Source organism: Pan paniscus, chromosome 20 (assembly GCF_029289425.2).
Source record: "Pan paniscus chromosome 20, NHGRI_mPanPan1-v2.0_pri, whole genome shotgun sequence".
Classification (NCBI taxonomy): Eukaryota; Metazoa; Chordata; class Mammalia; order Primates; family Hominidae; genus Pan; species Pan paniscus.
Window position 1 is genome coordinate 37,815,550 of NC_073269.2, and position 144,179 is coordinate 37,959,728.

Below are 144,179 nucleotides of genomic sequence, written 5' to 3' on the forward strand. Positions count from 1 at the left end.
CCATATACTACTACACTAGGCTTCAGAGGAGCTTGCAACCGAGAACTGCCAACAAGTACACACACACAAACCTGCATGCACAAAAGGGAAGCCAAGGCACTGGGCATGAGGAAAGCCAACAAAGACCATGTGGGAAATTCCAACCCTGCTGCACAACCCAGGCCCAGAACAATGGTCTGTTTGTTAAGCACAGTGGCAGCAAAGCCCAGTCATGCCAACCCTTGTCTTACAACCAGGGTCCTGAAGGGTAGTCTGATCTGTCCTCAGTGGCAACAGCAAAGCTCCAGGATAGCCTAGACTCTACTCCATAACCAGACTTCAGTGGACAGGCCAATCTGCAATCAGCAGCCAACAGCAGCAGCAGCGAAGCCCCATGTCTCCCTGGTCTCCAACCAGGAGCATGAGGAGACTCAGGCCCAGCATCTCCTGCCTTTCCTCCCCAGAAGGTCACCCAGTGACAGCAGCCATCCCAGAGAAGCAAGCATCTTATTTTTTCTACATTTGACACCATCAGAAATTGCTCAGGAGCCCCAGCAGCACCTGAAGCATGAAACAGACTAGAACAGCATCACAGGGCTCAAAAATCTAAACTGTCACTGGAACTAAAGTTCACAAAAGTGGGCCAGAAATTGCACACTAAACCCAAACAGAGTGACTGCCCACTGAAATAGAAGATTGAAATAGGATTATTAGTGCTCTGCCATAATAATCAAAATATACAAGATACAATCTAATTCACTCCTCATACCAAGAACCAGAAAAATCATAATTAGAAAGAAATAAGGCAATCAACTAACACCCATACCAAGTTGCATCTGATGCTGAATTTATCTGACAAAGGGTTTAGAACAACCATGGTAAAAATGCTTCAACAAGCAATTACAAATTCATATGAAACAAATGAAAAAGTGGAAAAAAATACAAGTTGTAAAAGCCACCAAATTGAAATTATATAACCGAGAAAAAAAATCCCAAATAAAAAATCCATTGGTAAGTTCAGTAGTAAACTGGAGATGACAGAGGACAGAAGCAATGAACATAAAGACAGATCAATAGAAGTTACTCATTCAGAACAACAGAGGGACAAATTTAACAGAGCCTCAGGGATCTGTGGGAAAATAACCAAAGGTCTAACCTTTATATTATCAGAATCCCAGAAGGAAAAGAGACAGTGGACTGAAAAAGTATTTGAAAGAAATAATAGTTAAAAACTTCCAAAATTTGGTAAAAATAAATAAATAAATAAATAAATAAATAAATAAATAAACCTGCAGATTTTTGAAGCTGGGCAAGTTCCAGATATAAACCTGAAGAAATCCACTCCAAGACACATCACAACACTGAAAACTAAACACAACAAAAATAACATTAAAGAGAGAAATAATGTATTACCAAAGGAAAAAAACACCAATTTAAATGACAATGGATTTTTTTTTATCTGAAGCTATGGAGGCCAGAAGAAAGTAGCACAATATTTTTCAAGTTTTGGGGAAAAAAAAAGAAGAAGAAGAAAAGAACTGTCAACCTTAAATCCTATATCCAGCAAAACTGCCCTTCAGGAATAACGAAAAAATAATGACTTTTTCAGACAAATAAAAACTAAGATAATTTGGAGCACACCTACCCTTTGAGAAGGGGTAAGGAAAGCTGTCCAAACAAAAAGAAAAGAACAACAGAAAAAGAATATAATATTTGAAGAAGAAACAATGGAATGGGCAAAAACAGAAGTCAACATAATAAGACCATCCTTCAACTCATGAGTTTCTTTGTGGTTAAAGCAACAGCTACAACACCATCTAAGGTGGTGATAAAGGTATATAAAACAAATACTTTAAAACAATTATATTTTAAAAGTGGAGAGGATAAGGGTGCCTAAATAGAAGTAAGGTCTATATACACTTCACTTTAGGTGCTAAAACTTAAATATCTTACCATTATGTCTATGGTAAGATTTACAGTAACCACTAAGAAAACTGTACAAGGTGACATATTCAAAAATATTAGAAATAAATCAAAATGGGACTGTGAAAATTTTGAATTAATCCACAGAAAGGGAAGAAAAATAAAAACAGAACAAAAAAATACCACAGGAACAAATAGAAAACAACTAATAAAAAAGCAAACCTAAATCTTAACATGTCAATAATTACTTTATGTGTACATGGTCCAAACACAGCTAAAAGATAGTGATTTAGCAGAGTAAACAAAAAATATGACCCAATACATGCTGTCTACAAGAAACTCACTTTAAATGTTACAACTAGGTAGATTGAGTGTAAAAGAATGGAAGGAAAAAAATATGCATATATCTTGGAATAAATAATCAAAAAATCACAAGAGTAGGTATTCAGATGAAGGGACTTTGAAGCGAGTGTGTGTGTGTGTGTGTGTGTGTGTGTATGACAAAAAGAAACATGATGTAATGAATCTGCAAGAAGATATAACATTCTTAATTGTGTATGCACCACATAACAGAACATCAAAATACATGAAGCAAAAACTGATAGACTTGAAATGAGAAATAGAAAAATCCACAATTATAGTTAGAATTTCAACATCCCACTATTGGCAACTGATAGAAATACTAGATAGAAAATGAGGCAGGATATAAAAGAACTGAACACCATCAACCAACAGAATCTATTTGACATTTATAAAACATTCCCCCATCCAGCAGCAGCAGCAGAATACATGTTCTTTTCAAGCATCCTTGAAAAATTTACCAAGGTAGACTATATCTTGAGTCATGAAACAAACCTCAGCAAATTTAAAAGAATTTTAAATTTTAAATCCTTTTAAATCATACAGACTATTTTTTTACCATGATGGAATCAAACTAGAAATTATAAGAGAAAGGCAACAGGAAAACCTCCAATAATTGGAAATTAAACAACGCATTTCTAAATAATCCATGGCTCAAGAGGAAGTCTTATTAAAAATACATAACACAGGCCAGGCATGGTGGCTCACACCTGTAATCCCAGCGCTTTCGGAAGCCGAGGTGGGCAAATCACTTGAGCCCAGGAGTTCGAGACCAGCCTGGCCAACATGGTGAAACCCTGTCTCTACTAAAAATATAAAAATTAGTCGGGCATGGTGGTGTACACCTGTGCACCTGTAATCCTAGCTACTTGGGAGGCTGAAGCATGAGAATCATTTGAACCCAGGAGGCAAAGGATGCAATGAGCTGAGATCTTTCCACTGCTCTCCAACCTGAGTGACACAGGGAGACCCCGTCTCAGAAAAAAAAAAAAGTAGAACAAAATTAAAATAAAAACAAACCATATCAAATTTATGAGATCAAGCTAAAGTAATAGTAAGAGTAATATTTGTATTAGTAAATATAGTTGACCCCTGAACAATATGAGGGTTAGGGGTACTGGACCCCAACCCATGCCATGTAGTAAAAAAAGTGTGTATAATTTTTGACTCCCAAAAAAATAACTACTAACAGCCTGTTATTGACCAGAAGCCTTACCAATAATATAAACAGTTGATACACACACTTTATATGTTATATATATTATATAATGTATTCTTACAAGAAAGTATGCTAGAGAAAAGAAAACACTATCAAGAAAATCATAAAGAAGAGAAAATATATTTACTATTTGTTAAGAGGAAGTGGATCATTGTAAAGGTCTTCATCCTCATCATCTTCCCATTGGGTAAACTGAAAAGAAGGAGGGAAAGGAGGCATTGGTCTTGCTGTCTCAGGGGTGGCACAGGCAAAAGAGGTGGAGGAGGTGGAAAGGGAGCAAGAGAGGCAGACCACACTGAGTATAATTTTATGGAAATAGATCATCATTTCTGTCTGACTTCTTTGCTTCTTCATTTCTCTAAAAATGTTTCTATATGGTATGAATTCTTCTTCTACCATTTGCTTTCATTTCATTGCCCCTGTCACAAAAGAGTCCATGTTGTTAAAGAAGTCAACAGCAGTCGTAAATAATTGGAATCCTTTCACCGGACTGCCTAATGTCAACCTGTTTTCTGGCACTGCTTCTTCTATATCTTCCTCATAATCTGGCACTGGTTTGGAAACACCTACTGCAAGCCTTCTTCTGTTAACTCCTTTGATGTGGCATCTATTAGTTCTTGAATTTCTCCAAGATCTGTATCTTGAAACCCTTCATGCTTCCCCCACCATTTTGGCCATATCCACAGTCTCTTTCAAGATGTCCTTGATTGGCTCTGTCACATATCTGGTGAAGTCATGCATAACATCTGGACACAGTTTTCTCCAGTAGAAATGTATTGCTTTGGGCTGGATGGTTTTCATGGCTTTCTATAACAACGATGGTATCTTCATGGAATGGTATAATCTTTCCAGACTTTCATGATGTTCTCTCTATCAACGTTCCTCTCTTCCATAGTATGACAATCCTTTCTACAGAGTGTCATGTTTAATGAGCTTTAAAGGTCCTTATGTCCCCCTGATCTAGAGGCTGAAGTAGAGACATTGTGTTTGGGAGCAAGTAGGATGCCTTCAGTGTTGAACTCATTGGGGTTCTGGGTGGCTAGGGGCATGGTCCAATTTCAAAATAATTTTAAAAGACAGTTCCTAACTGCCAAGGTACTTCCTGACTTTAGAGACAATGCATCTTTGGAACTAACCCCCTCCACTGCCTCCCCCCGAAAAAAAGAGTTCTCATTGTCCAGGCCGTCTTGTTACAGGACAACCAAAAGACTGGTAGCTGGTGTTTACCCTTTCCTTTCAAGGCTCAGGGGTTAGTAGCTTTATAGATAAGAGCAGTCCTGATCATAAATCCAGTGCATTTTCATAAAACAGTAAAGTTAGCCTGTCCCTTCCTGCCTTAAATCCTGGTGCTGGGGCTGGCTTCTCTTCCTTATGAATAGATGCTTTTTAAGGCTTTTTTAAAAATCAGAATAAGGAGCTTTTGTCTGCGTTAAAAACCTGTTCAGGCAGATATCCTTTCTTCTCAATGATTTTGTTAATAGTTCCTGGAAACTCATCTGCTGCCTCTTGGTCAGCAGAAGGTGCTTCTCCTGTTATCTTTATATTTTTTAAGCTAAATCTCTTTCTAAAATTATAACATCATCCTTTGCTGGCAATAAATTCTCCAGCTTTAGATTATTCGCATTCCTTTTGCTTTAAGTTGTCACATAATGATTTCCCATTTTCTCGAATCATGTTAGAGTCTATAGGTATGCCTTTCTTATAGCAATCCTGCACCCACATAAAAGCTGCATTTTCAATACAATAATAAAAAGCATTTCACAAAAAGTTACCAGGTTTTTGTGCCTACTGGTATAGCTGAAAAGACAGCTTCACAAGTTTCCTTTTCTTTTTTTGCTATGGTCCTTTGCCTGGAATCATTTGTCTTGAAATGGCAGATGACTGAGCACACTGGCACATGCCTGAAGTCCCAGACACTTGGGAGGCTGCGGCAGGAGGACTGCTTGAGCCCAAGAGCTCAAGTCCAGCCTGGGCAACAAAGCAAGATCCCATTTCTTAAAAAAAAAAAGAAAGAAAGAAAAAAAGGAAGGAAGGAAGAAAATGGCGGGCAACAGCAGCTTTAGACCTCAATCTATGGCACCTATCAAGCAATTAAACTTTTTCTTGTAATGTCGTGACTTTTTTCTACTTCTTGGGAGCACTTCCAGCATCACTAGTGGCACTTAGAATGGGCCCCAGAGTGTTATTCAAGGTTTAAGGTATTGCACTAAACACTATGGGAAATAGATGAGAACCACAAGAAATCACTTTTTACTGAGACACAAACTGCTCATGGGGAGATGATTAACCTCTCACAGCACTATAAATAGATACCCTTAACACTAGCTCACCACAATAGCAACAAGAGGAGGCTGCTAAATTATTACAATAGTCTAACACACGCTACAATTACATTTTATGCAGGTATAATTTAATATTGCATCCTTACATTTGTTTACATTTCTCTCAACTATGAACGGTGTCTGTGTTTACGTATGTAAGTTCTGATAAATTTTAACTTTTTCTAACAGATGTGTGTATATTTTATGGTAGTAAGTGATAAAGTAGACTAGTATTTACATATATTTTATGCATGCATAATATACTGAACTTTAAAAAAATGATATTTCTAGCTCATACAGTTTGTGAATTTTTTCAAATTGTTGCAAATTCCCAAAAAATTTTCCAGTATACTTATTGAAAAAAAAAACCACATATAAATCACAGTTCAAAACCATTGTTCAAGGGTAAACTGTGCTTACATTAGAAAAGAGAAAAGCTTTCCAATCAATAATCTAAATTCTTACTTTGTGAAACTAGTAGAAGAACAAGATAAACCTAAGGCAAGCATACAAAAGGAAACAATCAAATGAAAAGCAGAAATCAATGAAAGGAAAATAAGAAAATAAAGGAAATAATTAGAACGAATAGCTGGTTATTTTTTAAAAAATTAATAAATTGATAAATGTCTAGGCAAGCTAACCAAGAAAAAAAAAGAGATGACACAAATTACCAACATCAGAAATGAAATAAGACTCATCACTACTGTTCCTACAAAGATTAAAAGAATAATTTAAAAATTCTGTGAACTATTCTATACTCATAAATTTTTTAACTTAGATGAGATGGATTGATTCTTGAAAGACACAAATTACTAAAACTTACACAAGAAGAAACAAATAATCTAAGTAGGCCTACATTTATTAAAAAATTGAATTAATCATTAACAAACTTCCAAAAAAAAGAAAGCATCAGGCCTGGATGGATTCACTGAAAAATTCTACCAAATATTTATGGTAAAGACTATGCCAGTTCTCTACAATCTCTTCCAGAAAATAGAAGCAAGATGCTTAGTAACAGGCCAGCATAACCTTTGACAAAATCCAACACATAATCACAAGAAAACTCTCAGCTAGCTGGGAACTGCCTTAATATGAGAGAGAACATCTACCAAAAATAAATAGCACCATACATAACAGGGAAAAAACAGACATTTTCCCTATAAAGTTGTCAACAAAGCAAAGATATCCTGTCTTGCCACTCTTATTCAGCAGCATACTTGAAGTCTTATCCAGTGCAATAAGAAAAGAAACAGAAACAAACTTTATAAGACTGGAAAGGAACAAGTAAAATTGTCTTTGTTCAAAGATGACATTATTATCAATGTAAAACATCCCAAAGAATTGATCAAAAACTAAAACAAAACAAAGCAAAACAAATCTCCTGGATTTAATAAGTGAGTATAAAAGGTTACAGGATACAAGATTAATATACAAAAGTCAATTGCTTTCCTATATACCACAATGAACAATTGAAATGTGAAATTCAAAAATACTATCAGTCAGGTATGGCAGCTTAAGCCTGTAATCCCATCACTTTGGGAGGCCAAGGCAAAAGAATTGCTGGAGTCCAGGAATCCAAGATCAGCCTAGGAAACATAGTGAATACACCATCTTTACAAAAAATAAAAATAGGCATAGTGTCACATGCTAGCAGTCTCAGTTGCCCAGGAGGCTGAGGTGGGGGAATCACTTGAGCCCGGGAGGTAAAGGCTACAGTGACCCATGATTGCATCACTGTACTCCAGTCTGGGGAACAGAGTGAGACTCTGTCTCAAATAAATAAATAAATAAATAAATACGGTTTATAATGGCACCCAAACAATGAAATACTTAGGAATGAAATTAATAAGATACGTATAGTATCTGTGCAGAAAACAATAAAACTGTGATTTTAAAAAATCAAAGATCTAAATAAATGGAAGGATATTCCATGTTCATGGACTGGAAGACTCAATATTGTTAAAATGTCAGTTCTTCCCAACTTGATCTATAGATTCAATGCAATCCCAATCAAAATTGCAGGAAGCTGTTTCATAGATAGTCACAAACTGATTCTAAAGTTCATGTGGAAAGGCAAAATACATACAATGGCTCATGCAATACTGAATAAAAACAAAGTTGGAAGACTCACACAACCAAATTTTAATACTTATTATAAAGGTATGGAAATCAAGACAGTATGGTATTAATGAAAAAGCAGACACATAGATCAAGTGTAATAGACTAAAAAGCCCAGAAATAGAGCCACACAAATATAGTCAACAGATCTTTGGCAAAAGAGCAAAAGCAATTCAAGGGAAAAGAAGTATTTTCAACAAATGGTTCTGAATCAATTGGATGTGCATATTTAAAAAGAATATAAACACATACCTTACACTTTTCATCAAAATTAATTCAAACTTGATCATAAACCTAAATGCAAAATATAAAAGTATAATAAACATCCAGAAGAAAACATGAGAAAAAATCTAAGTGACTTTGGGTTTGGCAATGAGTGTTTAGATACACCAAAAGTATAATCCAAACTTAATGTTATATAAAAATTAATAAGTTAAATTTTATTAAAACAAAAATTTATAAGATACATATAGTTTCTGTGTATAGTCTGGGATAAAATATTTGCAAAACACATCGAATGACTTTGGGTTTGGCAATGGGAGTTGACAAATGTATTTCCTATTTTCTCAACTATAGGAAAATAACTCAACTTTTTTTAAAACTAGTTTAAAAATACAAGGAGAAGATCTGAACAAAAAACTCACAAAAGAAGAAATACAGATAGCAAATAGGTAAATGAGAAGGTACAAAACATAATTTATCATTGAGGAATTGTAAATTAAAACAATAATAAGATATCACTATGTATCTATTAGAATGACTAAAATCTAAAAGCGTGATAACATCAAATACTGATGAAGATACAGAGCAACAGAAACTCTCATTCATTGCAACAGGGAATGCAAAATGGGACAGCCATTTGAGAAGACAGCTTGGCCATTTCTTACAAAGCAAAACATAACCTTAACCATACAAACCAGCAATTGCACTCCTATGTATCTACCCAACTGACTGGAAAATGTATCTATGCAAAAAACTGCATGTGAATGTTTATAATAGCTTTACTCATAATTACCAAAAACTGGGAAGCAACTAAGATAGTCTTCAATATGTAAATGGATAAACAGATTGTGGTGCATTCATACAATGGAATATCAATATAAGTAATGCTTACATAAGTAAGTATATGGGAATAAGAGACAAATCTGTAAGAAGAATTCCAAATAATGTACGTAGATACCCTGCCCTCAAAGACAGGGAGAGCACAATTCCTCATTCCTTAGAGATGGATTGTGCTTAGTGACTTCTTTCCAGCAAAGTATACTATGATAAAATGGTGGTGGGTCAGGAGAATCAATAACTTTATAGTGGGGAAACCTGACACCCAACTTCAACAACGTTATGAAAGTCAGCATCAATAGCAATAGAACATGTTGATAGTATGTACTGTTGACATGATGTGATGAAAATGGCCCTCTACCTCTGTGGTCTTCTTCCCCAAAACCCATTTTAATTGTGATAAAAGCTACCCAGGCAAATCATGATAAAAACACAGAACAATTTCCAATAGAGGAGCATTTGACAAAATTCTTGACAAGGACTTCTGCAAGCTGTCAAGGTCATCAAAACAAGAAAAGCCTGAGAAACTTTTATATCCAAAGAAATCCTAAGGAGACAGGATGACTACATGTAACATGGTATTTTGGATGAAACAGAAGAAATTTTATAAAACCTAAGAATATATGAATATAGCATGGGCTTTAATTAATAATACTGTATCAATATTCATTTACTAATTATAACAAATGTACCATACTAATGCAAGATGTTAATGACAGAGGAAACTGGGTATTAGGTATGTGGAAACTGTCTGTAGTATCTTCTCAATTTTTCTCTAAATCCAAATTTGTTGTAAAAAATAGATTTCTTTTTAAAAAATAATAGTCATTTCACATTACTCCACTATGTCCAACTCTCCAGCAGCTTTCCTTTGGATTTAGAATCAAATTCCAACTAGCTTGCAGCCCTTATCTGAGTGCCTTTGTGAAGCCTTGTTTACTACTTTTCAGTCAAACTGGTGTTCTTTCTGTTCTACCAACACTCCACTCTCATTAGCCTTTCAGGGACTTTGCGTACCCACATTTCCCCATATCTCCTTGTTTCTTTTGTCCACTATTATAATCCTCAGATTTCAAATAGTACCTGAAACATAGTACATGACAACTGGTTGGATGGATTGATGAGGAGATGGATTCATGAACATGACTGTTCCAATAACAAACCAATGATAATTGAGTCTTATGACCTTGAAGAAGCTTATCTCACTGCAATTGTCTACTGATACATTTTGAAGACTCACAAAATACTCAACTGAATCGAAATATTCGTATAATTTTAAAAAATTGTTTTAGAAGCAAAAATGTCCACATGCCCTACAAATGCTACTAACCTGTGTGTACATCCCTCTTATCCTTAGACCTTATACTACCTTCCAGTGACTTCTTAAGTTAATGGTCTAATCACTTCAAACTGACACTGAACAATTAAGGTAAACTTACATTAACTGAATGATGTCCACTGGACCTCAATAGAATTTCCAATGTCATTTTAGACACTTTTCAGACAATGTCACTTGGAATTAAAAGGAAGAAGTTTTACAACTATGTAGAAAATAAAATTTATAATGATCCACAGGGTATAGCTTGATCTCTAGCAGCTTGCAGTCAGGAACAGAGACATGGACAAGAATGAACATCCAGATAATTGAACAAAATCCAAACCACTTCACAGATAACAGTCAAGGTTAAACATGTCTTATGTATACAAGCCAACATAAGACCCAGTATTTACTACCTGCAGTAATTTAACACTTTTTAAAATTTCATAATCTCTCTTGCAGCAAATATCAATTTTCTTTTTCTTTTTTTTTTTTTTTTTATTTTGAGACAGGGTCTTGCTCTGTTTCTCAGGCTGGAGCACAGTGGCACATCTCTGCTCACTGTAAACTTCACCTCCTGGTTTCAAGTGACTCTCCTGCCTCAGCCTCCCAACTAGCTGGGAATACAGGCGCCTGCCATCAATCCAGCTAATTTTTGTATTTTTAATAGAGACAGGGTTTTGCCGTCCTGGCCAGGTTGGTCTTGAACTCCTGACCTCAAGTGATCTGCCCGCCTCGGCCTCCTAAAGTGCAAACATCAATTTTCAAAATTATCTTCCAAAGTGCCTTGGGGTTTTGTGTTATAGCTTACATAAAGGTGGATCTGAGGAACATAAGTAAGCAAGTCAACTTAATTGGATTTTAGGAGGTCTCAACCACTGGGTTTTGGAGGTCTAACCAGCAAGAAAGATTTTATTTTGAATAATTACAGGAGAGATAATTTTCTGTACAAAGAAAAAGGTATGGAAAAAATAACGAAAATGGGAACCACTGTTACTCTGCCCACATTAAATGAAAACTCAGTTGGTTTCTTGACATACAAGCAAGGAAACTCTAAAGAAAACTTTGCACATTAGCAGGATAGTCTAGATTCTTGAAGGCTTAACTTCTTTGCACTTCAAACCCCAGTCTTGCATGCCAAACATTTGATATTACATCAACATCACCTTGAAAGAATTCTAACTCTGGAGACAATCAGTTAATAAAAAAACACACAGGTGCATTTTTTTTTCTTTTTTTTTTAGACGGAGTCTTGCTCTGTCACCCAGGCTGGAGTGCAGTGGCATGATCTCAGCTCATTGCAAGCTCCACCTCTTGGGTTCATGCCATTCTCCTGCCTCAGCCTCCCAAGTAGCTGGGACTACAGGTGCCTGCCACCACACCCGGCTAATTTTTCCTTTTTTTTTTTTTTTTTTTTTATATATTTTTAGTAGAGACAGGGTTTCACCGTGTTAGCCAGGATGGTCTCAATCTCCTGACCTTGTGAACAGCCCACCTCGGCCTCCCAAAGTGCTAGGATTACAGGCCTGAGCCACCGTGCCCAGCCAGGGGAATATTTTTTATGTATAATTATTTTACATGCTGATCTCAGGACCTTGATTGTCTCTTCTACATGGGAACTACCATGGATATTTAATTTTTTGGTATAAAGGAATACAGGAATATACATTCTTCTCAAGCTCATATGGAACATTCACCAAAATAGACTACATTCTTGGCCATAAAATACACCTGAACAAATCTAAAAGGATAAAAATAATATATTGTCTGCTCTGAGATCACAATGGAATTAATCTAGAAATTAATTACAGACAGATAGCTGGAAAATCCCAAGATATTTGGAGATTAAAGGACACACTTCTAAATAACACATTGGCCAAAAAAGAAATCTCAAGAAAAATTTAAAATATTTTGAATTAACTAAATAAAATAATGAACTAAATAAAAGTAAAACCACTACGTATTGAAATATGTGGAATGTGGAAAAAGTGGTGCTTAGAGGGAAATTTATAGCATTGCATGAATATATTTTAAAAAAAGAAGAAAGATCTAAAATTAATTATCTAGGTTTCCACCATAGGAAACAAGAAAAAAAAGAGAGAAAATTAAATTCAAGGTAAGCAGAAGAAAATAAATAATTTTTAAAAAACAGAAAGCAAGGAAATTGATAAAAGGAAATAGAAAAAATTAATAAAACAAAAAGGTGGTTCTTTTAAAAAAAATCAATAAAATCAATAGACTGCCATTCAGTGTAACTATGAAAAAAAGATAGAAAAAACAAATTATGAGCATCAGAAATGAAAGAGGAGACATCACTACAGATCCAATGGACATCAAAATGACAATCAAGGAATGGTATGAACAATTTTATACCCATAAATTTGATAACCTAGATTAAGTGGACCAAGTCCTTGACAGACACAGTTTGCTGTGTCTGTCACGCAAACTCACATGAAAGGTAGGGAATCTGAATAGGCCTATGCCTATTGCCAAAATTGAATCAATAAATAACTTTGCAAAGCAGAAAGCATTTGGTCTACTGGTAAATTCTACCAAATACTTAAGGAAGTAATTACACGGATTTATTTTATTTTTTTACAATCTCTTTCAGAAGACACTGACAGAGGGAATACAGAAGGTCTCTGACTTATGTAGTTTTACTTAAGATTTGTTGACTTTATGATGGGTTTATCAGGGCATTAAATTCATTTTTGACATACCGTGGGTATCAGAACATAACCCCATTGTACATCAAAGAGCATCTGTACCTCTTAACTCATTCTATGAGGCCAACATTGTTCTAATACAAAAACCTCAGAGACATTACAAGAAAACTGCAAACCAATACCTCTCATGAGCATAGATGTAAAACTCCTCAACAAAATACTAGCAAATTGAATTTAACAATACGTAAAAAGAATTTTACACCATGACCAGGTGGAATGTATCCCAATTATATGAAGCTTGTTCAATATTTGAGAATCAATTAATGTAATCCAGCTTATCAATAAGCTAAAAGAATGAAAATATTGCATAATTATATCAATAGATACAGAAAAGGCATTTGAAAAAATCCAATACCCATTCATGATAAAAAGCACTCAACAAACTAGGATAGAGGGGAACTTCCTCAATATGATAAAGCATATTTACAAAACACTTACAGCTAATATTATAGTTAATGGGAGAAAAAGCCTGCTTAGTAAAATGAGAAATATGGCAAGGATGTCCTCTGTTACCACTGCCTTTCAAGGTGGTGGTAGTGGAAACGCTAACTAATGCAATAAGAAAATAAAATTTCTAAAACGATATGCAGATTGGGAAGAAATGAAACTCTGTTTACAAGTGGTGATTGTCTGGGTATAAAGTCCAAAATAACTGACAAAAAAATAAGTAATTTTAGCAAAGTTGCAAGATACAATATTGACATACAAAAGTCAATCACTTTTCTACATACCAGCGATGAACAAGTGGAATTGAAATTAAAAACATAATGCCTTTTACATTATCACCCACTAGATGAAACACTCAGGTATAAATGTAACAAAATACATAAGAAATATGTATAAGGAAAACCAAAAAACTCTGTTGGAAAAGTCAAAGAATAATTAAATAGAGATATTTCATGTTTATGGATAGGAAGACTCAATATTGTCAAGATGTCAGTTCTCAACTTGACCCATGGATTTAATGCAATCCCATCAAAATCCCAGCAAATTATTTTGCAGATATCAATAAATAATTCTGAGGTATATGAGCTGAGCGTGGTGGCAAATACCTGTAGTCCCAGCTACTCTGGAGGCTGAAGTGAAAGTATTGCTTAAGCCCAGGAATTCAACTCCAGCCTGGGCAGCATAGTGAGACCTCATCTTTAAAAAAATAAAATAAAATAATAAAGTTTATACGGAGAGGTCAAAGACCCAAAATAATCAGCACAGTATGAAGAACAAAGTTGGAAGGCCAACTCTAACCAACTTCAAGTTTTACTGCAAAACCACGGTAAACAAGATAATGTGGCATTGGTGAAAGAACAGACAAATAGCTCATTAGAACAAAATAGAAAGCCTGGAAATAGGCCCACATAAGTATAGGCAGCAGATTTTTAGCAAAGGAAAAAAGGCAATAAAATGGAACAAAGATAATATTTTGAACAAATGGTGCTGAAACAACTGGACATCCACATGCAAACCAAAAAAAAAAAAAAAAGAGTCTAGACACAGACCTTACACCCTTCAAAACAATTAACTCAAAGTACATCACAGCCCCAAATGTAAAATACAAAACTATGAAACTCCTAGAAAACAGTATAAGAGAAAATCTAGCTAATCTAGGGTTTAGCAATGACTTTATAGACCAAACACCAAAGACACAATCCATGGAATAATGAAGCAATAAGCTGAACTTCATTAAAATTAAAAATTTTAGCCCTATGAAATATGCTGTCAAGAAAGTAAAAAGAGAAGCCACAGACTGGGAGAAATATTTGCAAAAGACACATCTGATAAAGAACTATTATTCAAAATATGCAAAGAACTCTTAAAACTCAATAATAAGAAAATGGCTCATTTAATAAATTGTGCCAAAGACCTTAACAGACACCTCAACAAAGAAGATATGCAGATGGAAAATAAGCATATGAAAAGGTGCTCCATGACATATGACATAAGGTAAATGCAAATTAGTACAGCTGTGATATACACTACACACCTGTTAGAATGGCCAAAATCCAGAACACTGAAACATTAAATATAAGGATGTGGAGCTAAAGGAACTCATTCATTGCAGGTAGGAATACAAAATGGTACAATCACTTTGGAAGGTAATTTGGTGGTTTCTTACAACACTAAACACACTCCTGCCATACTATCCAGCAATCATACTCCTTGATATTTACCCAAAGGAGCTGAAAACAGATACACAGTAAAATTTGCACACAGATATGTATATCAACTTTATTCATTCAAATGTGCCAAAACTTAGAAAAAAATCAAGATGTTCTTCAACAGATGAATGGAAAAATAAACTGTGGTACATTTAGACAATGAAATATTATTTAGTGCTGAAAATCAATGAGCTATCAAGTCATAAAATGAGCTATCAAACCATAAAAAGACAGAGAGGAGTCTTAAATGCATATTACTAAATGAGAAAAGCCAATGTGAAAAGGCCTCATACTGTATGATTCCAACTATATGACATTTTGGAAAAGGCAAAAGAAGGTAGACAGTGAAAAGATTAGTGGCTACCAAGGGTTAGTGGGAAGGCATGAACAGACTGAGTGCAGAAGATTTTTAGGATATGAAGCTGCTCTGTACAATACCATAATGATAAAGACGTATCATCATAACCAGTCTGAATCTGTATAATGTACAACAAGAGTGAGCCCTAATGTAAACTATGAACTTTGGGTGATAAGTATGTGTAAATGTAGGTTCATCAGTTATAAGAAAAATGCCACCTTGGCAGGGGATGTTAACAATGGGGGAGGCTGTGCACATGTGGGGACCGGGGTGTATGGGAAATCTCTGTGTTTGCTGCTCCATTTTGCTGTGAACCTGAAACTGCTCTAAAAATAAATAAAAATAAAATGAGATTAGATAGAAATAGATATAGATAAATAATTACAGACAGTTACAGACACAGATAGATGCAAGTACAGATAGATACAGATACTGGTATAGATAAAGATACAGATAAAAATACAGATACAGATAGATGATACAGATACAGATACAGATAGATACAGATACAAGTATAGATACAGATATAGATCCAGATACAAGTATAGATACAGATAGAGATAGATGATACAGATACAGATAGCTACAGATACAGATTGATGATACAGATACAGATACAAATACAGATAGATACAGATACAGATATAGATAGATACAAATATAGATACAGATACTGATAGATACAGGTAGATACAGATACGGATATACAGACAGATACAGATATAGATACAGATACAGATAGATACAGATACAGATATAAGTACAGATACAGATACAGATGTAGATACAGATAGATACAGTTACAGATATAGATGCAGATACAGATAATGCAAAGTGAGTTTAGAACCAATGTCTGCACCATAAGCATATTATTATGTGACTGTGTCCACATTAAAGGAAAAGTGTGCCCTACAGAAAACTTATTGATGCCAATGTGGCTATGATGAGTTATCAACAAATAGAATCTATGCTGAATTATCATATTTTACCCTCAGAGGCCAGTGACCAGTGCCAAGTTAACCTGTTAAATCCCAAAGTAGAATTACGTGACCAGGTGGAAAATTCCAATTGAACATCTGTGTTACAGAAAGAATGGGGCCTTCCACAGCCTGGCTGAAGATGCAGAATAATACTTGTTAGTAGTCATATCTCAAAATGAGAAAAGTGGCTATTCCCTTTGGATGGAGCTGTGAATCCTGAACTTTTCTTCATCAGCAACTTCTTAAACATCTTTTTCAGTGAATCTCCTGCTTTGGAATACTGCATCTATGACACAAAGCAAAGTAACAAATAATTCATTTTCTCACTTTTTTTTCCTTTTATGGGTACGTAATATTTTACATATTTATGGGGTAAGTGTTTGTTACACATGTATAATGTGTGATGATCAGGTCAGGGTATTTGGGGTATCCATGGTAAGTACTCAAGTACTTATCATGTCTATTGTTGATATCATTTTAAGTTCACTCTTATAGTAACTTTGAAATATACAAACTACTGTTGCTAAGTATAATCACCCTGGTCTGCTATCAAACATTAGAACTTATTTATTTCATCTGACTATATATTTGTACCCAAACTCTCCTCATTCCCTCACTCCCACTCACTCACCTCCTCTTCCCAGTCTCTGGTAGCTGTAAGTCTATTTTCTATGTCCATGAGAACATTTTTGACTCCCACATATGAGTGAGAATATGCAGTATTTGTCTTTCTGTGCCTGGTTTATTTCACTTAACATAATGGCCTCCTCCAGTTCCACCCATGTTGCTGCAAATAACATAATTTCATTTTTTATGGCCGAATAGTACTCCATTGTGTGTACCTACCACATCCTCTTTATTCATTCATCTGCTGTGGACCCTTATGTTGATTCCATATCTTGGCTATTGTGAATAGTGCTGCAATAAACACGCAAGAGCAGGTCTCACTTTGATATACAGATTTATTTTCCTTTGGATAAATCCCCAGTGGTCGATTGCTGGATCTTATGGTAGTTCTATTTTTAGTTTTTTGAGAAATCTCCATACTATTTTCCATAGTAGTTGTACTAATTTACATTTCCACCAACAGTGTATGACTTCCCTTTTCTCCACTTCCTTGCTAGCATCTATTACTTTTTGTCTTTTTAGTAATAGCCATCCTGACTGGCATAAGATGCTATATCACTGTGGTTTTAATTTGCCTTTCCCTGAATGATTAGTAGTAATATCGAGCATTTTTTCATAGACCTGTTGGCCATTCATACATCTTCTCTTGAGACATGTTTGTTCCCTTCTTTTGTCCATTTTTAATGGGATTATTTGTCTTTTCACTATGGTGTTGCTTAGTTCCTTGTATATTCTGGGTATTAGTCCCCTGGAGGATGTGTAGTTTGCAAACATTTTCTCACATTCAAGAGGTTGTTTCTTCACTTTTTTGATTGTTTCTTCTGCTGTGAAGCTTTTTAGTTTTATATAGTCCTATATGTCTACTTGTTTTAACTCTTCTTTAATCTAAGACATGTGGTTGTCAATCAGAGCTGCAGATTATCCTAAAGTGACCACCACTAGCTGAGTTGATAGACTTCAGAACAAAAACTAGGCCCTTGATGGCCTCTTCAGCCTTCAGATACCTCTTAAGAAAATTCGTTGTTCTCCTTTAAAGATTTTGAAGTACTGAAAATAGTTGGAGGCCAGGCATGGTGGCTCACGACTATAATCTCAAAACTTTGGGAGGCCGAGGCAGGCGAATCTCCTGAGGTCAGGAGTTCAAGACCAGCCTGGCCGATATGGTGAAACCCTGTCTCCACTAAAAGTACAAAAATTAGCCAGGCATGCTGGTGGACATCTGTAGTCCCAGCTACTTGGGAGGCTGAGGCAGGAGGATCACTTGAACCTGGGAGGCAGAGGTTGCAGTGAGCCAAGATCACACCACTGCACTCCAGCCTGGGGGATAGGGCAAGACTCCATCTCCCCCCAAAAAAAAAGTTGGAAAAATTCCCATCCGTATTTTTAAAGTTCTGTATGAGTTTGAAGATGTCCAGGTTAAGAAATATTGAAATACTTGAGTCAAGAAAGTAGAAAGAGAACCTGTTCTTTCAGAAGGATTCAGATGTTCCAAGGAAAATTGATGCATAGTGACACAGTCTGTCCAAGATATGGGTTGACTGTTTACCTGGAATCTGGGATATAATACTGTACAGTTATTAGTTAACCAAAAAAAGGCATTTATGGTTGTTAGCAGCAAAGAAATATATGATGTTGTCTCCAAATGTTACTAAAGTATCATTCAATCCCAGAAGAAAATGGAACAATGTTTATAAAATTCTGAAAGAAAAAGTAAAACAAAAAATTGCCTTTTAGCCCATCACAAACAGGTTGTTTTATTAAGAACAGATTAGTATAATTCAGCAAGGTTGGCTAAGGGTTTTAGGACATAATAACAATGTATTGTGTGCTTAGAAACCACTAAGAGATATTTTAATTGTTCTTACAACAAAAAAATGATAAATATGTGGGCAATGCATATGTTAATTAATTTGATTTAGACATTTAATAATTAATACATGTTTCAAAACATTATGTTGTACACATTAAATACATGCAATTTTGTCAATTAAAAATAAATAAGTGAGTTTTAGGACGTAGTCTGGTTACAATAATGGAAGACAGTCATAGCTGCTAAAATAGCAGCTCATCTTTCCTGTAGTTTTTGATTGCCTAATATTCAATCTCAAGTACATGGTAAACATGGATCCTTCCTATGGAGATGAATGGAATTTTTTATTTTAGTGAACTTTCCTTACATAAGTTTACCTCCTAAGAGTTTACAACATGATATCCAATCCATTGTTTCAACTGATGAGGAATTATAGTCCAAAGTGTACTATGGAGTTCTGAGATTTTGACTTACATGGAGTAGCTTATAGAGCATCCAGTCTCCCACTGAACTAGAAAATCTAGATAAAATACACAAAGGGATGTCTTCTAGAAGAATCAGAACATTACCAAAGCAATCAGGATTAAGAGGCGATGACCCCAGAAGGGAGGGAAGGGATGTGAAAGTTAGCCCAAGATTACATCTACTAATTATCCCCTTGGAGGATTTACCAATCCTCCTTGGCTGCAAAGAGCAAGAGGCCTGAGATGGCATATTTAATTTTTCCTTAATTTCACAGGGCTAAGAACATAAAGATTGGAATTCAGGACTGTCACTCTAGCTAAACATAAACAGCCAAGTTTCCAGAGAGTAGGAGTCACAGACATACATCTGGCACTCTGCACCTGTTTTCTCCTTGAGACATTTACTGATTCCAAAGCTTTGTGGGGCTAGAGTCCCTGAAGCCAAGCAAAGAGAGGAAGAAAAGCTGAAGGGAGGTTTTGGCTATCTTACCATGCTAGGAATACAAAAATTTAAGTTCAGTGCTCACCAATGAAGCAATACACTGGTAAATATTCAGGCTTTCAGCTGAGATGCCTGAAGGACAAACCAGAGATAGAATCAGCCTTACAAACAGTGAAACCCAGACAGGAGTCAGCTCAGTTCTGGATTGAATCAAATTGGTATGTTTATACTCTCACCGTCATGTAGAAGAAGATAATCACTGAAAGCTTCTACAATTTTTCAGAGAGTATGTCTGGTATAAAATTTAAAAATTATCAAGCACAGAAGGAAACAAAACCAAGGGGGGGTGGATAGAAATCATACAAATAGGAACATCTTCATAGATTTAAGGTTATCAGACATTGACTAAAATAACTATGGTTAGCATGTTCAGGAAAATAGGCAAGATGAAGTTCTCCCAAGAATACTTTTTAAGAATAAAATGTAATTCTAGATCTGAAAAATTTTAATGGCTGAAATTGTATACTCAATAGAAGTGTTTAGTAGCAAATTAAACACAGCTTTAAAAAATAAATAAATTGGAAATTAAAATAGGAGCCAATTCACTTAAAATATAACAGAGAGGAAAATATATGAAAAATACAGAAGAAAATGTAAGGGGAACATGTGGTACAGTAAAAATGTTTAATATACTACTGATTAAAGATAATGAAGAGAGGAAAGAGGGAAAGGGGCATGAGCAATATTTGAAGAGATAATGGCCAGTAATAATTCAAGAAAAGGATTTGCCAACACAACATCATAAATGGGAAAAAGATTTCCAACTGAAAATCAAGAAACTCTGCAAATGTTAGGCAAATAAATATGAAGAAACTACAACTCAGAATATGAGCGCCTAACTGCTACAACAAAGAGAAAAGTCCCTTAAAAACATCCAGAAAAGAAAAGAAGTATTACCTTAAAAGTAGCAACGGATGGACTGACGGCTGACTTCTGCAAAGAAATGATGGAAGCCAGGAAAAAATAGAAAGCTATGAACAACAATCGAGTCAAAGAAGACATTAAAACATAAATTTTAAAATATCTTGAGACAAACAAAAATGGAAACACAACATACCAAAACTTATGAGATGTAGCAAAAGCAGCTCTAAAAAGAAAGTTTATAGCAAGAAATGCCTATAACAAAAAGAAGACTGAATATAAATAACTTAATATTACACCTCAAGGAACTGGAAGAAAAAGAAGCTCAGAGGAAGGAAATACTAAAGATCAGAGCAAAAATAAATAAGAGAGAGTATTCAAAAATAATTCAAAAGATCAACAGAACTGAGTTGTTCTTTTTTGAAAAAAAAACTGATAAACCTTCAGCTAGACTAAGGGAAAAACAAGGACTCAAAGTCAGAACTGAAAGAGGAGACATTAAAACCAATACCACAGAGATACAAAGAATTATAAGATTACTATGGACAATTGTACATCAACAAATGAGATAATCTAGAATCGAGAAAATTCTTAGAAACATGCAATCTACCAAGACTAAATCATTAAGAAACAGAAAATCTGAACAGACCAATGAGTAAGGAAATTGAAACAGTAATAAAAAGTCTCCCAACAAAGAAAATCCCAGGACCAGATAGATTCACTGCTGAATTCTACAAAACATTTAAAGAACAACTAATACCAAACTCTACCACAAAATTAAGGAGGAAGTACTTCCAAATTCATTTTAAAAGTCCAGCACTGCCCTAATACCAAAGCCAGGCAAGGACACTACAAGAAAACAAAATTGTAGGCCAATATCCCTGATGACCATAGATGCAAAAATCTTCCAGAAAATATTAGCAACCTGAATTCAACAGTGCATTAGAAGGATTATTCACCATGATTAAGTGGGATTTATTCCTGGGATACAAAGATGGTTCAACATACGCAAATCAATGAATGTGAAATAGCCCATTAACAGAATAAAGGACAAAATCTATGTGATTATTTCAATAGATGCAGATAACTCATTTGGCAAAATTCAACATCATTTTATGGTAAAAATTCTCAACAAATTAGTTATAGAAGGAATGAACCTCAACACACAAAAAAAGGCCACATGTCATAAGCTCACAGTTCACACAATACTCAGTGGTAAAATTTGAAAGCTTTGTCTCTAAGATCAAGAATAAAACAAAGATGCCCATTCTCAGCACTCCTAACTGACATAGTACTAGAAATCCTAGCCAGAGCAACAGGCAAATAAAAGACATCCAAATCAGAAAGGAAAAAGTGAAATTGTCTCTGTTTGCAGATGGTGTAATTTTATGTACAGAAAATGCTAAACGTGTGAAAAAATTGTTAAAACTAATAAATACAGTAAAGTTGTAGAACACAAGATCAGCATATAAAACTCCATAATATTTCTTTATAATAACAACAAACCTATTAAAAAATTCAAAACAATCCTGTTTACATTAGCCACAAAAAATTTAATAGCTTGTGAATAAATTAACCTAAGGAGGTGAAAGATCTGTATGATGAAAACTACAAAACATTGATAAAATACATTGAAGAAAACACAAATAAATGGAAAGATATCCTGTGTTCATAAACTGGAAGAAGGAATATTATTGAAATGTGCATAACACCCAAAGCAACCTACAGATTCAATGCAATCTCTGTCAAAACTCCAATGACATTTTTTACAGAAGTAGAAAGAAATCCTAAGATGTGAACGGAACCACAAAGTACCCCAAATACCCAAAGCAATCTTGGGCGAAAAAACAAAGCTGGAAGCAACATGCTAAATGATTTTAAAATAGGATACAAAGCTATAGCAATCAAAACATCATGGTACTGGCATTAAAATAGGCACATAAACCAATGGAACAGAAATGAGAGGCCAAGAATAAATTCACATATTTATAGATTTGGTCAACAAATATTTATTTATAAATAATTGAATAAATATAAATGTTTATATTGGTCAATTGATTTTTGACAAAGGTGCCAAGAACACACAATGGGGAAAGGACAAACACTTCAATAAATGGTGTTGGAACAAATTGCATATCCACAGGCACAAGGATGAAATTTGACTCCGATCTTGAAAACAGCTTTGCAAAGATTATGACAGTGACAGAAGTCTAGCAAGGCTGACTCTGTCTTGCTTCTAACAAATGATCCAGCAACCCCACTACTTGGTATAGATCCAAGGTAAGTGAAATCAGTACGTTGAAGAGATATCTGCACTCCCATGCCCATTGTGTTCATTGCAGCATTATCCACAATCACTAAGATATGGAATCAACAGAAGCATCTATCAACAGAGGAATGGATAAAGAAAATGTGGGATATATACACAATGGAATAGCATTCAGGCTGAAGAAGAAAATCCTGCCATCTGTGACAACTTGGATGAACCTGGAGGACACTATGTTAAGTGAAATAAGCCAGGCACAGAAAGACAAATATAGTATGATGTCACTTCTACATAGAATCTAAACAAGTTGAATTCATAGAAGCAGAAGGTAGAATAGTGGTTGCCAAGGCATGAGTGAGAAAGAAAGACAGGTTGGGAGATAATCAAAGTATACAGAATTTCAGTTAGACAGGAATTATTTCATGATATCTATTGTGTAACACAATAACTATAGTAAATAACAATGTATTATATACTTGAAAGTTGCTAAGAGATTAGATTTTAAGTGTTCTCACCACAAAAAAGCATGTGAAATAATGCATATGTTATTTAGCAAAATGTAGCAATTTCACAATGTATACATATTTCAAAACATAAATGTACACCATAAATATATACAATTTTGTCAAGTAAAAATTGAAAAATTCTAGAATGAATAATAAGAAAAATTTACACTTTGATTTTGAATTACAACAAAAAACTAGTAAGTAAAAAAGAAGATAGAAAGTTAAATATAAATGTCAGAAAGAATTATCAAACTAGACTTTATAACCACTGAAAATAACTTTTAAGAGATTGGGCCACTGCACAAAGCAGGACTCTGTCAAAAAAAAAAAAAAAGAGTGGAAAGTAGGTTCCACTTGTGATAAAGATGGAGTAACAGAAACTGAATTTACCTTCTGGTCTTAAAAATTAAAAACAAAACAAAACCCAAAATTTGTATCAAGCAAGGTATTTTAGACACTGGACAACAGGCAGCTCAGGACAATGATTCCCAAGTGGATACAAACAAATGAGGTGACCCCTACAGTAGCTTAAGACAAAGATTGTCAGAGTGAATTTAAAAATATAAGCCAATACTTATCTACACTCTATCTCAAAGAACCAAACTTTATATAAATGATAGCCAAGGAAAATTATAAAATATTTTGAACTGAATGAAAATGAAAATCTTTTGAACTAAATAGACAATATATTAAGATGTATGGGATACCACTAAAGCAGGTATTAAAGGAAAATTTGTAGCATTACATTCTAGCACAAGAAAGAAGAAATGTCTGAAATTAATAACCTAAGCTTACACTCTAAAAAGCTTTGAAAGCTTTGTCTCTAAGATCAAGCTTCCACTCTAAAAAGTTTTGAAAACTTTGTCTCTAAGATCAAGCTTCCACTCTAAAAGATTTTGAAAACTTTGTCTCTAAGATCAAGCTTCCACTCTAAGCTTAGGTTATTAATTTGAGGTTACTTCCTGGAGAGTTTCCAGGTCATACTGCAAGAAAGGGAAATCCAAAGAGAGCTCAGTGAGCTCCCTGAGTTAAGGAGACAAAATTTTCAAGTTAAAAAAAGAGGCCAGAATCCACAGGGCAGGATACAGAATAAAAGATTTCTGCACAAAGAGAGTTCTGGAGATCTGGAGAGAGTTCTCCTCAATTCTTCATCTCAGCACTGATCAGCATATTTGTGTGAGGAAAATGCACAAAGCCACGGAAAAACCAGAAAGGATCACGTTTTAAAATAATAAAGATCACATATAGCTAGAAATAATTCACCTTCACAGCAGCCAAAGTGGAGAAGCTTCAAAACACACAGGGCTTTGGGTGGAGCACTCAGAAGGTATTGCCTCGGTATTGGAGCTATAGGAGCCCTAGACTAAAGGCTGCTCCTGCCCAGTCTAACAAAGGTTAAAAGTAAGGATATGAAAACAGTGATTATTAGTATGTTGCATCTTTCAAGAAGACAAAACAATGCATGAGTATGTTAAGAAGAGACATGGAAGATATTTTTTTAGACTGAAGTAGAAAAATAAGTACACTATCCAAAACAAAACACAGAAAAATAAAAAGACTGAAAAAACTTACATTGCAATGTGGAAAAATCTAAGTGGACTAATACTGGGGGCCCAGAAAGAATAAGGGCAGAAAAATATTTGAAGACATAGTGGCTGAAACTTTTCCAAATTTCATGAAAATTGTGAACCTGTAGATTAAATGAATTCAACAAAACCCAAGCACAATAGGTATGAGGAGCACTATAACAAGATCTAATATAATCAAGTTGCTTAAACCAGTGATAAAGAGATAATCTTAAAATCAGCCAGACAGCAAAAAATACATTATATACAGAGAAATAAATAGAATGATAGCAGTTATGCTCAAAAAGCATGCAAAAATAAAATACAGAATATAACCATTAAATATATATGTCAGAAAACAGTACATCTTTAAAGCACTGAAAGAGAAAGTCTAACCTACAGTTTTATACCCAGTAAAGCTCTTTTGGATAAATAAAGGTGAAATAAAGGTCCTTCAGACAAAGACAAGCTGAAAGAATTTATCATCAGAAGACTAGTATCATAAGAAATGTTAAAGAGAAAATCCTTCAGGAAAAAAAAAACTGATACCAAATAGAAATCAGAATCTACACAAAGGAATTAAGATGGGAAGAGTATGTATGAGGGTGAAAATTAAAAACTTTTCAAAAGTTTTGCAAATCTTTTTTAGAAGATAATCGATTGTTTAAAACAAAATAATAACAATGTATAATGGAGTTTATAACATAAGCAAAATGTTATCAGAGTAAAATATATTATGACAATAGCAAAGAGACTTGGAAAGGAAGAAACAGAAGTGATTGTGTAAGGTTCCTTGCCATAAGAAAAGTGTTATAATATCATGTAAGGCAGAGCATGATAAGTTACAGATATAGTCTGTAAACCCTAAAGCAGCCACAAAAATAGCACAACAAAGTGTTATAGCTAATAAGTTAACAAAGGAGATGAAATTGAATCATGAAATTTTCAATTACTACAAATAAAGAAAAAGAGGAGAATGGGAAGAGAACAAAGAAACTAATAGAAAATAATTATCAAGATGGTAAATTTACACATGACTGTATTAATAATCACATTACTCATAAATGGCCTAAACACTCCGATTAGAAGGCAGAGATTGTCAGAATAGATGAAAAATATAAAAAATACACATCTACACTCTATCTCAAAGAATCATACTTCATGTAAGAAACAAATGGGTTAAAAGTTAAATGATGGTCAAGGGAAGTTATAAAATATTTTGAATTGAATAAAAATGAAAATCTTTTGAACTGAATTAACAATATTTTAAAATGTGTGGGATACCACTAAAGCAAGTATTAGAGGAAAATATATAACATTAAATGCTAATATAGAAAATAAGAAATGTCTGAAATTAGTAATCTAAGCTTTCAATCTAAGAAATTAGAAAACAAAACAAAACAAAAACAAATTAAACCAAAGGCAAAGAGAAGAAAATAAATAATAAGTGCAGAAATAAATGGAATTAAAAACAGAAAAATAATCCAGAAAAAATTAACAGAGCCAAACTGGTTTTTTGAAGATATCAATAAAGCCAATAAACCTCTAGCCAGATGTACTAAGGATAAAAGAGGGAGAAAGAGAGAAAGAGAAAGAGAATCTCCTGTATCCAGACTAAGAAGGAACATCACTACAGACCCTGCAGACATAATAATAATAATAACAATAAAGATTAGCCTGTGAGTAACCTGTGTCTGAATCCACAAGGAGCTAGTCAATAGTTTAGATTCCTGGGGCCCATCCCAATCATAATGAATAAAAATTTCAGGGCTAATCAGAAGAAAGGAACATAATAATAATGATAATAATAATAGGGTTTGACATTTTTGCAAACACTCCAGATGACTGATGCAAAGTTGAGCTCAAGGTGCACTGCCTTAGACTAAATAGGGTCAGCTAGTCTCCAAGATTCATGACTAGGAAAATTAAAAAATAGGTCATGCTCTACTGACTTCCCTGTGAAGTCTAGATCTGCACTGTCTAGAAACAACCTGTCAGATAAAGGGAGGGAAAGCTGATGTGACCAACAATGACATACCCATGAATTTAAGATTCTCTCCATTTTCTCTTTACAAGTTATGCATGTTGAAAGTGAAGCTCAAATAGGTGGCACCATCCCATGCACATATTCCAAGAAGCAAAAGACTAAAATTGTCTGCCACAATAAAATAGAATACCACAATGATACATTTTGGTATCTGTCCACAAAACCTTCTTCAGGTTCTGCCTGATTACTAGATTTCTAACTGTAACATAAACCCCTTTTCCTGGAAAACAATTGAAAGCAAGGAAGTTAAAACAATATTATGTGGGACAAAATATAAGTCTGCTTGACATCTTTTAAGTAAATCACATACATAAGTATTTGACTCTCATTAGTGACAAGTGATTCTTAAAACTTAGAAAGATGCTTTAGCTAATCACGATACCCTCACTGCAAGCTCACAGCAGCCAAAGATTGGCCTATCTGCTCTGCAGAGAAGGATATTCTCTGGTCACAGCCCACTCCTCAAACCCCAGGGGCTCCCAGTGGCCCAGGCCGACCAGCATACTGGCATGATACAGCCTATTACATACCGTTTAAATAAAGATTTGCAAGGAAAATGAATTCATGGCAACATTCATTATTGATCATTCTCAAAACTCTCTGGAGAATTCCCCCAGAGGGCTTAGGGAAGAAATTAAACATTGTTTTCCTGAATTGTTTCCTGCTGTCTTCCCACTTCACTGGTTTTGCTCCCGTAATTGTGTGTGATCCCATAGCCAGAAATTTTAATATGCCTGAATTATTTCATACAACTTCTGGATCACATGTCAATAATTTGGGTGTGAATAACTATAATAATAATGATGTTAATAATAATCACCATGATGAGAAAAGATCCTTAGAGTTCCCTGTTTACTGTTATCTCTTAACTCTTTAATTACGTTTTGTCTGACCTAAATCTACTGCATCAAAATCTGCAAGTAATAAATTCCAAGTTATTTCTAGTCTCACCTGCCCACCCTTGACCACTGTCTCTTTCCTGGAGCTCATTCCCCCTTTCTTCCCCCTACTATTGGTCTCTTATGGTTTTCCTTCTATTTCTCTGACCTTCTAGATCCTCGTCACCATTTTTATGAGTTCAGAAATTTGGACTTTTTTTTTTTTTTTTGAGACAGAGTCTTGCTCTGTTGCCCAGGCTGCAGTGCAGTGGCACAATCTTGGCTCACTGCAACCTCCACCTCTTGGGTTCAAGCGATGCTCCTGCCTCGGCCTCCCTAGTAGCTGGGATTACAGGCATGCACCACCACCCCAACTAATTTTTGTATTTTTAGTAAAGACAGGGTTTCACCATGTTGGCCAGGGTAGCCTTGAACTCATGACTTCAAGTGATGTGCCCACCTCGGCCTCCCAAAGTGCTGGAATTACAGGCATGAGCCACCATGCCCAGCCCATTTCTCAGAATTCTAATCAGTGTTTTCTCATGTCATTTCAAACACTCTCCTTAGCCTCTCACCTCCTTGCCTAGCTTCAAACATCATCAGTCTACATATCCAGAATTCACATCTTTGATGCAAGACTCCAGGTGTCATGCCTCCACAGCTCAGTTAACCATCTGATGTCACCTCCCACTACTGTCTCATGTGCCCTATGCTCCCAAACCAACTCCTCTGCTCACGGCTCAGCCAGCTTTCCCAGTGCCTTTTTATACCCACAGCTTTGACTTCCTGGTCCTTCTTCCTAAAACGCTTTGAAAAATCACATCCAGCAGTATATCAAAAACAGCAAATTATCCATTATGAAGTTTGTTTAATTCAGGGAAAGTAAGAGTGGTTCAACATTAGCAAATATAATTTTAGTATAATTTAAGATATCAAATATGACAAAGGAACCAATATATCTATTGTTGAGGAAAAAAAATTTGAAAACATTCAATCGTCATTCCTGATTTTAAATGTATAGAATACTGAATATAAAATGCTAACTTCCTTACATGATTTAAAGAAAAAAACCTGTCTCGAACCAATCTTCATTCATTATACCCAGGAATAAAACATTTGCAACATCCCTTCAAAGGAAAAATCTTTATAAGAACATTCATTATCACCACCACTATTTAATATTTCTCTGAAAGTTCTATCTAAAGCAGTGAGACAATAAAATTATGTACAAAATATAAAAGTAGGAAAGAAAAAACAGGGGTTGATATTTATATATTTTATGATTATTTCCCTTAAAAAATTATCTGAAAATCTAGTAGAGCTAATAATAGAATTTAATAAGGTGTCCAAATAATAAATATTAACAATGAATCACTTTCATGAATAAAATAATGATCAGTTAGAAAATATAACCAACAACCTATCAGAATGACCAGGATCAGTTGGGGTAAAAAGAAAATTCCAGACAGAAATACTCTATCTATCTATCTATCTATCTATCTATCTATCTATCTATCTATCATCTATGTTACCTATGTCTGAATCCATCCACCCATCCATCTGTCTGTCTATCTGTCTACCTATATACACACAGCTAACCCTTGAAAAATGCAGTGGTTAGGGAGAACCCTAACCACTCAATCAAAATCCACTTTTAACTTTCAACTCCCCCAAAACTTACTTAACTCCTAATACCCTCATTAATCTATCTATCCATCCATCCATCCATCCATCTATCCATCTATATCTATATATCTATATCCATATCTGTATCTATGTGTATAGATAGATATACACACACATATAGCTGACCCTGGAACAGTGCAGGAGTCAGGGGACCAACCCCTCACACAGTTGAAAATCCACATTTAACTTTCGCCTCCCTGAAAACTTAACTACTGATAGCCTGTTAACCCAAAGCCTTACCAATAACATAAACAGTCATTATTTTAACACACTGTCTAGTATCTACATATATTTTACCCATTCATGACCTGCCTAACTTTTTCTTGTTTTTTTCAATATTTCTAGACTACATGGCTCACCTGTGGGTTTCTTTTTCAAACTGTTGCAAATCTCCCCTAAATTTTTCATTAATTATTGAAAAAAGAATCCATATATAAACGCATCCATGAAGTTCAAACCCATGTTGTTCGGGGGTCAATTGCATGTGTGTGTGTATGTATATACATATATCCATCACATATACTCAGATATAAAGATATTCATGCCAAGATTATTTCTCTATATATTCATCTGAATCATGACTATAAAATTTTTTTGAAAATACGATAAATAGTAAAGGATTTTCACAAAAGTTCTTCCAATAAGTTGGTTTGTTCTGATGAGAATAAAATAACAGCTTTATGTTGGATGACAAGTTTAAGGCCAATGAATTATGCACTTTAGAAGGGTGAATTTATGATACGTTAATTATATATCAATAAAAAATTTTAAAAGTAAAAAACCACATGTACTACCTCTAAAGAGGGGACTGCTTATTCTCACATGGCATTCTGCTTACCCATGCATAGGGCAGCACAGACATAGACACATACAGCTCTACGTATGTGAACCAACTCAACACAGCTTCCCAACTTGGTACTGGTAATAATGAGATCTTCACCTTCCACGCAATTCCCCATGGTACCTGGTAGAATTCCACTTTATACCTTTATATAAGAATCTCACTTTATAACTCATCCTTCAACATCTTACATGGCCACACGCCATGCTCATTCGTGTGTGAAAGTGCACGTAGTACTATGATTTTTTGTACCCCATAGTGCCTTCTTTATGCCTCTCCGATTCTATTTTGAGGAAACAGAAGCTCTGAGAAGGCAAGGGGCTTGCCCAAGTTCACAAGAATAGCAACTTCCAGACCTGGGACTTAAGCCTAGGTCTCTAGATTGCATGCCACGGTTGACGCAGCCCTACGGCCCCGGGCATGCGCTTCTCTTCTTCCTACATGAAAGCCCTCCTTACAAGCCTTCCTTGTACCCTATGGCTCCAGGATCTGGCCCCTTCACCTCCCCAGAGTCAGAGTTACCACGGTGCAGAGGCGCACCAGTGGGCCTCCGGCAATGCTGCTCCCGCTTCCCACCTTCCAGTGGCACTCACCAGAGACACCCAGTGTTAAGAATTAACTGGGGAATGGCCCTGCCCCTGCTCAGGCCAGCTAAACAGAAACATTTAGAGCAGCAAAAAGGGCGCTTTCGCTCTGAAGACCCCGCAGGCCCTTCCAACGAGGCCAGTTTGGGAAGGAGTGCATCCCCTTAGTGGACCTTCACAGCCACACTCTCGACATTGGCTCCAGAGAATCCATGACGGGGAAAACTCATGAAAGCCTGGACAACAGACAGAGAAATCTAGCCACGTGATTCTGAACACGAATTCAATTTCCAAAGATTATTTCTAGGGGGCGTAAGAACCTGAGGCGCACCCCGATGAGGCCAGTAGTGAGTGATGTCAGACTTCCGAAAGTTCTGTGTAAAGCAATGAGACAATAAAAGTAAGCACAAAATATAAATTTAAGAGAGAAGAAAAAAGTGTTCATTATGTACGTATTTTATGATTGTCTTCCTAAAAAAATTATCTGAACATCAATTAGGGCTAATTATAGAATTTAATGAGGTGACCATATAATAAACATTAAAAATTAATCACTTTTGTGAAGTAAAGCAATGACCAGTTAGAAAATATAACCAACAACATAGGACGATCAGAAGGAGTTAGGGTAAAAAGAAAATTCCAAACACAAACACACTTACTATCTATCTATCCATCTGTCCATCTGTCCATCCATCCATCCATCCCTCCATCCGATTATCTGTCTGTCCATCCATCCATCCATCCCTCCATCTGATTATCTGTCTGTCCATCCATCCATACATACATCTATCTATCTATCTATCTGCCCATCCATCCATCCATCATCCATCCATCCATCTATCCATCTATCTAACCATCCATCCATCTATCTATCTATCTATCTATCCACCCATCCATCTGTCCATCTATCTATTCATCTATCTATCTATCTATCTATCTATCTATCTATTTATCTATATCTATCTATGCATTCATCCATCTGTTCATTCATCCATCCATCCATCCATCCATCCATCCATCCGTCTATCTATCTGTCTACCTATATACACACAGCTAAACCTTGAAAAATGGAGTGGTCAGGGAGGACCCCCCTCACTCAGTCAAAAATCCCCACTTTTAACTTTCGACTCCCCAAAAACTTACTTAACTCCTAATACCATCATTAACAAATAAAAGCAAGCAAATTTGAATAAGGTAACGTTTGGGGGCATATCTAACTAGCAAAGATGTCAACAGCACCCAGGATTGATCAGAGCACAAGAAATGAACACTCTGAAGGGAAATAAAAGTCCAGGCAAACTTTCTGCAGTGGTCCCATTGTTGCTCTCCCAGGAATGCGTCCTTAGGAATGGTCACATGTGTGCAGAACTGAATTTCCAAGTCCGTCTAGTGTTGCAGTATTTACAGTTGCAAAAAGCCACAAACAATCTAGGTACCTAACAGAAGGGGTTAAGGCGACTAAACTAGTCGGTGGATTAATAGAAAAAAATACTGTATAACCATTTTTCTTAATGTGGACCTGTGTTCATGGACTCAGAAAAATATCCGTAATATAAAGTTAAGGGAGAGAAGAAGGCTGTAAACAGCACATGCGTGAGCCCTTTTTGTTTTAATTAAAAATTACATATATAACATATATGCATATATTATATTATATATATTTATGTATTTGTTCTTCTTGGAAACAAAGATGTCAATGAATGAATACCAAATTACTAACAATGGTTATCTTTGAATTTATTTTCTTTTCTCTTATTCATTCTTTCTCTCTCTAGATTTTTCTTTTATTTTTTGAGTGTCTGTGTTTCCTTTCTATGATTATTTTTATATTTATAAAAATATGTAAATATTTTTACATATATGTATATCAGATGAGCTTTCCAGAACCTTCTGCCACTCTCAGGAAAGAGCACGCTGACCAACAGCGGGCGCAGGTGGAAAGTGAAGGCTCAGAGCATTGCTCTGAGACTTGTCCTGGGAGGCTCCTGGTCTCCTCTCCAGCTTCCTGCTCACAGAGAGGCGAGGCTGGCTCAGGCCCCGACGGTGACGCTGACGACGGCGACAGGGAGGTGTGCGAAGCCGGGCGCGAGCTGTGCCAGCTCTCGCTAATCCTCTGCAGTATGGTTCGCTGCTAATTTGTCATGGCACATATTTGCCTTATGTCTAATTAGCATCAAATTGCAAACTGCTATTTGCTAACAATTTGTTGCATCAATCTGCTTGAAAATCTATAGTTTAGAATTGGATTGCAACTTATCCTGTCTATCAAAATTCTAGTTCACACATACACAAAATAACTTCCCCTTCCCGCCAAAAACGTCGCAATGTTTGCAGTGGCACAAAAGGAGAACGATGTGTTTTTTTTTCCCCAAAAGAAAGAAGAATAACTATGGGGTGTCTCATTTTGAATGTCCTGGCTTTGGTTTCCCATGGCCTGGGAAAAGAGCTGGAATAGTGCTCACACTCAAAAAGGGTGCTCCAGGCCTTTCTCAGGGACTTTCCAGGAAAGTCAAGACATAAAAAAGGCCCAGAAGCCCAGTCTTCTCAAGTCCCAGACATAGAACTCCCAGGCAAAATTGTGCAAAGAACAAGCCCATACCTGCTGAGGGACACAACCTCACCCCAGGGTTTTGCCTGCATTTGCTCACATAATGCTAGCAACCTCCTAAGGAAGTAGGGGTTAACATTTTTCTTATTTACAAATTACAAAACTCAAGTTGAGAGGCTAAATCACTCAAGGTCACATGTGTGGCAAGTGGCAGCACAATAATTGAAGCCCAACCGTGATGTTTCATTGCTAAGGTGACCCTCTAAATATCAAAAAATAGGCAGTAGGAATAACAATGATATAAAAATTATAAAATGAGATATAAATAAAAATAATAGAAAATGAATGAAATAAAAAGGAAATAACAATTAATCATTGCATTTCACTTGATAGTTTGGCCTTATGGAGACATCATCTAGTTGGATGTTGAAGATTTTGGTTTGACAACATGCCCTGTGGACAGATGGAAGACTCCGGGCCTCACATGCCCATAGCCTTCTCGTGGTGTCAAAAGCTACCTCCTGTGGTCCATCTAGAAGGAAGAACTGAGATAAACTCCCTCGCAGAGGGACGATGCCTATGGGTTCCAAGGAGAGTCAAAAGGTGACATTGGGTTGAGACATCCCTTCTTTCCTGTTTCTTGGGCAAGGAGAGACATGTTTCCAACAGATGGAAGTTGGAGCTCTATTGCAGAGCACAGGCACAGAAGTCGTTACATTCTTAGCCCAGTAGCTAGTTGACTAAAGATGTGCCATCCGTTAAAACCCATTGACCTCACAAGTGGTGACCAAGGGGCAAGAGGCTTTCATGGTGTCCACTCCAGTTCTCCTTGGCACCCCCAAAGAACGACTTTGCTTTGAAAAACAATTCACAAAATCATTGTTATTATTATTATAAATATTCAAAACCTAGCTGAACACAGTGGCTCATGCCTGTAATTCCAGCACTTTGGGAGGCCCAGGTAGGCAGATCACTTGAGGTCAGGAGTTCAAGACCAGCCCAGCCAACATGGTGAAACCCCATCTCTACCAAAAATACAAAAATAAAATAAAATTAGCCAGGCATGGTGGCACAAGCCTATAATCCCACATACTTGGGTGGCTGAAGCAGGAGAATTGCTTGAACCTGAGAGGTGGAGGTTGCAGTGAGCCAAGATTGCACCACCTGCACTCCAGTCTGGGTGACAAAGTGAGATTCCGTCTCAAAAAAAAAAAAGAAAGAAATCAAAACGTCTCCTTTTCTAGCTTTTCCTAATAATCCTTTGGGCTGGAAATAAAAGATCATCTAAGAGCATCTTCAAAAAAGACCTAGAGAAATCACAAGGAAAATTTAAAAAGCAGTTATCTTCCCCACACCCACGAACATGGTCAGTGGCCATGAGTTTGATATGCAGGACTGATATTCCTGCGAAAGATGTTTGTGGAGTACCTGCCGGCTGTCACAACCTGTGTTAGGTGCTGAGGACATGGAAAGGAGTAGGGTGAACCAAGCCATCACAGAACACAGGATGCAGAGGCATGAGGAAACTCAAGGCCCTAAGACGAGTTCCTGATAAGGACAAAGTCTAGTGAATGCACATCAGTCTAGAGACAGACAAACAGAGAAGGCTTCCTAGAGGAAAAGATGCCTGAGCTGAAACACAAGGACAGGTGCATGGGATGAAAGGATCCTTCCAGGCTAAGTGATGCACATGTGCATGCCATTCCCAAGGAACTGAAGCATCTGTGAGTTGCAGAGGCCACCCCCTGGATGAGCAGTGTCAAGGTTGAGACCAGGGTCCCCAGACTGTCTTCTGCCAGTTGAGGAATCCCTTCCAAAGAGCAGGGTCTTAGGATGCCTGTAAAAGACATCCTTTCTCATCTCCCTTGAGGGTAAATCAATCTCTCTGTTGAGCTCACTAGAGGAGTCAAGCAAAAGGAAGGAAGATTCTAAGCCAACTCAGCAAGACACAGGAAGCAGGTTAAGAAGCTTTCTTCACATGTGTTCTTGGAATGACTCTTTCACATAATAAGATGTTCAGTGAGGGTTTGCCCCATGCCAGATTCAAATAGAAATGATGCTACCAGCCTCTGTCCAGATGCACGTTTCTCTTTATTTTGAATGGAAGGAGGCCAGACACTGCATAGATCTGTAACCAGCAAGGAAGCAAACCAGAAGGTGCCCAGGAAAAACAAATAATCCCCAAACAGTTGCCTCCAGAAGGAAGAAGTTCATGCTAAAGAACTGTGCTTGGGGCTTGTGTGTTCAAGGCCAGTCAGTGGGGCAGATAAACCTTCAGCCTCCCCCCACCACACATAGACATACAAGCTCAGGAACTAGGACAGGCAGGGAACTTGGGGTTTTGAGGCAGCCAGAGAGGATGATCAGAAGAGCTGTCCAGAGGCTAGACACAGTCGTCTCCCCAAGACAACAGGGTCACCCTTGCTCAGAGCGTGCTGTGTAAAATCCATACCATAAGACTTCCCTTGCCAGCACAGCAGAGTGACAGCACCAGCCAGCAAGCCCAAGACATGGCCACACTGACCTGGCATCCTAGAACACAAAGCCAGTATGTCCTTTAATCAAAGTCTGAGTAATCTCTTTGGATTCAGTTTAAGTTAGCCTGTTCTCTCACTACTATAAAGGAATACCTGAGACTGGGTCATTTGTAAAGAAAAGAGGTTTAATTGGCTCATGGTTCCAGAGGCTGTACAGGAAGCATGGTGCCAGCATCAGCTTAGCTTCTGGAGAGGCCTCAGAAACCTTACAGTCATGGTGGAAGGCAAAGGGGGAGCCAACAGTTCATGTGGCCAAAGCAGGAGGAAGAGAGAGAGGAGGCAGGTGCTACACACTTTTATTTTTTTCCAAGACGGAGTCTTGCTCTGTTGCCCAGGATGGAGTACAGTGGCACTATCTCGGCTCACTGCAACCTCCGCCTCCTGATTTCAAGCAATTCTCCTGCCTAAGCCTCCCAAGCACCTAGTATTACAGGCATGCACCAGCAGGCCCAGCTAATTTTTGTATTTTTAGTAGAGATAGCGTTTCACCATGTTGGCCAGGCCGGTCTCAAACTCCTGACCTTGTGATCCACCTGCCTTGGCCTCCCAAAGTGCTGGGATTACACTTCTAAACAACCACATCTTGTCATGAGAGCAGCATTAGGAGATGGTGTTAAACCATTAGAAACCACCCCCATGATCCAATCACCCCCCCACCTGGTGCCACCTCCAACACTGGGGATAGTGACTGAACATGATATTTGGGTGGGGACACAAAGCCAAATCATATCAGGCATCCAAAAACAGCACTCCTTAGAAGCCAGAGGTACTCCAGCCTGGGCAACAGGGTGAGACCCCATCTCTACAAAAAACTAAAATGAATTAGCCAGGTGTCATGGTGTGCACCTGTAGTTCCAGCTACTTGGGAGGCTGAGGTGGGAGGATCCCTTGAGCCCAAGAGTTGGAGGCTGCAGTGAGCTGTGATCATGCCTCTGCTCTCCATCCTAGGCAACAGACTGAGATCCTGTCTCTAAAAGAAGAAGAAGAAAGCCAGAGATACAAGCCTTTCAATGACCCATTAGCCCACCTGTAGGATCCGCTATATGCCTCCAGATCCCAGCAGAGGACTGAGAGGTGGATAATCTCCCAGTATTTGTGTGTGCCACTTTTGTGTGAGCAAAGACCCAAGGTTGCAACAACAGCAGGTGTGTACACAAAAAAGGACCAGGTCCATACTGGTGCATACTCTCCTTATGGCATTAAAAAGAGACATGCTGAATCCTGGACAGAAAGGAAGAGGCCCCCCAGAACTGCCTCCAGTAGGGCCAGCCTGTGTCGGGGGCCAGCCCAGCATCTCTGCGTCCCATGGCATGCCCCACAGGGGGACCACCTTTGTGCCTCCCTGTTGCCAGTAAAGCACACTGATCTTTAACCTTTTCAGCAACTGCAAGACATCTCTGGGACCTCCACACAGCTCCTGTCAAAATGTCGGGCTGCTAACTATAAACTTTATTTTGATGTCTTGCTTTTCGGGAATAATTACTTTGTACCTAAAATGTTAGCCTATTTACTGCTTGTGCAAAAAGATGACAATAAAATCAATGTTGCACAATTCCCCAAAGTGCATCAAAGTCTTTTGCAATGTTAATGGACTGGCGGGTCTGAGAGGTGTGAGCTCATGTTGGCCTGCTTGGGCCCCCAGCTCTAGCAGGAGAACAGCTCTCTCCTCATCAACCTGCAAGCCCTTGTCTGCCAAATGTATTCATTCTAGAGAGTTGGCTCAGTCCCTGGGGTGAGAGAATGGGTGAAATGGGGGAGGGGTGACGAGAGCAGATTGGCAAGTACATGAAGTCACAAACTGTGTGAGCTGAAAGACGCTTGCAGGGACTGACATATCCAATTCCACCTACCAGAGGCAGGGAAGCAGTTTCAGAGAGCAGGAATGGATCCCCTAGGGCCCCACAGCAGATAAATTGTGATGCCAGAATAACAGTCTATATCTTCATTTTTATTAGTATTTTTTTAGATGGAGTCTCACTCTGTTGCCCAGGCTAGAGTGCAGTGGCCTGATCTCAGCTCACTCCAACCTCCACCTCCCAGATTCAAGTGATTCTCCTGCCTCAGCCTCCCAAAGTGCTGGGATTATAGGCATGAGCCACTGCGCCTGGCCAGAATCCATATCTTCTAATTCCTGGTCTAAAATTATATCATCCACTCTGCTCTTTGGGGGATTGAATGATTTTTCCTCCCTCTGGCATTCCCTCCTAGAACATAGACCAAGTGATGTCTTCAGGCAGGAGGGCAGCTAAACAGTGTCTACTGGTCATGTAGCTAATACAGGCACCATGTCCTAAGAAGTTTGGAGAAGGCATCATAAAAAAAAAATTCAGTTCCATGAAGTCATAGTGTATGCCGGTAAATTAAAGGTTCTGAGAAGTCTTACAATTTGCAGCGTGTTTCATTTTGTTTACCCAGCATTTCTAAAGTGTCTTCAAATAAGTTATTTTGGTGGGGAGAGGTGCGTAATATCAGTTGGAGAATTTAATGTGGCAAAGGCAGCCTTAAATATATTCACCAGCATCACACTGGTTTTTTTGATGGCCGTGGAGAGGCAAGCCCTACAGGAACAGGTATGGGAAAGTCTCCGTGTAACATAGCCAGGTGAGGACAAGAAACAAAAAGAGGATTGGTGAAAACAGACTCCACTATGCCATCATCTACAGCCCAGGGCAGCCAGATGTGTCTTCTTGTCTTGGGCCATTTTGCGTTGCTATAAAGAAATACCTGAGGGTGGGTAATACATAAAGAAAACGGGCTTATTTGGCTCACAATTCTGCAGGCTGTACAAGCATGGCACCAGCATCTGCTCAGCTTCTGGCGAGGAATCTTCCAATCACGGTGGAAAGAAGGCAGAGGGGGAGAGGTGTGTCACACGGTGACAAAGAAAGCAAGAGAGCCAGACTCTTTTAAACAACTAGCTCGTGTGTGAACTAACGGAACAAGAACTCACTCATTACCATGGAAAGGGCACCAAGTCATTCATGAGGAATCCACCCCCCATGACTAAAACACCTCCCACCAGGCTCCACCTCCAACATTGGAGGTCACATTTCAACATGAGATTCCAAGGAGACAAACAACCAGACTTTACCACTTCTTCTCCTGGCATGTGTTGGGGGCATGGGTGGGCTGGATAGAAGCCAAGTACAGGAACACAGAGGTTGGAAATTTGCAAAAAAAATAGCAGTAGCAGAGCACCACCCCCCACCCCTGCCCCCAGTCTGTCCAGTCTAAGATCACATTTGACTGAACAAGGTATCGGGGAAGGGAACAGTGGAAGGCAGAAGATGGGCCCAAAAGTCATTTGGGAGGGAGCAGTGCAGTGGGGCTCCACCCAGGCAGAGCTGATCCTCAGGCAGCTCTGGGTATCTTTGTGAAGACGCAGAGGCCCAAGGCCCAAGACGCAGAGGCCCAAGGCCCAAGACGCAGAGGCCCTGGTGTGACTGCAGTGGTCACTGGGGCTACATCTATTGGGCCTTCTGCAGCAGGCCCTGTGCAAACGGAATGTGCTCTCTCTGGGGACTGACTTCATGCAATGAGGCCGATCCCTTGAGAAAATGGACAAACCCTGTGTTGGGCAGAAGTGGCATGCCTTTGGCTTGGTTTTCATCTTCCATTGCAGCCTTTTGTGGCCGCATCAAGAGAACAAGCTGGCGAAACACCCTCTTTACTGGCCATTTTCCTTTAACCACATCCCTGGACATTTTTACCCTAGAAGTCCGCCCACCTCTTTGCTGCTGGCTCACCTTGGTTTGGGGATTTTCTTGCAGCCTTTCCCATAAGCTCAGCGGGCCACTCTCTGCAGAAATGTAACTCTGCATCTAAGACGTAACTGTTAAACCCTACCTTTTGGTTTCTGTCCCCAAAACCAATGTATTTTAATGCAGATGCCCTGCAGCTCAAGGGTTTTTAACAATTTTTGGAGGGAAAAATGTCACACAGCTTTTGAAAATCTGCCATGAGACCTACTCCCTGAATTCTCCATTCGTTTACTCAGAAAAACTCAATTGGATCAGGGAGGCATGATTCCCCATTAGAGGAATCATTTTTTCTTTCCTCTGGTGGGTGAGATTTGTTTAGGTGTTCACTGATCCCTCACTTGATTAATCACCCCAGCTGCCTTCTCCTTGCTCACCAGGTGGGGCGGTGAAACACCAGAGTGGCATGAGGGTCCTGTAGTCCTGTTGCCATGTGGGGACCCACTGCATCTCTGGGACAAAATGCCACCATTTTTCATTTGAATTTCTTCAAAGCTCCCAGGTATGAGCCAATTCCAGCTACTTATTGTAGACTTATCTGTGAATATACTTCACCCCCATTTCCTGCAATCTACATGCTCAGCCGCACTTGAACAAATCCCTCCAGTCTGCCTTCCTGAAACAGGATTGGATGAGGGAGGCTCTGGGAAAAAGCAAAGAGAGAGACCACAAAAACCAACAGGAAGAAGAGGTGGAAGAATCAAGGAAGGTGGTGAGAGTTTAATCCAAGATGGTAGAAATGGGAGATGAGACGGAGAAGTAGAAGAGAGAAGGAAAAGGCATAGTCAGAGAGAGAGAGAAGTTTTCCTGTTCCTGCTCCTACAGCAGGTCCCGGACCCAGGCATCCATCACCAGGCACATGATGGAGGAACTCTGTCCCCTTACCTATGACCAGTGGCGATGTTTTTTCAGTGATTCCGCAAGAGTCAAAAATCCAACAAAGCGCATCGCCAGCGCTGTAAAGGGAGCATGCTGCCGGTGTCTGTGACCACTGTATGCAAAGCTTGGCATTAGTCACAGCCGGGCCGGCTGTGACAGGCCTGAAGTGAGGGAGATTAATGCGAGGCTGGGGCACTTTATTATTGTCATTCTGTTCTTTCAGACTCTGCCTCTGACTTTCAATTTTGCTCCAGAATTAATTGTCTGCTCCCTGCAGTATGACTGATGGAGAAGGATATGCGGAGCCCAGGCACCTGGCTCTGGCCTTGACAGTCTCAGGCCCGGTGTGGGATGGATTGTGTGCGGTCAGGGCGGGGGACAGACGGGCATCCCTCAAAGAAATCGGCCCAGGCCACAACTGACTTCAATCAGATGTGACCGGAGATTATCCTTTGCCAAGAATCATTTTGGCTTGTAGGGTTCCCAGCAACCTGCCCATTCCCTGTCATGGACCCTCCCTGGAACCCAGAGCTCAGTCTGTTGGTGGAGCCATTCCTAGTCTTTCAGGTTTCTGATTCGCTTCCTTTTTTTCTGGTTCTGGGCGATAAATTAGCAGTGCAGTCTCCTAGGTCTCAGCCCTCCCAGATGTAAGCATTTTTGTGAGCATGTCAAGCACAGAATCTCTGACAATGGGAAACGCAGTGGGATTCCAAAACGCTGGTGCCATTTTCCAGTTGGCGTAGAATACCCACCTCCCTCTTCCTCATTACTCACCCTTGCCCCATCTTCCTTCATTTCAAAAAAAAAAAAATCAAATCATATATTTAAACAGAAAAGTCTTCCTTAATAGCAAATCCTGAAGGAAGCCTCCAACAAAATAGCAATGTTCTCTCCGCTTTAGGAGTTTGGCACACAAGAAATGGTTGTTGACTGAATAAATGAATGTGTGAAGGCATGCAAGAATATTTTCATGGATAAATGAATAAGTGGCGTTCCTAAAAAGAATGAAACATAGAAAGGCATATCTTCCTTTTACAAATAAATAAAAATCCTTTCCAGTCATTTTTAAGCCAAATTCAGATGCTAACCATTTTTCTAAACTTTGGTCAGCCTCATTCCCCATTGCAGATATGTTCATGAAAACCTAGGTGTAATTATTTAAAAAAAAAAAAAAACAAATGGAATCCCACTTTAAATGTTTAAGAATGCAGGGGAGGAGGGAAAATGTCTTTGAGAAATACATTTCCAGTGCTAATTTTTATGCTCTGGTCTAGCTGTGTGTGTGATTTTCAACTTGGGGTCTAGAGGTTACAGTTTCAATGCATGAGATACAGATTTCCCTAGCCCTCCCAAAACAAAGTTTCATTAGAGGAAGAGCTTATATTTTCCAGGCACCTCTCCCTCCAAAATGGATAAGATTGACACCTGAGATGAGGAAAAACCAACCAATAATAGAAAGGGCAAGTGTTGATGAGCTGAGAACCGTTTAAAGGCTGGTTTTCTGTAGAACTTTCAAGAGTTCCTTCTAAATATGCTGCCTGCCTATAACCTGAATAAATTACTACAGCTTTAACTCATCTGGTACTTTCATACGATTACGGTATTATGTTAAAGGGTACAGAAATATATAATACGCTCAACTGTCTCTATAGTTGATACCAGAGGGAAAATTACCACCACTCAGTGAAGAAGATTCAACCTCATTACATTAATGATTTATCACAATGGGAAAATGTGAAAAGTAACTAGTTGCTTTTATGAAAAGAGGCAGCTTTTCCCACTGGCAACTCCTGCAGGCTCTCCAAGAAGGAGAATTTAGAAGGAGCTCCAGACGGTCACACTCTCCCACTCCCTTCCAAAGCTCCCTCTGCAACATGAAGGAGAAGGTGCACTGGCAAATGTTGGAATATCCTTCAAACTTGACATTAAGTATTCAAATGTTACTTAAGCAAAGTGTGAGCAATTAAATTAATCAATCTTCCCAGCCATGTACAGAACAGATGTTCAATAAATCCTCTTTGCTTACAGTGAGGGGGGAAGAGTCCACTTTTAACTGTCCTTCAGCGGTGACACTGCTCAGGCATCCTCTGCCGGCCTCCTGGGCCACCGTCAGGTGCTTCTGCTGCACTTTCCTTTATTATAAATAACAACAGGCCACCTGGACTACCTGTGCTACCTGGGAGCCTCAAGTTTAATGATCCTTCCGACACAGGGCTCTGCTCGCGCCTGATCCCAGGTAATGGGGCTGATGGGAATGGCAGTAGAGTGATGGTTGGCAGTGACAGATGACTGCTGGCCAACTTGTGCTGCTGACAAGCGGTGAATATGGGCCAATGTTGCAGAAAGGTCAGGATAAAAGTATTTGCTTGACTTTCAAAGTTTCTCCAGAAAAAAAATAAGCAGATGAGCCAAAACCACACAGACCTCCAACAAGGGTGCAAACTCTAGCTTTGCACCAGAGGGGCTGGCTTGTTCTGGGCTCTAGAAAAGAAAGCAGTCTCCATCGGAAGCTGTGGGTTAGATGAGGAGAGGAACTCAGACACTAGGGAGAGGGAGCCTTGTTTTCTTTTCATGAACAGTTCCCAGTGAGGAACTTCACCTCTGGGCTGCCAGGGGACATTAAGGGAATGTTCAGTAAACAATTCTCTCCCTAACCCCCCAAGACGATCATAGAGAGTCTCCCTGTTACATCACCCAGACCCTCTAGGTATCCCTCTTTGCCAATACTCTGGGGCAGAGGCAGCTAACCTCCAACTTACAAAATAATAAAATCAATGAATGTGCCAGATTACCAAGGATCACAGGATTTGACCTGTCCACTGTGGCTTCTCTAACTAAATCTACCATCCTAAAGGAGAGGACTGGGGAATCCCAAAGCATGGGGAAGGCACTCAGCCCTAATCCCACAGTGCCAGCCACCCCCTGGTCCACCCCCAGACCAGGACACTGCCCAGCCAGAAGCCTCTGATCACCACCCACTGAAACCCACAAGGCCACTGTCATTCAGAAGTGGAGGATACAATTCCTGCCCTACATATATATAACTTCAACCTTTTGAAGGCTGCCTTTCCATATATGGACTTTATCCACATTTTAATGAGGCTTTAAAATCTCCAAGATTAAGCTGGTATTTTATGTAGAACTGCCTGCTTTTTATGATATCCTGACATGTTGTACAACATTTGGTGACTATATTGATCCTTATAAATTCAGCATCTATATATATTCATGAAAAGTACCTTTTCTCCCCATTCGGGCCACAAGATGATCCAGACACACATTTTCCTGAGTGGAGACAATAAAACTGCAATTGTCATGGTTTTGAGTGAACACGATGTTTCAGTGTTTTCAAATTAAACCCCTTTTACCATCTGCTTGCAAACTCTTCAGTGAGGAAATGACAGCTCCTTTCTAGGTATCTGATGGTGTAAGTGCCCCTGAAGTTTCTCCTTCAGGTGAGCTTGTTATAAATCCTGAGGGGCCCGGCAAGGGCTTCCTCCCGTGTGGGACACTATACATCTTCATGCCCTCATGTTTGCCCAACCAGAGGCCAACCTTCTCCCATTTCTTTGTGCCATTTTATGCTTTTAATCTGAAACAAATGATTGCAGGGGGGAGAAAGAGCATTATCACCTTGGCGAAACATCGGGAATATAAAAAAGAAAAAGAAGAAGAAGAGGAAGAAAGAAAGAGACTATGGGCAAATTCATCTTCTGCCGCTACAATCAATCTCTCACCTAAAGAAATACACAATAACTAGGCGGGAAAGAGGCAAGATTTATGACTTAGAAACATCTACACTGACCAGCATATACCTAGTCTTCTTGGCTCTCTCCCTACCCGAATGGCTCTCTTTAACAGTTACAATGATAAACTGTCTCTCCCTACTGTTTTACAAGTACATTAGCTTTATTTAATGAGATCTCAGAGTAATTTAACAGATGTATATAGGACATAAGACTAGGGAAACTCTTGCTACTTGGATACTTTTGCCAAGGTATTCTAGGACAGCTAATCTGAGAGATAGCTTTATATTCTTTGAGAAAGCGTTGTTTGGAAGGCTTTTAAAAATGATTTTAATGGAAATATTATATTACAATCAATGAGGAGAGAGCCTCTTTCACATTCACTTGCATTCGGCCCATGGAAACGCAGGATGAATAGGCTTTGTGAAGTCGTAGGAACTCACTTACATACTGAACTGTCAGGAAGGATGTCACCATCAGAAATTAATACTTTTGTTAAAAAAGTTAATATTTCACCCACCCAGCTTCCAAAAAGAGTAAGAAGATACCTGGGTGTGAGGAAACGGAGAGAGGGTAGGCAAAGGGAGAGAGGAAGAGACTATTTGAGAAGGAGGTGAGGCACCTGTTTCAGCCAATGTCGTGTTTCGGGGCCGGGGTCGAGGATTGGAGACAGGTGCAGTTTCCTCGCTACCCTCTATCCCTCTATGCCTGGCGTGCTCAGGCCAGGACCTCCCCTTCCTGGCTGGCTGCCTTCTTCCTTCCCTGACATTCCTTAACACTTGGTTCTCTGAGAACTGTAATGGAGAAATGACAATGGTATTAACTTTTTAAAAATTGCTTTAATAAACTGCCAATTAATAAGTGAGAAGAGGAAGCCATGGGAAATTACCTGGTCATGCTTAAAATAAAATTAAAGGGGGAAGGGGACGTTTTTCCTCTTCCTTTCTCAGAAAGCACAAGGCTTGGGCTCTCATACCCCAGGATGTGATTTCCAGAACCAAATTCTCCTAAGTATGACAAAATCTACACTGCATGGCACCACATCTTGGTCTATGATACAGTTAACTCAGCTTCAAACTGGAGTGTCATCCCAAGTTTAGTAAATATTGGCAATACAATACATTTAAAAACCAAAAGGGAACAAAATAACAGCAACTCAAAATTTCACCCAATGGGGATACCAGTTTTAATTATTAGTGACTTTTTTTTTTTTTTTTTTTTTTGAGACGGAGTCTTGCTGGGTCACCAAGGCTGGAGTGCAGTGGCACGACCTGGCTCACTGCAACCTCCACCTCCCTGGTTCAGGCAATTCCCCTGCCTCAGCCTCCCAAGTAGCTGGGAGTACAGGTGCCCACCACCATGCCAGGCTAACTTTTGTATTTTTAGTAGAGATGGGATTTCACCATGTTGGACAGGCTGGTCTCAAACTCCTAACCTCAGATGGTCCACCTGCATCGGCCTCCCAAAGTGCTGGGATTACAGGCATGAGCCAACACGCCCAGCCAACTTTTTTTTTTTTTTTTTTTTTAACAAAAATGGTCTTTTAAACTACAGGTTGCTTTTGGTCGAAAATTTTTTTTGTTTTTTAAATCCTTTAAATGGTTTGTAACAGACTGCAGTTGATATTTACAATTCTGCAAAAGTGTGGCAGATCCTTCTCCTTAGGATTGCTAGCTCCCTCATAGGCACCTTTATATGGAGTCACCTCTGAAAGTATAGATGTTACAGTGTGTATGTGACAGCAGGTGGAAGTGAGTGCAAGAGCTACATGTGTGTCTTCTCAAGGTAAACATACTTAACAACATCCTACCAAACATATACCACTTTATACAGTGTTCATGGCTCCTTATGAATAATTTAGGGCATCCAATGCAGTCTTTTTAAAATACAACATTCACAGTGAGCATAAAAACTCAGTCCAATGAAAGGTTATGAAATTAGTGGTGACCGTACAAAATTGCAAAGAGAAATCACAATGAACCTACTCACTTGGGAGGTGAGGGGCTCAGAAAAAAAAAGGGGGGGGGAAGAGAGAGAGAGAAAGAGAGGCAGAGAGGTATGTGGTGTTCTTGCACCAACGGGGCAAGAACAAATCTGTTGCATAGAATTTCATTTATTGAGAGCTATACATCAAGTTGTATTTGTTTAATGAGGTTGGCACCAGAAAGATGTATAGAACATGTCAGACACCCAGTACCAATGCGTAGTGGGGAAAAGATAACATCTCGGACTGCGACCACTCACTTCGTCTTCCAGCCAGTGTCTCTATCTGTTGGCTCTTTGGGGAATAATAAATGAGGGGGCAGAAGGAACAAGAAGCCAAATAATGAAAAACACACACAAAAAAGAAAAATTATAACATGGGAGAGCAAAGTAGAGCCAGATTTACTGACCTCACAACTACATAATCAAGAAAAAGTTATCACTGAAGAAACTTTTACTAAGCGGAGTGATCTTAAATAACAGGGAGTCCTGTGAAATTTACAGCACTCTTAAGATATGCAAATTGAATGCAAGGTATAGACATAAGGGTAATTAATTGTAAATCTAAGAATAATGTTTCTTTGTCAGGCTGTCTCCATGTTGTGGAATACATTCTAATGTGCCTTAACTTGGAATACTTTTTTCAAGGCTGCTCTAATTATAAGATGTTCAGAATTTCAAAATACTAGTTATTCTTATCGTTTAATTTAGTGGCTGTAACATTTAATAACAGAATTTACTGATTGCATGACAATATTGTAATCTTTCAAGGTTAAAGCACTTGTTCCCAAGTCCAGCCGATCAGGATCCATGTGCAGAGAGAATGTTATGGATAAAGCACTTTCCACAGGTCCTCAATGAGTGTTGGGGGCGGAAGCGTCGCAGGTCAGGTGAGCCCAAAAATGGGGCTTAGCCCACAGGGTTCTTGGCTTCATCCAGAAAAGAATTCAAGGGCAAGCCAGTGGTAGGGTAGAAGAAAACAGCTTTACTGAAGTGGCAGTGTTGCAGCTCCGTGACTGACCCTGCAGAGCAGGGCTACCCCATTGGCAGTGTGCTGAGACCAGCAGCTCAGGGCAGTTTTGCAGTCATATTTATACCCACTTTTAATTACATGCAGAGTAAGGGGCTGTTTATGTAGAAGTTTCTAGGGAAAGGGTAGTAACTTTTGGTTCATCAGGTCATTACTATGGAAAGGGGTGGTAACTCCTGGCTGTTGCCATGGCAACGGTAAACTGACATGGCGCACCAGCCAGCGTGTCTGATGGAAAGTTGCTTCCACCCAGGGCCTGTTTTAGCCAGTCCTCAGTTTGGTCATGTGCCTGAGCCCCGCCTCCAGAGTCAAGTCCCGCCTCCTGCCTCAGAGAGATCCCAGTGGTTGCTCACTGCTGCTTAGTTGCCTCACTTCATCCACTGGCACGTGCTTCTGGGTCTTATAGTGATTTCCTTATCATGCTGGGAACAATGTACTGATTTGTGCTCTTAGTGTTTAGCTCTCTTCTACCTGCCCGTGAAAACCTCCCACTTCTTGTTAATGAAAGTGATGGTGGGCTTCTGCAGATGACAGATTCTTAGAAAATTATAAGCAAGAAGACAGGGAGAGAAGTTTTCAAATCCAGGGAACGTGACTCTTGACTGTCATCAAGAAAGCTTTGTTGTCGTCAAGAAAGCTCTTAGTGAAGAACCACTTGAGGAAAGAGCTGGGCAAGAAGGGGTGTGAGGGGATTCCACCAAGCAAATAAGGAGTGACGGTCCTGCTCAGGAAGGAGACCACTGAAGGGATGGGATGCCGATTCCATCTTCAATCGTTTCTCAGAAAACATTTGGCCAAGAGTGGACTACACAACTAGAAGGTCTGGGAGTGGAGAAGTGGGCACGAGATTGGCCCAAGGAAAGTGCTAGGAAAGATGAGTTAAACTCTCTCTTGGGTTAAAGCCGTGAGGGCAGGGGGCCCAGGCAAGTGCTCTCTCGCCCTGAATGCTTGGGCTGTGTGCATGCCTGGCTGCTATGACAACGCCCACTCTTGCCCTCCTCCTGCTCCACTGGCTTCTCCTCTCTGCCTCCTCCACTTGCTCCTGGTCTATTCAATTTCCTTAAAACAAACCTCTGATGCTCCCCTGGGCTCTGTCTGGGGCCCTTTCCTCCTTTCCCCTCCACACTCATCCTGCAATCCCATCCAGTCCCAAAGCACTAAATGCCATCTCTGTGGGTTGAGTGCCCTGAAATCTCCAGCCCAGACCTTCCAGGTGCTTATAGCTTCAATGACGTCTACTTTTGAATATCTGGTGGACATTTCCAAACTACTGCATTTCAGATGGAGCTGCTTCTGCCCGGAATGTTCTGCTCCTACTGAGAGAATTCTCAGGCTTTGGGTCACAGCTCAGGGGTTGGTATCCTCGGCTCACTCATCTTACGCAGGGTGCCTCCCTCATTTCTCTGTCATATCGCCCTTACTTATTTCCATCAGAGAAACTTACACAATTTATATTGATTTCAATTGCATGTTTATTTTATGCTGCCTGTGTGATCTACTAAAATCGAAACTGAGGTGGGATGGGGAGGACAGGGGGCCTCTTGGCTGTGCCCACTGCTCTGATATCTCTGTCCTGCTGTCAATGGCAGGTGCTTGATAGATCACCAGTGAGTGAAGTGCTCTGGTTACCAACTCAGAAAATGAGTGTGGTCTGTGCCTCTTCCTAGGACTCCACAATAGCCCCATAGTGAAAGTCCACTGCATGCAGAGAGACACTGCATATAGACAGCATATCTAGGCATCCTGTGCCCATCCCTGGGCATCTCAGTTGAGAAACTGAAGCTGGATCAGAACAGGGCCGTGAGAACAGCAAAGAGTTTGGAAAGTAAGCCATTCAAGGCTTGGTGTTAGGAGACCCAGAACATTGAGCCTAGAGGGAAAGGATGATTTAACATTTTATGGCACTTATTTACTAGATAGTCTGGAGGGAGAGGGATTTAAATTGCTCAGTACAGCTGCAGAGAGCACACTTAGGGCCCAGGATGTGGATCTAAGGAAGCAGTGAAGATTGGAAGTCAGACTTGGGCCCAGAGCAAAACAGCCGTGGACTCAGTCTAGGCTCTACCACTTGCTACCTTGTGGAATTCTGAACAACTTACTCCATTTTGCTATGCCTGAGCTCATTTCCCTGTTGAGAGGATTTAGTGAAACATTTGCAAAGCACCTAGCCTTCAAATGTTAAAGAGAGGTTTAGGAAAACAAACATCCCCCAAGCTTTGTATTTGTAGAAAACAGTGAGGTTCCATTCAGACTAATTGTGGAATACTGTTAATCCCTTACCAGCTCGGGCAATAACTCTAGTCTTCAGCAAGGTTGTAGCATTCTCTTCCCCACCCTCTCAAATATATCTGGGATTTGTCAAAGGGCTGTCTTCACTGTCCTCATAAGCCATCAGCCTGCCACCACTGGCCTTGGTCACTTTCAGAAAACTTGGCTCCAGGCCCCGATTCCAATGTAACCATCCCAGAAATTTATCCCAGTTACTGAAGTTCTCAACATTCATGCTTTAAGAACAGCTCTTGCAAGGAAGAAATGTGAGTTTCCCTCTTCCTGCCACAAAAATAAACAAAGAAAAGTAAAAGTCAAACCAAAGCCTGGGAGAAGATATGCATGCTGCATATATCTGACAAAAGACTTAGTTCTGTAATATGTAAAGAGTTCCTACAAATCAATAATTTTAAAAGCCAATCACCTCAAGGTATAAAATGGGCAGAAGACTTGAATGGACACTTCACACCCAAAAAAAGATATGAGTAGGCCAGGCATGGTGGCTCACCCCTATAATCCCAGCACTTTGGGAGGCTGAGGCAGGCAGATCACCTGAGGTCAGGAGTTCAAGACCAGCCTGACCAACATGGATAAACCCCGTATCTACTAAAAAAATACAAAATTAGCCAGGCATGGTTGTGCATGCCTGTAATCCCAGCTACTCAGGAGGCTGAGGCAGGAGAATCGCTTGAACTAGGGAGGCAGATGTTGCAGTGAGCAGAGATCACACCATCCCACTCCAGCCAGGGCAACAAGAGTGAAACTCTGTTTCAAAAAAAAAAAAAAAAGATACAAGTAGACATTTTGCACATGAAGAGACATTCAACATCATTGGTCATCAGTGAGATGCAAACTAAAACCATAATGAGATGTTATTTCATATCCAGTATAGTGGCTAAAATTGAAAAGTCTGAGAGTCCCAAAAGTAGACAAGGATGTGGAACAACCAGAACTCTTGTATATTGCTGGTGGAATGTAATATGGAACAAACACTTTGGAAAACTGCTATAAAGTTAAACAAACACTTGCCATTTGACCCACACAATTCCAGTCAAAGCTTTTTTCAAAGAAGAAGACAAAGATGACAACGATGATGATGATGAAGAAGCAGAAGAGGAAGAAGAAGAAGAAGGAGGAGGAGGAGGAGACAACAATGATAACGATGAAGAAGAAGCAGAAGAAGGAGCAGAAGAGGAAGAATAAGGGGGAGGAGGAGGAGAAGCAGGAGAAGGAGGAGAAGAAGACAACGATGATGACAATGAAGAAGCAGCAGAAGAAGAAGCAGAAGCAGCAGCAGCAGAAGAACAAGAGAAAGAAGAAGAAGAACAACCACAACAACAAGGAAGAGGAGGAGGAGGAGGAAATGAAATGAAAACTTATTTACAAAAAGACTTATACAAAAATATTCATAGCCACATTATTCCTATAGCCAAAAACTGAAAACAGTCCAATGTCCCCCAACTGAGGAGTGGATAAACAAGTTGTTTTATGTTGACAATATGAGATACTATTTAGAAGCAAAAATGAAAAGAACAAAACCCTAATATATGAGGGAATAAGAGAATCTCAAAAATGTCACATTGAGCCAGACACAAAAAAGTGTGCACTGTATGACCCCTTTCTACGGAGTGCTGTACCAGGCAAAGGCCAGCTGTGAGGACAGAAATCAGATCGGTGGCTTCCTCTGCAAGGAGTATAGAGATGGACTTAGGAGATGGAAGGAATTCTCTAGAGGGACAGAAATGGTTTATATCTAGAAGGGAGGGTGTCTACATATGTCAAAACTCATCAAATTGCACCCTCTGTTGCATATACATTTATTTTAATAAAGTAGATTATAAAAGGAAAGAGAAAAGACAACAAAATATGTGTCTACTTTAATTATGCTCAGTTGGAGAGAGCATGTCCTATTGCAGGCTGGGCCCTAAGTGTTAAGAGCTCAATGAAGCATCTCTTTAAGACCAGTCATATTGGCTCTTCTCTCCCCTGAGTATACCCCAGGCCACAAAGTAATCAGGTCTACTTCAGTTCTGTTACACTAGCCCCAAGAAAATCAGTTAATGCAAACAGAGAACAGAGACAGGAGGACCCTGCAAAGACCTCCCAAAGGGCAACCACGTGGGTTGACTGTAAGAGGATCCCCTCAATCTTGGTGGTGATTTCTCCATTTCATTTGACCTGGGTGGAGTTGGGGGAGTACCTGTTACCCCATCACTTAATCTAGGGAGATGGGATATTTCAGTGCATCCCTAAAATGTATGTTCATAATGAAGGAAGGGTTTTATTCTCTACCCCAGGAGATGCCTTAGAGAAACAAGAAGCGCTACACCACCACTCTAGTGTCTGGAGCCCTGTCTGGGAGGTTAGGCAGACTTGGGGCAAATCCTGGCTCCACCTCCTCATAAGCTGTGTGACTTTGAGTGTGTTCCTGAATCTCTCTGTGCCTCAGTTAACTCCTCTCCGTAATGGGTATAGTCAAAGAGTGTATCCATCTCAAGGTTGTCATTAGAAGTAAATAAACTAGTAGAGGTAAAGGGCTTAGCACTTTATTAACTCTAAGCGTTGGGAACACTTCATAAAAGTTAGCTATGATTATTATTACATGAACATGAGGATAAAAGAAAGTCTGAGATTCAGAGGTAAATGGATGGAAGGGGAAAATAAGAGATTCAGAGAAAGAGAAGGAATCAAAGAAAAAGACTAAGGTGAGAATGAAATAAAGGCATACGAGAAAAAGGTAGAAACAGAAGAAGAATGAACCCAAATTATACTTCTCTGCCTAAAGCTTGCCGAAGCGTTCTGCACAGCTCCCTGAGCATAATTTGGGCTCGGTTATTTAAAAGGCTGTGGGATAATACAGTGGGAAGACAGGTCTGCACTGTAACTCACACAATTTATCACACAGGGAAGAGCCACTAATCTTTTTAGGAAACAAGGTATTCATAGTTATTTAAGGCTAATATTTATGCATGACCACACATTGTGAACACAGCCCAATCTCCATCCTCGCCCAGCCAAGATCTGGGAAGGTCTTTAGCAGCAATGTTCCATATTTTAAGCCCCTTACAGAAGTCTCACCCAGTAGTCTGCACCGGCTCTGTTATTAACTGCATCCATACACCAGATATATTCATGCACACCGCTAATTGAAAGAGCAGATTTTCCCGAGGTGGGTGAGTACTAAGCCGAGGTGGGTGGATATAGCCTTGCGTGAATTTCTTATGACCAAAACCACAGTGTTACCTTGCAAAAGGTAATCAATTATTCAAACTCAGAACCTTCAGAATATGCATAAATATAGTCCAGGCACAGTCCAGCTGGTCTATTTCATTAGCCTACTCTTTACAGGGTGCTGAGAACAAAAGGCTGGATGTAACAATACGAGTGACCCCAGCAACAACTAGAAAGATGCCCGTTTCCTGCCCAACCCACAGAGGACCCGATCTTATCTGCATTTGGCCAGAATATGACCTTCAGGGATGTTTTCTCCAGTCATGGCTGAGGCTGCCTTCTTGTCCCACAGAAGGCCCCTTTCCTTGTCTCTCTCCTTCTTCTCTTTTCTACTCCTCCCTGCCAAGGGACCCAGCTTCATCCTGCCTCCGTCTAGCTGGGTCATGCCATTGTCTCCTGATGTTTCACCAGCATATGCTGGGTGGTCATGCCCTTGCCATTTTAATCTGGGTTACTTGTCTTCCTTAACCCTGGGTGCTCAAGACGGAATCTCTACTGGATCAATAAACTTCATTCTGGTCCATGTTCAACCCTTCTTATTGACTACTCTCAATGCAGTATTATCCTCAAAGACCTCTTCTCCAACCAGGAGGAGAATGAGGCAGCCAAGAGGAAGAGGGGAGCCTGAGTCATGGCTAAACAAAGAGGCTTACAAACAAAAATTCCAGAGAACCATGACCTGCTGCATCTATCCAAGACCAGGATTTTTAAAGCACAGGAAGAGGTACGGTGTGCACTGCACTGTTGTCTTGGGAAACAGTTACTTCTTTATGTCTCAGGATGTTAGGACGAGGTGAGCAGCCAATCCCTTCTAAATGGAATTACAGACCCTCCACCTTTCTTCATCCTTCTTGGTTCTCCTTCACATGCCCATGAGGACCCACCCGCCGGTTTTCCAACCATCTGTTGTTTGGTTTTTGTTTGGAAGCACCTGGACATTAAAGTCCTCCCCCGAGTCACCCTCGCGACATCTGCCATGTGCAAAGGAGCTTGCAAGGGACCTGCCCGTGAATTTGGGCAGGAGGCACTGGGGAGGAGTCTGCAGTGATTCAGTGATATTGTGAATCAGTGATATTGTCAATGCAAACCTGGCTGGGTATCGGAATCACCTGTGGAGTTCAAAACAAAATGAAACCAGACCACAAGGATGCAACTCAAACGTTCAGAATTGGTGGCATCAGTGGCAGGTCGAGTTCTCTGGGAAAGAGGGCAACTCTGAGGTGGGGTTAAGGGTGCAGGAGGTGTATTAAGGTCCACCCTGGACATCAGCACCTGAGGAGGGGACACAAGCAGGAGTGAACAACAGGAAAAATCAACATGCAATGCAAGCCTAACAATGGCCTTGGCTCCTTGCAAAACTCAGGAGCTAGAATGGCCCTTCAGAGTTCTCCCAAGCTGTCCAGGCCTTCATGGTTCTGGATTGATCTGTCATTGAATGTGACCCACCCTGGTGAGCCACCCATCAGCAGCTGAGGCAATCCCTGAAGGGCATAGTAACTGCAGGCTGCCTGCCTGCCTGCTGGGAATGAGGTGCTATGTCTCCATTGAAGGTGAATCTGGGCAGCACCCACCACAACCCATCCTTTGCCAAGATGGTAACTCTTTCCCTTGCCTGCGGGTCCTTTGCACAAGGAGTTCAAGTGTTCAGGTGGCAATTACTGTTTATTCTGGCTCTGTCTGTTGGCAAACGTGCTTCCTCTTTGGGACCCAGGACCTATAAACCTGCAGAACACAGAGTTGTGGGTACAGGAAGCACAAACTCCCCAAGTGAGTTAATGGGTGTGACAGCAAGGAAGACAATCCTGCTTCCATCCCTTGGTTCCTAGGTGTGTGGATATTTTCCAACTATTGGGTAAATATAATTTTATATGTGTATATATATATATATGTTAGTAAAGCATCAAATAAATATCTTAAAGTGTTTTTTGCATCCTGGAGAATGATTGCTGCCCCATCCTTACAAATGATCACATCTAAGCTGGTACCTTAGTTGTGCTTCGTACAGACCTTTTCAACACTTTATTAGGCAATTTTTTTCTTTCTAATTTTTATTTTAGGTTCAAGGGGTACATGTGCAGGTTTGTTACATGGGTAAATTGCTTGTCAAAGGAGTTTGGTGTACAGATAATTTTGTCACCCAAGTAATCAGCATAATGCCTCTATTGGTCTATTTTCATACTGCTATAAAGAATGTCTGAGACTGGGTAATTTATAAAGAAAAGAGATTTAATTGACTCACAGTTCCAAATGGCTGGGAAGGCCTCAGGAAGCATAATCATGGTGGAAGGTGAAGGGGAAGCAAGCACGTCTTACATGGCAGCAGGAGGGGGTGGACTGCCAAACACTTTTAAACCATTAGCTCTCATGAGAACTCCCTCATTATCATGAGGACAGCATGGGGAAAATGACTGCCATAATCCAATCACCCCCCACCAGGTCCCTCCCTCCACACATGAGGATTACAATTAGAGATGAGATTTGGGTGGGAACACAAAGCCAAACCATATCAATATCCAATAGTTTTCAGTCCTTGCCCTCCTCCAACCCTCCACCCTCCAGAAGGCCCCAGTGTCTGTTGTTCCCATGTTTACGTCCATTGGTGCTCAATGTTTAGCTCCCACTTATGAGGACATGCATTGGGTGTTTGGTTTTCTGTTCTTCTGTTAATTTGCTTAGGATAATGGCCTCCAGCTCCAACCACGTTTCTGCAAAGGACATGATTTTGTTCTTTTTATGGCTATGTAGTATTTCATGGAGTATATGTACCACATTTTCTTTATCCAATACACCACTGATGGGCATCTAGGTTGATTCCATGTCCTTGCTATTGTGAATAGTGCTGCAATAAACATGTGTGTGCATGTTAGACTAGCAACTTTGGATGGTACGTATATGACATGACAAGGTAATCTTGACATTGATTCCATGTCATTGCTATTGTGAATAGTGCTGCAATGAACATGTGTGTGCATGTTAGACTAACAACTTTGGATGGTACCTATATGACATGACAAGGTAATCTTATCCCATGGACCCAATCCCATACTTCCTTTGCTTTAAAGTGGGTCTCCTGAACCAATGTGACACTATATGGGATCCTATCCCAGTGTATCAAGCCCTCTGTAATTGCGTGAATGGTGGCTGTCACTGAAGCTTAATGGGAAATAAAGTCCCATACATGAAATAAGAACCCCGCTACCACAGGAATGAGTCACTGGTCCTTCCAGGGTGGAGGAACCCAGTGTAATCAACTTGCCAACATGTATCCAGGTGGTCCTCTTGAGGGATGGTGCCATATCAGAAATTCAACATGGGTCCTTGTTACTGGCATTTTGGACAGGCAATGGCAGCAACAGCTAGATTGGCCTTGGTAAGCCAGAGCCTGTGCTGTTGGGCCCATGCAAGTAGCCATCCCTGCCACCATAGCTACCTTGCTCATGTACTTTGCTATCATGCCATCATTGGGGTTGCTGATGATACAGGGTGGCTAGCATCAGCTGACTAAGTCGGTTTGTCTACGTGATCATTTAGTGCCACTATTACGCTGAAAGCTCTCTGTTGGACATTAATACACAATACACAGATCTTCATACTTTGTGCCTGCTCCAAAATGCCCAGCCTCATGACTCTACCCTGAAGCCCCCAGGTGCAATCTACTCTGGCTACTTCTAGGCCCTGACCAGACAACGGAGCCATTCACCATTCAGCCTATGGCACCATATGGATATTCTAACCTTGGGCAACTTCTCTTCCCATACACAGTGGATGACCAGGATGGTCTGAGCTTTGCCCCTTGGAAGAATGTTCCCTCATCACTGTCTTTCAAGGCAATCCTTGAGAGGAACCATGGTGCAGACACCATCTGTCTTCAGCCTGCACCCTCATGCAAGTCTAACCTTTCTGTGAACCAAGCTCAGGCCATTTTGTCTTCCATCAGTTGGTCACAGGGGATTCCCTCTACAGCAGGAGGAGCTATCTGAGGAAGAGGTGCTGACATAACAGTGGAGGGTGACATGTGGATCTGGACTACCTGCTCATGCAAATTCCTTGTGCCATCCAGTCCTCCTCATACTGGATCCCAGGTGGACCCTTTCTACCTTCTGATGGTTTGTTTCCAGGCTTGACTAGCATTAGGAGTTGCTGAGTCTGACAGATGAGCTCCTGATGGGCAGCTATGGCCACATGTTCACCTTGTGTCCCATGATCGGGTGTGTCATCTCTACCAAGGCCCATAAGACAATCAGAAGTTGTTTTTCAAATGGTGTATAATTTTCCCTAAGCAGATGCCATGGCCTTGACCCAGAATCCTAGTGATTCTCTCACTGGAGCTTGCCATAAACTCCACATGGTGTGTTTTCAAAGTGCTGGGATATACCTCTACTACCAATGGGTCTGCTGAGTTTTATAGCCCAAATGGCAGGGCTGCTCACACTGTAGCCAAAACCTGTTATAGAGTTCTTTCTTGTTCTAGGTCCCATTCAAATCTGGCAGCCTTTCAAGTCACCTGGGTCAGCACAGTATAGGTATACATTTTGTTGCTTCCAGAATCCAGAGAAACAGAGAACCTACCAGCCATTGTGCTTCCTTTGTTTTTTGTTGTTGTTATTGTTATGTGTTTGTTTTGTGAGACAAAGTCTCACTCTGTCGCCCGGGATGGAGTGCAATAGCATGATCTTGGCTCTTGGCTCACTGCAACCTCCACCTCCTTAGTTCAAGTGATTGTCCCGCCTCAGCCTCCGGAATAGCTGGGATTACAGGCATGTGCCACCACACCCAGCTAATTGTGATTCCTTTTTCACAGCAGGAGATGCAAAGTGCAATCATTTCTTCTTCGGTTTGGAGGCAATGTTGTAATATTTCCTTGACCACTGAACTCTTAAAAATGTTTACTGATGCAGCAGACTCCTGAATTTTCATAAGCTTTGTCTCCCTAACCCTGGCTCACATATGACTTACCAAGGCCTCCAACACACTACATATCTTGCTCATCTGGTCCTATTAGCATATTCGCTACGGAACGGATCGTTGTGATTTTCGGTTGGATGTCAACATGGGACAGATTACTTTGGACCACATTATGACAGAGGGCAGGAAAGTTAACAGAGCCTTGGGGAAATCTATGAATGTATCCTGTTGTTTGTTCCATGTAAATGTAAACTATTTCTGATCATTTCTGATAGGTATGGAAGAGAACACATTTGCTAAATCAATGCTGCATATCATGAATTGAGGCCATGTTAATCAACTCCAGCAAAGACATCACAGTTGCATGGCAGCTGCGATCAGGGTTATGACGTGGTTGAGTTTGTGGTGCTCACTGTTATTTTTCAGGTTACATCTGGTTTTAGCAGGGGCTACACTGGTAAATTAAATGGATCTCTGACACAAACCACCACCCCTGCAACATCTGTTAGGTTTGTAAGAGTGGGGCTAATGCTTCCCATCTCCTTCCCCCTGAAATAATACTGTTTTTATTGTCTTGGCAGGAGCAGGGTGAGGGGCATTTTCAGAGTCTTCTCCTGGCTCCCCTCACTATGATAGTTTTTACTCTACAGTCTAAGGGCTCAGCAAGGAACTTGCACCAACTACCAAGTGCCTTTATTCTGATTTTACATTTGGAGGTTAGGAAAATAACCAATTTACTGGGCTTAATGCATTATCATGGCCTTACTATACGACTGGGGGTACAATGGGACTAAGTAATAAATGGAGCCCTGTTCAAAACCACCCACCCAGTTTCTAGGTCCCATTCAAATCTGACAACCTTTCAAATCACCTGATAAATGCGTAATGCTTTAAGCCAAGTAAATTGGTTATTTTCCCAAACCCTGAATGTATAATCAAAATAGATGCACTTTGGACCAATATAGACCAAAGTAATCGGTCCTATGTTGACATCCAGCAAAAAATCACAATGATCTATTCCATAGCAAATACGATAATAGGACTCGATAAGCAAGACATATGTAGCATGTTGGAGACCTTGGTGAGATATATGTGGTCTAGAGTTTGGGAGATAAACCCTATGAAGATTCAGGGATCTACTACATCAGTAAACCTTTTAGGAGTTCAGCTGTCAAGGGCATGTCACAACATTGCATTCAAATTAAAGGAGAAATAATTGCATTTTTTATCTCCCACCATGAAAAAGGAAGCACAATGTCTGGTAGGCTTTTTGGATTCTAGAAGAAAAAAAAAATTGTATACCTAGGAATTTTGCTATGACCCAGGTGACTTGAAAGGCTGCCAGACTTGAATGGGACCTAGAACCTGGGTGGGTGGTTTTGACCAGGACTCCATTTATTACCTAGTTCCATTGTACCTCCAGTTGTATAGTAAGGCCATGATAATGCTTTAAGTCTTCAAGTATTAATGTCCCCTGACACTGCTTGAAATGTTTGCCTACTTCCCTTTTTCTGGAATGTACTTACCCAAGTATATGGCTAAAGTTCTCTTTGAGGAAGAACTGGATGCTCGTAACAATCAACACTTGCCATAGTGCTCCAGGGTCCTCCAGGGTCCTTCCTCTTGAGTATATATATGGTGTGGTATATATATAAATGGTGTGTGTGTGTGTGTGTATGTGTGTGTGTGTGTGTGTATATACATATATATGGTCTGTGTGTATATATATATATAGTGTGGGTATATATATGGTGTGGTATATATATAAATGGTGTGTGTGTGTGTGTGTGTATGTGTGTGTGTGTATATACATATATATGGTGTGTGTATATATATATATAGTGTGTGTATATATATGGTGTGTGTATATATATATATATAGTGTGTGTGTGTGTATATATATATATATGAACTAGTATATTTTTGCATGGGGAACCCTTCCACTGAAGGGTTAAAATAAAAAATATTTTTATATTGGGTTATGGTCCAGTATAAAAAATATACTGGACCATATATTTTTTATGCTGGACCATAACCCTTGGACTGAAGGGTTCCAGTTCCAAAAAATAGCTCAGATCCAAAAACCGGGCACAGTATTGGGTCATTTTATTGTGGCAATTCCTCAGCCTCCTTAATCATTCTTGATTTAAGAAATCAAGAAAAACTGAGTAGTAGTAATTGAGTAATACCTGTGTTGGCTGCCTTCAAGGACAATCTTGCTCTATCAACCATCTCCATATCTCTCTGTAGGACAGGCCAACCTGGCTGCCCTGCCGCCATGGCTACTCATTAAGATAATTGCATCTTCTTGGCTTCTGGTGTTTAAGCATCACCATCTGGACTCTATTGTTTTGAGGAATCCTAACATCCCCATTACTCTCAGTGAGCCTTATTCTGCAGCGCCTCTCCTAAAGTCTGCCCTGGCCTGCTGAGGCATGCCACCACCAAACTCCTCAGTGACACTGGTGCCTTTGCCACCAGGGCATTCCTGGTGGCTTTGGGAAATTGGGAGCCTTCTGGGTCATTCCATGGGACATCATTCTCTGGAGGGTTTATCTGTCTTACATGGTACATGCTCTCAGCATGTCCCCCTCTCTAAATTCTTAAATATTTTCTATTCTCACTTTTGCAAAAATACTCACATTTTAACCTTAGTGTGAACTATTCCTTTTTTTTTTCTCCTGGGGTCTTTCTCAGGCAGACACATATTTTCCATGCCTGGGAGAGTGCTCCAGTATTGAAAAAAGGTCTCCCTTACCCAACCTACTCATTTAATCTGGTTCTCTTGACAACCCCTTTCCGAATGCAAGCCCTGCCATTCTCCTCTAGCTTATGTGGGTACACACTGCCTAGGGTGGGGGTACATTGTCCCATTCTCCCTCTATCAGGCCAGCATATTCCCCAGCTGAGTTACTTATGCAAGAGCTCACCAAAATGAGTAGTAAAGCCCAGGGAAGAATCCAGTTCACCTGCATTCCTCGATCTTCCTGGTATATCATTGTGCCCTGCAAAAAAATATGCCCTAACCCTATGCATTTGGCATGCCTCTGTTGGTCTGGAAGACAACAGTGGTAATCATATTCACCAAAAAAATATAGTTAATTCTTCAACGTTCCGTCTTCTACGTAAATATAAAAGTGCTCCTGGGTATCTCTAAGGACATAGCTGAACTCATCCAAAAGGCTTTCAAACCTTATTTCAGAATACTGTTTTTAAAGCATTATTCTCCTCCCACCTACATGTCAAATCAAACCATGCTTACTTTGACAAGGATGCTGTTTTTCCTTCAAAGAGCCACTCCCCAAAATGTACTTAGAAAGAAGGAAAGAACATCACTGTTGAGTTGTAACACCAGCTTCCCTGGAGAGGATCCCAGAAAAATGCATGGATTTTCAGCCTTTATGTAAAAGCCCAGGACTTCCCAATCCTCAGTATGTGAAACATCTCAAACAATTAGTTTGTGAAAGTGCTGTCATGTGTAAGCGAACAAAAGCCCTAGACATAAGAATGTGCTCATCCTTCTTTCACCCCTGGAGCCTTTGTTGAGCACGTAGTATGCACAGACCCCACATCAGGGACTGTGGGAAAACAGGAGTGATGCAGCCCTGTGATCCAGCAGGAAAAGAGGGGGTTGTTGGGTCACATTCCTGAATCTGAATCCCTGCCAAGACACTCTGAATGGCATCTGACAATGTCCAAGCCTTGGTTAATTCTTCTGTAAAATGGAGATGCTTGCCTCAAGGGGCCCTTGTAAGGAGCCAATTAGATCATAAATACAAAGGTACTTTCTAAGTAGTGAAGCACTTTCTGTAGGTTAACACTGGCTACTGAAAGAAAACCCAGGTTGTGCTTCCAAATAAATGCCTATCTAGAAGAGAAAGTAAGACATTGAACAATTAAGGAAAATGTACTATAGAAAGTGAGCCAGGATAATGGCTTCCAGCTCCATCCATGTCCCTGCAAAGAACATGATCTCGTTTCCTTTTTATGGCTGCATAGTAGTCCATGGTGTATATGTACCACATTTTCTTTATCCAGTCTATCACTGATGGACATTTGGGTTGATTCCATGTCTTTGCTATTGTGAATAGTGCTGCGATGAACTTACATGTGCATGTATCTTTAAAATTGAATGATTTATATTCCTTTGAGTATATACTCAGTAATGGGATTGCTGGGAACAGAAAACCAAACACTGCGTGTTCTCATCTATAAGCGGGAGCTGAACAATGAGAACACATAGACACAGGGAGGGAAACAACACACACTGGGGCCTGTCAGGGCAGGGGTGGGGCAGGAGGAGGGAGAGCATCAGGATAAATAGCTAATGCATGCTGGGCTTAATACGTAGGTGATAAGTTGATAGGTGTAGCAAACCACCATGGTACACATTTACCTATGTAACAAATCTGCACTTCCTGCACATGTATCCCGGAACTTAAAATTAAATTAAATTTTAAAATGTTTTAAAGTGAAACAGGACCCAAAGAGAACAAACAGAAGAGCTCTACCTTTGCCCAGAACAAAGGGGGAAGATGTTATGTTAAAGGGGCCCTGCAGCATGATCAATATTTACATACTTTGGCATAACAGGCTGTGGGATGTGGGGATAGGACTCAAAAGCTGGGTTTGGCAGGTTTAAGGATGCTATGAAGTTTGGATGTTAACTTGTCTTTCCCAAACTTCTGTCATTTAGACACTATCCCATTATCTTTGCCAAACCCATACGTTTCCTATCATGTTATCAATTTAATAGCTCTCTTTCAATTTTTACATGAACTCACTTGTGCTCATTGCCATATCACAGCAGTAATATCTGTCAATGTACATGTTTAACGTGCTAGGTGAACACTTTTCTAATACACATGAAAATTAATTAAATTTTTTTTTTGAGATGAGACTTCGCTCTGTCACTCAGGCTGGAGTGCAGTGTTACCTCGACTCACTGCAACCTCCACCTCCCAGGTTCAAACAATTCTCCTGTCTCAGCCTCCTGAGTAGCTGGGATTACAGGCATCCGCCACCATGCCCAGCTAATTTTTGTATTTTCAGTACAGACAGGGTTTCACCATATTGGCCAGGCTGGTCTCGAACTCCTGACCTCAAGTGATCCACCCGCCTCGGCCTCCCAAAGTGCTGGGATTACAGGCGTGAGCCATCGCGCCTGGCCAAAAATTAACTTATAACTATAAAGTGTTCCTTTGTATCCCACTGAAAATCCTATTGTGTTCATCCATGGTAAATGGGCCCCACAGGGCAAGGGGAGCCACTGGGAAGGGTTTGGAGGGAAAGAATGATATAATTAGCATGTTCCCTTTTCTGGTAGCCCATGTAAAAAATACCAGTTAGGAAGTTATTTCGATTGCACCCAGGTGTCTTTTCCTGACCTGGGGACAGAGGAGTGGGGATGAGAAGGAGAAGTGAACTCTATAGGGACACTCAGGGCTGGTTCCCTAGAAGGGAAGTGTGGGGCCAAGGAGATAGGAAGGAGTCCAGAATTTTGAAACCCAGATGCAGAAAGCCCTTGAAGCTCAGGAACTTCCCTCAGTTTTCACTGATTAACTGAAAAGCGGAAGTTAACATAAATTAACTAAACCTGGAGTAAACATAAACTCTGGGTCACTTCTTTGGAAAATGAAAGTAAATGCATAGAGTTATTTACATCTTTATGTTTAAAAACTATCTAAGGGAAATTGGCTTCTGAAACACCATGTGTTTTCACTCATCAAAGACCTATTTAGGGACATGACCACATCCGGAAAGCATTTGTGAAAGCATTAACATATTACCGAAAAATGGGTTAAGAACAGGACAAACAAGTTACAAAAGGAGAGCTACAACTCGCCAAGAAAATATGAAGAAATACTAAGGCTCACCAAAAAAAACTCTTGTCAAATAAAGCAACGTGTTACTATTTTCAACAATCAAATGAGCAACTTTTATGACTGTGTTAGTTATTAGGGCCTTCACCAGCTATTTCCAGCTCTCCCTTAAGGACTCACAAAGGACTTCGACTCCTGGCTCTGTCTGGGTGGATGGGGCCACGTGATTCATTTTAGACAATGAAGTCTGAGCGGAAGTGACATTTGTCACTTCTGGGCTAGATGGCTTAGTTGCCAGTTGGAGATGCCCCAGAGCTTTCTTTCCTCCTGCAACAGTGACCAAGCAACATTCCAGATGGTGGCTGCTCAAGCAGGGGTCCCAAGGTGATGGACGCCTGGAGCAAAGCCCAGCTGACGCAGGACGGACATGGAGTTTGAGCAGAGGGTGAACTTGGGATGTCACAAGCCACTAAAAATGGGGGTCGTTAATAACCCTACCAACGGATTCAATGGCAGGGGTCAATGCTGGCAAGGGGAAAATACAACAGGAATGGAATGCACATTCCTCTAACTCATGTTAAAAATGGTTACCCCCTTTGACCCAAAAATTCCACTTACGGGGATTGATCCAAAAATGTAAAAATGCAAACAAAATATGGAAAAAGCTTTACGGTGAAGGGATAGACTAATGACCAAAAGCATGGCCTTTAATGCTGGGCACGGTGGCTCATGCCTGTAATCCCAGGACTTTGGGAGGCCAAGGTGGGCAGATCACCTGAGGTCGGGAGTTCAAGACCAGCCTGGCCAATGTGGCAAAACCCTGTCTCTACTAAAAATACAAAAATTAGCCAGGCATGATGGCAGGTGCCTGTGATCCCAGCTACTCGGGAGGCTGAGGTAGGAGAATCGCTTGAACATGTGAGGCAGAGGTTGCAGTGAGCTGAGATCGTGCCATTGCACTCCAGCCTGGACGACCGAGCAAGGCTCCATCTCAAAAACAAACAAACACGCAAACAAACAAAAAAGCATGGCCTTTGTCAAACTGCTATCCATTTGAATTCTGGAATTGCCCCTTACCACCTATGTAGGTGATTTGTAGCCTTGGGTGATTTGTTTAACTGTCTAAACCTTAGTTTCTTTATCTGTAAGATGGGGGAGATATTTCTTTACCTCATAGTGTTACTGTAAGAATAAATTAGATGCTGTATGTACAAACCTTAATGAGGCTAGCTGTGTGACTAGTATCACACACACACACACACACACACACACTAACACATCTCAATGTTACTTTCTTAGTCCAACAAGAGAAAACTTGGATGCAACCCAGTAAGCCATAAAAAGGACTAATAAGGGATAGTAAACCCATGAGATGGAAAATGTTTGTGTGATAATACTAATTTTAAAATCATAAGACAAAATTGATTACACAATATAATCACAATTATGGAAAAATAATGAATAGAAACATAATGAGCAGAAATATATCAAGATCATAATGAGTTGTGTTTGAAACATAAAATTATTGTTTTTTTTTCTACTTCTCTGTTTTCCAAATTTCTTAAAGTGAGGCACAAGTGTGGACCCTGAAAGGAGACTTCTCTAGTTTTGAAGCCTAGGCCTCCCACCTCTCAGCTGTGTGACCCTGGGCAACTTACATAAGTTCTCTGGACAGGGTTCCCCACTTGCGAAATGGAAATCGTGATGTTGTTTCAGTAATGAATTAGATAATCCCTGTAAAGTTATAAGTATAACGCCTGGAACAGAGTAAGCAGTCAATAATTATTATCTATTTTTGTTGACATTATCATTGTATGTTCCTTTTGTAATGTGGGAAAGAACTGTATTTCACAATCTATGATAAAGCTTTTAATAACAGAAGGTTGTCTGTAGCAAATACAATGCTCTTCACTTGGGAAGTTCACAGTCCAGGAAAGATAACAAGGCAAAAGACAAGCAGTTCAGGGCTATAGAGAAAAGCAGAAAGCACTCACCCCCAGGTCAGGACAAAAGAGATGGCCTAAATGCTGTCCCAAGAAAGGCACTTGGCTTGGAGCCTCCACATCCCCAAGGTCAGGGCCAGCGTGTCGGGACGCACGCAGAACTCTCTCACTGACAGCTGCCCCTGCAGCAGCTGGCTCACCCCCATGATAGATGAGAATTACAGCCATTTTCAAGAGACCAACAGAAGGTGGGCCATGTCCTGATAAGCTATAACAACAGTAGTAAAGTTCTAAGGAGACCAGAGGGTCCCCACAACCACACACTTCCTGCGGCTGTGGCTGCTGTAATTATGGCCGTGACAGCTGGGCAGCTGGGGGACATGACTGGAATAGACTAAGGCATGGGCATATGGCACTGCTGGTGGGCAAGGCCAGCCCACCCCTCCCTCAACCAGTGCCCAAGTTCAGCTGCATCCTCGAGCCTGACTGTCAGGATGCCATGAAATGGGTCCCCGGCGCACCCAGTGGGCAGGTGCAAGAGAAGGAAGAGCTGGAGTGCATCTTTCTGGTGCCCAGGCTTTACTGGTGCCCAGGGCCAGACACACAGTGGGCGCTCCACCCTTGCCAGCACTGTCTGGAATGGCAGCAACACATTCCAGAGCTCACTGTTGCTGGCAATGTGTTTGAACTCCCCAGCCTTCCACAGGAGGCCCATGCTAACAGAACACCCTCTAGTCACTCCTCCGAGGACTTGCTGGCTGGTTCCTCCTCTCTGAAAACCACCCGGAATCATCCGTCCTCAGACAGAATTAATCGGTCACCTCTCCTCTCCTATGGCTGAGTCTTCAGTGCACATCTATCTAAGACCATCCTTTGAATCCATATCCACATATCTGTCTCCCCTCTAAGCTTCTTCCAAAGAGAGGCTGTGTCCTCCTCATTTTAAGTTCAATCATTAAAGAATGATTCATGATTAATGAATCATTTGTTCAATAAATAGAGCATGAACCATACAAGATAGACATGCCATGCTGGGACCAAGAGTCCAACTAAATGAGAAATTACAAAGTAAAACTTTGGGATTATAATAGACCATGTTAAGGTGCATTACATGTGGCAATGAGACCTAATCAAGTCTTAAGAAACCAAGGAAGTCTTCCTGCAGGAAGAGTGAATAGGTGTTAAAGAAGTTCATGAAAATTAATTGTGGAGAGGGGGCGATGATGGAGGAAGACCCAGAGAGCTGCAGGAGAGACAAGCCTGGGTGAACTATGGGGGCCTTTGCAGGACTGTTAAAGGCCATAGGAAGTCACATTGATGGCTTTAAGCCAGGAAATGGCATGATCGGGTCTGCATTTTATAAAGAGCATTCTGGTTTTCTTTGGAGGGGAGAAAATGGGGCAAAATAGCAATAACAGGCTAGGTGTGTCACGTCTTAGCACAAGGCCTGGAACATAATCACTACCTTCTATTTGTTGGCCTGAACTAAAGGAGGTGGAAACAGAATGGACAGGTGCCCAGGTGGCACATTTCAGGGTTTTACTCACCCTGTTATCCAACATGCATCAGGTCAACCCCACAGGCCCCTGTCTTGGGAGCCACAACCCCACCCTGGACAGCCTTTGAAGATAATCCATTTCCTTCAAATATCTCCGTGTGCACCTTCCTTGCCCTCTAAGATAGCAACACCTACCTGCAGACGTGAATGTGCTGAGCTCCACGCCCTCCATCCAGAAGGGGATCACCGGGATGGCAGGGAAGGAGTGCTGCCAGGAAGTTTTCCAACTCCAGTTTCTAGGTCTGTATTTAATTCCGGATCTATCAGCTAAGCATTTAGGGTGCTGCCACTGAAACTCTGTGTTTACACAGCTAAATGCCTCTGCTCCTATTGACACAATGTCGATGAAAAGGGATGCGTCAGGCTCCGCCACCACCAAGCACGTCATGTGTCCCAGATTGATGAAGCTTCCTGACCCACTCCAGCCCCAGCAGCTGCATGGCTCCTGCCACTCAGCCCAGCAAGCTGTTCTCCATCATCTCCATTAATTAAGGACTGTCATAGCAGGGAGGTGAGACAGCAAATCCTAAATACTTGCCTCAAGTCTCAGCTTCCAAATTCCCAGGAGTCTTACCCTAAAAACAGAAAAATCAGATTTAACAGTGGGGTTTTTATCTTTCTGTTTACAAAATTACTACCTGCTCATTATAGCAAATGCTAAGAAATGCACAAACACAAACATACCCAGAAGAAAATAATAATCACTCATGATCCCCCCATTCAGAGGTAAATGCCGATAGCTTTTAAATTCTTACATATATTTCTTCCATGCATATATACACACGTTTAATCCTGATATTCAGGGACTAAGTTCATGTCAGTAAATTGTTTCCTACAACAGTATTGTTAATCGCTACGTAGTTTTCTGCCATGTGACTGTCCTGTACTTCAACCAATCTTCTATTGCACTCAATGTCGTGCTATTATAATCAATACGGTAATGAACATCCTGGAAATAAATCCTTAGAGAAGAGTTCATTAGACTTCATTAGAATAAATATATGATGGAAAAATAACCTACTAAAAGAAATTTGCTTTTTTAACACTTTGGCTGTGCATTGTAAACTCACACTTTAGAAATGTATCAATTTATTCCTCCACCAACAGAATAACCCCTACAACACAACTGCATATGCAACTAACATAGCAACAGCAACTGTATAGCAATCCTGATCACTATCCTGTTACAAAGAGTTAATGCTTACCTAGAACTCTCTATGTTCCTGGTTCTGAGCAAAATACATTAAATGTATTGTTCCTTTTCATGTTAGCTTTTTACTTTCTAGTGAGGGTGAACTTTTTTCCCTTACATTCATTGGCCACTGTGATTCTTTGTTATAAAATTTCCTGCAATTTTCTTGGCCTATTTTTTAGTGTGTTTGTCATTTAATTATTGGTTTGAAAGCAGTCTGATATAATAAGGATGCTATACACTTGTGTTGCAAAAATGCTTTCCCCCAGGTTGTGGTTTAACATTTAGTTTTGTTTATGATCATGTTGACATAAAGAATTTTGTCATTTTGGAGTAGGCAAATGTGTTGGTCTCTTATTTTACAGATTACGCCTTTACATACACTCTGAGTACTTGCATACCACAACATCAGATAAATATTCATGTGTTTTCCTTAAAATCTTTCTATGGCTTTAAATTTTATATTAAATATTTTATCAATCTGAAATTTGTTAGTGCAGGTGGTGCTGTAAAGATCTATTTTTTTTCCACACGGTCAGCAAATTGACCTAATTTGACTTACTGAATTCCTCATCTTTTCCCCACTGATTTGAAATGCCACATTTATCTTATATGAAATTCATATTTACATGGGCCTGCTTCAGCTCTCCTCGTACTGTTCCACTGATTTATCTGTCTATTCCTGCAATTAAACCAGACTATTTAAATATATACGAAGCTACAAGGACGTCACTGCACATTGCTTACCCAGTAGTGCAAGTTCCTCCTCACCCTTCTACTTTTTCAAAACATTCTCAGCAATTCTAAAGTGCCAGATGAATGTCAGAATCATTTTATAAAGCACCACCCCTCCAAAGTCCCACTGATATTTTCATTTGGATCCCATTAAACGTCTAGATCATGTAGAGAGAATCGGTAACTTTATGTTATTTTAATTTTAATTCAATAACATGGCATAATTTAAATTCATATTCCTTATTTTTATTTCATCACATTTCTACATATTTCTTGTAAACTTTTCCCTAGATATTTTATTGTTTTGCTGCTAATGTAAATGGCACTTTAAAAATCATCATACCATTGGTGTAAAGAAAAACTAACTTTTTACTTATGTGATTATGTTGATAAAACTTTATCTTTAAACTTGCTTGATAGTGTAGTAATTTTTCAGTTTGTTCCATTGAGTTCTCCAGGTAGACAATTCTCCTTCATCCAAGTGTCAGTAACTGTATAATCAACTACTTTCAAACAGTAAATCCTCTATTTTGTAGTCTTGGTTTATTCAATTGGTCAGAATTTTTAAACTGTGTTAAATATGGCATGGATAGTAAGAATTCTGTCATATGTAAATAGAAACGCCTCTAGTTTTCCATTCTAAAATATAATTAAGCTGTTGACTTGGGGGTGAGAGCCTCTTTCTTGATAAAGAAGGTTCAATTTCTATCATACTAATATTGTTTTAGATTTTGTTTCTTGGGAATGAGTGTTGAATTTTATTATAAGCCATTTCAGTAGGACATGTGTTTAAATCTTCTCTCTTGACATACTAATATATTTAAATATATTATTATACTTATAATTAGCATTATTATATTATAATTAGTATTATACTCAGTATTGTTATATTATGATTACAATTAGTTTTATATTATAATTAGTATATTATCAAATGTACCAATATATTTAAACATATTGGTACATTTCCTAATATTAAATTATTCTTGACTTACTTAATGGAAAAAAACTGAACCAGAAGATATTGTTCTTTTATTCCACTGTCAGATAGTTTTCACGTATTATTTAGCATTTTCACAATTTCACATAGTATTCACATTTTCACATAGTATTTTCACAGTTTCCTTTTTTGAACTATCTTCGTCCAGCTTTAATATTAGAGTCACCACTTCATAAAATGAATTAACTAGTGTTTTTGATGCAGGTCAGGTGAGCCCCAAAGTGAAACTTAGCCTGCGAGGGTTCTTGGCTTTGCCCAGAAAAGAATTCAAGGGCAAGCCGGTGCTAGGGTAGAAGAAAGCAACTTTACTGAAGCAGCGGTGTTAGAGCTCCGTGACTGCCCCTGCAGAGCAGGGCTTCCCCACAGGCAGTATGCTGAGAGCAGCAGCTCAGGACAGTTCCGCAGTCAGATTTCTATCTACTCTTAATTACAGAGAGAGTAAGGGGCAGTTAATGAGGAAATTTCTAGGAAAAGGGTAGTAGCTTTGGGTAATTGGATCATTGCCACGGAAAGACGTAGTAATTCCTGGTGTTGCCATGGCAATGGTAAACTGACATGGTGCACTAGTGGGAGTGTCTTATGGAAAGATGCTTCCACATTTCCTCTGTTTTAGCTAGTCCTCAATTTGGTCCAGTGTCCAAGCCCCACCTATGGAGCTGAGTCTCACCTCCTACCTTATTTTTAGGGGTATCTATGCTCTGAAACTATTTGTATAAAAAAATACATTTCCCATAAAAGCATCTGTGGTTTCTTTTGTTGTTGTTGAAAGTAAACTTTTGATAACTTTGAACAGTTCTCTCTTAGTTACTTATTTGTTCGAGAGTTTCATAGTCTTGAGTTTTCTTAAAATTTTCTAATATTTATTGTAAAAATAATATTAAAATGGGATTTGATTATTTACTCTCATTTTTCTCATAATTTGTTTTTATGTTTGAGGGGAATTTTATCCTCATTTCCTGGATAAATATATTAGAAATTTACTTATATTTTAAAGACACAGAACTTAGATTTATTTGTTGATCCTATTTATTTTTGTTTTGAAAATAATTTATTTCATTGTGGTTAATTTAATTTTTTTTTTTTTTTAGAAAGAGTCTCGCTCTGTCACTCAGGCTGAAGTGCAGTGGCACGATCTCCACTCACTGCAATCTCCTCCTCCCAGGTTCAAGCAATTCTGCTTCAGCCTCCCAAGCTGGGTATAAAGGCATGCACCACCATGTCAGGCTAATTTTTGTATTTTTAGTAGAGATGGGGTTTTGCCATGTTGGCCAGTCTGGTCTCGAACTCCTGACCTCAGGTGATCTGCCCACCTCGGCCTCCCAAAGTGCTGGGATTACAGATGTGAGCAACCGTGCCCAGCCAGTTAATTTAAGGACAAAGGATTCATAACGTAGCAGTGTTGACTTGTGGTCTGTCCTTATCTTCCTCAATATATACATATATACAAAAGCTTTTACATACATAACATATAGTATTATATATATATGTTTATATACATATATCATACATGTGAAAGGTCTTAAATTTGAAATGTGTTAAATATTAATTGTGTATTAAATGTTTAATACATATTAAGGCTTACACATTAAAGCTTTTAACTTTTTAATTCCTTTCCCTTTCTTTTGTACTCTTTATTTGCAATTTCCTTCCTGGTATTTATTTACATAATTGCATTTATCATCTAATTCCTTTACATTTACACTTTTAGATTGAATAATGGAAGTAGACTATGAATTTTCCTATGTTCAGCTTTGACAGCATCCCATGAGTTTTGCTTCTTCGTGCCTCTTTGTTAGTATTTTCCATTGTTTACTATGATTGTGATCCACAGTCACAAAAAAAGTTAGAAAGAGAAGTTTTAAACCATCAAAATTATATCACCAACATTTTCTATTTTAATTATTTGTTTTTCTAGATAAACTTATGAATGTATGTTGTTCATAAATTCAGTGTAGAAATACATAGACAAAATTAGTAGATCATAAAATAATGATCACATACATAATGATTTCTATGGCAAATGACACCATGAACCAAGTTTTAAAAACAACAAATTATGAAATTTTACAACCTATGACAAAGATATTTCATTTCAATCAATAAGAAAAAATAACTAAATCTGCAAAAATATACACAGAATATAAACAGACCACTGGTCAATATCACTAAACCTGTGCTTTTAAACACAAAATAAAGGAAATGGAGGACTAACGATGATTCAACGCAACTTGTTCATGCCCTTCCTCCATTTTTGAAATTGCGTTGTCAATTTTTTTTGGTTTTTTTTTTGGAGGCAAGGTCTTGCTGTATTGCCCAGGCTGGAGTGCAGTGGCACCATCAGGGCTCACTGCAGCCTCAACCTCCCAGACTCAAGCAATCCTCCTGCCTCAGCGTCCTGAGTACAGGAGACTACAGGCACACACCACCACACCAGGCTAATTGTTTTAAATTTTAGTGGAGATAAGGTCTTACTATGTTAACCAGCTTGCCTTGAACTCCTGAGCTCAAGCGGTCCTCCCACCTCCCAAAGTGCTGGGATCTCAGGCATGAGCCACTGCACCCAGTCATGTTGTCTTTTTACTTATTGATTTAAAAAAACTTTATTTGTGATATTAATGCTTTATTGTTTATTTTGAAAAGTCTTTTTCATGATTTGTCATTTACATGTTAATATTAAGAACAATTTGCTATGTATTTCTTAAAAAATTAGTCAAATCTGTGGGTCTCACCTGTAGCAAACACATACTGAGTGTTTAATATTAATACTTATGTACTAAGCCCACAAGATTTAGCTCAGCATAGGTTTCACTCAATTACTGTAGCCAAAGACACTCAAACTCCAGCAGCTTCTCGAAAATTCTGTCTGTTCATTAACGCACATTGACTCTAATGTGGAGTCAAGCATATGTCTTTTTAATAAGAATCATCACAATTCATCAGTCATTATTTACTTAGAGTTTCAAAATCAATTTTGCAATTTCTATCACATATATTAAGCACATGCCATCAATTTTTTAAAAATTTTTTCTTTTTGTGTCATCAATTTTTATCTTAAAACAATACATAGTAGTGTCATAAGAATTACATGTTCTTCTGAGGACAGGCTTCTTAAAAAAAAAAAAATGCCTATCCCTCTTAAATGTTATATTTAAATCCGAAGAATGCAATGATACGATTGTTGGATTTATTAAGTGCAGTACTTGAAAAATATGAAATTTCCAATCACACTTAAAATGAAGTATGTGAATAAATAAAATGTGTTAATTTGTATTAACATTTTTAGGTCTGCGGAAATGGCATTGAATATGTTACACCTGCTATAGCTAGGACACCAAGTTTCTTATACACTCAGCTCATTTACGTCTTTCCAAAACAATAGCTAACATTGAGCTTAATGGCAAAAAAAATCAAAACATTTATAATAAAATGAGTAAGAAAACACAGGTGTCATCTTTCACTACCATTATTTAACATTTCACAAAATGTTAAAAGCTTCTCCTAATTTTTTCTGTAAAATAGATATAGATGTATCTTTCCCTAACTTGATTAACAAATATTCCTCTCTCAAATTGACAGCACCAGGTGAGACACTAAAGAAATTCTTTAAAATCGGTAATATAATAAGTATGTGCTCAATCTTTGCATTCAATTTCATGGATCTCACTGTGTATTTAAGGAGAAAGTACCACATTAGTTTGATTCTAGTTGCTTAATAATATACTTTGTTAAATATCTCAATATAATATATTTACTTCCCTCCACTCCCATCCTCATTACTCTTTATTCAGAGCATTAGTTCTACTCTTCCACTTTTCCTTTTCCAGATAAACTTTAAGATTATTTTATCAATTTCAAAAAGTCAGTAAGGAGAGAAGAGGTTGAGAATGGAAGGGATTGCATCAGGGTGTTTTGGTTTGTTTTGGTTTGTTTTTGAGGTGGAGTCTCACTCTGTCGCCCATGCTGGAGTGCAGTGGCACGATCTCGGCTCACTGCAACCTCCACCTCCCAGGTTCAAGCAATTCTCCTGCCTCAGCCCCCAGAGCTGGAACTACAGGCATGCACCACCATGCCCAGCTAATTTTTTTATTTTTAGTAGAGATGGGGTTTCGCCATGTTGACCGGGCTGGTCTTGAACTCCTGACCTCAGGTGATGCACCCACCTTGGCCTCCCAAAGTTGCATCAGGGTTTTGACTGGCGTTGCGTTCACGTTGGAAGTAACTTAGGGGAGTTGCAGTCCCTTGCCTCCTTGCCTAGCACAACATCCTCATTGTTCTCCAGGCTCTTCCCCTAGTTGGTCTTTCCTTGTAGTCTCCATCAATACATGATGTTATTTACAGGAAAGGGGTCCCGATCCAGACCCCCTGGAGAAAGTTCTTGGATCTCACAAAGAAAGAATTAGGGTGAGTCCATATAGTAAAGTGAAAGCAAGTTTATCAAGAAAGTAAAGGAATAAAGAATGGCTACTCCATACACAGAGTAGCCCCGAGGGCTGCTGGTTGCCCATTTTTATGGTTATTTCTTGATGATATGCTAAATAAGGAGTGGGTTATTCATGCTTCTCCTTTTTAGACCATATAGGGTAACCTCCTGACGTTGCCATGGCATTCGTAAACTGTCATGGTGCTGGTGGGAGTGTAGCAGTGAGGACCAGGTCACTCTTGTGGCCATCTTGGTTTTGGTGGGTTTAGTTAATTTCCTTAGTGCAACCTGTTTTATTAGCGAAGTCTTTATGACCTGTATCTTGTGCCAACCTCGTATCCCATCCTGTGACTTAGAATGCCTTAACCATCTGGGAATGTAGTCCAGTAGGTTTCAGCCTCATTTTACCCAGCTCCTATTCGAGATGGAGTTGCTCTGGTCCACATGCCTCTGACAATTACATTATACACTTGTTGGTTTTTTTCTATGCCACTTGCCATGTCCGCAGCTGAAATACAAACTCCAGGAGAGCAGGACTCTCTCCAAATCACTCCTGTATCTCCAGTGCCACAAACGAAGTCTGTACCCACCAATATTTTGCAATCAAGGGCTGAGGCTCATAGTTTTTCAGTTTTCTTAGGCTTTTCAGCTACATAATCATATCATCGGCAAATAGTGATGTATGCCTCTTGCTTTTCAATATATATTCTTATGTCACTTTCCTATCTAATGACATTGCCTCGCAATTCCAGAATTCTGTTAAATAAAAGCAATGATTAAGCACATACTTATAATATTGATTTGAAAGGATTTCTTTTCATTTCTTTTATATTTTTAAATTTATTTTATTTTATTTTATTTTTATGAGACAGAGTCTCACTCTGTCACCCAGGCTGGAGTGCAGTGGCACAATCTCAGCTCACTGCAACCTCTGCCTTCTGGGTTCCAGAGATTCTCCTGCCTCAGCCTCCCGAGTGGCTGGGATTACAGGCATGCACCATCACACCTAGCTAATTTTTGTACTTTTTAGTAGAGACGGGGTTTCACCATGTTGGCCAGGCTGGTCTCAAACTCTTGACCTCAGGTGATCAGCCCGCCTTGGCCACCCAAAGTGCTGGGAGTACAGGTGTGAGCCACCGCGCCTGGCCTAAAGGATTTCTTTAGTGTCTCACCTGGTGCTGTCTGTCATTTGAGATACAAATCTTTGTTAATCAAGTTAGAGAAAGATACTTCTATATCTATTTTACTGTGAAAATTCAGGAAAAGCTTTTAAAATTTTGTTAAATGTTAAATAATTATAGTAATAGAAGACACCTGTGTCTTCTTATTCACTTTATTGTAAATGTTTTGATTTTTTGCCATTAAGCCTAATGGTAGGTATTGTTTTTGAAAGATTTATTTATGTTCTTTGTGTTATGAGAATTCTCTTGAGAGAATTATCTTGATTTTTCATAGATGTGCTTTGAAAAAGGAGAATGCCTACGCCTACAGCTATATGAGAGTGGCTCTTTCGCAAACGTTTACCATGGTATTTGTCTATTTAGCTTTTCTCCTTCTTTAATCAAAATTAATCTGCATCTTTGCTTATAAAATTATCCATTTCATCCACGTGGTCAAAGTTTTTACATCAGAATTTTACAAATAGTCTATTCTGTCTTTCAATTCTCTGTTTGTGGTTCTTTTACTTTCTTTTACTATTAAAAAGCATACTTTTTAATAGTATGCTTTTATATTTTTAGGTTTTCTAGTTTATTTATTTTACCATAGTTTAATCTGGCTCTTATTTTTATTTTATTTATTTATTTGGTTCCCAGTTCATCACATTTCAGCTTTTATCACTACTTGGGTCTAATGTGTTGCTTTTTAGTCCCCCTTTTGAGTTGAATTCTTAATTAAGTAATTCTTAATTCTGAATCACTTAATTTAATGTCTTTTTTGTTTTGTTTGACTCTCAAAGGGTAAAGAATACGAATTTTTCCTCTCAGTACTGTACTGAGTACAAGATACTCTATAATTGCAGTTTTGTTTTAATCTTCAGCCTAAAGGTTTAGTTTTGTTCTGATTTTTGAACACTAGTGTTATTGTTTTAATGGATAAATGGTTAGAATAACAAAAGGGCATTTTCTATTGTTATCAGATACTATTCCTAAATTGGTCAATGAATATAACTTGTAGTGTATTTAGTTTTTGACTCTACTAACAGTTTGATGGCCTAATTTGTATTCTGTGAAAAGGATGTGGACTCCCCTGTAGAGGTCCATGCATTGGTGTGAGGCCAGTGGCTAGACTTCTTTGGTCAGCTTGGTGAGTCAAGGGCTAAGAGATGCACTAGGCACCATGGTTATAGCTGTAGAGTTTGTCATTTCTCCTTTGTCCTTTATCAAAGTTAGTATTTTGTAATTTTGTTCATAACCACCCAAGACAGTTGCTCCTTTGTTTTGAATTGTTATTTACACCACTCTGAGATGCTCTTAGACCTGTTTACCTTTTACATGTTAATGTAACCACTGTTATATAGTGCTAGCTATGCCAGGTGATATAGTTTGGATGTGTCCCCACCCAATTCTCATCTGGAATTGTAGTTCCCATAATCCCCACGTTTCATGGGAGGGACCCAGTGGGAGGTAATTGAATCATGGGGGCAGTTACCCTCATGCTGTTCTTATGATAGTGCGTGAGTTATCATGAGATCCGATGGTTTTATAAGGGGCTTTTCCCCCTTTTGCTAGGCACTTCTCCTTGCTGCTGCCATGTGAAGAAGGACATGTTTGCTTCCTCTTCCTCCATTATTGTAAGTTTCCTGAGGCCTTTCCAACCATACTGATCTCTTTCCTTTATAAATTACCTGGTCTTGGGTATGTCTTTAGTAGCAGCATGAGAATGGTCTAATACACCAGGCATCTTGTAAATATTAAGTCATTTAATCCCTGCAACAACCAATGAGCTAGGTATTATTATTCTCATTATACAGGTTAGGAACTAAGATACAGAGACATTCAGTTCCAAGCTCTAGGCACCATAAAGAGAGGGTCAGAAGTGTTCTTCATCCCAAGTTCCAGATTTTCTGCTCTTTTTAAAATTATTTGTATTGAGATAGAATTCACTTATAAAATGTGCCACTTTAAATATAATATAATTCAGTGAGTTATAGTATATTCACTGTGTTGTGTAGCCATCACTACTAACTAATTCCAGAACATTTCCATTACCCATAAAAGAAATCTTGTACCATGAGCAAAATACTGACCTCACCCCCACATCCCTCACCCCCTATCAATCACTCATTTGCCTTCTCTCTCTATAGATTTGTCTATTCTGGACATTTCATATAAATGGAATCATATGACTGTGGCCTTTTGTGCCTGGCTTCTTTCATCTACCGTAATGCTTTCAGGTTCATCCATATTTTAGCAAGTGTCACTACTTTACTCCTCGCTATAGCTGAATAATATTCCATTGTATGGATATACCACATTTTATTTATCCACTCATCAGCTGATGGACATTTGGATTGTTTCCACTTCGGGGCTAATATGAATAATACCTTTATGAACATTCATATACCCATTTTTGGGTGAACATATGTTTTCAATTCTCTTGGATATTCACTTTGGAGTAAAATTGCTGGGTCATATGGTAAGACTATGTTTAACTTTTTGAGGAACTGCCAAACTGTTTTCCAGAGTGGCTGCACTATTTTATATTTCCACCAGCAATGTATGTGGCAGAATCTGTGCTGTCAAGGGCTGTAATGTATTACTAATCAGCATTTAACTTGAATTTAACTCGTTCAGATATTATTGTGTTTACCCCCACTTTATTTCTGCTTGTATTCGTATGACATCTCCAAACTTTTACCTTCAGACTGGGTCATTCATAGTTAAATATCTCTCTTTAATACAACACCTGCAAAACTTGTGGGTTTTGGACAAGTATAAGATTATTTAACTATTAAATCAAGATTTGTTGCTACAGCAGATATATTTACTCTTACTTTGCTGTATTTATTTTATGCTTTCTCTTTTTAATGTTTTCTTCCTCTTTATTTTTTTCTCTTTTGCTCTATATGAGGTCTGTTTTATTTTTTTCCCATCTGGTAATTTGGACGTAGTACAGTTAGATTATATTTCTGGTCGTGGCTATGTTTTAACTTTATGTAAAATCTTTAAACATGTATTATCAATTATCAGTTTCAGATGTGAAGCAAGATGTTTTAGTATTTTCTACAAAAGATGAAGATTCTGCATACTATCATTATATCTGGCGCCATCCTCATCGCACACTGTTCTCTAAATTGGTATGCTCTGATATTTCTGACCCTACTAATTTTAGCTATATTATAATTATTTCTATATTGTGCAGATTTTCTCCCTAGAATAAGAATATTTTGAGGCTGTCTTGTAATGTTAATTATCGGTGCTATTTGGCTCGGTTCTATGATCAGTCCTTTCATAAAACAGCCTCTTCTTTTGTGGATCTTTTGGTTTGCTAAAATAAAAAAGCAAATGGGTGATACATCCTCTGAGTCCTCGCATGTTGGAGACTTGTTCCTACAGCTTTTACTAAAGACAAACAAGTGGACTGAATATAGTATTCTCAGATCACATGTTTTTCCATCACAAATTTTCTTGACCTATTTTCTCAGACTTTCTGGGATCTGATGTTGCTGAGGAAATTCTGACCAAACCAGGATTTTAAATTTTCTTTGTGATTTGTTTTTCAGACCTGGGTGTTTGTTGGCTTCATCCTTGAATTTTAATAATTTTCACCAGGCATTATTGCATATATTATTCAGAACACAGTAAGCCCAGTCATTTTTGTCAATTTAGTTTTTCCTGCATTTCAGGATGATTTTTGTTGTATAACTGCATGCTATTTTGGTTTCCACTTGTTGTATGCTCTAGGTCGGTCAGCCCACGTGTTGCTATGGCGAGCATGCCCCAGTAGCCTTCCATATATGCCTTCCTTTCTCTCGTGGTTGTTATTTATTTTTCATTTTCCTTTGCATCTTCCAAGATTGTCTAAAGCCTGTTCATACTCCCAGCCCCCGACTCAGGTTTCTGCAGTATTAATTATCTTCTTTGCTACTTCTATTTTGTACATTCTGCACTGGTGTTATTTTTCCCTCAGTTTCTTTCCTCAAACCTGGCAAATGTCTTTTCTTCTCAGTCTGTTCTTTGATCAAGCTTCCTGTACACTTGCAGCTGACCAGCAGAATAATACTGGATAAACATCTCAAAATGGAATTAACATATATACCCTCTGCTTTTTTATTCCCTTTCCCATGTCTTACAATTATGGCGTGTTACGTTGGTTTTTCCATTGGTTACCTTTTAAAGCTTAAGTAATGTACTACTACTTTTATTCCTGTTTCATCTGTATTTGATGGTGGCTTCTAATCCCCCACTGTGTGAAGTCAGGACATCTGTGTCCTTACTCCTCCTTGTACACCTTCCCCCGACACATTTTGATCCTCCAATCAGTCAAGTCTTCCACACGTCCTTCTTAGGGTGACTCTAAAACATGAAAACCATGAATCAGTATTATCACAATGAAACTATTCAGTGCAGGCCAAAAAATGTACCAGAATTCTACCTTCTTCTCGGAAACTCAATGCCATAGACCCTGGAGATTCAGAGAAGAATATTCCTAGCTCAAAAATGAAGTGGAATCTAATTTTTTGCATGAAGTGTTTAAAATAACACAGCAATTTTGTTGGCTTCCTATTGAATATATGACATTCTTGCAGTTTTTTTGTTTTTGTTGTTTTATTTCTGTTTTGTTTTTCTCCTGGAGTTTATAATTGCATTTTTTGGGGGGGTGCTTTTTGCTTTTGTCATATTTATTTTTTTAAAACCTCTTCAGATACTTTTTATTCTATCATATTCTGACATTCGCCTTCCAAATCCCTCTCCTCTATCCCCTACAATAAACCACTTGCCTACTTCAACTGCTGCATGGCTGTCATCCTGGGACCTCAGACCAGTGTCTCCCTGTTTCCTAGATAGATATATATCTTTCTCTTCTTGATTTAGTTCCTCATAGTCCTAGAGACATATCCATACCCCTTTTTAAGGAGGGGCTTGCTTAAACATTACAACATCATGAGAAAGCTACAAGCCAATTTTCCTCAAAAACGTGATAATGCTTTAACAAATACAATCTAGTAATATATACATATATATACATATATATATATACACACACGCATATATATTTGTGTGTATATATATTTGTATGCATGGGAATATATACATATTTTGTATATATATGTATGTGTGTATATATAGATACACTATATATACACTATATATACACACACACTATATATATGTATGTACATATATATGTATGTATATATGTGTCTGTGTGTATATATATATATAATGGGATTTATCCTAGAAATTCAGGATTGCTTAATTGTCAAAAATCCATGTATTTCACAGTGTTAACAAATTAAATAAGAAAAATCATGATCTCAATAGATGCACAAAACAACAAATTCTAACACCTATTCTTGGTAAAAAATAAATAAACAAAACAACAACAACAACAATAAAAATCTCTTAGCAAACAAGAACAGAAGGGAGCTTTCTCAACCTCTGAATTGTGAAATACTTAATGGCAAAACACTGAACATTTTTCTGCTAGGATAAATTAAAAGGCAAGGGCATCAAATATCACCACATGTATGATAAACACTGGTCTAGACAGTAAGACACTGCAAGAAAAGAAAAGAAACTAGTGAAAAGGAAGAAACATAATTGTCTTTATTTGCAGAGAATATGATTATCTGTGTATAAATATTAAAGACTCTACCAAAACAAGCTAGAACTAATATGTGAATCCTTTTGCCAGTGGTGGGTCTTGCTTCCACATTGATGGCTACTGACTGATCAGGGTGGTGGATGCTGAAGGTTGGGGTAGTTGTGGCAATTTCTTAAAATAAGACAACAGTTAAGTTTGTCACATCAATTGACTTTTTCTTACACAAAAGATTTATCTGTAGTATGTGATACTGTTTTATAGCATTTATCTACAGTAGGACTTCTTTCAAAATTAGAGTAAATACTCTCAGACCCTGCCACTAGTTTCTCAACTAAGTTTATGCACTATTCTAAATCCTTTGTTGTCATTTCAACAATATTCACAGCATTTTCACCAGGAATAGATTCTATCTCAAGAAACCACTGTCTTAGCTCAACTGTAAGGAAGCAATTCTTCATCCATTCAATTCTGATCATGAGATTGCAACCAATTCAGTCCCATCTTCAGGCTCCACTTCTAATCTTAGTCCTCTTGCTAGCTCCACCACATCTGCAGTTACTTTCCCCACTGAAGTCTTGAACCCCTCAAAGTCAACTTTTTCCAAACTCCTATTATTGTTCATTTTTTTACTTTCTCCCATGAATTACAAATGTTCTTAATGGCATCTAGGTAGGTGAATCCTTTCCAGAAGGTTTTCAATTTATGTTGCCCAGATCCATCAGAGGAATTACTGTTGACGGCAGCTATTGCCTTACAAAATGTATTTCTTAAATAATAAGACTTGAAAGTTAAAATTACACCTTGATTCATGGCCTGCAGCACTGATGTTGCATTAAACAGGCTGGAAAACAACATCAATTTCTTTGTACATCTCCATCAGAGTTCTCAGGTGAACTAGTGCTTTGTCAATGAGGAGTAATATTTTGAAAACAAAAAATCTTTTTTTTCTGAGTAGTAGGTCTCAACAATGGGTTTAAAATATTCAGTAAACCAGGCTGTAAATGGGTGAGTTGTCGATCATATTTTGTTTTTCCATTTCTAGAGCACAAGCAGAATAGGTTTAGCATAATTCTTAAGGGTCCTAGAATTTTCCGAATAGCTGGTGAGCCTTGGTTTTAACTTAGTGTCACCAGTTGAATTAACCCCTAATGATAGGGTTAGTCTGCCCTTGAAGCTTTGAAGCCAGGCATTGACTTCTCTTCTCCAGCAATGAAAGTCTTAGGGGGCTTATTTTCCCAATAGAAGTCTGTTTTGTCTGCATTTAAAATCTGTGGTTTAATGTTGCCATCTTCATCAATAATCTTAGCTAAATCTTCTGGGTAACTTGATGCAACTTCTTCATCAGCACGTGCTGCTTCACCTTGTACTTTTATGTTATAGAGATGGTTTCTTTCCTTAAGCTTCATGAACCAACCTCTGCTAGTTTCCAACTTTTCTGCAATTTCTTTGTCTCTCTCAGCCTTCATAGTATTAAAGAGAGTTAGGGGATTGCTCTGGATTAGGCTTTGACTTAAGGGAATGTTGTGGCTGGTTTGATCTTCTTACCTGACCACTAAAACTTTCTCCATATCAGCAATAAGTCTGTTTAGCTTTCTTATCATTCACATGTTCACTTGAGTAACACTTTTAATTTCCTTCAAAAACTTTTTCTTTGCATTAACAAATTGGCTTTCTAGTGTAAGAGGCCTAGGTTTCAGCCTATCTATCTCTGCTTTTTGTCTGTCTTCCTCACTGAGCTTAATCATTTCTAGCTTTTTATTTAAAATGAGAGATGCACAACTCTTCCTTTCACTTGAACACTTAGGGGCCATTGTAGGGTAATTAATTGTCCTAACTTCAATATTGCTGTGTCTCAGGAAATATCTAAGCCCAAGGAAAGGGAGAGAGAAGGGGAAATGGCTAGCCAATGGAGAAGCCAGAACACACACAACATTTATGGGTTAAATTCATTGTCATATATGGGTGCAGTTCACGGTGACCTAGAACAATTACAATAATAATATCAAAGATATAATAATAGTGAAAAAGTTTGGAATATTGCAAAAATTACCAAAATGTGACACCAAAACCTGAAGTGAGCACATGCTATTGGAAAAATGGTGCTGATAGACTTACTCAACACAGGGTTGGCACAAACCTTCAATTTGTAAAAAACACAGTATCTCCAAAGCACAATAAAGCAAAGCACAATAAAATCAGGTATGCCTGCACAATAGCCTCAGAAATAGAAACTGCCGGGGAATAAATTTAACAAGATAGGTGCAAGGCCTATAAACTGAAAACTACACAGTATGGCTGTAAGAAAGTAAACAAAAGCTCAACACATGGAGAGAGATGACATATCCATGGATCAGAAGATTCACTAGTATTAAATTATCAATTATCTTCAAATCAACCTATAGATTCATTGCAATGCTAATCAAAATCCCAACAGCAGTTTTGTTGAAATTAGCAAGCATACACATATGTGTGTGTGAACACATACTATATATACATATATACACACATATATACACATATATATACACACATATATACACACATATATATATACATATATATACACATATATATATACACATATATATATACACATATATATATACACATATATATATCTTCCCCCGGCTATATATATATATGTGTGTGTATATGTGTGTGTGTATATGTATATATATATATATATATATAGCCAGGCACAGTGGCTCATGCCTGTAATCCCAGCACTTTGGGAGACTGAGGGCGGGGAGATCATGAGGTCAGGAGTTCAAGACCAGCCTGACTAACATGGAGAAACCCCATCGCTACTAAAAATACAAAAATCAGCTGGGCATGGTGGTTCATGCCTGTAATCCCAGCTACTTGGGAGGCTGAGGCAGGAGAATCATTTAAACCAAGGAGGCAGAGGTTGCAATGAGCGGAGATCACACCCCTGCACTCCAGCCTGGGCAACAAGAGCAAAACTCATCTCAAAAAAATAAAAGTTATATATATGTATACGTACATGTGTACATGTGTATTTACTTATATGGAAACGCAAAGATCCAGATTAGCTAAAGAAATTTGTAAAAGGACAAAGTTAAATAACTCATATTACCTGATTTCAAGCTTACTATAAAGCTGCAGTAGTGAAGACAGTGTGCATTAGTTAAAGGACAGACTTACTGCTTAACAGAATGAAATAAAGAGGTCAGAAATACACCCACTCAAACATGGTCAACTGATTTTTAACAAAAGTACTAAGAAAATCCAGTGAGGAAAGGACAGTCTTTTTAAAAAATGTGCTGGAAAAATTGAACATCCACGTGCAATAAATAAATAAAGGAACTTGACATCACACCAGACACAAGGATTAACTCAAACTAAATTGTAGACCTAAATGTAGGAACTGATTGTGTATATTCTGGAATAAAATATAAAAGAAAGTTATTGTGACCTTAGATTAAGCAAAGATTTCTTAGATACATGAAAAGAAAGACCCCCAAAAAATGATCAATTGTATTTTATTATAATTAAAGACTTTTGTACTTCATAAGACACCATTATGACAATGAAAAAGCAAGCCAGAACTGGGGGGAAATTTTCACAAAACAGTATCTCATAAAAGACTTGTAACCAGGATATATAAAGAACTCATACAATGCAATAAAAAATAAAAATTAGCAAAATTTTTTAATTGTCATTTCACAAAAGAATGTTTAGAGATGGCAAATCAGCATAAGAAAAAATGTGCAATGTCATTAGACATTAGGGAAATGAAAATTAAAATCAAAGTGAAATACCATCATACACCTATTAGAATGGTGTAAAAAATGCCAAGCGCCCAGCCAGAATGGCCATTATTATAAAGTCAAAAACAAATAAATGTTGGTGTGGAGGCTGTGAAAAGGGAACATTTATATACTGTTGGTGGGAATGAAAGTTAGTACAACCTTTATGAAAAACAGTATGAAGATTTCTCAAAGAACTAAAAGTAGATCTACCATTTGATCCAGTAATCCCACTACTGGGCATGTACCCCAAGGAAAAGAAGTCACTGTATCAAAAAGACACCTGGAGGCATTTTTGTTACTGCACAATTCACAACTGAAAAGACATACAATCAATCTAAGTGCCCATCAACCAATGAGTGGATAAAGAAAACATGGTATACACACATCATGGAATACTACTCAGCCATAAAAGGGAATGAAATAATGTATTTAGCAGCAACTTGGATGAAACAGGAGGCCATTATCCTAACTGAAGTAACTCAGGAACAAAAACAACAACAACAAAAAAAACAAATATTGCATGTTCTCACTTATAAGTGGGTGCTAAACTATGGATACCCAAAGGCATACAAAGTTGTATAATGGACATTGGAGACTCAGAAGAGGGGAGGGTCAGAGGGGATGAGAGATGAAAAATTACCTATTTAGTACAATGTCCACTATTTGGGTAATGGGCACACTAAAAGCCCAGACTTCACCACTATACAAATCATCCATGTAACCAAAAACCTCTTGTATTCCTGAAACCATGGAATTAAAAGAAAATTAAATGCCAAATACTGCCCAAAATGTAAAGCAACTGGAATCCTCATCCTTTACTGATGAGAATACAAAGTGGAAAAGCCACTTTGGAAAAGAGTATGATAGTTTCTTATAAAATTAAACATATGCTTCTATGCAGTGCAGCCATTTCAGGCCTAGATATTTACTTAAATGCAAAGGAACATTCATTCACACAAAGACTAGTACACAGATGATCAGGGCATAATATCTCAAAACTGGAAGCAACCCAAACACGCCTCTTCCAGTGATAGAAAAGCGCATTCTCCTATGGTCTTACAATAGAATACTACACAGCAAGAAAAAGGAATGAATTACTCATCCACTAAACAATATGGATGAATCTCAAAAGTGTTACACCAAGGGAAAGAAGCCCCAGAAGACAATATTTGCCATGATTCCATTTCTATGAAATTCTCAGAACAAAAACTAGTAGAAGAAACCTTTTTGGAGTAATGGAACTGTTCTGTGTCATAATCAAGCATGCGTCAAAACTCATCAAATTCCAAGATTAAATATGGAAACTTTGATTCTATGTAAATCTTACTTCCATAAAGCTGATTGATTAAGAGGGTGCTTAGCAGATCAGCTTTCTGAGTCTTCACTGAGTCTTTGCCCTTGGACCAAATTCCACTTTTGAGTAATGGCTAAACTACGCATGGGATTTTCGGTCCCACTATTTCTTCTCCTCCAAATGTTGAAAGCATTGTCTTCTAGCACCCAAGTTTTACTTTTGAAAACTCAAATCACAGTCTGATTCTCATGAGGTGACTTTTTTCTCTTGTTTTAATTTTTATGACAATGATGTTAACAAACCCTTACTGAGAGCTGCAGTGTTCCCAGGCCTGTTCTCCACACCCTACTCCCAGCGCCTTGGGATTGCTGCATGATAAATCCAGCCATAACTTCTTTTTCATTGCTGTTCTGAGAACTCAGAGAACTTCTCCAATATAAAGACTACTATCCTTTGGGGGCGGTTTCTTCTATTGTTTCCTGACCATTTTTTTCTTTCTCAGCATCTTCTGTTTTCTGCTGCTAGTACATCCAATAATAGGGATTAGACCTCTTGGGATTGATCCTTTATTTCTCTTATCTCTCATCTTATAATTTCTCCTCCTTCCAGACCTTTTATTGCTTCTTTTATTTTGGCAATCATTATTTTAATCTCTAAGACATTTTCTGTTTTCTGAGTGATCCTTCTCCCTAGGCTACAATTCTTGTTCTTGAATGTAACCTCTTCTTGAAAGACATTGAATGTGCTTTCGGAACATTTGTTTTATCTTGATCTTACATTGGGCTTTCTCTTTTACCTGCTACACAGACACACACACACACACACACACACACACATCCCTGATGATCCTTGGTTGTCTACTCATAGATAAGAAGGGTGAGGTAGGTGGGTGAGCTTCCTGCAAGGCAAGTTCTCCAAGTGAAGATTCTGCTAAGAGTTCTTTGGGAGGCAGAGAACGGCAGAAAAAAAATTGAATAACAGGTTTTGGATTAGGTGAGGAGGGGGTTGGAAGAGCGGGTAAGTCAGGGGAGGGTGGGGGGAGGAGACACCTGATACCTACCAAAATGAGGAGTTCAGTCAGTCCTATGCATTATCATTCAAACAGAAAGACATAGCCTTTTTCAGGAAATACGTTCTGTTTGTTTGTTTGTTTGTTTGTTTGTTTTCTTGCCTGTGTTTTGGTGTAAGGGTCCCCTTTACCTCTCCCTGAGAAATAAATTCCAGCAACCTGAATTCAACTCAGCATGAAGAAACAGGAAAGGACCATCCTTAGGTTGTACAATGACCTCCAACAAATCCACCCACTTCTAGACCAACTCTACTCCCCTGTTCTCTGGTAGCCAGGTTGTCTCTGAGCCAGGAACCTCTCAGGCCACCTGCCTTCCACCTCCTTGCCAATCTCTTGCTGCACATTCTGGTCCATGCTATTTTTGAATTATTCATGCACAAGCATACCACTATCCACTCTGATTCAGAATACCTTTTCACCCTGGTTGAAGACCTGCTCCCTACTCTCTTATATTTGACTTTCTATAGGATTTTTTTTGTGTATTTGTTTTATCTTTTTTTCTTTTGTTTGTACTTCCATCTGGTCATCACTACTGGATCTAAGAAAAGCAGAGTGTAAACAACTGCACCTTCATTGTTTTAAGGTAAAAGTCCTCTTCACCCTTCATCTTTTTCCCACCAAAACTGCTTCTGCTAATGGAATCCGTATTAATCCGTTTTCACACTGTGGATAAAGACATGCCCAAGACTGGGTAATTTATAAAGAAAAAGAAGTTTAATGAACTCACAGTTCCACATGGCTGGGGAGGCCTCACAGTCATGGCAGAAGGCAAGTCACATCTTACATGGCAGCAGGAAAGAGAGAATGAAAGCCAAGAGAAAGGGGTTTCCCCTTATAAAACCATCCGATCTTATTCACTACCACAAGAACAGTATGGGCGAAACCGCCCCCACGATTCAATTACCTCCCACTGGGTCTCTCCCACAACACATGGGCATTATGGGAGCTACAATTCAAGATGAGATTTGAGTGGGGACACAGCCAAACCATATCAGAATCTACCACCACAGCCCTGTATAGGTCACTATGATAAAACGTGGTGAAAAGTTCTATGAACATTTTAAAGATATTAAAAACATTTATATATTCCTTATAAGTTCTACACATTTGTCAAGCAAATCAAGATGAATTTTATAATAACAAAGATGAATCACATAATCAATTTTTCTATATTCTTACTTAATACGGTTCTTGCTTTGCCAAAGACTGAATGGTCAGTTTTCATTGTTCACTATAATTTTGGTTTTTCCAATAACAACTTTAAAAATTGCTTTATATATTTAGAGGTTGTTAAGTGGGGCATAAAAGTTCATGGTTACTCTAACTTTATAATAAAGTGGATCTTTTATTGAAGTAAGATAACTGTAGTACGTTAAAATTTTTTATTTTACATTTTATTTTCCCAGTACCTAATATTGTCAATGCATCTTTCTTTGGTTTATATATTCTTAGCATGCCCTTGCCTATCCCATTATTCTTACTTTTTCTCTGAAAATTTGGTTTTGTTGTTTCTCCTAAGCAGTAAAAAGCCTCTATTTCTATTTGGTTTTGATCGCTAGAAAAAATGTAATACCACTCATTCATTTAACAAACGTTTTTTGAGCAAATGCTATGTGTTAGATCTCATATTCAAAGGTGGAAAGAACAAAAACTGTGCTAGCCATTATAATTTTTGCACCTTATTTTCTCTACTTAGGTATACAGACGTTTTGGTTTTTAGTTCATTCTTCAAATCCTTACCTTTGGATTAAAAGGAGGAAAGGAAAAATAATAATACATTACTTATTCATTACTTAAAAATAAATTTTCTTAAAAAACTAGAAATACAAGAGAGCTTCCTTAACCTGATAAATAATATTGATTAAAAACATACCTATAGCAAATATATACTCCTAGAGATCATAAATGACAAAAAGCATGCCCAATTTTATTAATTCTACTAAACATTTTAATGGAGGTTCTAACCAGTGCAATAAAGCAAGAAAAATAAATATAAGACACGTCAATTTTGGGGAAAAATATTACCATTATTTACAGATGACATGACTGTACACAAAGAAAATCCAAAAGAATCTATATACAATTAGAATTAACATAGAACCTAGGAAAGGTGCTAAATACCAGGAAATACACAAAAATCAATTTTATTTCTATATACCATCAACAAACAGAAAATAAAATATTAAAAATTAATGCTTGCATTAGCATCAAAGTACAAGAAATATCTAGAAATAAATCTAATAAAAATGTGCAAGACATCTTCACTAAAAACTACAAATTATTATTGAGAGAAACCAAAGGGAAATCTAAATTAATGGAAGATTTGATTTGTAAAGACACAAAGCTTCCCAAATTGCCCTATTGCTCTACAAATGTACTACGATCCCCCAAAAATCTAAGCAGAGGTGTGTGTGTGTGTGTTTATATATAAATTTACAAGATGACTCTTAAATGTTTATGAAAATTCAAAGGGCCTACAACAGCCAAGGAAATTGTAAGGCAGAAAAAAATAATCTGAAAAACTCACATTACCACATATTAAGACTTTTAATAAAGCTATAATAAATAGGTCAGTGTGATATTAGTGCAAAGATAGATCAAAAAACCCCAAGTGAAATAGAAGAAAGAGTTCAGAAACAAAACACACCAATATTCAGCCACCTGATTTATGAAAAATTGACTCCATAGTATAGCCTTTTCAATAAATGGTGCTAAGCTAATTGAATATCTAGAAGAGAAAAAAATTTATCTTGACCCCTATCTCACATCATACACAAAAATCAATTCCAGATGGACTGCAGCTCTAAATGTAAAATGTTAAACAGTAAAACTTTAAGAGAAAAACATCTTGTAAATGTGAGTACACACAAATTCTTTTTTTTTTTTTTTTTTTTTTTGAGATGGAGTTTTGCTGTTGCCAGACTGGAGTGCAGTGGCGCGATCTCGGCTCAGTGCAACCTCCGCCTCCCAGGTTCAAGCGATTCTTCTGCCTCAGCCTCCTGAGTAGCTGGGTCTACAGGTGTGCACCACCACATCCAGCTAATTTTTGTATTTTTAGTAGAGACGGGGTTTCACGGTGTTAGCCAGATGGTCTCTATCTCTTGACCTTGTGAAGTACACACAAATTCTTAATAAGGAGACACACACACCACAAATACGACGAATAAGAAGGCCAACCACAGCATGGTAGAAGAAACACACACACACACATATACACACACACACATCTCCAGCAAAGGTCTTTTATCGAAATATGTATTTGGAACTCTTACTAGTTAATTTGAAAAAAAGATTTTTTAAATAGATAAATGGTCCAAAGACATGAACAGATACTTCACAAAAAGACTTCTAACTGACCAATAAACACATAAAAAAGGCATTTAATGCTGGTCAGGGAAATGTAAAATGTCATCACGGAAGTGTAAATTAAAATTAAAATACAATGCTCTAATCATCACAGTGGCTAAAATTGAAAGAATAGAAAATGTTGATGTATATTGACGAACTGGAACTCTCATGCACCCTTCTTGATGGTGAAAATTGCAATATTTTGGAAAAGTATTTGGCAGTATCTACTGAACCTGACCATCTGTGTATCTTTGCCTGAGCCATTCTACTCCTAAGTGCATATGCAACCAAAATGCACAGATATTTTTAACAAAAAAATGTATTAGCAGATCCATGGCAGTGCCATTCATATTAATCAAACAATGGAAACTCCTGAAATGCCATCAACAGTCGAATGGATAAGGAAATTGTGATGCATCATACAATGGGGTGCCCTCCAGCAGAGAAAACAGAAAATCAACAACTGCCTTCTCCAAAGAAATCTTACAAACATAATGTTGAGGGATAGAATCTGGAAGAATAAATGCATACTCTATGACTCAAAATTATTTTTAACAAGAGTCTGGATAGTGATTACCCCTGGCGGGGGCAGAAACTTCCTTCTTGGGAAGGAAGCAAGAAGTACCCTCTAGGTTTTAGTCATATTCTTCCTATTGATCTACAGTGCTTATTACACAGCTGAGTTCATTGTGTGCAAATTCATTGAGCTGATCGTACAGTCCTTTTCTGTGTGTGTGTTATACTTTCATAAAGTTAAACAAAAATAAATAAAAGACAACTTACCTTTATTTTTATTTATTTATTTATTTTTATTTATTTATTTATGAGACAGAGTCTCGCTCTGTCTCCCAGGTTGGAGTGCAGTGGCACCATCTCAGCTCACTGCAACCTCTGCCTCCCAGGTTCAAGTGATTTTTCTTCCTCAGCCTCCCGAGTAGAGGGGACTACAGGCAAGTGCCACCATGCCCGGCTAATTTTTGTATTTTTGGAAGAGACAGGTTTTCACCATGTTGGCCAGGCTGGTCTCCAACTCCTGACCTCAGGTGATCTGCCTGCCTCGGCCTCCCAAAATGCTGGGATTACAGAAATGAGCCACCGCGCCTGGCCAGCTTACCTTTATTTTTATAATTGTTGGTTCTACATGAACTGAACACAGGAGATACTATTTTTAGATCATCTTTGTAAAATGAGAATATGAATATTGTTCTTCTCCACCCTTTTTAGCTTTCTTCATTAGAAATACTTAGGCCCAAACTATTGTCATTTTTAGCAATTGTTATTTTATGTATTGCGCATTATTTTGCATTTTGTGTAATAGCCACGTTGACCCCAATTATATAGACTTAAACATTTAGCTGGATTTCTGTTCTTATTTTAGACTTTTTATAGCTCATACTCTCTATTCCTGACTTACAGATTTTGATTCACCTCCCATTTAATCGGGAAACATCTTTCGAGCGGCTGTTATAGAAAGAATAGCTGATTCATGATTTTTGTCATATTTGATAGGATTGGTCTTTCTTCTACCTCCTTATTTAACACTTGTTTTCTGCTTATTACTTGTGGGTTTGTTTTTTGTTTGTTTGTTGGTTGGTTGGTTGGTTTTGAGACAGAGCCTTGCTCTGTGGCCTAGGCTGGAGTGCAGTGGCACAATCTCTGCTCACTGCAAGCTCCGCCTCCTGGGTTCACGCCATTCTCCTGCCTCAGCCTCCCGAATAGCTGGGACTACAGGCGCCCGCCACCACTCCTGGCTAATTTTTTGTATTTTTAGTAGAGACGGGGTTTCACCGTGTTAGCCAGGATGGTCCCGATCTCCTGACCTCGTGATGCACCCGCCTCGGCCTCCCAAAGGGCTGGGATTACAGGAGTGAGCCACAGCGCCCGGCACTTGTGGGTATTTTTTTAAACTTTTGTTTGTGGACCTAGTTTCGTTTGCTCTTTTCAAAATAATTAGTAATATGGAAATTAAGCATCTTATTACTATACTCACATGGTTGGACTAAAATTTTGAGAAAATATATTTTTTCCTACTTATCAACATTGAAAATGTACAATATCTCTCTACTCACCCTTATGTAAAATGATAAATTCTGTGAACGTCTTATGTAAAATGATAATTCTGTGTACCCTCTTAATACCATACACTCTGTATTCCCAATCTTAGTCGATATATATGGAATTTAAATATTTCCACTAAATAACTTATTTTTCTCCTTTGCCATAAACTCCATAGTCATATTTAACACAATTATTCTGAATAAATATTGTTTCCTTTTTAGTGCTTTGTGCCATTTCATTTTCACTACATCTTCCCATTTCTTGAGTTCTGTATTATTTACATGCCCTTCATTCAGCTGGAGCACTTCTTTGAGTTTTTTTAAATGAAGAGCACGTGGGTGGTATACTTCCTAAGTACTTTCATATTTCAAAATCTGCAAGGTTGTCTCGGGAATGATAGTCTGAGAGGATGTAAAATTGTGTTTTCAATTAAAAATAACCTTTTATTATTACAAAGGCAGTATATGTACACAGTAGAAAATTAGAAAATATAGATAAGTAAAAGTAAGATAATAAAACCACCATATTTCCACTACTTAAGAGATTACCACTGTTAACACTCAGATGATGTCCTCTCAGATCTATTGCTATGCACATAGATGTACATTTTATCAAAGTGAGATTATACTGTGTACATTGTTTTGCAACGTGCTTTTATTCAATAAATAAATGTCTACTTGTCCATGGCATTAAACTGTAATATCATTGGTATGGTTTGGCTATGTCCTGACACAAATCTCATCTTGAATTGTAGCTTCCATAATTCCCACATGTTGGGGGAGGGATCTGGTGGGGGATAATTGAATCATGGGGGTGGTTTCCCCCATACTATTCTTATGGCACTGAATAAGTCTCATGAAATCTGATGGTTTTATAAGGGGTTTCCTTTTTCACTTGGCTCCCATTCTCTCTCTTGCCTGCTGCCATGTAAAATGTGCCTTTTGCCTTCTGCCATGATTGTGAGGCTTCCCCAGCCACATGGAACTGTGAGTCCTTTAAACCTGTCTTCCTTTATAAATTACCCAGCCTCAGGTGTGTCTTTATCAGCAGTGTGAGAATGGACTAATACAACCATTAAATGCCCATGCTGTACTCAAATTTCCCCAATTGTCTTTTAAAGTGAGTTTGCCCAAAATAGATACAATCTGGGTGGCTATTCCCTTATTTTATGTTGATCTGGAACAAGCCCTTTTTCACGATGATGGTTGTTGAAAAGAGTGGGACAAATGCTCATCTTCTAGATTTTTCTACTCAGCTCTTTCTGTACCATTATTTAGAAGCAATCATCTTTCTGCAAATCTCTATATTCTGCCTGGCCTCCTGTCATTTAGCATCGCAGAAGCAAATTCAGATAGCAACTTAATTTCTGCCCCTTCTTCCTGACTTGTATTGTCTACTCTTGAACTTCAAAAATGTCATGGAGCACTATCTCCATGGGGAGCTGTTCATTAATTATGACTGGTTCTCAGGTAGTCAGTGAGCTTTCATCTAAAAGCTAAAGTTTTTATTGAGCTCAAATACTTTTTTTTTGTTTTTTTGGTCTGCTCTGCTATTTCCTTCTGGAATTTCTAGCGCATGTGATTTGAATTTTCTGGACTTACCTCCTGAGCTTGTCTCCTTCCTGTTCTTTGATTCATTTTCATCTCTTTTCTCTGAGTTATAAGAAAGCATCTTCCAGTTCATGGATCTGGGAATGAACACAAGGGTGGAATTCTCAGTGTTAACACATGACTCAAGGGCACGCGTATTAGCAACTCCAAGCAGCATCCGTTGAGTTCTTCCCTGAATCAGGTTCTAGTCTGCACACTCTACAAGGATCACCTCAATCAATCATCACATCAAACCTATTAGGCGAGGATTCTCACTAAACCCATTTTACAGATGATGAAACTGAGACACCTAGGGGATACATAACTTGCCCAATTACATGGCTAATAAGTAGTTAGCCTGGGATTCAAACCCAGGCTTCTCCTCGCTCTCCGCACTGCTGGGAACCTGGATTGGTCCCACCCCGCCTGTCTCACAGCCCTATTGCCCCCACCCCTTGTTAGTGGGCTCCTACTTAACTCCTTTCCAGGTAAATTGTTCATATGAATGCTGCCAATGATGGACAGGCACGTCACTGGTCTGCTGCTTTGAGCTCTACATTTCATAGAAATGTTGTCAAACTGTTGTAATGTGACTGGCTACCTTCCCTGATTTCCAGTGTGGACACAGATTTTCCCCTATATACATTCCCTTGGATATTTCCATGGAAAACCTCATGCTTAGTGTACCTTTAGAGGTTTCTTTATCTCCCCTACCAAAATGCAAGCCAGCATGACTGTCCATTCCTATTCCCCATCACTCTCATTTATCCTCTTTGGTTTTGCAAGAAATTGACCCATATAATGCATTCACTGTGGCCTTGCCTCACAGCCCAGCACCATACTGTCCAAGTGAAATGCCCTTTCCCTCATCCTCCCCATTGAAAATCCTTATCAACCTTCCATGCGCAGCTCAAATGCCAACTGGCCCTTAAAGCGCTCCTTCACCCCATTCCATGTCCTGTGTCCTCTCCTTCCTCAGATGTCCCTTAGGAACCTCTACTCCCCAGTGGCCTGCTCTCAGTCAGGATCCCAGCACCAAACAGATGGTACATCCCCGGGAAGATAATCCAGAGAGAGTTTATGCACAAAGGGGTAGACTACAAAGTGATAAGTGTCTGTTGTCTGGACCTAACAGAAAGAGAGAAGAAGTCGTCCCTGGGGCCTGGAAGGAGAGAATCCTGCATTGTTTTGAGAATGGCAGAGACTTTCGGTCCAGGAAGAAACTACCCCAAGGCCATTGCAGAGGGAGAGACACTCAGCCAATGAAATACTCTCACCTCAGTCCCTCTCTTCCTCCCTCCAGGCTCTTGCCAGGGTTCCCCTTTGTCAGAAAGCAACCAGAGGGCATGTGGCCCAGGACCCCTTGATATAATCATGCACATCAGCCACCTGGGGCTGAGAACAGGGAGGAGAAAGGAAAGGGGTGAGTGCTGACAGGCAAAGGAAGGTATCAGCTACAGACTCTGCCACTTGCATTGTTCATGGTAATCATTTACATCTTAACTTTCCCTCCAGCTCTTGAGGGTGGGCAATATGGCTCTGCATTTCAGTACCCCAGTGTCTAGCACGGCAGTGGGTATGCAGCCTGAGCTCAGTGAAGTTGCTTCCTCACTCATGACGGAAGCAGTCACGTTATGACTTCCTCATTTGTTTTGTTATTCTAGAGGTGGAAAAGGGTGGCCTGAGTCATCTTAACTCCATTCTTGTGGGACTGTGAATTCTGTGGGATTAGGGGGTTGGGGGATTCTGGTGAGGCCATGGACAGATTCTTTGCAACATGTATGCCTAGCCCTTTGGATGTGAAACCCTGCAGCTGGCGTCACCTGTGTTGCACTCTGAATGGGTGAGCCAACCCAGGCTCCACCATCTGTACCAGGCACAGGGAGCACCAGCAACCAGCCACTGCCTTGTGTCATCCTTGTATTCCTTCATCAATCGATGTGTTCGTTCATTTGTTAAGCACTCATTCAGCAGCTACTACGTACAGCAAGGGTTCCAAACCCATATGGCGTCATGGGAAACCATTCCCCACTCTTCTGGTAACAAACCTCACACATAATCCAGGCCTAATAGTGCTCATGAGAAGGTGAGAGAATGGGAACAAAAAGGAAAGGGATGGGCCTGAAGGAGCACAGCTAATAAGCAGCAAAGCACAGCTTGAGAGCTGAGTACATGCTAGCACACTGCCCAGACACACATCTCAGGGCCCCTGGAATAAAGGTGACTGTGTTCACATCAGAGTGAATGTGTTAATGAGAAGAAAGAGGGCCTGGCACAGCAACTCATTGCTCTAATCAAAGCACTTTGGGAGGCTGAGGTGGAAGGATCACTTGAGCCCAGGAGTTCAAGACCAGCCTGGGCAACATAGCAAGATCCTTGTCTCTATAAAAACCTCCAAAAATTAGCTGAGCATACTGGCATGTGCCTTGTAGTCCCAGTGACTCAGGAGGCTCAGGCAGGAGGATCACTTATCAAGTGAGGTTGAAGCTGCAGTGAGTCGTGATTGCCTGCCACCTGGGGTGATCATATAATTTGTTGTGTCAACTGGACCACTTTGCAGGCAGAGAGGTGTGTGGTTATACCACGAAAACAAGCATTTACCTTCACTGACCCAGACCAGTCAGTGTGTATGGCCTCCCTACCAGAAGGGCCAGGCATACATGTTGCAAAGAATCTGTCCATGGCCTCACCAGAATCCCACAATCAATGGGAACACCAAGAAGGAAGTTAAGATGACTCAGGCCACCCTTTTCCACCTCTAAAATAACACACACAGAAAAAGGTCATATCATGACTGCTCCGTCACTCAACGCAACCTCACTCAGTCCAGGCAGCACACCCACCACCATGTTAGGCACTGGGTACAGACACTTCAGCCTGGGCGACAAAGTGAGACACTGTCTCTAAAAAAAATAAAAGACAGAGAGGAAAGAAGTCCTCCATTCTGGTGTTCGTGCATGGCCCCTGTAAGACTGGATAACTGGGGAGCCGAGGCGGGCGGATCACAAGGTCAGGAGATTGAGACCATCCTGGCTAACACGGTGAAACCCCGTCTCTACTAAAAATACAAAAAATTAGCCGGGCGTGGTGGCGGTCACCTGTAGTCCCAGCTACTCGGAAGGCTGAGGCAGGAGAATGGCGTGAACCCGGGAGGCGGGGCTTGCAGTGAGCCGAGATGGCGCCACTGCACTCCAGCCTGGGCGACAGAGCAAGACTCAGTCTCAAAAAAAAAAAAAAAAAAAAAGACTGGATAAGGTCCTTGGCTTTTCTCAGTTTCATGATGTGACCACATCATGTGAGCTTGTGGCAGTGGAAATACGTGGTCAGGGATGTGCGGCATCCAAGCAGGGGGAAGGGAGCATTCCCATGGCCAACCCACCCACACAGCCTCCACCCAATGGCATCCCAGCTTGGAAACTGACTTTGGAAACACAACATGTGAGACTGTGATTTTGATTAGAATGACATGGATATGAGACGGCTACATTTTTTCCCAAGGAAAAACTCTCTCCAAACAAAGGGTGAAAGAGAATCATTGTTTACTTGTGCTCCATTCTTCTTAATTTCTGATATTCTTTTAGACAACTGCCAAGTCCATGCAGAAACAGCTCTTCTGATGTAATAAATGTAGACTTTGATCTGACACTCACCAAAGCCATTCCGAAGAATTTCAGAGCAGAACAACTTGAGCAACAAGTCATAAAATAGATGTGAGCCTTGACTTTATTTTTTTTAATTTACCAATAAACTAGGTCTCAAGAGTTAAAATGAGCTTTTTTCCCCAGAAGTAAACACTTGTACACACTTTAAGTGACATTTTTTATAACATTCCTTGTTTTTTAGGATGAGCATAGAGTTAATACCCAGGAGCAAACGCATCACTGTTACTGTCCTTAGAACATGTACTGATCACGGCCTTGGCTGCACACAGATAACCCTGAAACAGACTCTTTGATCTCACTCCTCCCAGTCTGTAACTTTTTTTTTTTTTTTTGAGACAGAGTCTCACTCTGTTGCCCAGGCTGGAGTGCAATGGTGCAATCTCAGCTCACCACAACCTCCACCTCCCAGGTTCAAGCGATTCTCCTGCTTCAGCCTCCTGAGTAGCTGGGATTAGAGGCACGCGCCAGCATGCCCAGCTAATTTTGCATTTTTAGTAGAGATGGGGTTTCTCCATGTTGGTCAGGCTGGTCTCGAACTACTGACCTCAGGTGATCAGCCCACCTTGGCCTCCCAAAGTGCTGGGATTACAGGCTTGAGCCACCATGCCCAGACCCCAATCTGTAACTTTAAGTAGGGTTTCCAAGTCACCTGGGCCAATGCCTAAAATGCCTGCCACTTGGGGTGCATATAATTTATTGTGCCAACCAGGCCACTTTGCAGATGGAGAGGGGTGTTATTCGCCAGGAAAACAAGCATTTACCTTGAATAGCCCAGACCAGTCAGCGTGTTCCACCATCCCCCCCTGAAAAAAAGATGGCTACATCAGCGTTGTGTGTATTTCCACCAACCTGGTGGAGACCTCTTTATTCAGGGTAATGATACAGGAAAAAGGGCAGGGAGCGGTGTCCCGTGTGGGCCAGCAGTAGCCTCAGGTCCCCCCACTCCAGGGAAAGCAGAGCAATTGCAGAGTCCCAGAGACTGTGCCTGGGACCCCCACACGTGGGAAGACCCACCCATATTCCCTGGCATTCATCACTCGGTCAGTTTCCCTAAACACTGACCCAAAACCCACTCTTGCAACAATATTTATGAGCATACTTTCTCTCTCTCTTGCTTTTTGACATCAATTAAACGAAGTATTGGCTGCAACTAGTTTGTCCAGAAGTTTCTATGTCAGCGAATGATCTGGGTAAGGAGATGACTGGATAACTCTTCACCTTCATTTTCAGCTGAGAAAATGCCAGCTTACCATACGGGTCACATTCCTGGGGCCCTTGGCTAGGAAAGAGTGGCTCCATTTTGCACACCTCCCACTGTTTCTCAGTGTCTACAATGCTCAAATATGTGCAAAAGAGTAACACTGTTATTCACATCATAATGGATACTAACAATAGTAGCTATTATGCGTGAAGCACCCATGCTGGACCAAGCTTTGTACCAGGCACTTACTTATAACACTCTCATACCCCGATAATGAAGGTATATCAATCTCCAGCCTACAGAGAAGGACACTGAGGTTCAGAGAGGCTAACTGTCTTGCTCAAGGTCACACAGCTCGGCAGTGCTGGTGTCGACTTCCCCCAGAATCTGACAAAAGGTGAGAAATTTCAAGTCACACATTTGCCTTTAAAAATCAGTTTGCCTCCCAAGTAGCCTTGCAGATCACTGCTATTGGTGACCAGACTTTATGCAGGAGACGAGAAAACAGGTTTATGTCTTTCTCTGTCCCTGAACATTGGGGAGTGAGTTGGTAAAAGAGCATGTACCCTAAAGAGTACAGCGTTTTTATTCTGCCATCAATGAGTGTGCTCTTTAAAATATCCCATTTATTCACCAACATGGTACTGGATAGGTCAAAATGCAAAACTAAGGAAGACAGCACAGGAACAATATATTTTTAGTGCCTTTTAATTGAAGTAATAATGAGAACTGTATCCACAGCATGCTCCAGCAGGTTTGCAAGATGTAGGTGCTCTGCCTAGATCCTCTGTGGACACTGCATACCTGAGGGCTAGACACGTTCTGATCATGCCTGCTAAGCCCCAAATCGCAAAGGTTCCCCAAGTACCAGCAACTTGGAGGAAAACCTGGGAAGAACCTGGGTGATATCCTTAGCAGAATTTTCTGGGTTCCAACAACTGGGTTAGCAGAATTTTCTGGGTTTCTCTATTTCCCTTCCATTCCTCCTCTCTGAATGAGAGATCCTACGGAGTGAATATTTAAGGCTGACGTTTTCCACCCAGTGTGCTCCTGCAGCTTAGAAATGGACATCACGGCTTGAAAGACCAGGGAAAATAAACATAGGGCCGAATTGAATGACTCCTGGCGTGAGTCAACATGGATGCCCCATCCTCCCATTCTGAGCACAAAGGGTGCTTAAAACTTTAATGAATTGAACTCTATGAGTAAGGGATGTTAATCATTTTAATTACCCAGCAGCTTGAAATCAGATATAACAGTCCAATAATGTATCTTTAAACGAATACCACCCTGCCCTATAAAAAATCCCTTCCAAACCATTCTAATAATTTCTATTTATCTTTTCTGACGTTAACTGTTATCCAGCCCAGCCGGCCAACAGACAGCCTTCCCCTCACATTTGGTTTAAATGCAATGCCGTCTAGTTTTTCAATATCATTAGCGTCCCCCTGGTGGGCAGAGAGCAAGGCGGTGGCACCGGTCACACTTCACTGCTTTATCTCATATGACAAAGAGCGATGATACGCTTCAATCCAGGCCAGCCCGGCAGAGGGGAAGGTGGCCGCACAGAACTCCCCCTGCTGCCAAGAAACGCCCTCCGTGTGACTTACTAACAGCATGAAGGGGCAGACAAATAGATTTTCCTCTATATTTATAACCAGCATCATTCTTCCTTTCAGGGCGTTCAGTGCAGGTAGCTGTTTTATATGAAATGAACAATCTTTATAGACGTACCAGAGCCATAACAAGCCTGATTTTCAGCGAAGCTGAGGTATATAACTCTTACTGAATTGTCAGGCTACTTGCTCAACAAATCAAGCCTAACTTATGATGTTTGCAGTGTAATTTTTATTCCTGTTTGACTAGCCAACTACCCAGTGGTAATAGGATGTTAGGAAGGGCAGTGGCGATGTTTGTGCATGCCGTGATTGATAGGCCGACTCGGCATTTTTCATTTATATCTCCAGATTCCAAATCAGTTAAGTTTAGGAAAAATGAAACAAAGTGGCAAGAAAAATGTTTGCAGATTGCAGACCGGCGCTCCCGCCGATCTCAGTTCAGCCCACATCTGCCGGGATTGTCTGGAAACATTAAGATATCTAAATGAAAATCAATACTATATGTGCCAGGCATTTACTACCAGGAACAAGCATCAAGAGACCTGAGCTAATCAGACTTCCAGCTTGTGCCTCAGCCCTAGACTGAACCCCAGGGGTGTCCTAATTGCCCAGACTAATCATAGAAGAGTTAAATTTATAACCAAGAAAGACATCTTGTTTTTCTTACCAGTCATCATTTAGGAGCGGAAAGGCTCACCTGTGAAGTGGGTGCCAGATGTACAGTGGGAGCCCCCATTCAAGAGAGGATGGCTTCTCACCTGTCAGGGGAAAGGAAAGACAAATTTACTGTCAGCAGTAAAACCAGTCAGGCTCATTGAAGCCCCAGGTGGGAGAGTATTCCATCAGCTCAAACACGCACTGCAGTTCTCATTGAAACTCTCCCCACTTAACCCCCGTGTTCTGGAACATGAAAGCCCCGTGCACACTTTGATCCATGGCCTGGTTTTTATTTTAAGGAAACTGCTCAGAAAAGCAACTGGCATCAGTGACGTTAAAAATATATGTATCTGTTTCTCCCTGAGTTCCACTCTGGGCTTTTTTGTCCCTTGGAGTCTCCAGAGGAGCTAATAACACTTGGCGACATGTATCTCCCTAATATACTGTACAAACAAGTCACTGATATTATTCACACTCCAACAAACTACAAAGTCACACAATAGCAATTGGACGAGCCCACACTATACTGCTGAAAAACCATAATGTATCAGGGGACTGGATTCCTAATATTTGCATTCTAGATGCCAACCGTGAGCATATTTTGTACTATTTTCAACAAATTACACCAAAATATGCAAAATGTTTATAAGGCTCCATCTTCTATTTTTGGCTCCGATATATTTGCAACTTAATAGTCCTTTAGAGATTTGTTTGTCTCCTTGGGAGAAATAGAAAAGTGGGAAATGAAAAAAGCAGAAAGAGAGAGGGAGAAAAGAAACGAAGACACTTTGTTCACGCAAGTTGAGTTCCGCAAGTTTTTCGTAAAGAGTGGAGCCACTCTCCCTGGAGACCTTCTTCGACAAGAGATTTAATAACATTATTTGGATTCCTTGTGTCCCAGATTTCAGATGTATTTTTAATGCATGTGTCTTGAAACAAAACAACCATTGTCAAATGCTGTATCCTCTTCTCACCAGTTTAAATGGCTTCCTAGACAGCACGATTCTGGGAGCATCTTGAAGGTGGTGATCAATGAAAAACTGCGCCTTGCTCTCTGTGGCTTCCCAAGGATGTTCACCCCTTACCATAGAAGGTTTGTTAGCTCTCTTCCCAGGAAAGGTGTCTCTGGTCCTTGTGATGTGAACGATGACAGCCTCTTGCCTTCTGTTCCATCATCATTGCCTCCACGCTCTAGCAACTGGGTGCAGGCACACATCTGTCTTTCTTGTCTTCAACCCTGCGATATCACCATCCCTGACTGCACTGTGCCTGTGTAGGATTAGGGCTGATCTGTTGAGCAGAATCCAGGATAGGGGAGATTAAAATGTACATGGGTTGAAGAGGGCAGCAGTTTTCCTGATGCTGGATTACACAGCCAAGTTGAAAACTTTTCAATCCAGCTTCTCCCACTGGAAAAGGTGTCAGACAAAAAACTAATTTTTTTCTAACATTATGCCTAATGAGCTTAACCTAACTTAACCTAGAGATTGGGTCTCATGCCCTTGGTTCCTAGAACCAGTTTTCCTAACAAGACTGAAGCTTCAGCCGAATTCATTACTTACTCAGAATGAATAAAGCCAGAGGAAAAGATATTTCAGGAACAAATCTGTGTTCTTAGCTGGGCTTCAAGGTAAAAAAAAAACAAGTGAAAAAGAGTGCCTGGCTTCCCATGTCTTTGTACACACAGTAGGCCCTCAAAATGCATGTGTAGGTTGGATAAACCAACAACACATGGTGGATGAACTGGGAAGTCACTTGAGTTGGACATACACTCAAAAAAAGGTAAAGAGACCAGGCACGGTGGCTCACGCCTGTAATCCCAATGCGTTGGGAGGCCTAGCAGGGGACCACGCTGGGGGACGAGGGTGGGGGGATAGCTTGAACCTAGGAGTTAAAGACCAGCCTGGGCAACATGGCGAAACCCTATCTCTAAAAATTTTAAAAATTAGCCAGGCACAGTGGCACATGCCTGTAGTCCCAGCTACTCAGGAAGCTGAGACCGGAGGATTGCTTGAGCCCAGGAGATGGAGGCTGCAGTGAGCTATGATCATGCTGCTGGAATCCAGCCTGGGCAACAGATAGAGACCCTGACTCAAAGAAAAAAAAGAAGAGGTACAGAAGCATATTCAAATGGAGAGACTGAGGCAGAAAGGAGCCTCAGAGCACATCAGGCTTCAGGCTTTCCTCTAGGAACACTCCACTGCTCTGCACACCAAGCTTGGAATCAGAGGCAGCCAGACCTTGATTTGCCCCCAGGACAAAAGCCAACAGCTGACGGCTGCTGGGCAGGATGACTTCAAACTCATTCCTCAGCCAAACAGGGCCTCTCAGGAAAGCAGGCTTGACAAAACTAGGTGTGGCTCTCAACTCAGGGGAGCTGAAGCCTTCACAAGCCCTACGTCCTGTGTCCCAGCTCCACAGTCCTCATGGGACCTGCTCCTGTGGCCAGGCTCACGTGCACAGGGGTTGCTGTGAAATAGCCTGGGTGGTGAGAAAACTCCTGGGGTCTCAGCTAGAAACGCTGACTGGGGTTGCAGCTTTTCCAGCTGTTTTGATGGCCAGGCTGGGAAACCTGCTAGAGGCCAGGGAGCAAGGCAGGGCCACCCAGACAAAACAGTCAGTGGAGATCTCACCCAGGGAGCCCAGACAATTCACAACAGAAACAGAGCTGCTGCTTCCTGAGGGCTTTCCACGTGCCAAGCACTATTCCTGGAGTTGTGTGTATTTTAACTTGATCAATCTTCAAAATGGCCCGGCAGGTGGACCCTATTATTAGCCCACAGAGGAGATGAGTAACTTAGCTGCAGTCACAAATTGCTGAGGGACAAAATCAGGGTCTTGTCCCTGCAGTCAGGTGTGGAGTCCATGCATTTTGCAGAAGGAAGTCTCCGGGGGGGCTCGGGAGCAGAGGCCCTGCCTAAGTAGGTAAGATGGCAGAGAGTGGACCCAAGGTAGAAATCAGATCATATTTATATGATTCATAAGATAGATAATAATACTACCATAAAGCCACACTCAACAAAAAACTTTAATATGGAGGCCAAGCCAGAGCTGAGCTTCCTTAAGTGAGATCCATAGAAGAAGGAGGCTCAAACGGAAATGCAGTTGAAATAATTATAAGATAATCACTTGGGGGCATTCGGCAGTGGGACTCACTTGGGCTTTATCCCCCGTTCTGACACTGACCAAAAGAAACAGCAGTCAGTTACCAATGGCTTTGGCTTCGTCTCTGGTATTCCAAAACCCTGTGCTCTGACTGTCATCTCACAATCAGAAAACCAGAAAGACCGCTGCTTGCCACTCCCAGAGCCTGCCTGCCCAGCGCCCTGGCCTCCTCTGGGACCACCTGTGCACCCCTACGTCACCATCACAGCCCAGCAGAGTGAAACTTCATCAGCAATATTTTTCACAAGACAGAGGCCACATTTGTAAAGTGACCCTTCTTCTGCCTTTTGGCTCTAGAAGAGAAAGGGGCGAGAGAGCAGAGGAAGGACGAGGGGATGTTCACCCTGCGGACTGAGTCAGGAGGAGGACGTGGCTTGTTTAATCCTAATAAATCAGAGCATCCCCGGGAGGTGGAAGCAACAGGGGTTGGTGTGCCAGCCGCGCTGCACATTGACCCAAGGCAGAGCTTGTGGAGAAATGATGTCCTCTTAAGCAGACTCCTGGAGAGATGGTCCGCATTTCTCCTGACAAATTAGAAGTGCCGTGAATGCAACCATTCCTCAGAAAATAGGCCTGATTTAGCAATGCACAAGCTGCATTATCTCGCTGCATAAAAAGACCATTTAAGCAGGGAAGCCTTTAGGACACTGGCCCTTTGGAGAAGCAGTTCTGAAATATTACCCACCTCGACTGCCACCTAAGCCAGTCATTCCCCAAGGGAAAAGCCACATTTACAACCTAGAAAACCAAGCAGGCTTTAGTCAAAGGAAAGGGTCATTTGTCTCTGGTATCTGCATGAGATTTCTTGTGCCCCTGTCCTGCTCAAGCCCTCACCTCATCTCCAGTGGCCAAGCCAAGTGGAGAGCTACTGTATGGGGAACACCAGTTTCATCCTATCCAAGGTGTCTTGCCCTGTTCATGGCAGCCAGAGCCTTAGCCAACCCGTTGAATACCAGAGCAATTACAAAGCAGATCTGGTGACAACAATGCTAAAAAGTTGAAATAATTCGTTTGCGCAAAGTGTGCACGTTTGAAAACTTTTCATGCAAAGATTACAACCTGTCATTATCTTCCCCAGAGATGCACTACCTTCTTAAAAAGTATCTCTAATGAGATCTACAAATCTGTTGAAGACAGCTTACTTTATTGTGTTTGTAAAGATAAAAATGTTTTAAATAGGTTATGGCTCCTGGGACTGACAGTCCCACCATGAGGGTAAGGTCATTTTGAAATGTTAATAAAAGTTTTCATAAAATATGACGGCGCTCAAAGAGTAATGTTTGGATGTAAAAATAACTATAAAAGTATAATTTCTACCAGGGTACACGTGCAGTTTTTCTGTGTCAAGATATTTGCCCAGTTTCTCATTTGACTGGGGTTGCAGCTTTTCCAGCTGTTTTGACGGCCACACTGGGATTCGATCCTTATTAGAGAGGTTTGCAGCAGGCTTTCCGAGGCTTAGCCGGTTATATTACAGACTTTCCCTCGAAGCAAAGTCTTGCACTGCCCTGACCATTATGCAAATACGCAAGCACTCAACCTAGGATTGTCTCAGCCTGCAGTAGACATCGCTGTCCTCCCACCATAGGAGCAAGACAAGCAAGACTGGTAAAATCAGCAGGGAGGGGGACCCTGGGGGCGTAGCCTCATAGCTCCCAGTTCCTGGGCTAGTCAGGGGGAACATGCCAAATTGGAAACATTCAGCTGTTTCCTATTCAATGAGCTCCTTCGTATTTGAAGTTAACCAGCCCAAAGGAAATATCTCAGAAGGATTTTCTAGGTGATGAGATAACTAATGAGACCAATCCGTCCTCTCTGTTTGCCGGATCCCATTGGCTCAAATCAACCCCGATATTTCTATTAAGGCACCTGGGACACGTGGGGTCCCCCAGGACCCAAGGTTGGGAACAAAACTCCCTGCAGACAGTCAGTTAGGGGAAACTTAAGACATGCTGGAATCAGGGATCATGGATTTGGGACAAGAAAGAGATGGCATCAGAGTCCTACCTACCTGTGTCCTGGTTATGGAACATTCAGCAAACGATTCCTGTCCTCAGCATTATCCAGAATTTTAGGTACTGATACCTAACACATATCATTGTCATGGACATAAGGGGACATACTCCACCTTCTTCATCCTCTCCCCATTCTCCTACACACCCCAAGGAACATTCATCTGAGACCCAACAGATTGGCTGCTCTCCTCTCCAATAACTATAACATGCGACATAAACGTGAGGCCCTAAGCACTTCAGGACTATTATCCACAAAACCTGGCCCTGACAAATCAAAAAGCTTTTGACTGTTTGAGCCCAGGAGTTTGAGACCTGGCTGAGCAACATAGGAAGACCCTGTATTTACAATATAAAAACACATAAACATTAGGCTGGGTATGGTGGCTCATGCCTGTAATTCCAGCACTTTGGGATACCAAGGCAGGCAGATCACTTGAGGTCAGCAGGTCGAGGCCAGCCTGGCCTACATGGTGAAACTCTGTCCCTACTAAAAATACAAAAAAAAAATGTATTAGCCAGCATGGTGGTACATGCCTGTAATCCCAGCTACTCAGGAAGCTGAGGCAGGAGAATAACTTGAATCAAGGAAGCGGAGGTTGTAGTGAGCCGAAATCATGCCACTGCACTCCAGCCTAGATGACAGAGTGAGACCCTGTCTCAAAAAAATAAATAAATAAATAAAAATAAAAATGAATTGGGCATGGTGGCATGCACCTGTAATCCCAGCTACTCGGGAGGCTAAGGTGAGAGGATCGCTCGAGCCAAGGAGGTCAAGGCTGCAGTGAGCCATGATCACAGCACTGCACTCCAGCCTGGATGACAGAGTGAGACCTTGTCTCCAAAAATACTTTAGAAAGTACTGGTTCTGCTCTATCAAGATTCTCTTGAAGCAGGGTAGTAGGATGCCACAGCTCCTGAGCTTGAAGGAATTTGGTTGGCAGGGGGTCAGGGAGGGAGGATCATGTAAGAAAATGAGGGATGGAAACAAAGTTTGGTTAATGTATCAGGTTCGGGAGAATTGTGATAAAATATTCTGAGATGGTCAGAAAGCCCTCTTTGGGGGAGGTGGCATTGAATAGAGCTATGAATGACCGTCTCATGTAGAAGAACCCCCTCATTCTCTCCTGTTCACCTTCACGTTACTCTGCTTTCTTTTTCTTCTCAGCACTCATTCCTCTGAGATACTGCAATACAGACTGATGTATGAATTCTCACCGCACCCCCAGTATTAGAATGGAAGCTCCATGAGGGAAAAGACATTGCCTTGTTCACTGCAGATTCCAGGTACCTAAACCAATTCCTGACACAAAGCAGTGGTTCAGTAAATATTTGCGAATAAGTAAATAAATGAATGGATCATGTAACCAGGACGCTGACCAACTCTCTGGCTTGCACAACACTAAGAAGAGACTTAAAGCTGATGGTTAAATCTTCTTGTGTCTGCTCATCACCAAAAGGACACCTCTTGTGTCCAGTGTCTGGAGGGAAAAATTCAAATTCAAACGCGGAAACTGCTTGCAAACATAGCATTGTCTGTGATGTGGTCCTGTGGAGCCAATCAAAAGTCCTGTTCAGACAGCTTTTTGCTGTGTTCATTCTATAAAATTTCAGACTGAAGCCTGACTGAAAAAAAAAAAAATGCTTAAGAGATGTTGGAGTCAACAAGATGTTGAATACCTCATGGCAGTGGTGAACTTGCTGTAAGCCTATGAGCAGAAGTTCAATCCAAGGATGGATGCCTTGGGGCTCAGTGCGGTGGCTCACACCTGTAATCCCAGCGTTTTGGAGGCCAAGGTGGGTGGATCTGAGGTCAGAAGTTCGAGACCAGTCTGGCCAACATGGCAAAACCCTGTCTCTACTAAAAATACAAAAAGTAGCCGGGCGTGATGGCGGGCACCTGTAATCCCAGCTACTCCAGAGGCTGAGGCAGGAGAATTGCTTGAGCCTAGGAAGCAGAGGTTGCAGTGAGCCAAGATCATGCCACTGCATTCCAGCCTGGGCAACACAGTGAGTCTCTGTCTCAAACAAACACACACAAAAAAGAGTGCCTTGGAAGGAACTCCAAAATGAAAATGAGTGAGAGGTCAGAAATTAGAACCTAAGGTTCCTTATGACTTTGACATGTTACAATCTGTGGTAGGCAGAATAATGGCCCCATCAAAATGTTCACACCCTAAGCCTGGTCCTGGGATTCTGTTAACTCACATGACAAGAGGGACTTTGCAGGTGTGATTAAAATGTAAATCCTTGAAATGGGAGTTTGCCCTGGATTATCCAAGAGGGCCCCAAATTACTACTTAAATTCTTTAAAAAAAAAAAAAAAAGACTCTTCCTGGCTTTGATCAGAGTGAAAAATATGAAGTGTCAGAGTGATGCGACATTGTCAGCTTTAAAGATGGACAAAAGGGCCATGAGTCAAAGCACAAGGGTGGCCCCTAGAAGCTAGAAAACGCAAGGAAATGAATTCTGTACTTGAGCCTCTGATGTGGTTTAGCTGCGTCCCCACCCAAATCTTGAATTGTAGCTCCCATAATTTCCACGTGTCATGGGAGGGACCCAGTGGGGGGTAATTGAATCATGGGGGCAGGTCTTTCCCATGTTGTTCTCCTGATAGCGAATAAGTCTCAGGAGATCTGATGGTTTTATAAAGGGCAGTTCCCCTGCACATGCTTTCTCTCTTGCCTGCCGCCATGTAAGATGTCCCTTTCCTCTTCCTTCATCTTCCGCCATGATTGTGTGGCCTCCCCAGCCATGTGGAACTGTGAGTCCATTAAACCTCTTTCCTCTGTAAACTACCCAGTCTTGGATGTGTCTTTATTAGCAGCGTGAGAACAGACTAGTACAGCCTCCAAATGGAACACAGCCCTACTGGCAGTTTTAGTCCAGTGGTACCTGTGCCAGATTTCAACCAATAAAACTGCAAGATGATAAACTTGTATTATTTAAGCCACTGAGTTTGTGGGAACTTGTTACAGCAGCAGTCGAAAACTAATACACAGTCTTATGATTTCTTGCCCCAAACAAGGCAACATTGTTTATCAGAAAATTCCTGATCCCAAGGTTATTCCGCTTTTGACCTCCAGCATGATAAAAATGAGTGCCATGAAGGCTGGTCTTACCCTAAGCTGGCAAAGTAACTGAAGAGACCAGAAGAGAACATGTCAAGTTTTAGAAGGGGCATTCTGACCCAAGGGAGTTCAGTATTCAATTTAAATCCTAGAAAGTATGTTCTTCCATAGAATTAAATTTTAAAATTTAATTTAAATTTACAAATGAAATTTTTCAGAGCAAGAAGCCAAATTGGGCCACCCTTTTTCCTCCTTTTTAGATTGGTGAGATTCAAGTGACTCCCCTGCGTTCACAGCCCACACAGCCACATGTGTTGCTTAAGATAAGAAGGTGGAAACATCATATCTGAGGTGGGGACTAGGCTGGAGGAATAAGCTTGCAGGAAAAGCCCATTAATTCCTCTGCAGAAAGCTGTCCTTCTATATTTCTTGAATCAGGACAACAGAATAATTCCACCTTCAGACTTTGAGGAAGGCAATACTATAAAAATCCATCAATTTCCAGGCCATATTTGTATGGGAAACTTATTTTTGTCCCAACTCCCATGCAACAGGCCTCAGCCTGTCCATTTTGGAACCACAGCAAATATTCAAACATGTTGAATTGGAAAAGGAATAATTGTCCTACCTTGTAACTCACTATGATTTAACGTATAAATGTAATATCCTTATATTATTTAATATCATCTGCATGTCTTCCACGTTGGGAAACCCAAGGCTACTTCATCAAACCTCCTGCAGCTTTCTCAGACTGGGACCCAAATTGAACTTCTCCTATTCAAGATCTCCAGCTTCTCCCCAGTACTCACCCTCAGTCTTCTTCCTAGCAAAATGGCCTGAGTGTACACACATAAGGGCTGGGGAAAAATAGAATCCAGGCCCAGATCCAGTCTGAGGAAGTCCACCTAATGGTAATTTCCACATCCCCAAAATGTATCATCGGAATAGACATTCTTGGAACTTAGCAGATCTCCAGAGTGGCTCCTTGGACCTTTGGGCAAGAACCATCATGGTGCAGAAGGTCAAGTGGTAGTCTCTCAAGTTGTTCCTGCACCATCCAACATAGAAAATATGCATATGATGGAAGGATGGTAGGTTCCATCATACCGCATTAATTCACCAGTCTGATTCCTACAAAAACAAGGTAGATCATGAAGGGTGACAGTAGACAACCTCGGTGAGATGCATGCCCTCCAGAGGGTGGCAGATAAGCCCTAAGAAATTTCAGAGACCCACCAAGTCAATGACGTTTTTGAGGGTCCAATGATCAAAGACATACCAGGGACCCGGTGGGGTGGTTCACGCCTGTAATCCCAGCAATTTGGGAGGCCAAAGAGGGCAGATCATTTGAGGCCAGAAGTTTGAGACCAGCCTGACCAACATGGTGAAACACCAACCATCTCTACAAAAAAAAGAAAAAATAGCCAGGTGTGACATAGCCTGTAGTCCTAACTAGTCAAGAGGCTGAGGCATGAGAATCGCTTGAACCTGGAGCTGGAGGTTGCAGTAAGCCAAGATCATGCCATTGCACTCCATCCTGGGTGATAGAAAGAGATTCTGTCTCCAAAAAAAAAAAAAAAGTATATACCAGAACATCCCATCTGTAGGGAAGGACACCTCACATTTCACACTGCATCTCACATTTCACTTTGTCAGCTACACCTCTGTGGGTTCTGGAAGCAGCTATCCCACATTTCAGAATATTGCTGCTATCCATGTACTGAGTGACAGGAGTGTCTTCCATTGAAAGGGGCACCAATCAGGAGAGGTCTCTGCAACTTGACCAGGACCTGGTGAATTCCTCATGACCCAGCAGACACAGGGTCACTGAGGTGGAAAACGACTATCCAGAATTTATGCAGTAAGAAAGTATGCACCATATGCAAATAAACAAAACAACAACAACTCATGGTTTACTTATGGGCCCTGGTAGAGACAGATTTTCCGCCCACGGAATGCCCAGTTACCACCCAGTTACCAACCAGTAGGAGCTTTCCATCATGAACTGGGTTTTGTCAGAGCCACCAAGTCATAAGGTCAGGTAGATCCAGAACTTATCCATTGTAATATGGAAGAATTTTATCTAGAATTGGCATGAGTAGGACCACAGGGAACAGGTAGGCTGCATGAGCTGGTAGCCCAGACCCCTATGACACCCACTACTGATCCAGCAGCACCTCCTTCCTCAGCTAACACCTGCAGAACCCTGGTGACCCCTCTAAGCAGCTGGTGGAGAAAGAAAAAGGCTAATCTTGGTTCTTAGCTCAGTGTGTGAATACAAGCTGCAAACAGACCCCTGCTGTGATATACAGTCCCACAGAGTCATGGCTTTGAAAGACAGTAGTTAGGGAAAAACTCTTCCCCATAGCCGACCTTCAGGTGGTGAATCTGGTAATTTACTCTGTATGGAAAAATAAGTGGGCTGACATAAAAATACATGTAGAGTCATGGGTAGTAGCAAATGGCTTGGCTGGTTGGTCAAGAGCCCTGGAAAAGGAACAGCTGGAAGACTGAAGACAAAGAGACCTGGGAAAGAGAGGATTATGGATGGGTCTATGAGAAGGCACAAGTGGGATGATCCTTGTATTACACAACAATACCATTAGGGAGCATTCATCATGGAAGAAGCAGTAAACAATCAAGTAGAAAGAATGACTCAGCCCGTTGATATGGGACTAATTTCTGTCATTGGTCATTGGGCTTGCACAATGGCCACATGAATGCAGCAAAGACCTGATAGCACAAACATTATGCATGGGCCCAGTACCATGAACCCCTATTCCCTAAGACTAATCTAGCTCCTAGAACCACCAAATATCCAGCTTGCCAGCCACAGCAACCAATGTGTTAATCCCTAATGTGACTTCATACCAAAAGAAGGCTAACCATCCACTTGGGGGCAACTTGATTACGCTGGATCCCTTCCATCTTGGAAAAGGTAGGGATTCAAATTGATAGGAATTCACATACTCTGGATTTGAGTTTGCCTTTCCTGGCCACAAGTCTTTAGCTAGCACTACTATCCAAGAGTTTATACCAATACTATATCCCACACAATGTTGCATTGTAGTTAGGGAAGATGTAAGAGTTGAAATATGACCATTAGAGTGGAAATATGACCACGATACAGCCACACTGGCTCTATCACTTATCCCAACACAAAGGAAACTGCCAACTCGGTAGAGCAATAGAATGGCCCTTTGAAGATTCAGCTCGAGCACCAACTTGGGGATGATATCCTGGAAGAACAGGACATCCTTCTCCAGAACTCAGTGTAAACTCCAAAACAATGAAAATTGTATGTTTGCGCATCCCCAACAGGTGGAATACATGAGGTCAGGATCCAAAGGGTAGAAGCAGGAGCGGCCCCGCTTTCCATCCTTCCCACTGATCCATTTACAGAAGTAGTGCTTAGCATCCTGGTAACGCCAGGTGCTGTGCATCTAGAGGTTCTGAGTCCTGGACAAGGCACTCTTCCACCAGATAACTTGGCAAGAGTCCCATTATATTTTTAGCTACAGTTGTCATCTGTTCACTTAGGATTCTTATGCTGAGAATCTAGCAAGAAAGGAAAGGAGGAGATAGAGTTGTTGTTACATGATGGAGGCAGCCAGCTGATCCACTAGGGTACCCTTTGTCACTGGGGCCCTATCGTGAAAACAGAACGAATGCAACAGCCATGTCGAGAAGGGCATGGTGTCCAGAGCACCATACACTTTAGAGAGGAGGGCTTGGTCACTGCACCAGCTGAGCAGCTCAGACCAATAGAAGTGTCAGCCAAGGATAAGAAGCAAATAATGACATAAGAGTATATAGAGAATCGTGGGGAGTAGCAAATGGCTTGGCACTACAGAAAGCAGAGATGATGAGTAATAGATGTGGCCCAAAGACCAGCTGCAGGGGTGGGATTGTGGTTTGTCCCAGTGACACTCCTCTTATAAGTCTCCCCTGAAGAAAAGAACCAACCAAGATCCTGGAAGAGCTGCTTATAAAATTTATTATATGAAACAAGTAGTTCTACATAACGCAGGGGGCAGACTGTAGTGTTCTCTGTGTGCCACTAATTCCAGCTCCTGAGAGTCTTGGTGGCTGGCAGCTCTTAACTGAGTTCCCTCTTGAAAATTGTCCTTAGCTGAAGAGAACGGCCTTATTCAAGATTACATCTCCTCCCCAGGGGCAGCCACCATCCAATGACTGGTTGATGCACTGGGGATCTGGTGGTTTAAAGCCCCAAACTCCATGGCAGGACATTTCTGCAGAGCCATGCTAGCTCCAGCATGTACCATAGCATTTGTTGAGGCCTCTTCTGCAACTTTATGATGGTGCAACTTCTCCTTATGCCCAGTCTTGCTTTCCTGACTCTTCACAGCTGTTGCTCCTAAAAGCATCCCCCAGGGAACACTCTACACAAATTTCTGAGGCTCGGCATCTGATTTCTTGGAAACCTGACTTAGGATAAATACTTCTTTTAAAAGATGGATCTGTTTGTGTTGCCATATGGACACACACACACACACACACACACACACACATTCCAAAACCCTTCCTGTGTTCTGTTCCTCTGAGGACAAAGACCAAATGTCTTACCTTGGACCTTGGAGTCCTGTTTGGTCTGGCATCCACCAATATATCTCTGCAGCTCCTCTCCCCACACCACTTCCTTCCATGCTCTCTTTCCCACCTTGCACTGGCCTTCTTTGAGTTGCCTGGGTATGACAGGCTTTCTCCTGCCCCAGAGCCTTTGAACATTCTGATTCTTCTGTGTAGAAAGACCTCGTAATCCCTATTCTTTATCCAACCTTCAGACCAAATGTCTTCTTCAGAGAAGCCTTTGATCTTCCCCAGATTTGATCAGATTCTCTGTTATGTGGACTCATAACACTGTGTACTCTCATTCATAGCACTTACGAGTTTGAATTATTTGTTTGTGCCACTGGTGGATTAATGTCTATTTTGCTCACCATTATAGTTCTAGCATTTGTACGATGCCCCACTCCTAGCTGACAATAAATAGCTGTTAAATTAGTGACTAAGATGTTAATTCTCCTAACCCACACTTAAACCCCTCAACACAAAAATACAGCCTTTTTCACCATACTCTGTCTTTTGTGGGTATTCTCCTTGCCTAGTGACTTAAAAGGTAGTTGCAGGGGCTAGGACACAGCAGGACCTCAGTGAACAAGCCCTGAGTTTACATCTTAGGTAATTAACGCATCTATGTTTTCTCCTGTTAGACTGTGAGCTCCTTGAGAGAAGGCGTTCTCTCTTGCCTAAACCTCAAGCCAGGAGCTCAGCGAATGTTTATGGCTTTAAATCTTCAGGAAGTGTGAATGTAAACATCTGGCTATTTTGAAATGTGTAGGTGGTTTGGTTTTTACTTCTTCCAGAGAGTTTGCATCACACAGGCACACAAATTGCTAACATAGGGTGTTAGAGGGCCTAGGGTGCCAATCGGCTCATATTTACTAATCATAGTCTGTGCTCCATAGGACCAAGGAAGGAGTAGCTCTGAGGGAAGTGTGCCCCTGGTATTCACCACTGTGCTAAATTCACAAGTGTGCCAGAGAGGTCTCAGAGCAGGAAAGCCGTCCAGTCACACAAATGCCGCAATGCACTCTGGTATAGGGCTGACAAGCTCAAATGCTTCTTAGGCTGAAGGTGAAAAAGTGAGGGAGGATTTCGCCCAAAGCAGGCAGCAGGGACTTCACACTGGCTAGATGCTGCCATGCAAGATAGGAGCCCTGTGTTGCTAGATATTCTGATTTTTTCAAGAGAATCCAGAACTGGATTGCTGTGGAACTTGCCCAGCTTTATATTTGTCCTCAAGAAAGAAAGAAAGAAAGAGAGAGAGAGAGAGAGAGAGAAAGAAAGAAAGAAAGAAAGAAAGAAAGAAAGAAAGAAAGAAAGAAAGCAAGCAACAAAAGACATTGTGCTTTCTAAACAAAATACACCCAAACCAGAGCCAAGTTCATGGGAAGCTTTGGGTTGAAAGTCAGAATATGCAGTCTCTTCAAACTCACTGCAAGACCAGGCACGTCCCTAGAAAAGGTGTGCCTCAGTTTCCCCATCTGTCAACTGAGTCATTTGGGCCAGATGTTCCAGCCGTCACATTGTGGGTATCCTTCTGGATGTGAGGTAGAAATCCTGCTCCCTGCCTGGCAATTCTCTCACCCCAAAACAAATCATTTTCATTTACAATTTGAAGCCAATGACTAGAAAGGTATTTTGCCAGGATTTCCATTTCTTTCAAGGGCTAATTACAAAAGACAGGGGGGAAAGCTCTCACCATGCTCTCTTTCACATCTCATTACATTTATTCAGCTTTATTACTAACGCTTTTTTCATATAATTTTCACCCTGGGATCTACACTTTTGTGCAGTTACCCCAAGTCAGGGAACCCGCCTTAACTCCAGAGGTCTTCATCACCTCCTCTGGTGTTCTTAGGATTTTAAAGTGACAATCTTTGTGTTCAGAAAAGCTTTCTGAGCCGAGTGTTTTTCAAGAGCATGCTGTCCTGCCCAAGGATGAGGCTGCCATCTAAGGTGGTCCAAGGGACGCCTGGGGACTTGCTCCCACCATCACCAAGTCCCTGTCTCAATCCGGGATGCACAGACGCTCCTGGGGTGGCCTGCGTTTTGGAGGCTGCCCAGGAGGAGCTGGAGGAAATAGATGGCTTCCAGAGTCATCCTACCCCGAATCTGGACTAGAAGCTATCGTGTTCTCCTGAAACTGTCCAGCCCCTTCCACAGATCGTCACACACCTTCTCCAGCACACCACCCCCGGCCACCTCCACGTGTTAGTGGGCAAAGCCAAGGCTCTGATTTTGGAAGCTCGTCTCGGATTGCTTCACATGGATTCAGGAAACAAGTCCCAAAAGAAGCCAAAAGGAAAACTACAGGAAATGTGCACACCACTCACCATGAAATACCAACCCAAAGGACAAACTCGGTAATCCCACCAATGATGTCCCAAACCCGTGATGGCTAGCAGCCGACAAATACCCACAGACCTCAATCCATTTTTATTGTATTCAGGCCGCAGTGTTGTATTTCCTGCCTCCCCTTAGCACCACACATACAGTGTACTTGAAAACAAAAATCTATAATATTGATCCCGCAATGTCACCACAATTATTCTTTTGAAACAGCCATTGAAAACAAATTACATCTGCACTGCCTTTTCATCCGCCCGCTGCGAGTGAGCAATGCTCACTGCGGTCTCCAGCACTGTGGCGTTGGCACTGTGTCACCGCCGACAGGACAGCCCAGGGAAAGGTGGCTGGGGGAGGGGTGCTGAGAATGAAAACCAGAGCGAAGGGCCGATTTAGGAGGGCACAGGGTCTCTGCCTGGCCAGGCAGCTCAGGAGGGGTCTGGATCCAGGATGGCTGCCAACTCGGCCAATCTGAGAAATTCTAGGTCTTCATATAGGGCTACTGTCAGGGCACAAGGACTCCCCAGTAGACCAAATGCGGTAGTTGGGATGATTAAATCAACAAAGATTTAGCCAAGGCCTTTCGGATACTCGCTTTAAAATCTAATGACAGTAAGTGTTAATTGAAGCAACATGGTCGTCATCTGAGAGCTCGTAATTCTACCGACAAATTAAACCTCCTTAAATAGACCATTGAGCTCAAAGCAGGAGAGATGCCCATGGTCCTAGCTGTCTGCCACCCCCAATTCCAACTGACTTCAAGGTGACCCTCCTGAAGAAGGCCATGTTGTCCTTTTCTTCCAGCAAGCTGCATCTCCAGAGCATCCAGAGGTAGCAGAGACCTCACCAGTCGCCTGCCATCCTGCCACAGAGCTGAGGATTGGCACAAATGTGGTGCCCCAGCCCCCAGCAAGATCCCTGATCCCAGCTGTAACACACCAGCCAGTTGCCCTGAGAATGTCTGTGGTTGGGGGCCTGCTTGTTTGTTTTAGATTGTCATACTTGGAAAAATTCTCTCTGTGCAATAATTAAATTCCATGCCACCGAGTGGTGGGCAAAGGGAAATTCTTCTGTTAAGGTTTGACCACACAAGTCACAGCGGTGGCTCTAGCAGCCGGGAAGTGATAACTTTGGAGCATTAAAAAAACCAATAGCCTTGTTGACATGGACATGGGAACCTAACCCCTGAAGCCTCCTGGTATGACGCATTGATTTTCCTGTCCGTGTACAGTTCTAAAGCCATCCATTCTGTATGGTCAGGACTCAAAGGGCCAGAGAGAGGGAAAAAATCTGTTCTTGCCACTGTACCTCCAGGCAAAGTTGAGAAATAAATTCTACATTTTGAGAGATGATTTGTTCAAGCCATGTTTAAGAGAATATGATTGCATTAAAAAAGGGAAAAAATATTTTGTTACCCTGACCCCCGTAACCTGTAGCCACTGATCCTCATGCAAAATCTAGATGCCATGGACAGCACAGTGTAGAGGGAGGATGGTGGTGGAAGGGCTGAAGAGGGTGTCAGGAACTGGGGCGCTTTTTTTATAATTCTCCAAATAATATCACCAAGCTGCCGGATAATTTCTCAGATCATCCTAGCATGTCCACCTGTCATTGCTCCGACCCTCTGCTACTGTTGTTTTGCAAGAATGCTGCTCCTTTTTGTTCAAGGGTCCCTTGAGAAATTGCCACATTCCCTGCTTGCTTTCCAAGCCTCTCTTTTTTGCAGCTAAAACAGGCCAGGCAGCTCACTCTTCAGGGTCTGCCTGAGAGGCACCCCGACCTGCTGTCCCCGTGCCATGGCAGCCAGGCAGGACAAGGCTCCCCAGAGAGCCTTCCAGCCCCTCCTCCCTTCTACTGTGCACCCTGGAGTCCTCATTCAACATGTCTCTATGTGACCAAAACCCGTCCCTGTTGTCAGTGTTGATGGGGAGAGGGACGCTGAGTGAAGGAGAGAGAGAGAGCCCAGGCTATGGGGAAATTTGCTGAGACACCGCAGGGGATTCCGTGTGCGGTTGGCTTCGCATGTTCAGTACTTTTTGAGTGTTTAGCTATTTTCGTTCCAAATAAAGAAACCTTCAGTGCCGGTCAGGAGGTAGAGCTCACAGAAGTAGAAGACTACTGTTTGAGCTGCAAATTTGCAGTGTCGTTCTGCAAAGTATTACATACATCATTTCCTGGTGCAGAGGAATATTGAGCTATTTCAGTGAAGCCAAAAAGGAAAGACCAAAATCATGCAATTTTCCTGACCTAGACAGAACTACGGACGGAATACAGAAATAGCAAATGCTAAAATGAATGTTCTTACAAGATCTGTCTATATAAACATAGAATCCACATATCCCAAGTGTATGCAATGTGAACTCAATATCAGCATGCATGCACACTAGTTAAAGTCATAAACCCAGTCACACAAAACATTCCTACCAGATGATTCCGTCTTGCCAGACCTATAGGAGTATTCCTAAATTAGGTTGGTGTGAATGTGTTTGTATATTTATTATTAAAATACTTACTGTTCTGCCTTTTGAAGTAGATGGACAAATGATTTAGGAGTGGAAATAGACTAGAAACAAAATTAATGCAAATAATGTGTTGATTTTTTTTTTAGCTTGATTAGCCAAGCCAATGGAAAATTCTAGAAAACGTATACAATTATTTTAACTGTCACAGGCTGGCAATTGTAATTGACATGATTTGTACGAGATGCAGTGTAATAACTGAATATATTAAAAAAAAATCTCATGCCTTGATTACCAGGAGAACATTACTAGTGCCACAATATTATTAACAACACAATTATCGTGGCATCCCCAGGATACGCTCTTAGCACTTCAATGCATTAGTGAACCTTTGCTAACGAAGAAAAAATTAAAGTACAGCAAATTTCAAAGCACCAGTTGTACCCAATATCATTAAAAATTTATAAAACTTCCCCTGAACATGACAAGTGTTTGGTTTAAATGAAGATCAGCCACAAGGAGAAAGCAGAAATCTTGTTATTCTTTGTCTCCTTTCTTAGCCTCCCTCTCTCCCTCTCTCTTTCCCCCAAACCTCCCCCAACCAGCACCACCTCAATCCAGCTGAAATATGTAACCATTACAGAGTGACAGCTTGACACACAATGACCCGTCAGAACATTCATCTCGCAATGTTTTATTTTAGTGAGGAGCCAAACTGCAGAAAAAATAAGCAAGTTGTTTCAAGGCTTGGAAGGAGATCAAACATTTCTGGCATCCCCACTTACCAGACCTTTGATTTACAATGGACTTGTCAGAGCCCGATTAGACAGTGTGTGCTTAAAAACCTACAGAGGCTCCTCCATGCCCCAGCCCACCACCATTTCCCCCACCAACAGCATGCCTTTGTTCCCCGGAACCAGCAAGCCAGGCTAAACAGAGACTTTGCACCCTTGCAAGAGGACCAGGGACCACGTAAAAGCCAAATAGGCTGCAATTAAATTCTTCTTGCCAAGGTGAAAAAAGAAAGAGAGGGTCAGAGATGTGGGGGAGATAGGCACAGAGAGAGGCAAGAGAAAGGAGAGAAAAAGAGAGGATGAGAGGAGAGAAAAGGGATGAAGGGAGAGGAGAAGGTACAAGCTGAGTTCCTTCTGCTAGTCTCTTTACCTCTCCTTCCAAGTCAAAAGTTATCATCTTCCCCAGAAAAAAAAAAATACCCTGCCATTCCTACCACCAGTGAGCTTTCTCAACCTTATTCAAATGAGAACACTCAGCTTACAAAAAAAATGAATTGGACCAAAAGTGCAGGTGTTTAAAATATGTTCACAGTATTACGATTTTTGCTAGTAATTACAACTATGAAAATGGCTGGAAATATATTGTTTCAATTTGTATGGAGAACAATTGCAGGGAGAGAGAGAGCAGTGTGATCTGTGCCTGGCATTGGAATGTATAATTCCTTAACCCTATATGGCAGCATGGGGCTTGCTGGAGCAAATTATGAATACATGTGTTTGGAGAGTCTGAATAGTAAATTTGGGTTTTGCACATCCGTAACAATGCAATCTGACATGTGTGATTTATGGAATATTAAGTTAATACAGTATTATGAAATTAGCTTAATGTACTAAAGCTGTAATTTTAAAGTGAAAAACAATGCAACCAGACGTAAACAATATCAACATTAGCATTTTGTGAAAGCTGAAACCAACTCACTCAAAATGTGTCTGGAGAGTCATGGAGTTACCTCGCCCAACCAGGCCCAAGTTGTTGAAAGTTTCAGACACCAGAATAAAATTCCCTACTCAGTAGGTACAGCTGCTTTCTCTCCACCCAAAGCCTGCTGTGCCCGCTGCAATATTATTAACCACACCACCCCCACCCCTTGGGGGAAATCATCAGAAATTATTCTGAGCTCTTCAGACTAGAGGAACTGGTGATAACTCTGCAGGCTGAGCTCAAAGGGCCTCCCTCCTGGCACTGCCTGCCTCACCCACAATAACCCTGGAGTTGAACTCTGAGGAGAAAGAGCTTGGTGCCAGATGCAATCCCAGGAACTCAGGGTTTCAAGCCTGCAATGAAAGGAACTCCAAGGCCAAGCAAACCGTGTCGATGCAAAACAGCAAATCTAGCAGCGTAGTCCTAAGACTCCTCAGAGGGGAGGCCTATCAAAGCCACAGAGACTTACGACATAAAAGAGAACTAGAAACCTTTGGGCTACATCAGGATAAGCCATCCTGAAGCGCAGTGTGGCTGCCTGCGGGCCAGCCCAAGATGACAGAAGCCGGTGAGCATGCACACAGTGGGCTTCCCCTGGGCTCTGCTATCAAGGACTACAGGCCAAGGGGATGGATTTGGGCCAGATGAAGGTTCCCACTGTCCCCTAACCCTCTCCCCAATCCCATTTCACCTCTCATCTCCCAAGGACAGAGGATTTATTGGAACAGTGCCTCCACCCCAGACAGATGTCTGAAACTCCAGGACAGAAGGGAATGTTATGGTGCTTGAACAGTGTGAAGAACCCATTAGAAAATATTTCTGTGGCTGTCTTTGCTTTCAATCGAGATTTCTAGAAATGTCATAGATTTAAATGAGTGGATATGTCTGGAACCCAAACATGGCCACCCTTGGGCGCCATTTTCCTTCCCTGACCCAAGCACGCTACCCCTTGGAGAGCAACAGGGTTGTAACCCAAACACAGATCTCCGCAGATCCTTGAGGAAATAAGATTAAAGCACTGTTCCTGGGTTCCATTGGACATAAGGGCCTGGTCATCACAGTTTACTCAGATTCCCAAGACTTAGGATTAAATAAAGACCTCTAGGAGCAGAGAGGCAAAACCATACATATTGGTTCCTGCCATACTGTTGAATATTAAGCTTATTTGATGAAAGACAGGATTCCTGTCTGGGACCAAAACCAGATTCATTTCTCTAGGAAGATATCTCATATGAAATACCTTATGGACTTCCTTGGCAAAGGTCAGACCCCAAATCCCATGCTGTGGTGACCTCCACTTCAGAGAAGGCCCAGTGCATATACACACTGATAAACACTGATGTTCGAGTAAGTATATCCACAGTAGATTTTTACAGCATTTTCTTTTTAAGATTCCCTGTGTATGGCTTAATGTGGTAATCAGGATTATTTCATTTATCTAGCATGTCACAGTGCCTTCCGATACCCATGGTAAAAATAAGAGCATTCTATTTAAAATAAAGGAAAAGTATATGTCAAAGTTAGAGATGAAACAGTTGCCGGAGTCCACACTGGAGAAAATCAATTCACAAATCTTGCAGCGAGGTTCTGTGCCTCTCCTGCCTTGCAAAGGCGCCCGGCTGTTTTCTGCTGTTTATTGGGTTTTGTTTTTAAGATGCCCTGCATTTATTACAGGAGCTAGAGAACCGAGAGCTGAAAGCCAATACTAATGTTTTAATTCCATCAAGTATGTTTCAATTCCTATTTTGCATTTTGCATTAGGCACCCGGACTCAGTCAATACTTCACAGCACCGTGGCTTGCAGCCGGGCACAGGGGCTTCACCTAAGCTGACAAATGATTATGCTTCACAACGTGAGGATAAACAGGGCTTAGAGTCAGAAGCCTGCTCATTGCTCTTTCCTGCTACAAAGAACAAATACATTGTCTAGTCACAATATGTTTATTTAAAGAGACCACCGTGTAAGTTGCTTCTTCATGTGACTTCCTTTTCAGGAAGCCACCTTTCTTCCTCCAAAATTATTAATCTCCAGAAATAACGTAATCCTCCACGGGACAGTGAGATGTTCTACCTCAGTGTTACAACCCAGGAAATGGAGATATAGATGGTTAGTGTCCTACCACCTCTGTGAGTCCTCACTCCAGTCCAAGGAGTTAGTCAACTCTCTCTTTTCTCAGCTGAAGAATGACACTGTGGGCAGCTTTCTTGATTCTGAAAGATAAAGATGCTACAAACTTAAAAAAATAAAATAAAATAAGTATACGTCTGCTCCAAGCTCAAATTGCTATTTTTGGTCCCCTCCTTAAACCAGGAAATGTTCGGTATCTTAGCCTCTATTTTCTTCTGCATTTATAAATCCAAATATTTTAACTAGAAAAAAGGGGGTGGGTAGTAACAAACTGTGACACAAAGGGTCATCATTAAAGGTCCTCTAAATTCAAACTAATATAACTTTTAAAAAATTACACAAATAAACTCAATAAAAACTATACACAATACACAAATAAAAAGTGTGGGGATGGGGGTGTGTGTGTGCACGGGGGCGTGCATGAAACAGATGGGCTTCTCGAATTCTCTTTATTCTAATAAGACTTATGAAATAAAATCAGAATAGATGCTTTATCTCTAAAAAGCAGTTTTTTGATAAACCTCAAAATCAGTCCTCATGTTCCTACTTGCGTCACACAGTATCAGACCAGACCTTGCTAATTTCTCTGGAGGAGTCAATGATTCAACTCCAGGACTGACAGTTGTATAAGTAGAATCTTTCTGAAAATCTGCCTCTCGATTGCAGTCACAGGAGTAAACTGGTTTACTTGTTCTAAGAACAGTGGAGCAACATCTGTAGCTCAGAGGTGAGAAGCGATGGAAAGAAAAATACCCTAAGATGGGCTAAATGTCCCCAGACCCGAACCTTAAGGCCTTTCTCTCCCGGCAGGTACATGGCCCCACTCTCGCCCCACTTAGCAAATTATGTATAAATGAATTACCTTCCTGGGCTGGTTCCCTCTGAATTACTCCTTGGCTTCCGAGTGGTTTTCCATCAGGACGAACCTTTTCCTCTCCCTTATGCACCAGCAAACATACTGATACAATTTAAAGGTCATGTTCTTTTCAAACTGACAGAGCCCTCCAAAGTTTTGACGAGAGGCCCTCCAAACCTCACACCCTACAGGCGGAAAGGAATTAAGTAAAGCATCACTTGCTGGAGGCTCAATCATGTGAACTGATTAGAAAACGCATCCATGGAGAGGGGGGCTTCTCGAGGTGACTGGCTGCTCATCCCGAAAGGAGATGTCACACCGCGAGGCAGAGTCCCTGCCACTGGGGGTACCCCAGGAGGGTCAATGAAGATATAATTACTTTCCCACAAGAAGTCTCTTCTTTTCCCAGTCCCCAGTGGATGTCACTTAATTAGCCTCACCTTTTTTATTTGATGATAGTCCACCTTTCCCCCCACACCCCAAGACTGAATTAATACTCTCATTTCTTAAGCTTAGAAGGACTTTTACTTGATAACTACGGAAGCACCGAGAGGATGGATTCTGCATAAATGTGCGTTGTGTGTAGACATTGACATGTTTATTTACAGGTGTATTTGTATTACCAGGAGGATAGACAGTTCGTGGTGTCTTTTTCTTTTTCTTTTTTCTATTTGTTTTCTGTCTTTGGGACAAAAAGAGGATGACTGAAATGGCACCATGTTGTTGATGGCATGAGCAGATGCTGCCTTCTGGGAATCCAACCATGGCATTGGACATTCTTCTGATATCATTATTATTATTATTATTTGACATTTTTGCTTTGATTACTTTGTTCACCTATAAACTGCCAAGGTTCACCTGAGATGTGACACTTGCTTGAAGGTCCGAGAATCACCAGATGCTCTGTCTTAAACTGTGTACATGCAATGACATTACCTGTCACAGAAAAGGGAACCTTGATGAAAACCCCAGACAGAAATGCAATGGGTGGCTCACACACCCCCTAACCCTGCTGCAGAGTTCCAGGCAAGGCCCTTTGTCTCGGGTTCTCCTTCCTGCCTGGCTTCTCCTGATTGATCTGAGCATCCCTCCTCAAGAGAAGCCCTCTGTAACTCTAGGATTTTTCTTTGGGCTGAAAAAAATGATGCTACCTCAAAACACTTATACACCAAGAACTGAAATAATTTAGCCCATGGAAAATAAAATAAAATCCTTGTTTTGTCATGATTTCACATGCATCCTTAAAGTCAGCCCAGGGCTTGTTAAGTTTTTACTGGAATGACTTTGCTTTGAAACTTCCCTCCTGCTTTAATTGATGGATGCACACAAGACCACAGCCTTGGTTGGCCCTGTCATGGAAAGCTAGGGCTGTGATCCTGGAATTCAGTCATCAAGTAGTTTTTTGGCATTGTTCTTCTGTTGACTTCGCCTCTCCCTGTATCACACCAGTTGTCTTTCCAAAAGGAAGTGTCCCTTTCCTTCCCTCTGCAAAAGACACAAGCTGCTCTCACCCACTTCCTCCAGCCATCGGCACCTCTGTTTTCAGACCAGCCCTCATGACTCCAGTCAGAGGTGCACAGCAGTTCCTGCCAGCCCTTCCTCCCAGCCTCCTTCCTACAGATGCCGCCATGACTGTCACACCTTTAAGGTCTGTGTGTCCTGTGAATACAGGTCTAACTTGCGGGACACAGAGAGGACTTCGTAGAGCAGGTGGTCCTTAAGTTCAAAATCTGAATTAAGGCATGTACAGCAGCACAGTCATGGGAACCTTGTTCAGAAACCATAAAAAATCCATGGATGTTCTCGTGGAGACCACACTTCATGCTGTTAAAACTTGACCATCCAAATATTTCCTATCACACCTTTGCGTGGTCTTATTGTGTGAGTGGAGGAGTGGGGGCAAGGCAGTCAATTAAATGTGGATCAAATAATCAATCACCATTGACTGGGCACCTTTTGTTGTCCAGCACTCTAGCTATTGGCTGGAAATGCTAAAATAAGATCCTGTCCCGCTCTCAAGGAGTTCTCCATGTGACCAATAGAGAGCCACCTAAACAAACCATTAATTGAGTGCTCCTCCTGGACCTGCCACAGCTTAATAGAAATTGACAAGGACCCCATGAGAATCTCGAGGAAAAGCAGCAAAGATTTTGGCCCCTCTATTTTAACTGGGTCTCTTTTTTAAGTGACTGCTGCACTGAGTCACTAATTCAGTAGAACACTGTGACAAATGCTAGGACCAACGCAATCCAGACCTAGACCTCTATCTGCTTTCCTCCTAGAAAGAGGAGTTTCACCTTAAAGCAGGAGGGAAGGTGTTTCACACAAGTGGGCTCTTTGCAAACTTGCTAAATCAGTCTTCCTCCATTTCTGGAGGAAAAAAATCTGCACGGCTGCTCACAAATGCCAGAAAGGGAAAGAATCCAAGACCTTGAAATAGCTGAGGCTCTTTCCTTCATTTAAAACTTTTGTTCCTGGAAGAAGTTGAAGGATGTTTTATAAATGTTTTAAATGCATCGTTCAAAGGCAAAGCTCCTTCCTTCTCTGGGGAGGTGACCCTTCTGTTCTCTCTGCTGATGTCAGGCCTGAGCTGTGACCTAGAGGGACAGCAGGGCTGGTGACGTCTTTTTACCTCCACACCCACGAAACGGCGCTCTGTCAACTGGGGGAAGAGGAACAGGGCTGTGGTTGTTTAAGGGGTCTTAAGAAGACAAACCCAGGCCACAGACTTTCTACGTTTTAAACCTTTCACTGCACTTTTCCTTATTGTCCACATCTGCCTTTTAAAATACTTTTCATGGAAATTTTATCTAGCTGTTTTCATGACAGGCAAACCCACCGTGCAACAGCCGAATCTGAACTAAGCATTTGAGGAAAAACGTTCTCAGTTGTGTCAACGGAGAAATGATGAAATGAACACCAGATCATGTTAGTACAGCCCGTCTGTCTGACCGACACTGACAGCCCCATCTCTTGAACACTTAATGTGTACAAGGCCTGTTTAAGCCAAGAGGAAAGAACTCACAGGGGTAGACCCGGCCTTGAAAGGGGTTTCACTGAGTGGGGCTACACTGGGGATGTGTCTGTACCTTGGACAACGCTTGGCTGTGGCTCTGACACCCAGCATGTTTCCTGTGACCAAGCAAAGTGCTAGGGGCTGTTTATTTCACCTGCATGCAGATAGCCCACCCGGACACCACCCCAGAAGGATGAGCACACGCTGAGACCAGCCATGTCTAGAGGCCAACAGGAAAGGGTCATCAGAAACCCACTGTTCTGGTGCTTCAGGATAAATCTTGCCTATTTCTTCAAAGATAGAGCATCATCGAACTGGATGATATTTTCTTCTCCTTTGCAAAAGCAATAAAAGCTGCCGGTCTGGGCTGTGTATCCTGCCTGTGCTGCTAACAAGACACATTCCTTTTTGTTCATGGCGAGTCATATAAGTTTCTGTCTTATGTCACAATTTCTGACAAGTGCTTGAGCACAAAAACAGTATCTTGGCACCAAGAAAATGACCATCACTTAAAAAGATGAAACTCCCAAGGACACCAAAAGGGTAAGATTTCATGGGAGATATGCAATTGGAAAGCCAGCCCCTCCCATGTCCGGAAGACCATCCCTACAAATCATGTCAGAATCATTCTGCTCTTATCAAACTTCAAGGCAGCCACTGCTGCAAAACTTCCCTGGTTCAAACCAACCACTTGGCCCAGAGTTGATGTTTAACACTTCTACACATCTCATGGTTAGCTTATTGGGAAAGCCTGACTTGGTACAGCCCTGTTCTTTTTTCCACTTTTTAATTATTCTAATTCCTTGTTTTTCTTCTAGGTCCCTTAGAAGACTGATTTCTCAGCCAAGCGTGGTGGCTCATGCCTGTAATCTCAGCACTTTTGGGAGGCTGAGGTGGGTGGATCATCTGAGGTCAGGAGTTCGAGACCAGCCTGGCCAATATGGTGAAATCCTGTCTCTACTAAAAATACAAAAAATTAGCCAGGTGCGCTGGCACGCTCCTGTCATCCCAGCTACTGGGGAGGCTGAGGCAGGAGAATCGCTTGAGCCTGGGAGGTGGAGGTTACAGTGAGCCAAGATCACACCATTGTACTCCAGCCTGGCCAACAAGAGCAAAACTCCGTCTCAAAAAAAAAAAAAAGAAAGAAAAGAAAACTGATTTCTCAGTTCAGGCTATCTCTTCTCTCTGTTTGTAGCACAAAAGACTTATGCCTCTGAAGGACGTTGTAGAGAGAATATTGCGATGGGAAACATACAACTTTGAATTTCATTACATCACAAACTTCCTTCTCAAAAATATAACACCAATTAGTTTAATAAAACATGGCATCTACGGACATACTTATCATGCAGAGGTGCAATAAGAAACAATCATATTAACTGAAAACCATGGCTTATTTATGTATTAAAGTATATTATGTACATCTGCACCCAAGGCCTCTCCGACTCATTGCCAGATGGAAATGGGGAACATGGTGCCAGCCTTCACCCTACACTGGGAAGTTCTTTTCCCTGGGCGAATGTATCCCTTCTGCCTACCTGCTCACATTCCAGGACTCCTGCCAGTTTACATACACCCATCTGGACTTAGTGACAACATGAAATCCAGGCTGGGGTATAGCAGAGCCCTCCCTGCTCTGTTCCTGGCCTTTGCATTTTCGAGGGTGCTGGGAACTTATCAGTCTAAAATCTATGATGATTTTATCATAGTCACTAGAAGGATCCAAGAGGAAGTGAAAGCTGAAAGGAAAGCATAAGTAAAATTCTCACTCTAACACCTGACCCAGAAAGCCCTTGGGTTTTGAGGGGTGAGCATGAGGGGGTTGCTGGTTCACCTAAGACCCTCTCCATTCACCATCATGTCCCTCGGTCTCCCCCGATGGAGCTGTTTCTGAGTCTTACAAGGCAAATATTAATTTGGAAGTCAAGGTCCTATTTGCAAAAGAACAGACAGACATTCTGAGATCAAGTTCAGACTTAATATACTGAGTCTTGGTGGTGTTGTCTGCTGACAGGATACACTGTCTTTAATATCTCTGCTTAAAATATTACCAACAGGCCGGGCATGGAGGCATGGAGTTTGAGACCAGCCCTGAGCAACATGGGGAAACCCCACCTTTACCATAAATTTAAAAAAAAATTTGGACAGGCATGGTGGCATGCACCTGTAGTCCCAGCTACTCGGGAGGCTGAGATGGGAGGATCGCTTGAGCCTGAGAGGTTGAGGCTACAATGAGCCAAGATTGTGCCAATGCAGTCCAGCCTGAGTGACAGAGTGAGACCCTATCTCAAATATATATATATATATATATTCCAACAACTTAAATAAATAAGACCTATTTGCTAGCACAACAGGGTGACAATAGTAAAAAATAATTATTTGTTGAAAAATAACTAAGAGTATAATCTAATTGTCTGAAACACAAAGGATAAATACTTGAGGGGATAGATACCATATTTACCCAGATGTATTACACATAGCATGCCTGTATCAAAATATTTCATGTACCCCATAAATACATACACCTACTATGTATCCACAAACATTAAAAACTGAAAAAAATTAAATTAAAAAATTTACCAACAATCAGATTAGGTCATCTTCTGCTCTGGCTGAGCTATACCCAAGATAGATAAAACTTCAAGGCTTCAGAGATTCAGGAAATGCAGGCAGCTTTGTGGAGAGGCAGGGCCGTGTCACCCAACCATGCCTACTAATCAAGAGCCCTGGCTCCCACCAGCCCATCCTCCCTGTTCCACTGCAACACCTAACTCAGAAGACATGGCCCACTAAGCTGGGCAAAACCTAGGTGCACATCTGCACCCAGGCCTCTCCCACCCGTCGCCAGATGAACACAGGGCACACGGAGCTGGTCTTCACCCTACACTGGGAAGTTCTGTATCCCTGGAGGAATACATCCCTCCTGCCTTCCTGCTCACGTTCCAGGACCCCTGCCAGTTTACACACACCCAGCTGGACGCAGTGATGACAGAAAATTCAGGCTGGGCTGCGGCAGAGCCCTCCTACTCTGTTCCTGCAGGGGAACATGGCATAGACCCCACAACGAGCAGAGCCAGCTTCCAGCCTGCACAGACTCCAAGCCTTTTATAAAATCAAAATGAGGCTCCCTTAAATAAGGGAAGCAAGGGAGGGGATTTCAGCTCTTCCTTTCCCAGAGGGCTGGAGCCGATGGCCTCGATGACAGCCTAGGCATTCAGTTGGCTTCGCCTGGAGGAAGAAGGAGGCAAACATGCCTGAATGATTCTCCCCAGGAAAGGGAGAGAGTAGGACAACTTGGGGAAAAAACGTTCCTGCAGGGCTGCAAAAATCAGGGAGAGGTGGCAGGGCAAGGAGACAGGCGTATGTATGTCTGTGTCTTTCAGCTAGGCAGCTCAATCTCAGGTTATTTTATTTGACAAATAAAACTAAACTGCATATTTATGGACTAATGATGTGAGATATTGCTCTTTTATTCATATCCACTGCTGTTTAAAGACCAACTGTAAATATTCCTGGGACTTTTTGCAAGTTGGTGTGACTTAGGTAGGCAGCCCAGAGCACAACCTTGCAGCCCCATTGACAATAGTGGCACTGCCTCAAGGTCAAGGTCAAGATCAGGACGTCACCTCCTTTAGCAAAGTCAGCTACTCATTGGGAGCATTTCCTCTCAAAAGCCACAGATTCACGTATCCTTTCAGCAACACTCATGCCTGGTTCTGTGCTGGCCTGGGGCTTTCAGAGCCATCTGGAGGATGCTGGGCCCTAGTCCTGCTGGTCAAACACCATGAGGCGTCAGTGTTGGGGGCAGGATATGATGGAGTGTGATGACCCTACCCCCAGAACAGGGATAACTCCCCACTCCTCTGTCCTTCACCATGGGCCAGTAAGAAGCCATCATGCAGAAGGGCAGTTTGTTGGTTGAAGGCATACAGTGGCAAACATAATGTGTTCTCTGTCATTTGATTTAACCACTCCTGCCATCAAAAATAGGACAGGGAGAAGGAAGCCAGGTCACTTTGTCTTTGGAGGAAATAAAGAGTTCTGGGAAATAGTAAGACAGGTTACAGGGAGGGTCTCCATGGGTCCATGCATCTTGCCCAGAGGACAGTGGGCTGGTGGGTGGGAGTGGGCAGAGGAGAAGGCCGACCCTCAAACCCAGCAGAGTCAAGGCAGCTACTAGGAGGGCACAGTGTTCTCAGACTTCAAGGGTTGCTAAAGGTGCTGCCTCCCAGCTCTCTGCAGGCCTGGGTGGTCAGAGCAGGCTGTGAGCTCAGAACAGGTAGGGCCAGCAAAATAAATGCTGCATGGTTGACCCCAGTGCCACCTTTATGGGCTGGAGCTGACACTGGGGGGTCCCTACTGAGGACAAGCTCAGTTTAGGGGAAATCCTAGCCAGACAACCACCTGGTAAATAGGAATAGCCCTTATGTGGGCTTAGAGAAGACACAGATGAGTATCATTCAAATGGAACCTCTCCCCTGCTGAAATCCCACCAAGGCTAAGGGCCTGCTCAGGGAGTCAGGCATATGTTGGTGGGGACAGAGGGCTTCATAAAGCATTAATCTGTAAGAAGCTGCCTTCACAGCAGCTCCTGCTCAAGCATTAATTCATTTTTACTTCCCGTGGTGATAAAGGCACACCTCACCATTGGCTTTTCTAATGACAGATGTGGTCCCACGGCCCTGCTGTGGTCCTCAAAGATTTGGTGCCCACAGCCAGGGATATTGCTCCCGCCTCTAGCCTTCTCCCTTTGCACACCAGTCTGAGTCATCTCTTACCCGGCTGCTCACCCAAAACTAAAAATAACTGGGCAAATGCCTAAAACTGCTCCCACCCTAACCCAGGGCTCCTCCAAAGATCTAGAAGAAAGGTAGGAAGCCCAGCTTTGGCCTCCATCTCCCAAGAGCACTCCACCAGCCTGCTGCTGGCTTAGAGGAAGACACCTGAGTACATTCCATGCACCAAGTACTGAGGGGCTACAGAGACGGACATAGCATGGCCTCGGAACTCAGAAACACCACGCAAAGCCACAGAAGTGCTACAAAGAGGGTGTTTTATCCAACAGAGTCCCGTGAGAGAGAAATGGATCCTGCCAGGGAAACTGAGAAGGCTTCATGCAAGAGGAGGTATTTCAGAGGAGCAAAACGTCAGTAGACAAAGAACAAGGAGGGTTTCTCAGGGAGCGGAGCTGTGCGAGCCAAGCTGCAGGCACAGAAGGAAGCTGCAGTCTGTGAACTCTCCATGAGAGACTGGGGTGAGAATAAAATCCAGTGCAGCTCCAGGTGGAAGACCCTGCCTGGCCCAGCTCTGCTGGCCTCCCAGACTCATTTTCAACCATGGGCCTCTGTGTCCTCTAAGCTTCTCTCAAGCTTCCTCCTCTCACCTTAGGGCCTTTGCAGATGCTCCCACTCTCAGCAGTCCTCCCGCTCCGGGCCTTCCCTTGGTCGGCTCCCCCGGACTTTCAACATTCAACTCAAAGACCTCAGTAGAGCTGACCATCATGTTCATCTGAGGGATTTTCTTCATAACACTTCCTGCTCTCTGAAATTATCTTGTGTTTGTTTGCATGGTCAGCATCTTCCCTAAAGTATATAACCTCCGTGAAAGATACCTTGCCTGTTTTGTTCAGAATCTTCAGAGGCTGGGACAATGTCCACTCACAGGAAACCCTCAGTGGCCATCTAAATACCTGATGAGTGCATGAGGGCAGGAGGGAGTGAAGGAGGGAAGGAAGGAATGGCTAACATAAGGTCCGTCAAGGGGCAGGGAGGGAAAACAGAAGCAAAGGCAAATGAGCCTCTTTGTGGACTTGGTGCTGGGCACTGGAATTTGTAACTGCATGGCCTCTCTGGGAGTTTGTAAAAGCAGTCTGAGAAACTCAGGTAGGTGGAAACTGGCCAGGGCAAAGCTGATGGGCTCTGTGCAGAAATCACTGATCAGCCAGGCATGGTGGCTCACGGCTGTAATCCCAGCACTTTGAGAAGCCAAGGGGGGAGGGTCACTTAAGGTCAGGCATTAAATACCAGCATGGCCAACATGGTAAAACACCATCTCTACTAAAAATACAAAAATTAGCCAAGCGTGGTGGCATGTGCCTGTAATCCCAGCTACTCGAGAGGTTGAGGTAGGAGAATCACTTGAACCTGGGAGGTGGAGGTTGCAGTGAGTCAAGATCACGCCACTGCACTCCAGCCTGGGCAATGGAGTGACTCCATCTCAAAACAAAAAAAAGAAAGAAAAGAAACCACTGATAATTTTCCACTTTGGGATGGGGTAAGCCACAGTAGTTGAGGCTTTCTGACCTACACAGAGAGGCCACTGAGATTCTGGAGCCGGGCAGCTGATGAAGATGAAAAGAAATTTGCTCTCTGTGTCAGTCGATTTGCATTGTTATAAAGGAATACCTGAGGCTGGATAATCTATAAAGAAAAGAGGTTTATTTGTCTTATGGTTCTGCAAGCTACTCAAGCACAGCACCAGCATCTGCTCAGCTTCTTCTGGGGAGGCCTCAGGAAGTTTTCCTCGTGGCAGAAGGCAAGGGGGGAGCTGGCGTGTCACGTAGGGAGAGAGGGAGCAAGACAGCAAGGAGGAGATGCCAGTTTCTTTAACAACCAGATCTCCCATGAACTCATTTACTGCAGGGTGGGCACCAAGCCATTCATGAGGAATCCACCCCCCCATGACCCAAACACCCTCCACCAGGCCCCACCTCCAACACTGGAGATCACATTCTGACATGAGATTTGGAGGGAAAAAACATCCAAGCCATATCAACCTCACTCCAACACAAGTGCTTGCAGGATGCTCTACCTAGCATTCCTATGGGAGTCTTCTCCAGGCCTCCAGGTGCCAGATCCTTCTGGAAAACAGGCTCTGGAAAGAGGCTGTGTTGGCTTCCCAGAGCAGGCTGCAGCACAGCCCAGCCACGGCACCAACCCCACTGCACGTGGGAAGTGCTAGTTCCCAGCGTGACCCAGCTCAGACTCACAGCCCCATCAGAACTGGCACACACCCCAAATCCATGTGAGAACCCAGTGATAGATTCCCCAGTTCATATGAGAGCTTCCAGTAGACTCTGGAAAGTCCGGGCCCTCCAGAGAAGGGTGATGTCAAGGATGCAGAGGAGGACACAGGGAGAGAAGCCACAGGTCTGTGTTCAAGCTACTGAGGACCCAGGGGGCAAGAGAGAGGTTCCCTTGTGCCTTAGGAGTGAGAATTTCCAGGCCACCTGTGGATGAGTTCACAGCTTACAGGAATTCCTGTTGGGTAAAGAGTCTGCAATTACTCACACTTCTCAGCCACTCTGAGGAACTTTTAACCACAAGATCTTTGAGTTTGAGTTTAAACACTTTCAAGCTTTTTTGCAATGTTGGGCAAGACAGAACCTTCCAATGACCTACTGTCTTAATCTGAAAATACTGAGGCTGTCACCTTTTTATGTCTTTGGACTGTTGAGGAATGAATGAGGACAGTGTGCACCTATACCAGGGGCTCAGAAATTCTTGACCCCCAGTCTGTGGTCATTGAGTACTCATGTCCCTTCTCCCAAATATCTTTTGTGCCTCTCTTGCAATGCCCTGTCCGAGAAAAACCCAGCGAGCCCTTGTGTCCAATGGCTGAGTCCAGTTGAACATCCTCAAGCACCCTCATGACCCACGCTAGCTGAAAGCCGAAGCCACTCCCTGTGACCACCACTCACCCTCTGCCCTCTGGCCCTGGTCCCCTCTGACCACCACTGCCCCATGACTTTTCTCCTTCTCTCTCTGCATTTTTACCCTGATGAAATTCTTTGCCTATTTCTTCTTCATCCCGGAAGAGTGGGTGTTGGAGCTTTGCAAAGTTTGCATTATAAGAAACCAATATTCGGGGCCACAGAACATCAGAGGTTTGGCCCACATGACAACATAGAAAATTCCCACCCACCAGGTTTCCTGCAGCTGCTCCCCTCCTGCAAGGAATTTGCCAAAGGATGTCGGCTATAGAAAGAGCATTCCAGAACCACGATGATCAAAGTCTCATTGGACCCAAGGGCACAAGGTGGAGTGGGAAGGGAAGGTCCTCTGCAGAACTCTTTGTATTTGGAAAGAAGAAACCACCACGCAAGACTCCCGGCATCCTCCCAGCCAGGGAGAGGCTGAGGCTTGGGGAAGTTGGGTGTTTCCCTGAGGAAGTAAAAGATGAAGCGTTTGTGTTTTGTTTGAATTGATAATGATGTCAGTTTCAGTTATGGGCTCATTACAACAGACCTGGGACGTATTAACAGCTCTTTAATTGAATTTGGAAATAAGAAGGAGGGTTTTGAATGGTCTTATAAATAGTGGATGTGCCGGCCTCTGCAGCAACCGTCTTCAACATTAAACAGGGAGAGAGGAGACAGGGGATCCCCCAAGGTCAGCCATTTCTTATCCTCCACAGGGTCCCCACATGCCCACTGTGAGACAATTGTTATCATTCCTGAGCTGAGCTTGTGGGTGCTAAGGAAGGCATTCGGACCAGGAAGCCCAAATTTGGACCCAGAGAGTAAAAACAGGGCTGGTGAGATGTGGAGATGCAACCTTTTATCTTCTCTTTTTTTTATTTATTTTTATTTTATTTTAGAGATGGAGTTTCACTCTTGTTGCCCGGGCTGGAGTGTAATGGCACGATCTCAGATCACCTCAACCTCCACCTCCCAGGTTCAAGCAATTCTCCTGCCTCAGCCTCCCAAGTAGCTGGGATTACAGGCACGTGCCACCACACCCGGCTAATTTTGTATTTTTAGTAGAGATGGGGTTTCTCCATGTTGCTCAGGCTGGTCTCGAACTCCCGACCTCAGGTGATCCACCTGCCTTGGCCTCCCAAAGTGCTGGGATTACAGGCGTGAGCCACTGCACCTAGCCTATCTTCTCTTCTAAATCAGCAATGCAAGATAAACTGCTGACTTTCCAGCCCCCAGCCCCCTCCTATAATCTCCACAGGGCCCAAGGCACACGGTGATGGGATGGCCTGCTTCCCTATCAGCCAGGGGCCCTGGCCACCTCCTCTAGGAATCCTGGGTGCCTGCCTCAGGCCCTGAGAAAGGAAATCTAGACAATCCTTTGTAGAGTGAACAAGAGGATGACCTATCACCTTTGGGCTTTCCCTTTTGCCTGTTCTGTTTCCCTCACCCTTTCCTCCCTTCCACCTGCTTTCTCCACCACACGCTCTCATATCAACCCCTATGCAGCCTCTTCCAGAAAAATCCATGTTAATTATCCAGGATACATCCTTCTTTGTTTACTCCATGACTATATAACCACATACAAATACGTATATTTACTCATACCTGCATGCATACATATAGACACACATATACATCACATCCATATGCATTACCTGTCTGAGGGGAGGGGAGAGAGTTGACAGATTTTGCAAATAAAAACACAGGACATCCAGTTACGTTTGAATTTCAGATAAACAACACATAGCTTTTAAGTCATTTCTAGATTATTTCTTGTTTATCTGAAATTCAAATGTATTGAGTGTCTTCTATTTTATCTGGCAACCCCGGGAAGAAGGTGGCTTTATTTTTTTGTAAAATCTGATCACAGTATTCACACATGCACTCTTGAGATCCCATAGCTATCTTTCCAGGTCAGCAGGCAGTGCCCTAGTGCATTCTTTTTAATGGATGCATAATATTCCATGTTGTGGTTATTCCTCAATTTCTGGATAATGCCCACTACGTTTGGTTAACTGTACTGCAGTGTTGTTCACCGTCAACAAAAGGAACGGAAGACAATATGGCTGGCTCTGTCATGCCTCCTTAAATTAGCTGTCATGGCAAAGTCAGACCAGAAGTCACAGCAAGAGAACACATCACTCAGAACAGCCAGCCCCAGGAGAGCCTGTGGCTGCATCAAGCACCCTGAGCAGGGAGGAGGGATGACAAAAAGAACTGTGAAATGCCCCTTTCCAACAAGGAACATAACAATGGAAACAGAGAGATGCCTCTGACTCCAGGCTGGAAATATGCTCAAATGTAGAAATTCAGACCAACTCGTTTGCCAAAACCCACACTAGCATAATTATTTTGCTCAGCTCCCCCCACCCCACCCCAAACTCCCTCTTTCATCAGTCATATCTTTAACTTCATCCTTGTTGCTGAAAACACAAAAATAAAAAATACATAGCAGCTCTGTTGACATTACAGCAGCAGCATAAGCCTCATTTTACCAACCATTTAACTCTCTCTAAGGACCCCGTTCAGAGACACGGGCACGTTGATGGGAGCTGTACAAAGGTCAGTGATTTGGAGGCTCTTTTCGACAATTTGCCAGGATTTTGGCATTTGTAAGCATCCATAGGACAGCTCTCTAGCAAGCTGACCTTGACAGCGAATGGGATAAATAAACCTTCAATTTACCCCCTCCAGCTCTCCGCAAGCTGGGCCAGTCCCCACGGAGCCTTCACCTGTCCATATCGTTCAACTGCCTGCAACTTCCAACTGACGAACATCCACAGCTCCGCGGCCCAGTGACAAACACCATCTAACAGATAAGGCTTCTGAAAAGTCAAAGCCAATACTGCTTCCATTGAAAATTTAATGCCGGCTCCATCTTTGCCCATCATTCTTCCGACTGTTCCATGTTTCCCAAGAGGCCCTTGAAGCTAAAGCACTGCTCTATAACAGGTAATGACGTAGCATTTAATGATACTGTCCAAAGTGATCCCGGTCTTTGGGAAGTAATGTGCACTCATGTACCAGATAAGCACCGCCAAACGTACTGAGCCGCCGTATCTTTCACGGCCCTGTCACCAGATACAATGTGACACATCCCCGGCCATCCTACCTGCTACTCCTCCGACCCCGCCATCAGACAAATCGTGCGTTTTCAGAGCAGAGCTCCAAAGCGTTAAGTGAATTCAGGCAAAGGTAGGATGGTAACATAGCCTTAATTAAGTATTCACAGCCTCTTTAATACTTCAGTGCTCTTGGATTCACTACTAAAATCTGTGAATTATACCTCATTGAAAAATGTCCTTAATCGACTCTGACATGTTTTATTGGAGGCAGAAAAAATGTTTCAGTATGATAGATAAGGTTAAAAATGTTACTACTCTGATCATTTACTCTAGTACCTTGCAAAAAAACTCCAAAGCCAAAAACCATTTACATCATTCATCGGATGCAATGGAGAAAAAAAGCCTTATCTGACAGCCCATTTTAGCTGATGGGACAAAGTGCACATTTTCAATTTTCTGACAAAGTTATGTTGTTTATGTAGATAAGGGTAAAAACAACTGTAACATTTCTACAGCATGCCATGAGGGCTGGAAATGTGGCTTCAAATGTGAAGTATCTCCAAGCCACACGGAGCGCCACGCAACCAACAAAAAGCCACTCTTTGGGCATCAGATGAAACAGTGCATGGAGCACCTTCCATCTCAGGAGCAGCTGAGAGGAGCAGCAGAGGGTTTTCAAATAGCCCCAGAGCTCTTCTGAGATGTGTCACCTGACAACTCTATAAGTACCAAAAGTTTCATCCCAGCTTTAGCCCCATTAATTTGCAGTGGGAAATGCAGAAACCATCAATTGAGAGACCTTCTACAGGGGTGTCCAATCTTTTGGCTTCCTGGGCCACACTGGAAGAAGAAAAATTGTCTTGGGCCATACATGAAATACACTAACACTAATGATAGCTGATGAGCTAAAAAATAAAAATAAAAAAATTCACAAAACAATCTCATAATGTTTTAAGAAACTTTACAGATTTATGCTGGGCCGCACGTGGCCATGTGGCCTACAGGCCTCGAGCTGGACAAGCTTGCTCTAGACATTGGTTGTTCATGGAAACACTGAGTCTTGCTGTTTTCTCTGTACTCTGAATAATATGGCTAACCCTGGAGGTAGAGATTCACACTCCAAGGCCTCCACATGCCCTTCTGTGGAAGGGGCTCAGGCAGTTGAACCTGGGTATACCCTAGGCAGTGACCCACACATCCTGTTACATCTTCCTCAAGAGCCCATTCACATGCCACCTCCTCGCAGACCACACACGCTCCCCTATGCAGACTCATCACTGTCTCATTAAGGTGGTAGAGGCCCTCAGCATAGCATGGAGGCTATCAGGCCAGGTCCTAACCTAGACAGCCAGGAACAAATCTTTGGTCCAACGCTAGATGGCTACATGATCTTGGGCAGTGACTTAATATCCCTGTGTCACTGGGTCCTGATCCATAAGAGGGAGAGGATGGCAAGGGCTGAAGTGCAGATGTGCCAAGGAAGCACCCATGATGCCCTCCTCCCAGGGGTTGGCACGTGGGTGGTGTTCAGGTAATGTCAGTTTCAACTCTTGCTACTGAGGGCAGATTCGACTTCACATACCGGCTGCTCCAAAACATGTCACTAATGCTCCATTGGTATTTTCTAAAAGTCAGTCTTTCTTAGGCCAGTTATAGACAGGATTGTTTTCCAAGTAGCCTCCTGCCCTTTGGGATTGAAATTCATTATAAACCTGGCAGACACTCACCTGCTCAGTCCATGCTGGGGAAAAGAATCTTAGCAGAAGTTTCCTAATTAAAGCTACCAGAGTCAGATAAAGCCAGGAAAATGGTTACAGATTAAACGATGGGATTAAACAGTGAAGAGTGCCAGAGCGGAGGAAGATCTACACAGAAACTGCAATGATGCTTCTTCCAATGTGTTGTCCAGGATGTCCAGTGAATGTCCACCTCTGAGCCATATGGCCAAAGTTACATGGCTGAGTAGGGCTCATGGACGTGTTTCATCTGACAGGTACAGAGTACACGTGTTTTTTTAAATGTTCCCTTCATTGTTGTTACAGAGCCTTCCTTGACCACTGTGCCCAACCTTAACAAGCCAGCATTTCTCTCTCTCTCTCTGTGTGTGTGTGTGTGTGTGTGTGTGTGTGTGTGTGTGTGTGTCAGAGTTTCTCTCTTGTTGCCCAGGCTGGAGTGCAGTCACATGATCTCAGCTCACTGCAACCTCCACCTCCCGGGTTCAAGCGATTCTTCTGCCTCAGCCTCCCGAGTAGCTGGGACTACAGGTGCCCGCTACCACACCTGGCTAATTTTTTGTATTTTTAGTAGAGACGGGGTTTCACCATGTTGGCCAGGCTGGTCTCGAACTCCTGACCTCAGGTGATCTGCCCACCTCGGCCTCCCAAAGTGCTGTGATTACAGGCATGAGCCACCGCGCCCAGCACAAGGGAGCATTTCTGTAGAATTTAAGTGGCATCTTCTAGAGCTGTGAGGCACTGCCTGGTATTAACATCATTTATAAACTAGTAACCAACATCTAAAATTAGGAAATGCAACAGGAAAACACACTGTCTTATGAAAACAAAAATCCCAGAATTTTTGTAGGCCTACCTCCTACTTCTATCAGAAGTGGGAAGGACGTTCTACCTACCTGGCCGGTACACGTGGATATTATGAAAGTCATGGGAACCATGAGGAACTCCTCGGACTGGATCCTGGGACAGAAAAGGGGCATGAGTGGGAAAATGGGTGAAACCCACATGAAATCTGGAGTTCAGTAATAATAATAATAGAACAATGTTGTTTTTTAGTTTTGACAAATGTACCCTGGGAATAGAAGTTTCTAATGTTAGGGGAACTCAGTGAGAGGTACATTGGAACATTCTGTATTCTCTTTGCAACTTCTCTGTAAATCTAAAATTACTTCAAAATAAAACATTTATTTTTTTAAGAAAGTGAGAAGTTCTAAACCGAAAGGAATGTGTGCTTTTCAGATATGCTCCACTTCACTCAACGCTTTTGGTGCCTGGAGCCTGGAGGCATTTGAATTTAGGACTTCTCTCTCTCCCCGTGAAAGATTATCTGCAAACACCCCAAGTGATATTATATCCATATTTTCTTCCATGGGGATCTCTGACCATCACTATCAAGCTGACTCCCTTGCCTTGATTTGGGGTCTATGTGATGGGAGGGAAAAAGGTTCAAGTCAGGGAACGTCCTGTTTTCTGGGGCTAACATTTCCCACACCCACCACTGAGCAGAAGGAAGGACATTGAGCACTACACCTGATCAGTGGAGTGTCTTTGACCCTCTGACAGCTCTTGCATTGACCACGGCTGCTTGCAGGGCTGTTCTCAGTGGCAGTCCCCATAGCCACCAGGCTGCACAGCCCCAGCTGAGCAAGGCTCTCCTACCTGCACCTGCCTGGGAGCAGAGCTGCTAGGACCCCTGGAGAAGGGCAGGGGGCAGGGAGCTGGTGGAGGGCAGAGAGAGATGTTGTTGATGGTTTTCCAATTCTCATCTGGAGGTCTTGTTAAAACCTCACCCCCAGAGTCTCTCATTCAGTTGGTTCGGGGTGAAACCCAGGAAATTGCATTTCTTACACTTTCCAAGTGATGCTGAGCCACTGTCCTGGGGTGGCACTTGCAGAACCACTGCTGTACACAAAGTAACCCTTGCCTAATGTATGGATATCTTGTTCTTATTGTTTCCAGGGAATGCCTCAATACAGCAAAAGCTGTCAAGGCATGCTGAGGTCTCCACGAAGGGAGTGGTTTGGCCTGTTCCAATGGGTAGTAGTACTGCCTTGCCACACAGGCAGTCCAGTGGTTAAGGGGACCAGATTAGGAGCCACCCAGCCCCTACTTTGAATCCTGACATCACTGCTTACTAGCTGTGAGACCCTTCATCACTGTGAGACCCTTCATCACTGTGAGACCCTTCATTGCTGTGAGTTGCATACCCTCTCTGGGGCTTGTTCTCCTCATGTGCAGATTGTACATAATAAATCTGTCTCTGCAGGGTAGTCAGCCTACATGCTGAGAGCACCTTGGCCGGATCTTCACTCAGAACCATTCCTCTGGACTGCAGATTCCTATGCCACTTCTTACCAAAATAATGAGCATTGCACACTTGAATCTGTAAAGCTTAATTCCTACCACTTTCCTCCTCCACACCTTCTTCTTCCACAGTCTTTCTCATCACTCAGTCTTCCTTATCTCAGTTACTGGCAATTCATCCATCTGGTTGCTCAGCTCAAAATTACTGAGATCCTTCCACCAGCCAGTCTAAACCCTATGGTCTCAACACTCAATGCCCTAACCATCTCTCTATCTACAGAGCCTCTCAAGCTTCCAGCTCCAGTTGCACTGGACACCCTCACAGCCCTTCTGCAGAGCTGGGAATGGCCACATCCTGCAGGCCCACTCATGTCCCTGCAAGAATCCTGATGTTGGGAGAGAAAGCGTGCATGTTCCCTCCTTTGCTGCTCCCCAAAGGAAAGGCCACCTGCAGCCTTATATTTGCAAGAAACTCGTGCTGAGCATCTGAGCCTAGGAAGACACAGAGTCCTGTCCTCCAACAGCCAGCTCTCAGGCCTTCTTGAACCTCTCCCTTCCCTGCCAGATGTGACCTTCTACTCTGGATGCCTGTGGTTTGGCTTTCTCCTCCTCACAAACATGCATGCTGTTCTTCTAGCAGAGGGATTGATGTGTTTATGTATGTATCATACCTTCCCCTCTGAGGATGGGGGCATGCCTTGCCCAAAGCCCCCAGCCAGGGCTGAGCACAGGGACTCAACTCAGAGGACTTTTGCTGACTGAGAAGTCCCCACTGGACAGGTCTGAGGGTTCTCCCCAAGCCATGCACTCTGGCAGTGGGCTAGTCTGACCACCTCCCCCGCCGTGTGTGTGAGACCCGCTGGTGGGCACTGTACACAGCATGGACGTGGAAGACAAGCCTGGAAGTGATGACTCTGCTGGAGTGAGCAGCACCACAACACAGAGCAGATCGCTGGAGGGAAAGATCACCTGGGGCGGCACTCCAGGGTGGAGTCAGGTGAGGGGCTAGAATTTCAGCAGCTCTTGGGGGAGGGGAGGGCATCATCAGACACAGATGGTAATGGGGGAAAGAGGAAGAGAAGGGGTAAAGGGGTGGGAGAGAGAGATCCACATAAGGAAGGCAGGAGGGCAGGAAAGGGCAGTGGTATGTTCATGGAGTGGATTTCCATCCTGTGTGACTGCAGCTCAGGACAAGCTGGGCTCTGGGGACAGTGATGGTGGCAGGAGTGGGAGCTACAAGTCAGAAGTTCCCTGGCTTCCTCCCTAGGAGGACATGGAGTTTTGGAGGCACACAGACAGCCCTGGAAGGCAAAAGTGTTCATCAAGCAACCACTAACTCAAGGATATCCCTGGACCACACCCCTGGGAGTGAGTGCACCAGGGAGTCACATTAATCCCATAAACCCTGTTGTTGTCCTGTGACTGGCACCATTCATGCATGGCAGTTTTATACATTAAAATGTCCATGTTTTGGAGCCAAGTGAAGTGGCTCATGCCTGTAATCTCAGTGATTCAGGAGGCCAAGGCAGGAGGATTGCTTGAGGCCAGGAGTTGAAGACCAGCCTGGGCAACATAGTGAGACCCCCATTGCTACATAAAAATGATTTTTAAATTAGCCAAGCATAATGGTGCATGCCTGTAGTACCAGCTACTTGGTGGGAGGCTGAAGCAGGAGGATTGCTTGAACCCAGGAGTTTGAGGCTGCGGTGAGCTATGATTGCACCACTGCACTCCAGCTTGGGCAACAGAGCCAGACTCTGTCCTCTTAAAAAAAAAAAATGTCCATTTTTGAAAAGGCAATCATCTCAATAATGCCTCAGTATTTTGATAGTCTCCTGTTTTAAAATGATTATTACTGTTTAAACTTACATGAAGCCTCTGATCCTAACCCAGTAGATGGTCACCTCTAGCCAGAGCCCAATGCTCATGTTTGAAGCTCAGGTTTGCCCTTACCTGTGGATGCTGGATGCCTTCTGTACCTTACTGTCCTCATCTGTAAAGTGGGGATAATAATAATAATAGTGTCTACCTCACAGGGGTGTTGTGAAGTTCAATGAATCAATAAGCATAAATTGCTGCCCATAGACCCGGGTACATGGCAAACACGCATGAATGTTAAGGAGGAACCCCCAGCAGGAGAAGGCCATGGGAAACAACTCCAGAAACAGTGGGCAGAGGTGGGGGGATGTGCATGTAGCGGAGCGCCTCAGGAGTCTCCAAGCAGGAGCAACCACATGGGGACTGTATCTCATGGGGGCTGCATCGCTGGAGGGTC

The 144,179-nt window shown here is 41.4% G+C and overlaps 1 long non-coding RNA gene across 3 annotated transcripts; it reads right to left on the reverse strand.

Annotated features, from left to right (window-relative positions):
• Positions 1-15,238: 15,238 nt before the first annotated feature.
• Positions 15,239-103,037, reverse strand: LOC106634104 (uncharacterized). 3 transcript variants are annotated; one of them, XR_008622004.2, is made up of 9 exons: positions 102,722-102,858; positions 101,788-101,848; positions 99,721-99,858; positions 94,621-94,706; positions 80,040-80,225; positions 67,498-67,937; positions 45,245-45,416; positions 44,116-44,468; positions 15,239-16,803 (listed from the first exon to the last, which is right to left on the reverse strand). It is a non-coding gene; the product is annotated as an uncharacterized LOC106634104 (long non-coding RNA). The 3 variants fall into 3 exon arrangements; XR_008622006.2 differs by lacking the exons at positions 15,239-16,803; positions 44,116-44,468; positions 45,245-45,416; positions 67,498-67,937; positions 99,721-99,858 and having other exon boundaries at positions 77,246-80,225; positions 102,722-103,037; XR_008622005.2 differs by lacking the exons at positions 15,239-16,803; positions 44,116-44,468; positions 45,245-45,416; ... (1 more) ...; positions 99,721-99,858; positions 102,722-102,858 and having other exon boundaries at positions 77,246-80,225; positions 101,788-101,925.
• Positions 103,038-144,179: the final 41,142 nt, after the last annotated feature.